We start from the raw sequence: 121896 nt of genomic DNA on the forward strand, positions 1-121896 counted from the left end.
GCAGCAGAGACATTCTTCCAGGCAGCTCGGCAGCTTCATTACCCTTATTTCCTGACAAGCTTCCCATAATGCAAGTAGGCAGTTTGGCTAAGGTGGGATGTCAGGTGACTTGGGTTCATCTTCTGAGTCTGCTTTACATTTTTGGAGGGACCTTTAGCAAAGCACTTCATCTGTGGAACCTGTTTTCACCTGGAAAAGAAAAGGAATTATTCTTTTGTCTTAAAGCAGTCAGCACTTTGTAACAATCACATGCAACCTTTCACTGACTGTGGATCCCTACGAACTTTTACAGGAGACGGGTACACACTGCTTGGGAAACTAAAATCTGTTCATCTGTGATGTTTACCAGCATATCACAGGCTGAACTTATTCCAAAGTGTAAGTTTCTAATCATCAGATAAGGGAAACTTCAGCTTTGACTTGTTGTGGTTTAATTTAATTAAGTCATATCATGTGAAATACTAACCACTCTAAGCAAGGGGCAAAAGAAAATGCTGAGAATCACTATACAGTATTTTTGATGCTGAAACAGAGAAAAATGCTCAGCATCTATGTAGATATATGGGGAGAGATTGCATTCTCTGATCAGTTTGGTTGTTGGGATCTATTAACACTGAAGTGTCATTTTCTCCTATTTCCAAATTCCTTTCTATTATGAGAGCTATGTTAGAAATAAAGAAGAACAGTTAAGAACATCCACCCATCATTTCTGATAGCTTTGGTAAGGCATGACAACACCTCTACCTTTCCACTTTCTCTTCATTCCAGAGTCTATTGGGATTCTGGTCACTTAAACTTCCTAAGCCTCATTTTGCTAACAGAAGAATAACAATGCCAGACATTTCCAGAGTGCACCAAGGCTTAACACTAACATGATATACTTAATATATTGTACTGTTTAAAAACCACTACAGGTTCTTCAAGTAACTGACTGCCTTTGTGGGGAAGCAGCTGAAGATTGTTCCTGCAGACAAGTTCACCCTACTGAGGGTAACTCAGAGTCATAATAAATAGAGAACAAATACTACTCAGCACCTGACACCCACTGCAGCTGAGCCCTAAAATGCCCCATTGTGTACATCACAGCCCCCTCTCACCTGGCACTTGACAGTCCCATGAAAGGCACCTGACACTGCTTGGGGGAAATGTTTGGGGCTCCCATCTGTCCCTTGGTCTTTGCCAAGGTGTCATCCAAAGATTTCCACAGCAGGAAGCCTTTGCCAGCTCCTCCACTTCTGGTTAACTGGCTGTTGCTGCACCAGATGCTTTCCCTTCCATCAAGCATGGATAGGTGACTCCTCAGGAACCAGCTTGAGAAGAGCGCAGCTGTCTCAGTGTGCTAAAATAGGCACTTTAATTTGTTCTCCCCACTTTGACCAGTGAAATAACACAGGCATCTGCTCTCTTTCATTTGCTGCCAAGCAGCCCCAGGGTTTCAGGAGATAGCATTTGGTGATGGCACTTGTAAGAATGCTGAACACTTGTCCAGCTGGTATCTGCACACTTACTAACCACTCCAGTGTGGGGAACAGCAACACTGCATCCCGTATGTTCTCCGGTCTGCACCTCATGTCTTACAGCAGAGAGCACTGGTGGCTCAAGCCTACACACAGCACTTCAAAGCAATTTTGCTAGCAAAGTCCTTTAGCAGCTGAGTTGCTATTCAATACCTGGGAGACAGGAGCAGGCTTTGCTACCACTCAGTTCAGCATTAAAAATCTTATCTTCTTTCTTCAAAGTTGACTCATGCAGCAAGTATAGCCTGTGGAAAGCCAGTGTTTTACATAGCCTGCTGTGGTGGGTCCTTAGGACTCGACTTGAAGCGTGTCCTTTACCCAGAGACATGACATCTTCAAAGGGGACCACAGACTGGCTGGTACAGAGCTGAGCTTAAAGAGCCCTGGTGCAGTTTGAACCTTGTGGGGATCCTCCTTCTTGTTTTAAGGGAACAGCATTAAGAGGTGTCGTCACATGGCCAGAGACAGCCACTAGTTTAATGGCAAAGGCAAATATCCTTCTGCCTTAGTCTCAAAACCAACCTCCTTGCCCTCTCTGGCAGCAGCAGCCCCTCAGCAGTGACAGCCATAATGACATAAAAACCCTTATCACCTCCTCTTTCCCCGTGGAGTTATCCTGATATGAAAAGGGGAAATTCTGTTCAGGGCATTGCAGACAGCCAGGAGGCTTCATGAACTGCTGGTCTGCAGGCAGCATCTGTTTGCCTGCCACAGCCTCAGGAAACCAAGCTCTGCAGATGGGAGGATGCTTCTTTCGGGTATCTACATGAGGTCTGAAGAATACCAGGATGACCAAACTCTGATCTGCAGCAGTGGTAAGGACCCTGTCAGTGCCTGGCTTTCCCACAGGCAGTCAGCAGGAACAGGTGTGTTCCCCATTGCCTCAGAAGCCCCTTCTCCCAGGCAGGCAGAAGAAGGGGACATCTCTTCCCTGCTCCCCAGCCTGGCCTGCTTCTCACCACAGCACGACTGACCCCAATTCAAGCTGCTGACACTTATTTTCAGGGTGTTTCAGAGCTTCGTTATTTGTGAATGCCTTTTTGTGTAGTGCCATTGGCACTAGCACAGCCTGTTCCCAGCCTGTTCCAGCAGCTCCCCAGTGACTGAGGTGACAGGCTCCAAACAAGGCATGGGCTCTGAGCAGGTCCTCAATGGGGTCACTAAGAGACAGCAAGCATCCTGGTGGATCTTCCTCTCTTTTTCAGCTTTGCCTCCCTGTACACAGCCTTCAGTTTCTGCTCTCCAAGAGCTCAGTGCAGAACTGCTTGGTTAAAAATACACATATACATTTTAAATCCCCAGCAGCAGGCTGGGTATTGACAAACTGCATGACAAAGGGAGGGAGGCAGCAGAAATGGCTTCTGGGACTGATTTGTGAGGATCAGATTAAAACAGACTAAACATCTATATCCCAACTAAGTAGTGGGACTGCCAAGCTCCAGGAAGGGATGTGATGGCTGCACACATCAGGGAGATAAATGCTACAAGGAACAATCCACAATATCTGCAGTTACTGTGAGAATCCTATATTTAAGAAAAGGAGGCTTCTCCAGTGGGGCTGCTGCATAAACTGGCAGCCAAGGACCAGTACCTGAAATGCTCACTGCCCTCTCCACATCCCACCTGTAGATGCTGCCAGGCTCAAATTAGGGAAGACACCAAGGTGCATCCTCAGTCAACTTCTCAGCACAGAGAGCAGATAGTAAAATGGTGGCTTAGAAAAACAAGAATAACTAAAAAAAAAAACCAGCATTACCAGCATAGATATGTATCCACTTTCACCAACAGTCTGCCTCCAATTGCAGCCAAAGATGCTCAGGGAAAAATGCAGCAACAGGGCAAATACCACAATCCCAAATGCTCCTCTGGCCCTTCCAGCTTCTGAATCTGTAGCTCAGGTGCTTCTGTTCCAGAGGAAATTAATGACAAAGAGAACCCCAGGTGGGAGATCAGAGCAGAGTAAAGTCTCCTGAGAGCTGAAAACCTGCAAAAGTGTGCCAGGTGAGTGGTGATGCTTGGGAAGAACACTGATCTCTGTGTTAAAGCAATTTTCAAAGGAAAACAGCTGTGACTTGTGTGACAAGTTTTAGTGGGCATCTCAGTCTCTACAACATGGCCAGTGTACAACATTTTTCTTAAAGACATTTCACATTTGAAATTATATCAAAGCTTTACACAGCATGCTTTTCCTGTCCCATGTAATTTGGAGAATTCCCTCTAAAACATGGCTGGCAACTCTAGCACTTGAACCACTTTGCACAGTAACTCCTTTTTGCAGGGTCTCATCCAGGGGTGGTTCCAGCAAGAACAGTCTGCATTTTGACAGGGCTGTTCTGCTCCTGCAGACCAACACGTACCTAATCCAGCTCTGCTGCCTTTTTGTCAAACCCTTGCTGTATCAGCAGGCACAGCCCTGCTGCCAGACCTCTATTTACAAGTCACACCTTCTTCACTGCCAGAAGGGGAATTACTTTTTTCCAACAACAAGAAACACCATTTATTGAGTACTGAATACAGTTATCAGTTAGCTGGCCTCGGCTGCTCAGGAATAGAGACAAGGAGCTTTCACACACACAAGTAGAAGGTCCAGTCCTGACTATGATGTTGAAAGGGTACAAAGCTAAAAAGCATCCTCAGAAACATCCACAATCAGCTGAGCTTGTTCTTGCTGTCAAAGGCTAAATTTCCCTATTTATGATATTCAGCATGAATGTCTTATTTCTCCTTATTTCTCTATAAAGTGTGACATTTGAATTTCTCTATTATAATTTTACAAGTAGCTCCCATGCCAGCCAATGAAAAACTATTTAAAAATAACTGCCTTAAATTCAGGCAAAAATAATACAGGCCAAAGCCCACGAAAATAGCCTATATCATTGCTACAACAAAAATTAGACTTGTATAGCAAAATACTCCATGTTTTTAATTTTCCCTTGACAGTGCAAAAAAATTCATGCAGTTGTCCTACAGGACACAGGACATGGCTGATGTGACACAGAAGTACCCAAAGGCAGCCCGCAGCTTGATGTTCTAAAGCAGCATAAATCCAAAGAAGAAACTGCTACCTTCATTATCTTCAAATAATTGAGGAAGAAGAGCGTTTAAGCAGTACTAGACAGGCTGCAAAGTTTTCTTTTCCCACTCTAACATCCCCAGCTGCACGGTCAGAAGAGGGAAAGGGAAGATCACAAGGAACTGGGTTAGTCATGGACACGTTACTGTTGGGCTGTCACTCTCCGTGGGATGACCTTTCAGGGCATTAGAGGCAATTCTGAACTAAAGCTAGATTTTAACACCAAAGACTTCTACAGATTCCATTTCTTTGATGAAAAAATCCCAGGCCATAATGCCAAGGGAAAGAAATCTAGTGTTCTCTCTCCAGGCACTTCCTTTTTCTCCTAGCATTTCCTTGTTACTTCAGTTGCTTTTTGTTGTTTTTCACTCTTTACCACTGAACTTGTCTGCCCTGCACCCGGACTGGACTGGGCAGACCCATCCTGCAGTCAATCACAGTGAGTCACTCAACTCAAAAGGTAAATGGTTAAATCCACATTAGAGGTCAGGAATGAGTAAATACTGCCCTGAAGGGTTTTATATTTGGACACAGGTGTTTGTCTTAGTGGGAAGCTGCTTTGATTCATTTTTCTCAGCTAAATAAACTAAAGAACACAAGCAAGCCACGGACATGCTGAAATGCAGGAAATCTCCAGCACATAACAGAGTGGCCAGCACACAAAATCACAATAACTAATTCAAATGCTTACACATTGTCAGTTGAAAGTCACTATATCATTGCACTTTATTATTTAGAGGTCTTGGGTGCTCTAATAATACAATTAATTTAATCAGATCCCTTCTCATGGGTAAAGCTCAGGCTCTGGACCATGCCAATGACAACAACAGCCTTCATCACAGGAGAGTAGAAGTGTTTTATACCCTCCTCCATAAAACACCTCGCAGGGCACAGACACAAGTCCTTCATCAAACACACAAGTTACAGGCTAGTTTTGATCATCCCATGAAACGAGATGAGCAAATCATCCTCAGCCAAATCAGATCTCCTGATTGTAGGAAAGGATTCACCAGCTTTGTTCCTGCAGCCAAATGGCACATCTGAGATCATCCAGCCTGAGCAGAATGAGCGGCTGCACTCTCCCATGACACCAGTTCAGTCAGGTGAAAATCTGGGTTACCTTCAGGGGTCAACACCTGAGCTTGGGGCAGCAAACACTGCACAAGACAGCTTACACACATAGTCTCCTGTGGCACAGGAAATGTATTTCCTTTACCTGAACAGAAAGAATAAATCCCCACGATGGCCAGCAGATTTCGTAGTCCTTCATACAAGTGATGGGCTGGACTGAGAATTAACGATCAGTCAGCTGGGACTGTTTGATTCTGGATCTTTTCCTAGCAAGGCCAGACACCAGCTGCTACACCTCAAAGCTCTGGGTCTTTGTCCTGTCCCTGGTGGAGCAATGGGATTGAGTAAGCAATGAGGATCAGGCAGTGGAGGACTCCGCTGAGCCTCAATACTTGTTTCTACAAATAGACCCATCACACGCTTCTGCACCATAAAACTCCCTTGTCAGTCATACCAAACCTCCCAGGCGGAGAAGCAGCCAGGCTGTGAACTACTGTTCAGCTTTCCCTCTCCCCATGGGTGCCTGCACACCTGCAGGAAGGAGGGATGGACACACTTAACCTTCCCAGAACTAGGCAGCAAAAATGTGATCTTTCCAATACGGATGAGTCACTTCCAACTGGGTTATTAAGTTATTACATTGTATTATTATATTAACGTCATTGCCATTTTCAGGAGAAGATAAACCTAATTTTAATCTGCTCTTAATTGAAAGCTTATCAAGAGACTGGCTCCATCCCTACACAGTCAGACAGCTTTTTTTTTTCTCCTGCTTCCCTTCCCCCTCTCCATACACTGCACTCTATGCTGATGAAAAGAAACATCTCTATTCATTAGAGAAAAATCAGCTCGGAGTCGATCAGGCCTGTTAACCTACAGCCTGAGCTGTTATCACAGAGCAGACCTTTCCTCACAACAAAAAACTGTTGGGGGCTGCAGTCTGGCAGCCTGTTGCAGGGGATTTGCTGCTCATTTTTATGTTGAGGTACTTGACAGTTTCCATTAGAGGATGTGAGAATATTAAAGATATTTGAGCAGCTCTGGAAGAGGGTTAAGTATATAATGCAAGTTGACTGTGCAGATTTTAATTACAGATTCCCCCAAAAATCCATAGAAACTCTGATTAAACTCCTAATTACTTTTAAAGAAGTGAATAAGCGGTCAATAAGATGAACAGCAGCCTCTCTTCTTTCTTTTTCTTTCTTCTTCTTCTGAGCAAGCTCTACAGTGATAGCAACTGCAGATGTATTATCACAGGCAAGTTAACAGAAGACCAAGGGGGAGACATTTCTCTAAAGACTCCTTTGAAAGAACTTTTTGCAACATCTTCAATACTAAGGCTGGCCCTGAAATCAATCAGGTCACAGTAATTTACACTGGCAAAGGATGTACCTGTTGCCTCCAGCTGTGACTTCATGGTGCAGGATTACATTGGCTTTTCCAGCAGAGCTTTCCCTCCCCACACAAGCAGTGCTGGCCTTCAGGGAGCTGTGATGGGGTTTCACATCTTGTCCAGGTCAGGGAGATGATGCTCACAGAGATGTGGACCTTGTCCCAAGGGTCAGGGCTTTACAAACAGCCTTCCCAAACATGTCACGCAACCACACTGAGCAGCTTCACTAATCCCCTCTCTGTCAAGCCATGGAGCTGGCAGCACATCTTCCCTGAGAGCAGCCATCCAAGGTCATGACTCAGTCACAACTACTAACTCCACAGCTGAAGATGTGGTGCCTCTGTGCTAAGCAGAGCATCATCTCCTGGCAGACAGAAATGCCCTTATTCCAAGGAGACTTCTTAGTGGGTGGGAAGAAACTTCTCAGCCCCAGACCTGTGGGCCATGTTTCAGCCCCTCTACCCAGGCCCAGCCCTGCACAGTGGATGCACCTGATAGCCACACTCACTCTGAAAAATAAAAACTGTTTCCCAGCAAGACGGTTTAGTGCCTCCTCAGAACTTGCTCAAATCTGCTGGACTTGCAAAGAAACTTCTTTCTTCTGAGCTTAGCTGAGACCCACAGTAAACTACAACCCATGCTCCTCAGCCCCATGAGGATCATTCCTCTCTTTTATGGCAGTTTCTGGCTCTCACTTAGCCAGGGCTTTGTTGCAGCTGTGCCTGAGCAGAACAAGCCCTGCTCACTTTCTCTAGGCACAACAGGGCTAAAAACTGTAAAAAAAGAAATATCTCCCCAAAAGTAATTCAAATTCTGAAGGTGGGACTCAGTCTGAGATGGTGTACAGCAGCAAGACATGCTGTGCAAGCAGTGACTGTCCCCAAGGCACAGCCATGCTTCATCTTACCGTCTTCTCTCCAAGCCATTATTGTTTATTTTGCTGTCTCCAATGCCCATAACTTTAACCCGGCAAATAACTTTCATTTCCCCATCACAGGAAGCAGATGAGAGTGCTTCTAGGGGAACAGCATCTGTGTCTGTGTGTGAAGACTCTAATTCTCTATCTGTATCACCACACTCTGCCTCTCACATGATTTTTTTTTCAATTTTCCTTATGGAGAAGACTCACAGTTACTAAAATCCCCTCTTATACCAGTGCCAGATATTTTCTAGCTAATGGACATGTTTGTGAAGCAGCCCCCCAGTTGCTGAGAGGCAGTAACCACCAATCTCCTCATCCCTGCCCATAGTGCAAATGCATTTCATATTCCACGATGTGGCTGGAACTGCTCTCACTACATCTGAGGTCCCACTGCTCAGGTCCCACACTGTTACATTTCACAAGCCTTTCAGACTAGTCCCCAGATATGGAGAGACCATAACCAGAGGATGCAGATTCCCTCTGGTAGATTTGCTGGTTCAAGACGACTAAAGCCATACTGTGCTCTGTGTACAGCACCTGGGAGAGCAGGGCTCAGTGCTGGCTTGGAGCGCTCAAGGCTTTTGCCATAGAAATAATTTTGACAGAAGAAACTTGACCAAAATAGTTAGGCTATAGGGAGGGCATGATTAGGTTTTTTTGGAAGAGAGCTTCAGTGGGGCCTTCAAGGGGAGAAAAATACACTAATAGCACATTTGCATTAGAAAGAGAAGGAGATTTTGAGGTGCATTGAAGAGTTCAGTCAATTCCTAAGCCTTGATCCAGGTGGATGGGAGGAAACAGAAAGAAGCTTGGAAATGGAAGGAAGAGCTTGCTCTGCAACTAAAGCTCTGCACTAAGGCATATGTGGCTTCCAGTGACAGTGTGAGAATTTACAGTATAATAAAGATATATATGGCCATTTGGAACAAGCTATTTCTAACATAAAATGACTCTGTATATTGATTGCCCCAGGAATTTGTACAGAACACTATTTCCAGCCATATAACTGAGCATATTATTTACTCTCTATAAAAGCTGGATAAATGGCCAGGCTCCAGGAGGGTGTGAGGCAACAGCAGTTGTTCATTGACAGATGAATGGAAGGAGGTTTGAGCGTGACAGAGAACATCAGGTTACTGGGAACTGTACCAACAGCTTTCACAAGTCACTGCAACAGGTGTATCTGCTTGTTCCTCAAAAAGGTGAGGCCACTTCAAGGTCCTCATGAGAAGGCAGGGGACCAACATACAGGAGAAACATAATTTCTCCTCTGGAGCAGCACTGAGAAATGAGGTCTGAGGCTAACAAGTCCAGAAGGTACAAGGGTCTGAACCAGAGCAGGCTCTCACACAGCAGCATAGAAGCAATTGCTTGAGGTGCCCAGCCAAGGACCTCCAGAATGATCCCACAGTCACTTCAGGTGTAGGAGAGAATAGCCAAAGCTCATCCTCTGGCTTGCTTCCCATGAGCCCAAGGCCAGTGCCCTGAGACAGGTCCCCCGCATTACTGAGAATTACTGGCTCATTTCCAGCTGGATGGAAATTCCTGAATGGCATTCTATGGAGTTCACAGTTGACAATTCCAGGTCCCAGCTCCTCATCACGAGAGACCCCATATCTTACTGGTGTTCAAAGCAAAATGATGTTGCAGTTTTCCTTGTCTTGCAAACAGATCACAAACTTTAAAGCACTTCCCAGGAAATGTGATGGACACATCAGCTGGGAATTTCTTTCCAAAGCAAACAGGAAGGGAGTCTGAAAATGAGAGACAGTATGGAGAAATATATTTTAGCCTACCAGCACATGAGCAAAAAGTAGGGCTATCCCAGAAACTGGGAATTCTGCAGTTTAGCAGCTACTGCAACTGTTTAGTATATTGTTAGTTTTGCCTCAACTCCTAGAACAGGTGAACACGCAACACAATCTTGAGCATTCTCCTTCCCATCTCCTTGCCTTTTACACTCCATCACGTTGTTATGTGTAGGCAATACCAAGTCCAGACAGATACCTAAAGCAGGGCCTGCATAATTTCCATTATTGTTAATGTCCACACTGCCATAGTAGTTACATGCAGAGACCCAAAGGACTGCCCTGACAGGTGACAGGGCCTTGACTCATGATTTCAGTTAATCAGCAAGTTTCTCTAATAATGCAAATAAACTTTCATGTGTGTTAGGCTATAAAAGGGTGGTTAAACTGGGTTTACATCCTTCAGCACAAAGCTGTGCCATCGCAGTGGTGCAGGGGACCATGAAGGCTGAATATTCTTGTACTCCTGCTGCCACCTAAAGGAAATGACTTAAAAATGTTCAGAAATATCCTAGGAAAAACATGTTCTGAAATATTCTGAAATAATGCAGGCTAGAGTGGGCTTTTAGCTGAAGAAGGGTCCATTTGGGAAAAGGACTATTATAAGAAGGATATTTTTGTCTCATGGAATCAGCTACAGCATGCTGGCAGATTTTTAACAGCCATGATGGCAAGTGGATGGGGTCAAGGAACTTCTGCTGTCCCCAGAGGACTCCAGCTGTGACCACACCGATGGCCATGGTCTCAAACCACAGATGAGAGGTTTGTATATGGGAGCAATATCTCTCATTACATCAGCTGACCTAAAAAGAAAACCAAAACAGCTTTAGGATCATAAAAAATCATCTTCAAATCATTTAGGGCTAAACAAAAACACCACCAGTTCTTGTTGCAGGGATCCTTCTGAAACAGTTTTCTTAAAGCCACCTGATTCCTCTGTTTGCATTCTTCCCATTATCCAGGTGAGACACCAGGTCCTTTGTGCTTTTGAAGAGATGGTGAACCGGTCAGGCCAGCTTTAGAAATCTGACACCATGTCCTCTTTGGGCCAGGTGTTCCTGATGCTGGCTGCCTATGTAACTCACTTGGATTAACCCATTCCTTTTGGATTTTGTTGGCTAGAATTGGGTATTGGAGGTAGCTGGGCAAAGGGGAGATAGCTAAAAGGAAACGTTCCCATCCTGTGAACAAAATAGCAATAACTTCGGTTCCAGCTTCTATGCTGACTAAATGCCCACCACCAGAAGTTGTGCACAGTCAGCACTAGTGAGGCCAGGGAAATACTAAACTGCCTCATAAACTGGAAGCCAAGTGGAAGTATTACTTAAATGCTCAAAAAGTACAATTTGCTGCTGCAGATCAACAAATAGCTTTATTAGAGTGAACATTACTACATGAGTTATGAAACTGGCTTTACTGCTTTACCTGTGGACTTCACATTTTAATAACTTTCTGTTTAAGGGGTTAATGGAGCCTCTTTAGTTTTCCCCATGTATGGGCACAAGGGCACACATCAAAAACACACATCTGGTATTTGGAGTGCTCAGTACAGAAATTTCATTGTCATGTATCAGAGGGCAGGAGCACTCCTCATGAACAGGATGAAACCTCCCACTCAGGACATGGCAAAACCTCTCCAATCCAGATGATTAAGTAGATGCTTCCAGGTATCTCCACATGAAATGATATGTTTGTCAAGATCAAGCAGCAGTGCATAAGCTTCAGTGCAAGTACATTCCGATGAATCATTCTATGACATGAATATCTGGCAAACTTATTACCTTCCCTACGTATTTACTTTTTGGGATGAGTGCACACTGTGTTGTCCTTATTTCACAGTGAGTTAAGCTGAAATGCATATGCATCAAGCAATTTGCCCCAAACGATCATATTGCGATGCGTCATTTGATGAAAACTGCTGTTTCCTGGTGTTACTCAGGAAGCCATTTGACTCCCAGCCTGTGACTAATGTCTTGCCTGAGCAGTCTTGTCAGGAGATGTGACTTCTGCATATGCTTTCCTTCTCCATGTGTTCCACAGAAACTGTATCTACCCACTTTGGCCTAATATTTCCCCCATCTATCCTCACTAGGGAAATTTAGCTTCTCTTTAAAGTGGAGGAAGAAGCTATCTAGGGCACCAGGCATAGATGGATATGACCTTTTAATTAAATGTTCTGAAACTGATGAGGAATTGGGAATGCAAGACAATATGGATTATTTTGAAAATGAGAATGAAAAAAAAAATCCCTTCAAAAGGATCATCTCCTTGTGATGCCTGTCTTGCTTTTACTCCCAGACTGTACCTCAGGTCCAAGATTCCTATGAATCCTCAAAACGAAGACAGCACAGATATTATGGTGTGCCCTGCTCCAAGGCATAGTGCAGCATTAACTCCACAGCCCGTTGTTCTCATGACTGATGTCAGAATATGCTTAACATCAGAAGATGGACGCTAACAGGGAGATCAGAATTATGGATTTTTATCTTATCATTTAATTACTCAACTGCTCAAACTTGAAAGTACTTTTCTTCCTTCAGTACTCCCTTGCGTTCTACAGAATAAAAGAATTCACAGAGTCTTTAAGCATAGAGGCAGTCAGGTAACTCCCATTATGTATCTCTGGAAGTGTGACCACAGGTGTAGGACACCTCTCATACACCTGTAGCTAAACAAAAGTGACACCTGTAGTCTAGCCCAATGAGACCCACTCTCACTGAGAAAGTTCTTCTAATCATTGGAGGAAGAGCAACTCTTCTGGCAGGCAATTTACCTGCACATCTCCAACCCTTTCCTCGGGAAAAGATGAAGTCTCCTCAGCCTGTCATCTAATGACTTGCAGGGAGGGGAAAGGACCTCTGCCCCCGAAGATTCAGAAGGCTGTTTGCCAAGTTCTGCACAAATACAGGCATGGGGAACTAATCAGAACACTCCTCATTTCTGTTTTTGTCTCTACCAGCAAGACAAAGAATACATACACATTAATAATCAATAATAGAAAATCAGACACATACCCCCTCTCTGAGACAGGAGAATGTATTTCATATTCTAACCATCCAAAATGGGTCCCTGTAGCCTTAGGGTATCATTTACTTCCCAGACAACTGAAATTAATTTTGCTTGTAACTTCTTATGAAACAGTGTCTCTAATACTTCATTTGACACACTGTGTTCATACCTGTATCTATTAATTTTTGTAATGGTACTCAGGTAAAAAGGCAAACAGGTTTCCATGGCATACTTTGGTTCTGAAAACAGAAGAACCATTCTCCTGTCCAAAGCCCTCATTGCCTTTTGTTGTTATGCCAGAATCATACATCCTCACTGTACTTCCCTTATGTATTATTGGTTGTGGTCTCCCTCACTTTAATGCAAGCTTTTGTGTTTCAAAGTTCCAGCACCAAAGCAGAGCAATACAATGCACAGGACATGCTATGGAGATGCCAACTCCTGTAGGGCCTTAAAAGCACATCTGTAGCTTTTGCACAGCAGGAAGATGAAGTCATACTGACATAGCTTTTTTGCCATTAAGGAAAAGATGTAATTGTTCCTCAGGATCTTTGCTTCTCTGAATAACCTCACAGAATTTCAGCTATCAGGCCCTTCCTTCAGTGGAAAGTCATCCTGCTGAGTTACTTATTGTTACAGCCACAGACAAAAAAGCAAGATGGGAATTCGGGTGATAGGTCAGGTACATGGAGAGCACTTCATTTTATCTTGGCAACGTGAAGGAGAAAGGATTTTTATTTTCACATTGTTAACATGTTGCCTGTAGAGATGCTCCCTTTCTGTTAGCAGTCCTGAGTCCATCTGAAGAACTGCACACACAATCAATGACGTCAAATATAAAAGGGACTTGTGAAGCAGAACAAACTAACACAAGGATTCACGCTTGCTTTGAGAGAGTCTGATCTACAGAACACCCCAGCATCCATTTCCATCAGTCATGAATTTCCTGAGTTCTTCCCAGCTTCAGTACAATACCAGAATACCCTTAGATTTTTTTCTAACTTAGACACTTAAGTTTTGAAAAGGATCCATGTAGAGAGACCAATGTTAATTTCCACATGCCTTAGAGCACCCAGTCAAATACACCCCTCTGCATCCACTGACCTGGTACTGGACTTTCTGCAGATATCTGCCTAAAAATGAGAGATAGTAGCCCTCCTAGTACTAGCAGAGAAGCATCTTTCTTATCTTCAAGCAGGAGACACCTGCAGGCCAAGCTCCAGTATGGTAAATGCCAAACAGGTCTAATAAGAGTCAAAGTTACTGCTTGAAAAAACAATAGACCACAGAAAAGGCAAGGAACAGCATGGCCTTTGGAGCATCCTGGGCAGACAGTTTGAAGGGCAGAGAGTTTGGGGGGCAGAGAAACCCAAGCTGTGCCCCTGGATACTCTCTCACACAGACAGGTTCATGGACAGCTCTGTAAAATTACTATTTCACCTTTTGTGAGCTCAGTGCTAATTACAGGAGTCTAGAGCAGGAGCAAAACCCAAGGCATTAGAAGGCAATGTTTTTAGGCCAGAAGGTAAAAAGGAGTACAAGCAATAAAGAGAATTGTATTAAAGATATGAACTACCTGCAAGGGGACTAGAAGACCTATAAAAACAAGGAAAAGTGAGTTAGGAGGATTATTAAGGAACCAGAAAGAGATATTGAGTACCAGACTTACAGAAAGGTTCCCAGGAAGCACAATGCACTGGGGACAAGCCTGTACCAGACAAAGAGTAAACAAGACAATTACTCCAGTAAAAATGTTAGGGGTGAACTGGAGTCAGCAGGTGATGAAATGGGGGAATTTATGAAGTGATTTTTTTTCTTTCTGCCTCTTTGCAGTGAGGGAGGGCCCAATGCCATGACAGAAACAATATATCTGGGAGGGAGAGAAATAAGTAAGTGCAGATAGCCACAAAAGTGGTGCTGGAAAATATAGGGCAGTCACCATTGCCAGCTACACGAAACACCCGGTTAAAAGAGAAAATGCACTTGATAGCTGTGTGGGAAATGGAGATAACAGCCAGAGAGCATCAGATTTATGGAAGCTAACAGCGCTAGCAAAGGAACACAGTGCATTAGCACAGCACTGAGATACCCAAGCAGGACCAGGGGAACCAACCAGCAGGCAAGCAGAACCCTGACATCCCCAGGACTATGAGTTTGCTGCAGCTACCCTGTGAAGCCCCATTTCATCATGCCCTGCAGAGCTCCAAGGCATGGCTGATCCATGTACACACCAGAAGAATGGCAGATCCAGAGCAGAAAGGAATTTGGCAATCTGCTTATAACATTACTTTGATGTAGTCCCAGACAAACAGGCAAAGTCTTACACCCATACTTCATTATAATATTCAAGTATGAAAAATGATGTGCTTCAGAGATGAGTGGAAGCCTTAAGCAGGACAGGCAGAGGGCTCATGCCATAGCCTAGCTGGGACTCTGAGGACCTGTCATTAGCTCTGCCCACGAGCCAGAGAAGACACTGGGCATTCACTGTACTTGGTCCCACTCACACCAAGGAACAAGACTGTGAAGGTGGAAGAGGGGAAACTGAGACATAAAGTATAACAGAGACTGGGCTTTGTCCTTCACTGAAGAAGTCCATGGCACAAATGGCACTTCCTTATAAATCAGTAACAACTCCAGTCAAGCCAGTACAATTACTAGAATTAAAAGGGAATCTAATCCATTTAATTGGATCTATTGACTTTAACATTAGCCCTCAAAAATCCCCATTTCAGATGGAAAGAAGATTTGCAAGGAAAACAGATAAAGTGCACAAAATAGCTATATTTCACCTCTTCCTTGAACTCCTGGTGTAGGTGGTAAGCACAGGCATGGGGGAAGTGATATTAAAACATCAGACTATTTGCAAACAAAATTCACCACCCCTGCTCTAACAAATGCTTCTGCATAAGGTGAGTTATACAGAACAACACTGTCCTCATAGAAGTGTCCAGAAAGGAAGAAGTGCAAAAATTCTAAGGCCTGATCCTGACGCACACACTTTATACTTATCTCACATAACGCTTGTATTCCCCCAGACATACACATAAGATTTTTTTCCTTAGAAACAAGGCATAACTGTTTTTCAGATTAATTCTAAAATGTGAGTAGTCCCATGCTTACTAAAAGTAGGGGGTACACTTTCAGGTTTATGTAATCTGTTAGGGAACAAATGCCCAATGCTGTCATGCCCATTTGGTAGCTGCTTCACTTCTCCTGACCCACAGTTAGCCCTTAATTAGTCCTTAACTAGTCATCTGTTGCAGTGATTAATAAGGTGAATTGAGACTCAGAAGGCCTAATTTCTCTCCTGCTTCTTCTGTTGTGTCTATATGGATAGCAAATTCTTTATACTAAGGATGTTATTGAAGTGCATCCACCTATTCCTGGGTCTTATACCTATATCCATGGCAGAGTGGTTCAGGCTCAGTTCTCCAGGACAAATGAATGTTTTAAATTATATTTCCCATAAGCATTAGCTCAAGGGACTGTATACGGCAAATTTATAACTCCTTCCATTTGTCTACAGAAAGATGAGGAGCATGACTGCTTGTAAATAACAGACTTGAGGATATAAATCATCTCTCTGCTTCCATCCCTCTGTCCCAGAGACTCTGAAGCCAAAACCACACAGTTCATTACCACTTAGTTGTTATTTGGCCAAGTTTCAAATAGCATAAATGTACATCTTCATGTGACAGTGGAGGATCAGCTCAGTCTTGTGCTGTGCATGGCAGCAGAGGTCATGAAGGCTGTAAGGAAGCTTTTGCAAATTCTGCATGTGCCCTGCACAGCTCAAGAGATCGACACAAGAGGGGAAGAGACAGCCTGAATGGAGTTATTACCCTGTCTTTTCTTCCAAGCGCTGCAGAGCCAGGACCATGCCCAAGGGGTAACACAAAGCCATGGCACCACACAGAGATCACTAGTATCACAAATCTGAGGGATCCAAAACAGCAAGACCCACATCCAACTGTACCACAGGTTCCTATTCAACCACAGACATGACCTTCCCCTTCATTCCTCCTTTTGTGGTGACAGCTGTGCAACTTTTACCTCCTTCCCAAATGCACTGAGGCTTAGCACATTGATTTGTGTTGGGAAGAGGGCACAGCAGACACCACCCCAAGTGCAAAGCAGCGTCTGGCAGGCGCAGGTAACCAGCTGAGTGATGGGTGCTACAGAAATGCTGGCAAGTAAATCATAAATCTGTCTAGGCTGTGATGCACACTGCACAGCAACTAATGCTTTCCTCTGCAGAGATGATGCTGAAGAACAGCGTCTGGCTGCGTGCTCAGCGGCGACCTGCTCCTGAGCACAAGATAGCTCTGTGGGGCCCCACCACACTACCCTGACTTTGAAGAATATTATAGTAGCTTTAAAGCTCTCAGATATTAAGAGATCATTACTCACTGTCTCCTGAAGCTGATGGAGTCCTTGCCCTACGTGTTCTCCATTTAACAAATGTCACTGTTTTACAACACACTCCTCTGAGGAACAGAGGAATCTTTCAGTTCAAACAGAACTGCGACAGATTTAAACAGCCAGGAGCACTTTGCGTTTGCTCAGGAGAAAAGCAGTTCTGCAGCCTCAGGTCAGGGTAACAAGCCCTGAGAGAAACTGCCCTAAGCAGAAGGGCTTTTGCTGGAAAACCCTGCCCTCCCTTGCAGCCAGTTACAGGCTGCACAGCAGACCCAGCAGTGAGGCTGAGCTGTGTCTAACATCATGCAGGAAGCCTGCAAGAGATTTAGGGCTCATATATTACAGCTTCTGCTCAGCTGACCAGCATCATATGGGTCGAGCTCTGGAGAGACACTTCAGTCAAGTCTCTGAGGCTGGAGCTGAAAGGGCTCTTCCTATCTGGGCAGCACTGGCTCAATCAGGCTGCTGTTTCTACTTCCACACAGTGGAAAAGTACTAGTTTCTTACTTACTACTACCTTACTTACTCAGGGTAACTGAGCTGACATCGAATCATCATAGTTTCTAGCAAATATGAATGCTTCTCCTACGCTAACACAGGAGAGAATGTGAAACCCTAAAAATTTAGTCAACAGTAATCACAAACCTACATACCAGTAACATTGCATAGGACAATTAATATCTGTACTCCTGTTAATACATAAAAAAGGTTTTATCATAGCTAAGTAATTTCTTTAAAATCTAAACTCAAGAAGGATAAAATGGCACAGAAAATCTACAGTATCATAAAAACTTCCATTCCAGTGCACAATGGATTTAATACCATTATCTAAAGATAGCATGTGTTCCTTTTCTTCTGAAATCATCCATTTCTCATCTATAGTTAATTACTTTACATGAGAGATGCTTAAAAATTATTTCCCCCATGTGGAAAACTTGGATGAAAATGAGAACATTCTGCTTTAGAATCAAAATCCTCAGCAGAAAACTTGGGCTTCTTTCTTTTTCCTCATCTGCTCACAGCACTGTATTAAAAGTTTTGAGCTTTGGTTTTCTATAAGACTTTCAGGCTGTTTTTTTTTTTTTTTTTTCAAAGAAAGCAAATGCCCTCCACAATTTGCTGTTTTCTATTTCAAAACTAGAATTTTGTTTGCATTAGGTCTAACCATGCCTTGTGCTGGTCTTGGTGCTACCACAGCTGGCTAACATCCAAAAGAACTCGGAATTGCTGACAGACACTTTTGTTTCAGTGCTCTGACATTGTGTCTTGCACCACTACCCTGTGTTGTGCCCATTGGAACAAGCACTCTGGAGGGGAGATGAATTTCTAGAATCACACTCAGGGACAAGGGTACATACTATTTTTGAACACGTTTCCTTGACTCCTCAGTATTGTGCCAGAGACATCTTGGCAGTCCTCAGAACTGGTTTCTGGAGTCAGAATGATGCTCTGCAAGCACAGCAGGAAGAGATTTTTCCACCTCTTACCCTAGAACCAAACAAGCTTCCCCTGGTGCTTATCAGAGACACCCACTTGTGAAATGGTTGTGTAAAAGGGGCCTAAAAGGCAGGAGGAATTTGGATGCTATTCCAGCTCTAATGTAATAACAGAGACGCTGCTCAGGAGTGATGTACTCTGTGTCCCTCAGCCCCTCCAAGATCCCAATTAATACGATTCCATTAACTTCAAAAGGTGTGCTAAGTAGTAATGCTCTGGGCCATTAATTCTGACAACGTCAGCATGCTCTTGCTGTGACATTTGCCTTAATTAGTATTATAACCCACTACCTTGACTGCAAGCTTCACAGGTAATAATTCACACCCAAGTCCCCTATAAACAGAATTCTGTGTGCTCTCTGCTAGAAACTTCACATGGTAAAAAAAGGCACAGGGGTACAGGATTTAAAATGGAAGAGAAAAGAAAAGGGGTTTAAAAGGTGTTGCCTGAGTTACTATATCTTTTTGAGCCACAGTTACCCCCTAGGGGTTTGTTAGGCCCCAAAACTGACCATTTATAAGGTTTTTTTAGAGATCCACCAAAAGCAATAGACTCAAGAAAGTGTCTCTGCATGGCTTAGTCTGTGGCAAACTCTAGGCATCTTGTAAAATCTTTATATGGGTTAGACTGAGCTCAAAAGGATTTGGTCTCTTGAAAATGAGAAGCAAGGTCCCCATCTACCCCGAAAACAGCCCCTGAACTACTCAGACTGCCACCAGAAATCCATATGACATGTGTGACTTTGGTTCTGCCTCAATGGGAACAAGGTGGGCCCTGGGGAGACAACACTTAGTGGGTTATTTTCAGTTTAGAATGGGGCAAGTACTTATGCCATAGGAGAACCCGAAAGAGGAAAAATAGAAACTATGCCAACTTTCCAATAATTTTTTTAGTTTCTGCTGAAAAATTCTTACAGAGTGGAAGTGATGATAAATGGGACCCAAGAACACCATTGTAATAACAAATAGGTGAGAACCACGGACACAAAAGGGAACAAGCAGCCAAGGCCTGTCCAGCCACCCTGCACCCACATACTTGGTCTTCAGTCATTCTTGCCAAAGCAGCAGCAAGAACTCCCATCTTACTACAAAATCAATTTCCCTGCACCAAAAGATCAGGATACCTACCTTCATGTTAGGATCCCTTAGACATATGAGCTTAGCTCACTTTCCCCCACAACTTCTAAAACTTGAGAAGTACTAAGTACAGAAAACAGTCAGCAAAGCAAATACCAGTCTAGGCAGCATTTTCTGAATGAGCCAGCTGGAAGAAACTTCAGAGAGAAAGAGCTGATGATGCCTTGTAACATCCGAGCTCTTGAGACAGATACGGTTTGGCCAGAAGTCTTTGAAGGGCAAGTCTCCCAGAACATGCCGTGTTGCTAAAGGGCCAGCAAGGCGTGCTGGCAACGTATCAGCACAAGAGAACAATGATGCCAGTGGATATGGGCCAAGCAGTCATGCAGAAAGGTGTAGGCTGATGGAAGGACATAGATATTGAGTAAAGATGGGAAACCTGAACAAAAGATATCATCCCCTTCAAAGACAGCCTGTTGGGGATTGACTCCAGAAAGTGACAGAAGATGGGATGCACAGTGTCTCCTAAATGCTCTCTCATCCTCCACCCAGACACCACAGATGTTCCTGGTAACAATCCCTCTTGTAACTAAATGAGATAACATGGATGGCTGAGAAATGCCAAAAATGTTGTTCCCAGATCACTAATTCCTTGTTTTTCCCGCTAAGACTGCCAAGAAGAGAGGCACTGGCTGCCAGTTAAGAGTTTCTGAAGGCAACACTACTTCAGAAAGAATTCAGATGAGACCAAACAACCCATTTCCTCCCAGGACTTCATTTCCATCACCAGGGAGGAAAATGTAATCTAACTCTGCAGGCCTTTGATGCTGAAGTCTGAGTCTCCCAGTCTGATCTCTATCATACTCATGTAAATCAAGGCCTGCTTGTGTCACAGAGTCAGTGACATTTCACCGCTGCAGTATTAATAAGGCCCCAGATATCACCTTCCCTGATGTGCATACAGAAAGGAGATTGAAGATACCTTGATTAAATTCACTGACATTTTCTTTACATGTGAGACTAGGCCAATTGCTAAAAGAAAGGAAGAAAAACTCTTGATGTCAAAGAGGAGATCTGTGCTGGTGAAGGACCTGCAGCAGGTCTTCCCCATACTAAACCAGTGAAAATTCTCTGGATGAGAGGTTAAGAGAAAGGAGTAATGACATCAGTCCCCATCTCCCACCTCTTTGCCACAGCACTTGGATTTCACATTACCGGTGCAGTCTCCTGCCTTTCCTCCAGCTTCATGACCTATGAATGACATGGAGGGAACATAGCAATGCCTGGAATCTCGCCCAGCAACCCTGCACTTCCCCTCCCAGAGCACACAACCCCAGCACGTGAGCTCATCTCTCATGGGGTGTTTGGACCAGGGCAGCATCCACCCCACCAGACACCCACACACACACCAGCATCCTTCCTCCTTCCCACCCAGACTCTGACAGCCTCAGTGATTCTGGTCATTCTCCAGCTTTCTGCTAGAAACAGACTGAGGAACAGACCAGAAAAAAACACTTACTTGAACCTCAGCGAGTGTTATGTTTTGATGAAGCATGATGGGTTTTGCAACCACCAAGGGATCAGTCATAAACATCCATTCCCACTAATACAGTCATGAGCAGTTACTCTCAGTGGATCTGAAAAGCAATATAAGACAGAGGCCATCAGCAGGTTAAATGAAAAATAAGCAAAAGACATGGGCACAATCCAAATTATTGCTCCAATCCCACTGTGCTCAGTGCTAGAAACAGCTCAAACAGAGGTTCAAACCACAGGATTTCCAAACAGCTCCCTGACCCCTCACACTTTAGAAAGGCTGAGACTGTCTTCTGTGGATTGACCTTTAGCGCCAAAAATTTTTTTCTTAGGGGCTGGTCCAAGTCTGTGGACTGTGCAGCCTGCAAGATCCAAAAATCTGCTAAAAACCACTCCACCTCTCCTTCGAAGTGGCAGGCCCATTTCCCAGTAGGGCATGCCATTTAATGCCACTCATGCTTAAACAGAAACGGTTGTGCAGTTTTGTTAAACTTCTCCTTCTACCATCTTCTGCTTGGGAGCAGAGAAAAGTGGAAGTATATGAGCAGAATTGGCTCACCTCAATTAATGAGGAACTGACAGGTACCTCAGCATCACCACTGGGTCAGATCTCTCATGGCTGATTAGAAAAACCTGTAGTAAATATATATCCAAGCTCAATAACAGCTCCTAGTCAAAACCACCCATAAGCCTCAGGAACCTCAGCCTGGATTATGATGAAAATGGCAAAGGCCCAACTACACAATTTTCCACAACCTTCTGGAAAAATCCTATCTGCTGAGAGTCACTAAAAAGAAGTGCCAACTTGTTTCAGACTCACATAGCCATCTCTGGAAGATGGAAGCTCTCATATAAATTAGTCACTATGAAAGAGAGAACCCAATACTAGAAAAAAAAAGGAGGAAATAATGCAAGAGGTTTTTCTTGGTTCATGACTGGAACAGCTACTGTCATTTAAATTTTATTAGGAAAGATTAAGAGGAGCCTTGGAGTGAAGCTGCTGTGATGAAGTGGTCCCAGGGTCTCTATAACCATGATTGGCACCATACTGATGTGTCAGCCTGACAAAATTATGATAGTTATTGCACTGGCCCTAAAACAGACCCTTCTGCCTGAGGCAAAATAATAAAAAATGGGGAAGAAACCTTCAGAATCTAGGAAAACTCAATCCACCTGGGCAGAGAGATAGACATTTGCCTCAGCTTTATGGGTTTTTTTGGAGGTGACATGAAGTAGACAGTCAATACTGCTAACACTGTATGTGGATGATTCTTCTCATAAATAACTTTGTATTCCAGCCTGTGAGGTTTGGTGTATGGCTGGTTCACACCTGCCCTCCCCTGTGGAAGCAGAGCCCCTAGGACACAGGAGAAGCAGGATGAGGAGCTTCTCATTTGTTCATAACAGTGCCTCCCTTGCTCATCCTGGCTGTTTCTGGCCCTGCAAACAGGCTCTGTGAGGCAGACTTTGCACTTGCTAAGGTGGACCTCTGGCTTTACACCCATCTTCACCCTCAGCCACAGGAAAGGAACAACAACAAAGGGTCCTTGGCATGGTACCCTCATTCTGAACTCCTCTAGAGTGAGCAGTCACTTGGAAGTCAGAAATGCCTGTCTCCACACTGCCAACCCTCCCAGTGCAGGTGCAAATATCTCAATTTCTGCAGACTGCTGCCTTCAAAACCCCTGCCTGCCCTCCAGATGCCTCTTGACACACGCAACTTCTCACTGACTGCGCTACACCACACACCCAAGCACTATCTCCAGCCTCAAGAGACACTGCCTGCACAAGCACAGCTAACAAACAGAAGCATAATGAGCCCCTCTCACCACCTGAAGCTGAAGGTGAGATCCCTTTTTAATAACAGGGTATTTGGAAGGATTTATAAGCTCTGGTTGTCTCAATACACAAATGACAGCATCAATCAGAGACAGACAGCAGAGGAGGAAAGCAATATACCTGTTAGGTGAGGGGAATGCTGATGTAAGGCACAGACAGCCAGGCTGGGACTGCCAGGAGCTGAGGTTTTTGCCTGAACCCTCCTACCTGACAAGAGGCGTGGAGCTAGCAGCAAAAGAAATATTGCATTCTGCATCCCAAGCAGATTTGACTTGTATTTTAGGACAGACTGAGTCCTTTTGGTTCCATCCTTTCCTGTCTCAGGGACTGTCTATATGCTGCTTACATAAAGCCACAGGACCTCACAGGCCAAAGAAGAGGCTTCCTTGAGGTCTTTTTGCACACCACAGTCCCTCAATGCTGCAGACCACAGCTGACTGAAATCCCTGTGATTCCTCTGCTCATTTACAGGCCAAACACACCAGGTAAAATTGATTTCTTGTTCAGAGGTTAGAAAACCAGAGGAAGTCAAGCTGCAGTAACTGCATTCCTTAAAGACACCTTGAGGAAAGAACAGCACTTAAAGGCAACCAAAGGTGGGCAAGCAGATGGTTATCCCATGCTGCAGTAAGAATAACCTGAACAACACTGCATGTGAACTCAGACAGTCTGGGGCACTAAGTGATCTACCAGGGGAGTCAGCTGGCAACCCACTGTAGATGTGCACTAGCCCAGCACCCTATCTATCCCTACACATGGGAGGGGGATAGCTGTAGTACCAGTGAGGGGGATATTGTACAAGAAAAAGGCAGAAGGCGCTCTGAAACAGGGCACTAGGTTGGAGAGATTGCTTCTTTTCACAATGCTTGATCTGCAAAGCCAAAGCAGAAAGGGAGCCTGCCCATCTAGTGGCGTTAGTTTAGATTCAGATTCACCCAAAGAGAATTTTTAATTTAAGGAGGTCAGGGGTTCAGCTCTGTGCTCACCTGGTTATTTCACAAATAATACCTAATACAGTTTAAAAGGAAACTTATATTCCTGTATTTTCAAAGATTTCTAGCAAGCCTTCTGGGCAATGTTTCCAATTTAGAATTTATCTGGAAACTAGAGAAACCTAGAGTTGGAGTTTAATTGTCCTATTCCATTAGATACTGCACGGATATGAACACATTGCATTTCACTCTCGTGGCTGTTCTACTGAAATAAGTATTGGGTAGAAAATGGGTTACCAACCCAAGAGAGATTTTTACAACTTTGAAAAATCCCATTTCAAAATAAAAACAAAGCCTCTCAAATCCTTTCTGAAAGAAATGCATGTGTACCCCAGTGGTGAGGCGCTATCAGCTGGGAGAGGGTGACATTCTTCAAGTCCAGGCTGACTTTTCAGCAAGTCTCCTCCAAGCAGGCTACTGGGCATGCCACCATCTCTGCTGCTGGAGCTTCTTCACAATGCATAAACATCACAGCTTCAACCAAACAGTGAGTTAAACCCAGCTCCCTCAGGGCTAGTGAATACTCCTCTTCTACAAAGTGGAGCTGTTTCAATAGGATGAATCGATAAAAACTTGACCCAAAAAACCCAGCCTGGTACAAAAAGTTGGGATACATTCATCCAAACTCACATTCAGCATTCTCTCAACTGCTGCTGTCCTGTTGACTCCCATGCTCTGCACTGCAATAGAGCATGCAATCATTTCTCTCTATATCCTCGATCCAAGTAGAGCTTAATCAAAACCACCCTCTTCTGAGAAGTATTTTCTGAACAAAATTATTTCATCAAAACATTTTCAGCCATTTCAAGTACAACAGCTCAAGACATTTGTTGCATTGTGCCTACTCTGCAATTTAGAAAATCAATAGGAAATCTTTGCCTTTGTCACTAGCTACAGTGAGAACCTTTGCCATGCAGACGCTCCCCTCTTTTCGCATGCTTTTAACAACACTTCTGCCTCCAGCTTCTCTTTGCACCCAGGCGCTCTGCAGATACACTCAAGAGCCAAGTCAGCATCTCATTCACGGGACAGATGAGGCAGAAAAAAAAAAGGCTGAAAATACACCTCTCTTTCAGAAGGGAAAGCTGAAGTTTGTCATTCTGCAGGGCAAACGGAGCAAGCAACTAAGACCCTCGCTTTCCTCTGGTGACAGCCCCGGTGAATTACAGCCCCAGGAATCCAGCTGGGAAGCAGATGCACACTGTGAGCACCTGGGCTAACAGAGCAAACTGCCAAACGGCAGGGAACAGAGAACGTTCCCTGTGCTCTGCAAACTGCAGCTGACGCTCCTTCCAAATCAGCCTCCCAGCACGGAGCCTGCCCCGCAGCTCCCGTGCAGCAGCACACACCTTGCCAGGGCTGAGGGCTGGGCTTTAGCTTTGCTTTCAGTGCCACTGCCTGGCCGGCCCGGGGACTGGCGTGTGCTCGCGTCTGCCCGCCGCAGCAGCGGGGCCACTCACGGGCTGTCTGTCCTACCTGCAGAGCTCCTCCCGAGTCACTGCTGCATCAGGGACACCCAGGATGCTACCCAGCACGTAGGAGAGAATGCTTCTTCACTGGCATCCACATGTGATGGATAAGCCAGGCTTTCAAGATGATGTTATATGTGTCTTCCAGGTGTTTCATTGCTCCTGATCCTTACTAATCAAGTCCTTACAGAAGGACCCCTCAATTTCCCCATCAGCACATCAGCACATTGAAACATAAACAACTATAGTCACCAAGCCAAGTCCCTCAGTTTTAAGGAAAAAAAGAAAAAAAAAAAGTGCTTCCCAACATAAAGACCTCACAATCACCATCAAACATCAAATCTTGGGACATAGCTGCAGCAGTTTTTCCCTCGTCCTCCAAGACTTTAGGGCTCGTTACCAAACTAACAGATAGGATTTGTCTGTTAGGAGCTTTTCCCCATGAGACAATTTATCTGCAGTTCAAACAGAGTAGAACACAGCAGGGACACAACACAACTGAAAACAGCTAGAGTCTGGCACTGTTTGCCTCAGAAAGCAGGGCTCCCTCCCAGTGCCCTGGAATTTTACACAAAGCTGTCAGAGGTATGTAGAGGATGATGCTGAGCACATTCTCCTCAATGAGGAAACGAAGGCAGCCCCTTCAGGGGGCTTGCTCCCTATCCTAAAACCCATCTGCAGGATATAGTCAACAGTTTCAAATTCTTCTTTGGAAATTGCTATCACTTCACTGTGTTCTTCACTGAGGTGCAAGCCAAATTCTTCCTGCAGGTGGGAGCAGCACCAAACTGTAACTCTACAATAAGAAAAGTGTCAGGGAATCCTCTCATCAGTCCAGGTTTATCAGGATGAGGACACAGAGGTTTGAGTGACAGCTGAGAAATTATCATAACCCATACATTAGTCTGACCTCAGACAGTTTAAGACTTTTTTTCAGGCTTTTTCAGTCAACTCTGAGCCCCTCCCTCCTCCAGGCCATACTACAGGTCCCATTTTCCTTCCTAGAAGTTGTAGTGATTTAAACAAACAGCACTTTCCACAAAATGTGTCAGATTTTATTCTGAGGCTGTCAGAAAAACCCTTACTTGAAAAAGTTCTCTGTCTCCATTTTTGCCCAAAACAATTCACTGAACTCAACCCAGACTCACAAATAATTTTAGTCTGCAAAACTGTATTTTTCAGTGAATTCATATTCCTCAAAAGGCGTTTCCCTCTATGCTAATCACCTCCACCACTTTCTTCTTTGATGTGGTAAATAATAAAAGACAACTGAACAAGAACAAAACACTCCTCTACAGCTACAAGTGATTCAACACCCAATTTTTCATGTCAGAAACAGGCTTCTCAGACTTTCAGAGACATTAAGTTACTCCAGAGAGAAGAAATTACTTGCCTACAGTCACACCAAGCCAATGGCAAGGCAAAAGTGGTCGCCTGCATTGCAACTCTGCTTAACCACAAAACACCCAAGAGAGGAAGAGATTTATTTCTACAGTTTCCTGTTTTTCAACAGAAGCACCACCACAGGGTTTCCTGCCAGGAATACTCATTTGCAGAAATGCTCTCTGGTGCCTAAAACACCCGATACAACAACTGCAAGATGTCATCCCCTCACCTGGTGAGACACAGGCATTGGAGCAGAGGGCTTGCAGTCCGGGAAGATGGCAGAAGGGTGGGATGGGAAGTGCTAGACCCTTCCAAAGGCACAGGAACAATGACTCCATGATATTCCTTATGCATTCCCACTGCAGCATTTGCAAAGCTTATCTAGGCCAGACTTTCTTCATCAGTGTATATTAGCCAAGAAATGCAATTCACTTGTATAAATCTCCCATTTCTCACCGGTTATTTGGTTGCCTCACTCACTGAAGACCCTCTCCTTCCATGCAGAGTAGCAGTTCTCAGGGCAAGGATGTACTGATGAGATTTCTTTTTGATCCATCAGATAACAACCATGAAAACCTCTTGAGGCTGACCCTGAGTAAACTGAGGGAACAGGGATGCAGTGCCCCATGCCTCTTGCTAACTCCAACAGCTCTGTGAAATCTCAGCATGAGATTAGCCTCCTTGAGAGGCACTGAATTCAGGAGGCTCTTAGGTGCAAATAAGATCCCTACTCAACACCTCCACAGACTCTGTGGGCATGACTGCATAGACGGGCACAGGTCCCGCCAGTCCAAGCCCTGACCTGCCTGGCACAATCCCAGTCCTGACTGGGAACAGGAGCAGGGGGAGCGCAGCACCGCCTGAGGGTCCCGCTCGGGGCAGGGCCCGGGTACTGACCCAGCCCTCAGCACGCGTGTGACGGGCGGTGTGCCTGCACAGCACATCCCTCCGCCTTCGCCCAGGAAAAGCGCCCTGCCCGTGGCTTCCCGACACCAGTGAGATTGGCACACCTTCTCGCCCGTATTCTCACAGCTGGCATCTGCTGAGCAGAACAAGTCCCGGGACGGCCCGAGGCCTGCATGGCACACGCTGCCCGTGCGAAGCCCTCCCACGCCAGAGCCGGCAGTCGGCCCTCACCGCGTTCTTCCACAGCTGGCAAAGCACCTGGGACCGCGCTGGGCTCTCTGCCCCGAGCCGAGCGGGTTGAGAAACACCAGTCTGGAAAGGACAAAAGCCCGCAGTACCAAGTGAGGAAGGGGAAAGGAACATAGATACAAAACACAGAACAACACTGAGGGTTTTCTGAGTGCCCGCCTCTCCTCCCAGCCGCTGGCAGGCCGGCGGGACTCCCAGGCTGAGGGAACCTATCCGGTTGATCTTCGACCACCGACTGCCCTTGGATGTGCCCTCGCAGCCCCGCTGCGGGTGTTTCCCAGCCCGGCTGTGCCCCCTCAGCCGTGTCCAGGAGGTGGCGCCGGCCCCTCGGCCACGGCCGCCCTGCCGCCGGCACCTGCGGCCACGGGGCTGCGGCACACGGGGAAATGCGCCCTGCCCCGGCCTGCCCCCGGCCTGCCCCCGGCCTGCCCCCGGCCTCCGGGGGACGGGAACGTGCAGAGCGGCGCTCTTGTGCTACACGGGGCTCGGGAGCGAGAGTGAACGGGGTCGCCCCGGCAGGGAAAGATGAGGTTTTGTCAGGGCAGCCTGCGGCGGGCAGGGTTGAACAGAGGCCTGAGGAGAGCTGGACATTTGCTGCTGAAGAAGTTTTGGAGCAGCAGCAGGGTGCAGCCCAGAGTGCCCGCGGGTGCCAGGACCTGCGGCCAGGAGGTTGTTTGTCTTTGCTCTGGGCCGGGCTCTCTGCACTTTCCCTGCCGCTTTCATCAGTCGTCACTACCTTCAAATCTTTAAATGGCCGCTGAGCCATTGCAAAACAGCTTCAATGCCGACCTGGTGCTCTCAGGCTGGGTCAGGAGTTCTGTGAAGGTGACTGTGGGATGAGGTGCTTGCAGCAGATCTTGGGAATCGCGGGAGATATTTTCCTGTTTTCCTCTTACAACAAAAATGCAGAGTAAAATCATAGAACCATTTAGGCTGGGAAGGAGTTCTAAGGTCACTGAGTCCAGCTGCTAACCCAGCACCACTGAAACACATCCCAAAATGCCACATCCACACACCTTTTGAACACTTCCAGGGATGGTGATTTCACCACTTTACTGGGCAGCCTGTTCCAATGCCTCACCACCCTTTCAGCGAAGAACTTGTCCCAAGTATCCAGCCTAAACCTCCCCGGGGTCAACACAAGGCCATTTTCTCTCATCGTGTCACTTCTTACTTGAGAAAAGAAACCAAACCTCACCTGGTTACAACTTCCCTTCAGGTTGTTTGCAGAGAGCAGGAAGGTCCCATGGGAGCCTCTTTCTCTCCAGGCTAAAGTTGTAAGTAGGGGATTTTACGTGTCTATTTCTTTTGAATATGTTTTTCTTTCAAGGCTTCTGTTGGAAAGACAGTCCTTGGGACTCATGGCAGTCTCTGGTGGAACTGAGGAAGGAAATAGTTCCCTTCAGGATTTACTCTCATCTCACCCATATGTAGACATACATGTGTAAATCAACAGCAAGGTCTGATTGCTCAGCAGTGGTCAACAATATCACAAGATGAACTGAAACATCAAGAGTGCTTTTTAAAAGGGAGTTGGAGATCCCAAACATGGCATTCTTCAAATACAACAAAACTTTGGGCAACTCCTGAGTCTGGCACCTGGTCCTGAGTGCCAAGGCTTGTTATCCCCACTGGAGGAGAAAGGCAGGGGAAGGTCCTTGAGTAGGAACTGGGGAGAAGCAGGTAGCAAAGCTTACAGTCATGGCTCAGTGTTACCTGGCAGGGAATTGAGCCCAGCACATATGGACACATGCAGCTGCCATCTGAGTGTTTATACAGCTGTTTCCAGAATTCCCCCAGGGAAAACATGCTCCAAAAACCTCCAGTCTTATTTGTCTTTCTTTTTTTCTGTCACTGCTAGCAGTCTTCTTCTAGGTGCCCAATTCTCAGTGTCTTGGATAGAGTCTGGTGGCACCCAGGAAATCATTAAGACATCCATTAGTAAAAGGTCTTGCTCCAGACTGCTCCATGGACTAATTGTGGGAAGCCCTCTGAGCTGAGTTTAATCAATACCAATACCAGCTCTCATGGGGCTGCTTCCCATCCCAAGCCCAGAGGTTCTGTCACTCTCAGTCTGAGGCTGTGGAAAAGTGGTCTGCCTTCCTCAGCAAGCTGTGGCTGCTCAAAAAAAAAAAAAAAAAAACCCAAAAAAAACCAAACATGCAGCATATAAAAATAACATAACATTTCTCATAATTTGAGAAAATTGTGGGAAGAGGCCCCAAACCAAATAGCTTCCGATTTCCTTGCAAACCACAAGTCCAGAGAGTCAAACTATTCCCGAACACATCACCATCTCTTGTCTTGCACACCAATGCCACAAACTGCTCCCCCAGTACCATGTGCTGAAACACCAGTTTTAAGGAAAGTTATATATGCATGTCACCAGTATTTGACCATAGCTCTTTGGGAAAAGACAAGCTCCTGGAAATTTCTGTATCTGGAGGAACTGAAGCTTAAGCAAAGGTTTGCCCAGAGAGGGTACAAATCAAAGTTGGGGGTCAGTCTGGTCAAATAAGTTGATCTATTCAGCATGCCAAGTTTAGGTTTTGGAAACCTACAAGCATATGAAATACAAAAACGTTTACAGGTTGGGATGTCCTCTAATTGCAACTAAAAAAGAAAAATAAAATCTGAGGAGTAGCTCTAGCTCAACCCATGTCCAGGCACCAAAAGCTCCAGGAGATGGGGTGCTCCCAGAGCCCTTACTCTCTTCCCACTCACAGTCCAGCTGTGCTAGTGCATAGGGATGAACAGTTCTGCTGGTAATCAGTAGAAGAGTGAAGTGCAGAAAGACCAAAACACACCGGTCATTCAAAATAAGCTGAGAACAGGGACTGTGGACGTCACTGTGCATTTATTAAATCCTCCTGGAAATTAATTTTCCATGCCCTGAAGAAAGACGCTTGGGTATTTGTAAATTCAAGTTGTCATTTTAATCAGATAAAAGTCAGTTAGAATTTCACAAATAATTTCAATAATAGTCAAAATTTAAAATCTATGTTCCTACTCAAGGGCATTTAGAGCTATTGTGAATGAAAAATGAAATTTATCAACCATTTCTCCCTTGCACTGAACAAATGGGCCTCACTGAACAACTGCTGCATAAGAGTTGTCTTTATCTTGCAGAAGCTACAGCACCAAATGCTCTTTCTTCAGAGTGTATCTCAGCGCACACACACACACACACACAAAGGAGAGTTAACAGCAGGCCTTGCTGACATAGGAGTTTATCTTAACACAGCTAATGCATTACCAGCTAATTCCTGGAAGCTGAAAGCAGCCAGGTCTCAGACCCCGCTCACACGTGTTGCTTGTGATAAGAAGCCACACTTCTGTATTTCTGCATCTGTTTGTTAGCGTCACTGAACAGGTAAGCTGCTTTACTGCTAAAGGAGCCCTGACCATCTCGTTTCCTGCCAGCCCCATGTCAGCCTGCTACTCCAAGGAGTTATTTTGGCACTGCTGGTTGCTAGTAAACAGCCATTACACTCTAGGGAGGCTGCACTGTGTTTGGGGATACATAAATGTCCGTAGGGGCCTCACAATTAAATATTTAATTGTATCATACTCTGAAAGCCCAGATGAAGTCATTTGAGAAAGCAGTGCTCTGATTTCCAGTTGTTTTGTCGTTCAAGAGCTAGAAATGTTAACAGCAAGAACAAGGTTCTAGTAAGACAAATGTCTCTCTGCAAATTGCCAGAGATACACAATTAGTACTAAACTGTCATTAACCCTGCATACAGCTTTACAAAGCAGAGTATAAAGTAATCTGAAATTGTGTCCTTGCCAATTTCATCAGGACTTGCCTTTTCAATGCGAAGACATCAATTGTTTCAAACAGCTCCTAATGAGTCATTTTGGGCCACACATAAATTGTTTCTGCCTCAAGGGATTTGACTGTCAGATGCAATAGCAACAATGATATATTCCTGGTTTGCTTTTTATCACTGATTTTGTGATGTCTCTATCTAAATCCAGACAGATCCAGGCCTGGGATATCATTTTGCAGGGTGGCCCATGATCAGAGTTAAGATGTTTCTGCACCTTTCAACACCACCTTGAGCTTTAACACAGCCAGATCCATTTCCTTCAGGACAAATTGGGAGCAATACTTGCCTGTTGCTGGGGTGGGTTAGTCAGCACAGCCTCGCCTAATCCTACTCACCCACCCTTTGTTTGTGACTCAAACATTTACACTTTATGATTTTTCTTTCCTCATGGGCAGTAGTGCTGGAGGCTGGGAGACCATGCAGCTGGGTGGGTTATGTCCTGACAGGACTGTGAGCTTGGATGTGTGACTAACTCAGACCCAGAGGGAAAAGGGCTACCAGGTGTGGTTCCCAAGGTTTGTCTCCCTTCTAAGATGGTCTTTATGCTTCGAACCTGGCACCTTTTTAGGAAGGCTGGGCCTCATTCCTTTGTCAGAAGAGACATAGTAATGACGTAAAACACTCTTGCATCTACTCAAACAATACAGAATAGCTACATGAAGAGTAGAGTGAGAGACTTGTGGCATAAATACTCTCTTGCATGAGAAGGGAGGAGGGAATCCCATACTATCATGGTAGAAAAGAAACTTGTGAGGCCAAGTGGCCTGATTTCACTGGAACTGGGCTTGGGGCAGTCTGGGAACACTGTAGTAGCACAACAAGCTGACTGGGTGTTAAATTGTATGGCTCTGTCTCCTGAGCAGAGTCCAGCAGTGAGGATCCCTGCTGTTGAGCCACTGCACTACCTGGAACAGTCACCTCACCTTATTGTGGGATGACCAAACTGTTTCCCTCCCTGCTGAGCATTCTGCCAGTATCCCGGTGAACTGGAAAGCTGTGAGGAGTGCCAAGGCAAGCAAGCTTGAAATTACACTTTTCATTTAGCTTGGAAAACAAATTTACCATCTGTACAGCCCATCCTTCTTGTCAAAGAAGCACAAGGTGAAGAAAACACAGCTGTGAAGGCAGCCTCTCTCAGCTGAGCATCTCTATCAGGCAGGAGGTGTCTGTGTGGTGTGAGCTGCTGATAAGACCCAAGAGACAGCTACCACACAGCAGGGAGCACAGTTTGTAGCCTCAGCACTTCCAGCAACAAATGCACCTTCTTGGGTGTTGTTCTCAAAGTCCCAGAAAGCATCAGATCAATCCAACATTGCCTTCACACGCATCTCATGGACACTGGCTGTTTGTCAGCCTCCCATCACAGACTACTCCCACTGAACAGCAGCTGAAGTTACCTGGCAGCAAAGGTTCTCCTGTACAGCACAGACAATCTCACGTGTTTTTGTTGGGTTTAGGGAGATTTGTGCAGCATGAGCATGTACTGTTTCCACAGTAGAGGTGATTTGGATCAAAGGCTCTGATGTAACATGGTAGATTCATTGGCTCACTCAGCTCAGCTCTACAGAATTATAAATATAGGCGACATATTATTAAAATTTTAACAAGTTTCTCTCTTGAGGCCCTCAGTTATTCACCTGTGAGTAGCTGTTGTTTCATCACCAGGAGGGAGTCAAATGGAAAGTACAAAGGCAGGGATGGGTTCTAATCTGTTTTACAAATTAATGGGGATAAAAAGTCCCCACTAAGCTCAGTACACTCCTTCCAGGTGGTAGTTTCTAAAATGTAGTCATTGTGGAAAGAACTTTTTTAAGAGTTTAACGGTCTTGCATCCTCAGTTAATCACAGCCACAGCCACTGATCATCACCATCCTTGACAAAAATGCCATATTGGGGAAGGCTACTAGGAAAAGTCTGGCTTGTAAGGGGAGAAAGAGCTCAAGTAAGGGAGTAACACAAGTGTAGCTGATAATCTGCATGGAGTTTTCCCCACCTGCATTCAGGTCACATTTGGCAAATATTTTTGATGACCAGCATTTCTAACCAAAAGCAGTTATAAAATGTTAGCTAAATGTCAACTTTCACACATGGGAAAAAAAAGAAAAAGAAACCAGAAAAAAACCCAAAAGTCCAGGTCATCATGCAGCATGGGAGTGGAAGTTATTCCATACTGTGGTGGGAGAGGATCATAAAAAAGCACACAAACATTTCCAGCAGAATCGCTGAAGGACAGATAATTCCAAAATAGTTTGTTGTGCCCTCATTGCAGCAAACTGGCAGAAACATGTTTGTATTTGAAGGGGGAATCTCAATCAGACATTGGCCTTTAAAACAGCCTTAGCTTTTAGGAACACTTCACAGTGGTAGATTTTTTAATACTACTATAAACACTTGGATCAAAACTCTGGTAAAAGCTTAAATCTTTTCATAAATTGCTAGTGTGCAGAGAGTCAGGTGTAAAAAAGGTAATTGGATAAGGGATGAGTTGTTATTTTCATGCTGCAGCCTGCTCCCATGTCTCTCTGGGAGCTGTATATGAGGATGTCCATGAGTAGTTATTCCAAAAGTTGTAGCAATGAAAAGGCACAAGGAAAAAGGGGGTTCTGTAGAGTTTATTGGAAATTCAGCACATCTTAGGAAAGGTACATTCAGTTAGGAGAGCTTAAGTTTAATTCTGCTGGTTGCTAAAAGGAAACCATTGTGCAACTGTTTTGCAAGAGCACTGAAACTGGTAGAACAAGACACACAGCATGTGGAAGTGAAACTAAAGATATTAAAGAAGAGTTTAGGTTGCTGTTGGGTCTTCTTTAATTAACTTTTTAAGACACTCCACTTTTCTTTAAACTTAAACAGCATGAAGCAGGCCTCATCTCTTAGACGGAGCAAGTAATCCTCTGTCATGCGTAAGCACTTACGAGGACAAGCCAAGCTGCTCAGCGCATGGGGGATGAGAGATGGAGAACAGGTTCTGTAACAAGGGCCCCTGTTCAAAGCCAGTCAGGAGAGGTCTCAGCAGCTAACTCACCGGGTATGTGTTGCACATCAACAAAGCCTTCTCTGTTGAATGAAAGGCTCCTTCATCTTTGCCTCTAACCTCCATTCCTTCCTGACCACAGCAGAGGGATTTGCTTTTGACAGAAGGAAAATCTGAGAACATACTCATTTCTTCTATGGATTCAGAAAACCACAGAAACAACTAGAGCCCAAGCCTTTGCTGTTCCCAGCAGATGTGGCACTGGTTTTACACAAACCCTGTATGAAATTGGAACTTCTGTTTTGGAGGTGAGTAGTTCTCCATGCCAACACAAGCCTTGACCTCTGAGTCTGCCCTTCAGGAGCTTTTCTCCATCATGAGAATCTGCAAGTGGGGAAATAAACCCCACAGTAACAGATATTTTAGAACCTTTCATTACTTCAGCCCACTCCTATGCATATATCTGGTAAGCAAGGAGCTGCTGCCTTGGGATGCCATGCTAACCAGTTAACAACCAGGAAAAGCAGCTACTCTAGTTTAATTGAACTGGGCAGAGTAATAGCTGAGACACAGAAGTCTTTCTATCCTCCCTCAGATGTGTGTGACTACTTATATCATATTTGAGGTCTAAACTGTGAAAGACATTATCATTTCTCACTTCTTTTCTCCTCATTTCAGCACATCTTCACCTTCTTACTGCATTTCCCCTATATCAATCAAAGCAGCAGGAATATGTATTTTAACAATATTCAAAACTCATTTTCCTCATTCTTTTTACATGTCCTCAAAAAGCTGGTCTGAAACCCATATGTATCAAGATTGTCCTTAGCACCTTATGTGGTTGGCTGAATGACCTCAAAAAGCGGTGAGAAGGAATTCACACATACTGCAATCATTCAGGCTAGCAACCATCATGACCCAAGTTATCTTCTCTTTCTTCCTCTGAGCTTCTTCATTTCTGTCCAGTTTATGCATCCTCATCCCTTCTGTTTAAGGAGGATTCATCCATCTGCTTGGCTGTGCTCAGAAACCTTCCTGTAGAAATTCTAAAGAAAATGCAAAGTTTTGGGCAGAAATTCAATTATTCAATTATTTTTGTGGATCAGCATCTTGAGCACCAAATCAAACTATTATCTGAGATGATCTGTTCATATTTTGTTCCCCAGAAATCAGTCAAGAAAGACCCAACAAATAATTCTTAAAAATACTGTGGTTCTGTTGTTAAGGTGATGCACTGTCTGTTAGCACAGAAGTGACTTAGTAAAGTTCTTTAATCTGAAAAATTATTATACCCTGCCTTCAGAAAACCCCAAGTATATGGCAATCCCAGTGTTTAGCATGGAATACTGTGGTGCCAGAGCTATCCTGAAGAGATGGTCCCAGCCTATCCACATGCCCCAGGGCAGGATTCATGAAAAACAAGAGGACAGAGTTCTTAAAATATTAGAAGCTGCCAGGCAAGGTAGGTACAATTGGTAAACACACATAATCCCTTTTCAAGGAATTAACAGGAGGTGAATACAGCAACCTTGAAGTAGTTACCAGACAAACTGTGCTTGTACCAGGTGCCATGAAGAAAGAAGGGGCAGATAGACTGTGGCTACAGTGGTCTGTAGCATTGAAGACTAAAAAATTCTCAAGTTTTCAGTTGCATTGGGAAGGCATTTTTGATTTGTCAGTATAAGTGATAAGCAGCTGTTCTTCAAATCCAAAAAAATACATAATAGCTTCATTATAAAGTCACAGAAAAATGTATAATGTCTCAAAATATTATTCAAATATACCTGCTACTTAGAGATAACACACAAGTGCTTTAAATCTCTGGATGTAAAGACAAAATAACTGAAAGAAATAAGATAGAACCAGATATATTTCAAGTCACTTTGAAAGAGATACTCAGAGGTTGTGGGAACAGTGGTCATGGAACTTACAGCTGTTACCGGTTTTTTTACTTTCTAGCTAAATTGACACCACATTAATAAAACTGGTTTTAAGGGAGAAGAATAGAATTTTCAAATCAGGGTCAAAAAAAAAGAAAATCGCTTGAAAATCTCAATGCAATCCCCTTCTCACTTGAGCCATTTGGGAACCATTTGGGAACAACCTGCAGGAGATACAAAGGCTCAGCACTGCTTGGGGCACACAGCCCCAGCCTTAGGGGAGGAAATGCCCCCTGCAAGTCACAAATGAAACCCTTGCCAAGTCCTCTGCATGAGAAGAGGCTGCACAAGCTCCTGAGCTCACCTGCTGATGTTTGACAGGTACATGGATAAGGGGGGAGCCAATCACATATGTTTGGGCTGGAAATGGCATGCAGAGCTTTATTTTTCAATGCATTTACATGTTATCTTTTTCCCCTTATGTCCCCAAGAACTGTTAGAGAATCTTCTCTCCTATCCCATTACTTAAAGGGAAGCTTTCCTACATTATCACAAGTGTGCATTTGACAAAATGCCTGACTGGCCACTAACCACTCTGTACTACATACTGTACAAAAGCTTCAATAACATTCTTCCCTTCCTAGAAAGCTTTCAACCCAAAGATCAAATCCTAAAGATAGCACAGGCTTAGTTACAGTGCTGAGGCCCAGGAACCTGGAAATCTGCTTTACTCCCTGAGCTATATGTAAGCACCTGTATACATGTGAGCACAGTTATGTACAGACTGCACTCAACAGTTTCATCACTGAGGGAGCGATTATAATCCATGAATACATGTGCTTTGGGTGATAGAGATTGTGGCATGGTCAGTGCTTCCACACATCTCACTCTGTACACCCTGAACGCCTGTTATTCAGGGAAAACAGCAGCATTCTGGCTGGAATTAGAATTTAGCACCACCCTAAGGGAAGACTTTGATGCAAGTGAACCACTGGGGACAGAGGGAAGGCAAAGAGAAGACATTTCATCTCAGGACACTGCATTATCATAGACCCCTTTATTTAGCACACAGGGCTGCTCCTTAGTGCTAAGGTACAACAGCTCAGCTCCTCACACTGCCCTAGCTGACCTCATCAGCAGCACCTGCCAAGAGCCAGGTACTCTGCTAGAGTTCCCACACCAACAGCTAGGATCTATGAGAGACCTCAATCCTCTTTCCAATGTCTTACAGGGGTTATTACATAGCATCCATCCTCAAGGTTGTGCATTAGCCCTTTTCTGACACCTGCTTGCCCATGGCTATTAACTTTTTTCCTTTGAGTATGAACACAAGAACATTTTGCTTCTCACAATACCAGTTTTAGGAAGCCAGAAGATTAACGAGCTGTGACCTGGTGCAGAGCACAAGGTCTGGAAGCACTGGAAAGCAGCATTTCCCATATTTCATTTCCTTTCCCATATTTCACTGGGCTGATAGAGCAGAGTTCAGAGAATAAGCTCCTCTAGTACCATCTATTGTATACATTTACTGAGTGTGCAGTTTTTTCCATGTCTGCACATTCAGGCTGACATATGGCATTCAATCCTCACAGTTTAGACACAGAGCTGTCATCCAACCACTGCAATCCAGCAAAGGAGACTTCTGTGCAAGACAACAGACTTATCTTGTCAGAACTCACCCTACAGACATTTGCTACTGTTACAAAACTCTTAAGTGGTAAATTACAAGATGAATTTTGGAGTCTGATCCTCAGTTCTTCAGGTCTTGAAGTATAATTTCAAATGTGGAAAAAGACCTTTTCTTGTCTAATATAGTATTACTTCCCACTGGCATTTGGATGTAATCTGTAATAAACATTCAGTTGCATCACCATAAACTTTTGGCAAGCTCTTACTAAGGGTCACCTCAGTGGAACAAAAGCAACAAACCTTTCAGTCTTGTAGACAGGATGGAGAGTCCTTATTAGCTACTACTTCACTGCTTTATTTCCTTGCTTGACCCCTTCACTGGCATGAGTACTTTAGGTAGAAAATTGAATTCTTTACTAGTAAAAACAGAATCTGATGCATGAAAATGATAAACATTTGCTTTATTAAATTACTTTTATACTTCTACAAAGAAATTTTCTGATTTCTGTTACAGAATTAAATGAAGGAAATTCATTGCTGTCTCTGCAGTTACCTAAATTTAGATACAAAAAGGTTGTAAAAAGACTGCCCTATTCAAGTTACATAAAACAGGCAGAGAACAGACAAGTTCTCTTAGGAATCTTGAGGCTCAGAAATATATAAAGTCCCATTATATAATGAAATTAAGAATTCAGCAATGTGTTGAACAATTGTAAACTGTAACTGCACTAGTGGACCACATTATTCAGCAGTTTCCTTAAAGGTATGAACTGTGAACTGAACAAAAACTGTAGCTGACACAGCAGACCTCATTTAGTTGTTCTCCCTTTCTCCCCCTCCAAGTCAAAGTTGTGAGATCAGCATTTAAATGATAGGAAGGAAACTTGCCTCCATAAATATCAGATATTTCTCCATTCCATAGCTATTTATATAAAGTAACTAGCTGTTACAAATCAGTTTCAAGTAAAACAGGTGGCTGAGGCAAAAATAATCAAAATCAGATCATACACAATTTTACTGTAAATACAGTAATTTGAAAGATAAACACATAACCATAGCACTGACAGGATATCAATGCTGCTGTATCATAGACATGATGTGTCAGTAGAAAATTAGGATGTCTGTTATCAAAATTGAGGACATTCATTCCAGTCTCTGGTAATCTAATCTTAGTGCAAAACAGATGCTAAGACATATTTAGCAAAAAAGGTGATACATTTAAGGCCAAAAAGTTGTTCAGTCATCACTATCACTTCCAGATTCACTCAGCTGCAAGTCATTTCCTAGAAGAAAAAGAGTCAACATATTAGTCATTTTCAAGGAAATTATTTTCTTCTTTCACGATACTCCCTTTCCCAATTAAGGCTTACAAAAGCTAATAGCAAACAGGTAAGGGGGGCTGGACTAGATGATCTTTCAAGTTTTTTTTAACCCAAACGATTTTATGATAAAAGAATAAGTTGGTGTAGAACCAAACTCACAGTGACAGAACCTTAGAGAGATCACTTTTCTACAATTCTAAAATCTTGGCAAGGAAACCATTAGCATATTTGCACAAGGGCATTTATTTAACATTACCAGATCACAAAAGACAACACCTAGCTATCTCTGCCACCCACATTTTCATGCTTCACAAGTGGAAAAACTGCTGGTGAATGCAGTTTTATGAAAAACAAGTTGTTGGGTTTTTTTGGAAACACATCTGAATGCTACTCAGCTGCTTGAAAACAAAGTGGTGTCTCAATCAAGAAGAGCAGCTCTTTGACATACCACTTAAAGATGTATCGGTGACCTACTATTTCAAACTGGTTTTGGAACAAGTGAGCAAACAAAACATCAAAAGAAATTTTACAAAGCACTTTAATTTGGTGGCTCTCTTTATATATTTCAAAATGAGGAAGTAAAACGGCTACACTGTGCTTGCTGTGGATGTCCATAAGCTCAGGGGGTGTGAGGAAGGGAATCTTCCCAGGATGACAGATAGCTAACAAAAAATACAGCAGCATGCTCTACACAATCTACATCATATCTAGCAACTTCCCACACATTTTTAGGAGTCTGTTGCAACTGGTACGCTTTTACCCACACCTCCCTTGCCAAACAGCCATTACAAAAGGAAAAAAATCATCTCAGGCTGTGCAGAAATGGCTTAAAAACAAAAGAAAAATCACTGAAGCTGAGAAAACTGAGTCAACACACTATTCTCACATGAAAGCCCCACAAGACTCAGATTGGATCTTTTACTGTCAGGCATATAATTTCTGCCAGAACACTGGAGTCTTTAACATGGCTCCATTTAGCCTTCCTTTATTTTCCACTGTGTCATCAATAAAGCTTAGAAAGTGGTACATGCTTCTCTGCAACAACAAAAACACTTTATATAAGAATAGAATAGTGAAGATGGTTGTTTCCAAAAATCTGTAAAGTATTACTGTAGACAATTTTTTTTCTTTCCAATCCTCTATATAAAGAAAAAAATTACAGCGATATTATTTTAAGATAAATTTTAAAAGCACTTTAGAAAAAACAAAATCAAGTTATTTGTCAATAATTATTCAGAACAATATAATATCCTAAAAGATCTTTCAAGACAGAGAATGGTATTGGTAAATTTAACTCATGTATTTATCACTCAAAGGAGAAATTACAGTGAATTCTTAGAAATCCCAGCCCTATTAGGCACTAGCTACTTTATGGGAGGACAGGGAGTGTGAACAAGAAGATAACCTTCCAAATGGTGTTTCTGCAGCCTTCAAAAGTTATTTCAACACAGTTAATAGAAATTACACAAACCCTGTAACACCAGCCAAAAATACCAATGCTTGTGAAAACCAGCAGATGGGAAAAGCAAGAACTCCAAGTTCCAGAGTCAGAATTAATATGTTAGGATTTACTTCAAGCTAAGCTTTCTGCCTCATTTTTGCAATCCTATCTCCAAAAATCACCTTCAGAGAGAGGGCAAAATAGCAAAATCTAGAGCTGGTGGCTTTCAGATGGATTTGGTGCCAAGACAGAAAGCTCATTTATTGAAGAAACATCTAGACAATTGCACTTATGAGGCAGCAGTGAAGTGAGGGAAAACTGCTGAATTGTTTTCATAGTGCCAGCTGCTTATTTGCAATATTAATTGGGGAAATAGATTGCACTGCATATTACATTTCCTATGTTTTCAAATCGGTGAATGTAATATATTCAACTGAATTCTTGCTAGTTATAGGGGACAGGGAAACTCATAGGAGTGATCACTGTCTCACAAATCTTAGTGGTCACACCAGCACCAAACTAATACAAAGGAAAATTATTATTTGTCAAAGTAAAACAGCTATGTTTGTACCAAGCATCAAAAGAGAAGAAGTTGTGCTGAATACTAAGTACCTAACACAAGGCTGCAGAACAGCCCATCTATGCTGGGTTTTCTTTGGAAAGTGACTTTGTTTAACATAACCCTTGTTTAAACAAAAAGTAGACATAAAGCAACATATGATCAAATATTCATGAAGAACAAATTCATGAGTGTCACCATTTACAGACTTTGTTATAAGGCAAGTTGTGAGCCTATATAATCAGCTTCTCAAGGTAGAAAGGGGAAGAAGCAGTATTTTGGGAGTGAGGGGCAGTCTTGAGCCCCAGATTCCTGAAGAGGTAGATATGTATCTGACAGAAGTATTTAGTTACCATGCTCTAGAAACCACGTCCTCCATTTTCCAAGTTCTACAAAATCTCAGCTGTATAATTTCTACATGCAAGATAAAACTCTGCTGTCTAAGGTTCCCCCAACCTTCTCCCTGCACACAGAAAGTCAAAGAAAAACTTCACTAATTACCTGGTATGGCCCTGATTCTACAGAGGTGCACAAAACTAGTCACAGAAATAAGCACACACCTCAAAGCAAGATTAGACAAGCAAGCAGCTTGTGCTGACATTTGTTGACTCAGTATTTTATTTTTGCAAAACCTTATTCGAGATGGAAGAAATGACAGTACAAAATCTGACTGAGAACTCTTGCCATTCAAAGAAGAACAATGTGCTATCCATTTAGTTTCTCCAGGTTTCAGTCTCCTGCCAAATTCCCTCAGCAACAAAACTAGAGCAGAGCAATCTTGGAAGTAGCATGTTTGATCTTTAACTAGTGGAGGTGTCTTGTAAGTGTTAACTGCACTGGAAGTTGGGGATGGAATTGTTTTAAGCTGTAACATATCTGTAACCATAATAGAAGTAAATCTACAATAATCTCAAGAGCTGGGCAAGCTCAGAGGCCTAAGGTTACAGGCAGAGGTTCTACCTGTCAACATGGTTCTCAAGCAACATCAAGCCACCAACTTCCCCTGAAACAGTCATGATGTTGTCATGGTTTAAGCAGCATTTTCTCCCTCTGCTGGAAGTGGTAGACTTGGCCACCTTATTTGTGTTTCTCACTGGAAGCTTTGCCACCAGAGATTCTGTCACTGGGGATAAAGCTTAATCAAATTTTCATTCCAGTTTTATTTGAAGTGTGGAGAACGGGAAATCGCATTTGTCAGTAAGGGCTGAAGTAAGTGGCACTCTAATGTTACGCAAATTGTAAACATGAAGACATTGTTCTCTGCAGTGACAGTAAAATGAAAGCAGCATTTAGTTCTCTGCACACAAAGTCACAGGACTTTTCACTCTGATCTTATCTGTTAATGCAGTACATAATTAAATATCAATGCAGGTTATTTAAGTATTTAAATACTAGCTAAAAAAGAGAAAAAAGAAAAAGAACCATCATTCATGTTATCCACTAAGAGCTGACATAAAAGTAGATCTGCCGGAGTCTAAATTTTCAGTATAACAAGTTTACATATAAATGATAAACCATGACAATCTTAGGCTGCAAACCAGGGTTGATGGAAATCTCTTCAAACCAAGATCTGGCAGCTAAACCGCTAATTAAAAATGTAATCATTCTGGAAGAGTTCTCATAGCTGAATACTCACTTCTATGTCTGAGTTCTCCTCTTATTTAGTTAGCGAACTTAAGTTTCTCTACCTAATGGGATTTTATTTTTTATGTGAGAGTTTTCCAAATTTTCCTTTTTTTGAATACATTGAGCATGCAATTCCAGGCTGTGCAGCAACACCTACTGAACATCACAGCTACTCGTCAAGTTACATTTTTAGTTGCCTGAAAGTGTGGAATAAGATAATATCACCTGAAAGCAAATCACCACCTTCCTTATATGCAAAGGACAGTTTTGCCATGTTGGCCAGTGGAACACTGCCATGAATAATTGTAGCTGACACAGCTAAGAACACACCATCTTTTCTGTAACTCAGAGTATTGCGACCATAGTATCCTTCCCATAGTTCTATCCAAAAATGATATGTTTAGGGAGTGCCTTGTTAACTCAAGAATTTTCAATACAAAATTACTGGTCTCCAGTCCCAATGTATAGAACTGGGAGGAAGCCAGAACAGCTTAGGAAATATTTTCAACTGCTTCAGCTTTAATTTAACATCTCTGTGAACCACGAACCTTCTAGCCCAGTGTCTAATTCAGCCTGCTGCTGAACAATCAAACCCTAGCATCACTTCCCACAGTTTTAATTATAACAGAGACATACTTAAAAACAATATGGTTTCCTTTCAGAATCTTGATGTCTGGAATTGTGCACTAAGAAAAGAACAGCCTTTGTACTTACGTAGTGTATTCATCATATGACCACTGCTCTCTTGGGATCTGTTATGACTGGCATCTTTGTCAGGAACAGCCTGTTGTGGTATGGCAGACACAGTAGGCTGAGGCTGCAAATACGGCATCGACATCGGAAGAGAGGGCTTCATTTCCTCATCTTCAGAATCACTAGAACTATTTTCACTACTTGATGAAGAGGACGAAGAACTTTTAGAGTCAGATGAACTGTCAGAGCTACTCAGCTGGTCCATGATACTGGCTTCTGCTTTTAGCTCTGTAAACAACATGATTTGTTTCTCAGTTTACATTCATCATAATTGAAATATAAGGAAGAGGGGGAAAAGGAAAAAAAAATCAACAGACATCAGGCACACACTATAGCAACTAAAAAAACTCCAGACCAAACCCACCAAAGATCTCTAGAACAAAGAAAAGGGCACAAGTGAGTATCTAGCCTGTCATGTGGTTTTCTATTCTCATAGCTTGAGCGCTTTCTCCCTTTCAAGCCAAGTGTTAGAACAAGGGGGACTGTGAACACAAATGCTTAACCCCACATTCCATGGGGTAATGCATCCCACACAGTCTTTAATTTCTACAACTAGCAGAAAATGTTCTGTGTTTTCCTTAGCACCCCAAATATGGCTTTCACTGACTAAAATCTGCACTTAGAATCCACAGATCAGTCACTGCAAGATGCCTGCAGCTGCACCCAAAATGCCTGCCAGCAATTCAGCATTGCAATCAATACATTTGTTTGGACCATGTGACATTTTGCTCAAAATCAAGTTAAGCATGAATAATATCCAAAAAAGCCACCCAAAGTTTATACTAGGAAGATTTCTCCAAATCCTCATTTCATTATAGATTTGGAGGTACAAATAATGCTGCACAGTATTTCTGACATAAGTCCAGCATACAGAGGAAGTTAATCTTTGCTGAAGGGTGCACACAATAATTGTGCAAAACACAAGTGCTGAGAGAGGTCTGAAAGAGACCTCTGAATCATGGTGGAGGAAGGACTTGAGGAGCCATACAGGGTGCAGAAGTTCATCACTACCTAGACATTTGTTAAGATGGTCTTACAAGCTCTTAGAATACTTCAGGAAGAGCTTTGATATGGCAGACACAATAAAGCAAGTAGGAGAGTAGCTCATCTGTCTTCAAATTTACCCAATACAGAACAGGTTGAAGGTGAAAGTCACTAAGATGCAAGACAGTGCAAAGCTCAAGAAGGGAGGAGGAATAAAATTATCAATCTTCAACACAAACTTCCATGAAACAGACTCTAAGTTATCAAAGGCCAGTCTAAAGGAAAGGCCATCTTCATCAAAGGCGTGTCTAAAAGAAAATGGTGTTCAGGAAAAACTGGCACCTAAGAGTGCAGCTATGGCTACAGGGACAAATTAACGCAATGCTAGGAAAGAAAAGAAAGAAAATGAAAGACTGAACTACTCAAACATAAGGAAAAAAAGAAGGGGAGCAGAAAGAAAAAAATTGGAAGCATATAAACATCCTTCTTTTACTAAGGACATGTATAAGAGAACATGATCTTCCACACACCTGGAGCTGTAAGACACCTAACTGAAAGATACCATTTGAGTCCTAAGCATTCAATTCCACTTCCTCCTAAGCAATGTCTAATATAAGAAAAATTTTAAGTGAATGGCCAATACAAAAAGCTAAGAAATAAGATCTCCACCTTGAATTTTGATGTCATTTAATCAGACAGAATTTAAATTAAGTAATTTTAACCAGTGAAGGAAGAGCAGTACATGAACTAGAGGATAATGGCAGAATGAGCTTCCCCTCCACCCCAGAAAACAAAGTTAGTAACAAGTTCCAGGTAGTGTACTTAAGCAGGAATAGTGAGTTACACAACGATAGGATGAAGAATGATTAAGGAGGCAACACTTCTGAAGAGTCTGAGAGTTACAGTGGATCCCTACGCTGTTCTGCCACTCCATGCTGTGCGGAAATGACTTGATACTGTTTGGTCTTGTGATACTACAGACATGATATTATTTGTTCTTTGTATATAAAGATGAATAGTACTTGTAAGGCAGCCTTGTTGCTCACGTCAGCACTGCTAAAACTTCAGTAGATATGCTTAGGGGCTATACTTTAGGAAGTTTTTGGACTCATTGCAAGAAAGCTAAAGGAAATTGACAACAAATCAGGGATTTAGAAAGGAAACTTATGAGGAAAGATTGAACCAACTGGTGTCATTTTGCATAAAGAATGGGAAAGACAGAGCAGTTTGAGTCTGTCAAGGACTGCTCAAAAGCAGCACAGTAATCTGCTCTGTACTTGCATGATAAATATGAAAGCAGTAATAGGCTTGCTGTCAGACTATCTATGCAGGAGAACCCAAAGAGTAAGGAGAGCAAAGCCCTGGAATGCCTTGCCAGCAAGTACAAGGATCTGTCATTGGAAGGTTCTAAGAACAGGTTAAATCTGTCTTTAGGACAGAAAAATGGACTAGATGACTTGATAATATCTCTACCATCCTTTTAATTTTTTCAGCATTTTAAATAGTACTGCAGATTGGACTGGCACTACACAAGAGTTTGGTACATTGGCAGTCACTTTGGAGACTGTTTGATACCACCACTCCCCCCCAGAAGAACAGACCACCTAGAAAAGGCATAATTTCATTTCAGGTGCTCATGTTTTCCTTCCTCTTTGGAACCTTAGATGAATTCTAGTACTGTTCTGATATATAGATTGCTGGTCAGAGCTTAAAACCAAAATGGAAACAAAAACCATCTTCATAATGATACATCTAAAAAAAAATCTGTTTAAAGGAATTCAGAACAACTTAGGAAGCAGATGTCAGTTCCAGTCAATGAAACTGCCACCTGTCAGCATTTCTGTAGCAAGTAATTACCACCTGCCATCTTCCTTGTCCTCCCAAAGGAAATAAGGCCTCCTATTAAGTGAAATATGAGTGTCACACCAAACCAGAGTCTCTCAAGGAACCAGTACATAGCACTGCTCAAGGGTTGATTTATGCAAGTTTTTAGCTGTCTTTTTCATTGCAACTTCATCTTCCACAAGGCTCTATCTGGTAATTTAAAGTGTATGCTGAGTTGTAAAGTACTGAGTTGCTGAGTACACAGAAAGAAAAAGGGGCAATGTCGAAATGGAAGTGACTTAGTTCCAGTACCACAATACAACCAAGCATTTACTTGATTAATGTAGGAGTGGAAGGCAGAGTCAAGAAGACAGCAGCAGGATCCTTGGCATTATTGAGCCTAATGGTTCAGCTGCTTTTTTACTGTAGCAAGCTACAAATACTGCTTTTTTACCCACTTGAGCCAGAGTGGTCATTTCCATATCAGAGTGAAGCTGCTTACATAATCAGCTTCTAGTGTGAAACTCAAATAACACAAAACAAAACAAAAACAACCTACACATGCAAAAACCTCTTAAAAACTAATTGCTTGTTAACAGCAAAATTTCTGAAACTTATGTGCCAGTGGAGCTTACCCCGTTCAATATCATCCATAGGAGAAGATGGAAATGTTTTTTCCTTTGATGGAGAGTTTTTAACGTTGTTTGGAACCTTTGTTGCATTTCGCATTTGCTGCTGTTGCTGCTCAATGCGAGACTGGACTTTACTACTTCCTTCAGCTCTGTGTGTAAAAGGGAAAGATTTTTAATTCCTAGAAGGCAAGAGGCAAGGAAAAAGGCAAGAACACAGGGGATATGGTACCATGGAATTATTTTTCTTGCCTTTCTAAATAGCATCTTTTGATTCTTAGGTAAGTTACTATAATAGTAAGTTATTATACTAATACACATAATGTATTAATATTATACTATTAATATTGTATATGTGTTTAAAATTATTTTTATACAGTGCTATTAATTTATAATATTTTGGCAGTTGATTTGTTTTATACCTTGCTACCCAGGATCATTTAATAATAATTCTGCTGGAAGCTACTTCTATGGACTCAGCAGCCAAAAAAAAAAGAATTAAAAAACTTGGTATGAGAAAAAAAACAAGCCATTACAATTAATTACTGAGACATGTCGCAAATTTTTCTTTTTTTTTTTTTTTATTTCCTCATTTACAAGCCAGAAGACAGTAGGCAAGCTACTAGCCAAAAATATCTTTTTTCCCTCCTTCTAAAGACAATAGAAAATAATAACTATTTATTTCAATAATAAAACATGTTTTGGTTAACAAAAAAGTACATTTTGATTTCTTCTACAGTCACTACTCAAAAGATGTGAAGTCAGTTTGCTGAAAAAGCAGGCTTTTCACTCTTTTGAGTGAGGCCAGGTACTTTCTAAAATTATGTTTTCCTAAAAATAGTGATATGCAATTATATATCTCAATTTAGACTCGTTAACATTCATTTTCAAAATGAGTAAAGCATGGTTGTTTCTCCTGTAAATCACCCACCTGGTTTTTTTCACAGTGATGTTGCTACTAAGTTTCTCTAGGCGACATTCTCCAGTGTCATGGTTGATAATTAAGATACATTCTTTTAGATAAGGCTTCTTTGAGCCCTTGAACACAGTCACTGGTGGAGTTGAGCCCTATTAAATCAGAAGTCCAGTAAATGTTACTCCTTTAGGCATTTTTCTTAGAAACAGCAACCCTTCAGTGGTGACAAGTTCACTACAAGTGATCATTTCTAGCCATTAAAAATGTTATAGGTTAATTCAAATTAGATTCCCAGTAGCCATGTCCAAAAGCAGCTGGTGTTTGACTGGAATTGGATTCTACTCACTTAGCTTAGTTTGAAACTGATTCAATGCTTATTTCCCAATATTTCCTTATTTCTCTCTAGGATTCCTCTCACCAAAGGGGGTTTCAGTTCCCACATCAGCAGAGCAGTAAAGCATGGCAGGTAGTAAATTTTCCCTTTCCAGTCTTTCCTGCTTTAGAACTGCACTAGAGCAATAAATACCAAGGGGAAACTCGCACTGCCAACATACACATGAAGCTTTTCTGTGTACGCAACACTTCTGGGTCATCCTACAGCATATTTCCAGTGCAGCAAATACACTTAAAGTTACAGTGCAGCTGTTTAACCTTTGGGTCTTTTGTAATCTTACGTTCTTAGAGCAATTGTTTTTCTACTCTAAAAATCACTCAGACAGCTCTGAAACCACACTACAACATTATACCCTTCTATAGTCAGGGTATAATCTTAGGACAACAAAATAAATCATTCTTTTAAGCCCGCCACTCTTCAGCCACATCAACTCACCTCAATATTTGGCAGCGTTATCGTCACCTGTTCACCTTTGCCAACTTCAAGGTCTCCTTCACAGGACATATCAATAGATGCAGGCTTAAAGTCATCTAAATATAAGAACAAACTAGATTATTTACAGGCTTTTCAGGAATCTTATAAATGCAGGCACCACTTAATTGCAGTTGGAGGCTATTAAGTAAAAGCCTTTTGTGCTAGTGTATCATCTAGCATTCCCCGAGCAGATCATTCCATAAGTCAATAGAATTCAAAGTCAAGCTGCTTTTATCAGGATTCATTATAAGTGTTTAAATCTTTCGGTTAAAATTAGAAAAACACCCTTAGGTTTTAATGGATAAGAAAGCTAAACAAGCTATGTTATATTTCAAAAGGTATATTCTCATCTAATTATTTTCAGAAGAATCAATAGGTAGTTCTTGAAAATGCTGATCCCAAACATGGGAGATGCAGACAAGTGACTGAAAATGCAAAGAACAACATCAACCCTCAATATGAATTTCTTTTTCTGTTTCTAACTTTACTGTAACAAGCACGTCAGAACCTGACAAAAACTTGGTGTTTCAGTGTAGTTATTTCTGTTGAAAGTGAAATTCTTTCCCAATTTAACATTGATTTACATTTTGGTTTTTTCAGCATCAAAAGGGCTTGTTAAAATAAGTTTTGAACAAAAGAGGATATCGATTTCTGGTCCTTTTCAAAACTCTTGAGACAGTGCAAACGACCATATGTTCAGGCATCGGCACGGCAGCTCTGCCACATACCATTACCTACAAAGTATTATTTCCACCACAAATAAATTGGGAAGGGCTACAGCCAAAACTCTGCCTGTGCCGAATTAGGGAGAGAGGATAGCATCAAGAAGTTATTCAAGGCCTGTGATAACATATGTGGGGTTGAGCCCGCGGCTCCAGGTACGGCAGGGCCAGTCTCGCACGCCGAGATGCCGGTGCCCTGTCTGGCACGCCGGAGGAGGCGGGGGGGACCCATCGGCCGGCACACGCTCCTCGCCTCGCTGCCTGCCCCATCTCACACGCTGCTGGTCACTGGCGGCGGCATTCCTGCAGCCGGGGAGCTTCCCAGTTCCCTAACTCGGCCTGCAGCCAGGGGCCAGGCGGCACAGACCGCAGCTGGGAAGCACGGCTGCAGCCAGCACACCAACCGGGCAGGAACGCCAGGCTGCAGGAGCGGGCGGGCAGGGCCGTGCGCGCAGGAGGCTCGCAGCTCCGACACAGGTGACAGCCCCTGCTAACCTCGTCCGGGCAAACCCCTAAATGTCGTCCTACAGGAACAAGCATACAACAGTTCCAAAGTTTCTCATCAAATCAGAGAGTATTTGCTTTTATATATGGCCACTGGGCTGTTAATAACTGAGAAAATGAAGATATTGAGACTGCCAATCTTAACTTCCAACCAACAGCTGTTTTCCCTTTTACTCAACTGTTAAAAAAAGTCAGGTGTTGGAGGATATTTCTTCGGCATGTGCATTTGATAGAACTGATGAACGTGCCAGATTCTATGTCTCATTTGTTGGAAAGGAAGAGAGATTTCAAAACAGATTTCAGAATAAATCATCACATTAGAAGAGTCAGCATGAAACTCTAAGGGTAGGAGGTACCAGACGGGGTTGTTAGTCCTCTTTAAAATTAGGGTAAATTTCAAATTGCAGCATTTGTTTAAATCCATTTATAGCTTTTTTTCCCTCTCCTCCGCTTCTACAGTTGGAGACAATCTGTCTAAGTGCCGTTCCCTTTGCTCACAGAGAGCACATTACCCATCTTGCACGCCGGACACTCTCCAGAGAACATACGTTCTCTGAATCTTGAGGATATCATTCTATAAATAACCAGACAACAAAACCAGAAACTGCAGTCCTAAATTACCAAGGACTATAATCCTGGGAGCATTTGTTTCCTAGCTACCCTCAGAATCTTGGAGCACACACCTCTCTAGATAGTAATTATGTACTCAGGGAGGGCGTACTGGCTCCGTGATTAACACCGCCTGCCTTTAACCTTTGGTTGCTGAATTACACGGAACTTCTAAAAACTGAGCGCAAGCAAAGAAGACAGAGCCACAGGTTCAGCCTGGCTCGGTTTCCAGCAGAACCGCAGGGAGACACTATGGAAAAGGCACAAAAAGCCAAGTTAGTGCCCAGCAGATAGCGAGGGGCAGCTCTAGGATACAATGGCCGTACGTGCTCCCAGCACCGACTGAAACCTCCACCGCTCCCGAAATCCCGGACCAGCACTCCACGGCACTCAGCGCTTCAGAATCCCGGGACAGAGGCAGACATCGAGAGTGGCCACAGCCACCCCCGCCCTCCAGGGGACTGCGGGGACCGGGGGCCGCCGAACCCCTCCCCGACCCCCGCAGCCCCCGAGAGCTGTCCCAACCACAGCACTCACAGCGGACGGTGTGGAAGGCGCAGCGCGGCTGCTTCTCGAAGCTCTCCCCCAGCTTTAGCACCCGCGCCTTGGGGTCGTAGAGCGACGGGACCGCTCCGTTCATCGCGGCAGCGCCTCACACCATGGCGGGCCCTGGGGCCGCCGCCGCCGCCCGCACCGAGCATCCCTCACGCCGCCCGGGCCGGCGGGACCCGCCCACGCGGGCTCCGATAGGCCGTGAGGGGCAGAGCCCCGCCTCCCCCGAGCCGGATTGGTCAGCGACCGCGTCCCCATGTAGATTTCCGCCAATGGGGTGGCGGAGGCGCCGGCCCGCACGCGGATATGCAAATGCACCCTCCTCCCGCAGGGGAGAGCGCTGGTTGGCGGAAAGAGGCCGCGACCACACAGCTGTGAGGGGAGGGGGGCGTGGGGGAGCCGTCGCGTTGGAGACGGCGGGATCGGCGTTCCAATCCCCCCTCCCTGCCCCCGCAGTCGGGGAGCCCCCGCGCGGCGGTGAGAGGGGTCGGGGGTGCGTGTGGGTCCCCTCAGAGGGGGCCCCGCGGCCGGGGGGATTCGCGGCGCCGGCGCCGCTGCTCCCGGGGACCGTGGGGACAGCGGGGGCAGCGGGGTGACGCCGGTGGGAGAGGACACCGCTCCCTCTGCCCTTTCCCCGGCCCTGGGTGAGGTGAGGCCGCTCCTGCTGCCCGCCCCGTGGGGCCGCGCTCAGGCTGCCCGGCCGGAGGTGCGCCCTGCCGGCAGAGCCGGTCCGGCGGCCCGCGGCCTCGGGAGGGAGCGCGAGTGGGCCTTCCTCCATGTTTGTTTCCTTTCTCAGGGGGAGTCCTGCAGCCCGAGGCTTCCAGCTGGTGCTGCAGGAGCTGGGATGAAGTAGTGGCGTGAGGACCCCGCGCCTTAACATAAAAAGGAAAGAGGCTGGAGTCGATGGTGGAGTTCGCTTCTGGCTGTTCCCTATGGCAGCCACAGATCCCCAGGTCCTGGCCTTGGCTGCTCAGATCACTGAGAGCAGAGAACAGGACATCCCCCTGCTGCTGCTGAAGTTAAAGGGTAATTAATGCCATTTATAAAATAAAATTATGAGCTGGTGAACTATGTCCAGTCCTTCTCCTGTCTACCTCCTTAAATACAGAAGATTTTTCTGAAACTGTAAGGAAGGTTGATGCGGCAGCTTTTCCTGAGAGTGGTATTTGACTTGGCAAAAATAAGGAGGAACTGAGGAGCAAATGGACAGAATTTTTTTCTGCTTTTCAGCTGTCACGCTGGTAATGTGGCCCTTTCCCTGCTGATACAGGCAAGGATCTTACACTTGGTGAAATCATTTCTCCCAGTGCTTTTTGGGCAGAGAGCCAGGGTGGTTGTCCGTATTCAAGTTTTTAAATCTTAACATAGAAACAAGATCATGAGCTCCTGTGTGACTTCCCTGTCTTTCTTTCTGCTATACAGCCACTGCTCATAGGAATGGTTGAAACAAGTCAGGTCCTGTTCTAAATTGGGATGTAATTATAAGGAAGCTATATGTTTCCCAGTGGTTGTGGTTTTATCTAGCCTAGGAAATTCATACAAATGGTTCATATCCCAGGTAATGTATGTTTTGTTACTAAATATGTAGAGAGAAAATGGAAACCTAAGTTTAGCTGTCCTTCCCAATTGTCATATAATCTTACAAATGAGTTGTAGCTGTAGCAGCAGAAATTGCTGACAAAATACTTAATGCTGTTGTTAACACTTTTACAATTATTTTAATCCTGGATCCTGTGTACATATACTCTTCCTACATCTTAAAAAAAGAAAAAAAAACCTTGAACATCAGAATCTTATGTTCCTCTTTGTCTCTCTCCCACTCTTCCCACAGGAATTTTAAGCAGTCCTTCCTTAGGATGTGAAGAATCAAATAAAATTAAGCAAGATATATACGATTATGGTCTTACTCAGTACTGCTTGCTGGTCCTTAAGCAAGACCACGCTCAGCTGCATGGAGCCTGGGCTACTGCTGCCCAGCTAGCAGAGATACTAAGGTAAAAAAAAAAAAAAAAAGAAAAGAAAAGCTAAGAAGTTTTCTTCCAGTTTTCCTTCTGTCCTTTCATCTTTCTTTTTCTCTTTTCAAGCTGTAATACATTGGCTCCCATCCAGAACAAGGCTTGTTGTTCAGGAAAGGCCAGGGTTAAAGTGCAGGGAAGCAGTCAAGAGCAGAGGGGTCAGGCATAGCCTAATTGGTCCTGTTTAATTCATTTGCATTGTGTTTCATTGAGCTGGGGGAACTATATGGTGGGAACAGGGTTTGTGTTGGCTTTACCTTTTTTTGTGGACAGTACTCACTAGTGCAACAGTTTTTACCCAGTAATGATATCATTTTGAATTGTAGTAATTAAAAAATTGTATTTTTGTTTGCTTAGATTTCATCTTGCAGAGATCTTCAGCCTGATTGACTCACTGCTTGGCTTGACTGTATTTAAATGTTTATTTAATATACTCACTTGAGGTATCTATTTACATTTTTAAATATAATAGATGACACAGTCCATACAGACTGGATAACCTGATGTAGTGATATTGTGAGAATGGTGTTGTAAATAAGAAAACTTTAAACTCCAACCCCCAGTGATCCAATCTCAGTTCTAAATGTCAGGAAAAATAATACACTTTAAATTTCCCTCAAGTTTAGTTTTGGCTTAACTAAGGAGTAAAATTCTAAGGCATGAAGTAATTATGTGACCATCACTTATTTATGCCATATCTGCAGTATGAATTTTTAATGCGAGGAATTTCAGTAAGGGATCCAAGAGTTATCACCAGACTAGTGTGATACTTAAATCATCCCCTAAAAGCTGTTTCAGTTGCAGAGAGTACTGAAATTTATTTTCGCTCTGAAAGTGTCCTTTTGTAGCTAGATGACTCTCAGCCTCATGCCTAGAATTTGTTTTCCAAGAGCTTTGGTAGACAGCTTAATGTGTGTGCAGTGCCAGAATGTTAATATAGCCTAGATAAGATATCAGAAAGCAAAATTCATAAAAAGTCAGGAAGACTCTTTTGTTGCACTGGTATCAGTGCCGAGTGCAGAATTGAAACAACTTACCAGTTGTAAAACATGCAGTTTCTTGTAAGAAGTCTTCCAGAAACAACCGACATGTTCTGGTGAGTAAAATAAGAGAGCTGAGATCTGAGGAACTGATTTCTAGCCCACATGCCTTCCTCAGTTTGAGAAAAGTTGTAGATAGGCTCGCTGAAGGTTTTGTGGTATATTTTTTATACATATTTTTACTGACAATTGCGCACCCCCTTCATCATTTGGCTTCCTTTATCAGTATTTTTGTACCTTTCTATTTTGCTTTTTTTTTTCCTTATGACCATCAGAGCCCTTCCCTAGAATATGAAGCAAGCCTGAACAGATTCCATGAAGCTGAAGGAGAAAGTGTGTTGGATATGTTTTTAACTGAGAAACGCCATAATAAGTAGTAATATGTTCTCCAACCTGCGAGTGGTTGCTCTTCCTTGGAGGCAGCCACCTTGGAGCCTGTCACAGCAGTGAGCTGTTGTTCAGGGGGAATTGTCCCATGCCACTGAAGCATTTCTCTGATGACGTGACATTCATTCAAAGTTGTTCAAACAGGCCTTTGACTTTTTCCCTTTTTTCTTTCTTTCTTTTTTTTTTTTTTTTTTTTTTTTTTGTTTTGTTTTGTTTTGTTGTTTTTTTTTTTACTCCATTTCAGTCATTGTTGTGTAGGGCTAGAGGTGAAAGAAGATCCTGAGGAATTTTACACGAAGTTTCTTCCTTCAGTTGTAGACAGCCTGCTGGTTTTGGGAAAACGCTTGCAGGCGCGATTTATCCGAGCAATCAAGGTATTTACATTTCATAGTTTAAAGAGCAGAGAACGCCTGCAAACTTCCTGCATATTGGATAAGTAGGATATTATTCTAGGGACATGTTATTAGGAAAATTTATTTTCCAGAAATTGCAGTAGTTTTTCTTATGCTTCTGAGCTTTGAAGCTGAAATCTGTCATTGTGCAGCATTTGGTCCATGACTTGTGCTAAGCCACTACAAAAAGCCCTACAAAAGACAGCATCCCAGTCATGGTAGTGTCTTAACTTTGCCTCTCATTAGTTCATCCTTCATAATGATTTAGTTCTCACTCATTTTATTCAGCTTTACAAAAATGGTTTAGGGAGTCTTAAGATTTTAAATCAGATTTGTTGAAGTTTGTTTTGTCATTCAATTTCTGCTGCATAGTTGGCAAAAAATTCCAAGAATGCTCACTGTTTCTGAACTTGCAAATGGAGAATGCCAAAGGCAGACTTCATGAATTTATAGATTTAAACGCTTTCTCACATTTTCCTCCTTTTTTGCAATGAAGAAGGGTTTTGCTCAGCGAGGTTCCCTCATGCTTCTGGAGTATTCTGAGTTCTAGAATCAGAAGGAAAAATACCCCCAACAAACAAAAACCCACGAGTAATTTAAATTACCATCTTCATGGATTCTGACAGTTTCTTTTAATATCCCCATTTCTCCATAGTATCTCATTTCTTGGCTCACTGGCTTCTTGCACTTAGCCAAAGTTTTCCTACAAAGTATTGTGATAGACACCACAGACAATCAATTCTCAGAAAGCATCAGTGCAATAACATAGTTTCTGTTAGTGCAGTACTTGAGCATTTTGTGCTTGACAAGGAAGCTTCCTAAGTGACATCCCAGGAGACTCTTATCCACAATATGTAATTTCCCCCATACTTTCTTATTATGTCTCAGCCTACATGCTACTTGAGTCATGCTTGTGGGCAAAGATTTCTTTTTGAATGCAAATGCAGTCTACATTATAATTAGTACCTTGGCTTTTAAACTTCATGGTCTCAGAGGTGACTGGGCACCCAGACTTGATGCTTGCTCAGTGGAATTTTGGAAATCCCACTCTACCAGTGGTGATTTGAAGTTTATTCTGCTTTCTTTTGCTTTTTGAACAAGTTTTTGAAGTCAAGGGAAGTAGTGAAATGGCTTTCAGAAACTGATATGTTGCCAAAACACAGAACATGTAATATTACAGCTTAACATATTACTGTTATTTTGTATCTCTCCATGTCAGTCTGGACCAAATGCAAAATTAAACCTTGACTGAGGGCTGGGGCTCCAGCTGGGATCTAGGAATAGGCTTTCCAGAGTTTCACTTGTGGAGGCTGAATTATTGTGGGATGTATGACCATGTACTTTGTAACAACATATGTCAGCAGTGTGCTACTGTCAAAAACCCTTTTGCTGTTCCACACACAAAGATTCTGGATTTCCAGTAGTCTGTGGCTCACACTTGGAATACAGACTGGAATGTGCATTTGTATGTGCATTCATGTGTTAAAACCTCAATTCCCTAATTCCCTAGTCATAGGGGAGCACTGGAGCACCTCTGCAGTGAAGAAAGGCTGAGAGAGGTGGGGCTGTTCAGCAAGAAGAAGAGGAGTCTCTGAGGAGAACTTATATAGTTTCCCAGTACCTAAAGGGGCTACAAGAAAGATGGAGAGGGACTTTTTACAAGGGCATGTAGTGACAGGATAAGGGGTGATGGCTTGGCACTGAAAGAGGGAGGTTTAAATTAGATATTGGGAAGAAATTCTGTGCTGTCAGGGTGGTAAAACACTGGGACAGGCTGCCTAGAGAAGCTGTGGATGCTCCATCTGTGAAAGCATTTGAGGCCAGGCTCCATAAAGCTCTGAGAAATCTGGTCTACTGGAAGGTGTCCCAGCCCATGGCAGTGGGGCTAGAACAAGATGGACTTTAGGTCCTTTCCTACCTTTCTGTGATTGATTCTATATTTTTTTCCAGTCCAGTGCTATCACAGGCAAGCACATGATGCAGTCTGTTTGGCAAACAGATCAAATTTCAGCTTTATAGTGGTTTGGTGTTTGCTCCCACACCTCCAACTAGGAGGTGCTTCTGAAACTTCACCATACCAGTTATCAGGAACCTTTTTCATTTTGACTGTGTCCTTGGTCATTTCATTCCTTTTTTATTTTTCCCCTCTTCTTTAAAGTAATATATTTCCCACTTAGTGCATTAAATCTGTGATGCATATTTGCTGAGATATTATTTGTCTTATCCCTCCAATGCTATCAAATATTTTTAAGTCATAAACAAGATTTCGCTCTTGTTTGTTGTGATTGTTTTTCCCAAATGCATGCTTTTATTTTTTTACTATCTTCAGATCTTCTTGATTGATCTCTGACCTCAAAGGTCTCACAAGTTGGGGTGGGTTTTTTTCACTAGTTCCTGCAGTTTCACCAACTTCATTTGGAAATTTGGTTGCCAAATTCCTGAGGCATGCAAACCTTCCCATGACATCAAGATGAAGTCCTTAATGAAGATATATACACATGTTTTTACCTACTTCTCTCTTGTTTAGGATAAAGAAAAACAGGACTTTTTACACTGGTTCCAAATAGTAACTGATGCCATCTGCTGGCTGTTCGGTGGGCATGTCCAACTAGCAGCACGTGGTAAGGGAAATGTCAACCCACAGAACACCTGAACATTTATTTATGGCAACTGCAAGTATCAAAATTCATTCTTAAGCTAATCTCCACCTAGTCTTCTAAATTTGAGTAGATGTTAAATCAATCTTTTGAAATAGTCAGCTCAACAGAAATATCTAAAATGGTAAATATCCACTTAAGGGAAATAGTCAAGAGTTCCCCTTCTAGTCTTTCAGAGATAAATACGTAAAGTATCATCCTGTAATTTCTCTTTGTAAGTCTATACCTTTTAAAAATCAGGTTGTTGGGGTTTTTTTTTCCCAGTAAGAGACAATTGATCTTTTCCTGTGTGTGATTAAAATAGGCAGAAATTTGACCAGAGTACATTGTTAGCCCTGATAAGTAGAGAGATTTGCAGACAGATTTCTGAAGTTTTTGCCATGACAGGAAATTTTACAAATATCTAAGAAACTTCACTATATATTTCTGACCAAAATAAGCTTTCATTTAAACTGATGTTAATCACACTGATTCTGAAAAGCCAAACAGAATTTGGTTTTGCTTCTGTTATTGGACAAAAACCAAAAGGATCATAAATTGTGTAACTACAACCACACATGGTCAGAAAAATTATTGAATATGTAGCCAGTGATACACTGGGAAAAAAAGATGGTGCTTTAATGATGTCAGTGGACTTGCATTAAATAATCTGGGGTAACAAACTGTCAAGGTTGAGGTCTTTAATTTTTTTGGATATTGTTACCCCAGTGTTAATTCCACTGTTGTTGTAAGAAAATGGTACTATTGTAACATAAAGGGGTTTAAAGATTTCATTCCCTTGCAACATCGGTGCCTGAGGGATGTCCAAAGGCAGAAGAAACAGGATTCACCATGTTTTTTGGAGGTTGAAGTAGTTTAGTTATCTCAGTAAATTTCAGTGTAGGAATTATAAATGAGGGAGTTTGTTCCAGAACAGTGTCTGGTTTTACTTGCTATGACTTATGAGGAAGTTATTTGGTTTATGGTATTTTCAAGTCGGGTTCTGATTGCATGATTCCTTGTTTGCTTGTTTTTGGTTTTCTTTGCAGTACTACAAAATGATCGCTTCCTGCAGTTGTTAATAACAGATGATGTTGACACAGCAATTGTAATGATGTCTGTGTTACACAATATTTTGAGGATCAATAGGTTGGTCGTTTTCATAACATTATTTTTCTTAATAATAAATATAAAAGGTAGTTCATTAATGCTTGGTAAAATAAAATCTTTTCATATTGCAAGCATTGTTGTGTTTTATTGTTTGGGGTTTTTTTCCCCTAGTCTTTGTAGTAGAAATTGAAAATATTAAAAAGCTGGGGTTTTAATCTTCTTAAATTGAGGGAGTGATAATTGGTTGATTGAAACAGTAGTAATGTCTGTATCATATTCTTGGTCCAGCTCTCTGGGCGTCTTGGTTTGCTGCATATAGCCTGACATAGGTAAAAATAAGTTACTGTTAAAAAGCTCATGTTTTTCAATTAACATTTCTATTCTGTCCCACTCCCCTTTTTTTTTTCATTATTCTTTTTAAAGTTCTGTCTTGCTTCAAGTGGAAGAAGAGACCCTTCACTCTGTTTTGGATGAACTTGTTTATAAGCTTTCCTCTACCATGAATCCTGCTGTAGGAAGTGCTTCCACAAAACTGCTGTTGTTAGTGGCAAAATCTTGCAAGCAGCTTGTGCAGTTATTCACAGCTCGCTACAAAGGTTTGTAAACATGTATGAGACCAATCACTGAGCCTCCTCTTACATTCCCTGTGAAAATAAAAAGACAGAGGTTTCCCATTGTGGTTCTTAACTCTCCAGTACAGGTAGAAACTGTAATGCCATGCTGCTTTGTGGGTTTTTTTCCCTTCTATTCATTTTCATTGCAGTTTGAGGTACTGCACCTCTTTCTGTTTCCTAGATTTATTTTCTTCTGTGTACTGAGGACTCTGCATGTGGCAACTTGTCTTTTAAAGTTGTGACTTCCAACCTGATGGGCTTTTGCTTCTTTCTGTTTCCCTGTGCAGCTTGGTTATTGAGGGATCCACTGGCAGGGTGCCTGTACTGCCACAGTCAGAGAGCCCTGTGTCACATCTGCCACAGTGCTAAGGCTCACTAATCCAGAGCATGAAAGTTTTACTTAGTGACCTGCTGACCCTGGCTGTTGCAGGTCTGCTCATCTGATAGGGGGCTGTTTAGTTATCCAGGAGCTGACTGTCTTTTGATATCCAAATAATTGGAATGAGCACGTTCCAAGAATTCATTAAATTAATTTATCATTTTGTCTCGATGCCTTAATATGATAAGGCTGAGTATGTGTATAATTTGTTCTATGTTATTCATTCCTTAATGAGGTGTCCCATTTAATGTTTCTGTCTCTAGCACAGTAGAAAGCTCCAGGAAACCCCTTTGTACTCTCTCATGGCCATGGAGACTAAGGAACAGGAATAATATTTGCCATGTCTTTTATGTTCTGGATGTTATTGTGGGTCAAAACTACTTGTGAGCAGCCTCAGTCCTTTGAGGACAAAGACAGTAAAAAGAAGAAATGTCCAATTCCCATTTTTTACACTTGTGCTGACTACTTATTACAGTAACAGCCAGATAAATTTCTGGACCGGATGAACAGCTTTGCCACCCTTTTGCCTACAGAGCTGAGAGGACAGATTCCTTGTATTGTGGAATTAAGTATAGTGTGCCTAAGGCTGCTATCACATTGTGGATTCTTGGGAAGCTGCCTTGTTGGTCTGATCATCCCAGCTGTAGAATGCTGGCTTGTTTGAAGTTGTGTAGATCTCCATCAAAGGATGCTTTATTTTGCTCTAGAATCACAGTATGCCACAGTCCTTTAGAAACTTCATCTCTCTCCTGTACACGTTGCCTCTTTCCACTAAAAAAAGAAGACAAAAACTGCTTTTTTTCTCTCTGTCTTTTTTTTTTTTTTTTTTTTTTTTAAAGTTAGAATCCTTCTGTTAGTTTTAACTCAGGCTTTGAAATCTTTTAGAGACTTTGGGGAATAAAGGCAACAGAGAAAGCATTACAGTATTTCCACCATCTGGCCACCTCACTGAAGTCCCTTGGCTTCACAGTGGCAGTGTGAGGTGCTTTGGTGTGAGCTTTGCCAAGTGAAGGCAGCCTGCTGGAGGTGAGGGCACCTCCAAGACCAGCACAGTCCCTGTGTCAGGTTCCCTGGAGGCCCTGGCCTTTTGCCCTGCATGGGTTGACACATCTGTGAGGCACACTCCCTGATTCTGAGGTACTCCCTGTCAGTAGCCAAAAGGAGCATATGGCTGTGTAGTCTGTACAGAGACTGGCAAGTGGTTGTGTCAGACCCACAGCACTTGTGTGAGGGAGCTCTCTTGAGTAGCCTGGCTCCCTGCTTTTGCAGGGCTCAGGCAGCCTTGGGGCACCCATTTGGAGTCCTGCCTGTCTCTCTCCTGAAGTGTTTACTGTCATTGTTTTTCTGAAATGGTGCACATGGTGCCACAGAGGTGCCATTTCTGTGTGCTCCAGACCCTGTAAGTAGATGTGAGTGTTGTGTTGGAGTTGCCCGGTGTACGAATATGTTTATGGACAATAATTTGAAGATGGAAAAGTTACTTGAATCTGAGTTGTTCAGGAGGCAAACATGCACATACTTCCTGCCCTCCTTCCTATTCCCTCCAACTCCCTGCAGAGCCCAAATCCCTCTGGGATTTGTCTGATACAAACATTTTAGCACATTACTGTCTACTTGCATAAGAGGGAGTGTGTGTGTGTTGTGGGGGGAGCACAAGGGTGCTTTTTAGCTACTGCAAACCCAAAAAGCTCTTTTGTCTCATGGATTGGATGCACGTGCACTCACAGTTAGACGATGCTGTGCAGACATCAAACAATTCCAGTTGGAAATAAATAAATTTTACTATGAAAAATATGAAGAGTGTTAGCAACACCCAGCACTTGTGTGGTGCTTTGAATTCTTTGTAGCACCTTACAATGACTTACTGATAAGACACTGAAAGTACATTGGTAATTTGACTGTCAGTGATACAAACACAATGCTGCTAGGACATACAAAATCTCTGGATAATACTTCTTTGTAATAGTTGGAGCACCAGACATTCTTTGATAAGATTATGCATTGACACTCAAAGATGGCTCATGGTCTTCAGCTCTCACACTTCTTTGCACATAGAATCAGATGTGATTTGTTGATTCACAGTTTGTTACTTTGAAAGCCTGAAAGGAAAAATTCACGTTACTGAATTAGCATCTTCTCTTTCTCTTAGGATTAAAAGGGCTTTTAAGTAAACAGTGGACTGGCAAAGGATTTGACAGGGAGGTCAATCAACTCTTGGACCTGCTGTATTTGGAACAATCCAGTGGAAAAGGAGAAATGCAGGTGATTAAGTTTAATGTGACTTTCAGATGTGAAATCCTATTTAGATGTGAAATCCTATTTACATGTGATTTGTGTATGTTTAGAAGGGATTTACTGTATCACTTTGTAGACACTTTTCAAAACCTGTATTATTATTTCACTAGGTTAATTAATTTTTTGATTGCCTTTTTGAAATGATTTTATTGTGGTTTTTTAAACCATCAAGAAATTTCTCAGTCATTAAAATATGGGACTGTGACTCAAGAGATTGGCTTTCTGTGCAGATTCACCATAGAGTTCAATATAACCATAAGGGGAAAATAATTAATTTTTTTTATAACTATCAGATTAAAATAACTGCATCTGCTTTTCTCGCATCAGTGTTACAAATTTAGATCTCTGAATTCTAGGCAGCATTTACATAGAGCTAAGTCATGTACAGAAAATGTGCAGTAAGAACAGCACCTGGACTGTGTTCCCAATGAAAGAGACAATGTGTGTTTCATGAGCATCTTAAAAAAATTTTACATGCAGGTTTCTCAGAGACAATACTTCAATGAAAATCAGTTATGTTTGCAGAGACCTGCTTTCATCTTCAACAGAGCAGGGTGTCTTGTGATTCGGTTTGTTTGTGGGGTTTTTTAAATCCATTTAAGAATAGAATAAATTTTTTTTGTGTTTGCATTTCAGTGACTTCTGATCATACTGCAAATGTAACATTTTTCCTGCTGCTCTTTCTCCAAAGTTGTCTTTCTGTCCTCTCTAGTTAGGTATTTTGATTGAATCGCCGTTCAAAATATCAAGTGCTTCAGGTGTTTTAAGTACAAATTTCTAATACTGATTTTACATATATATATATATATATATATATATATATATTTGTGCTGTAGATTCATTTGTTTACCACAGAGAGCATCAATACAGGTGATCAGATTAGCTGCTTTTGGGGCAAGTGTGGAGTTCATGATAATAACTGTCTCGTAAGACCTTAAATTCTCCAATTTGATGCATTTGAAAACTGATGGGGTTTGGCCAAATGTTGAGATTGTCCAATTATGCAAGCAGTAATAAAGTGTTTTTATATGCATAGAAAATATTCTGCCAACTGGTTATTAATTTCAGAAGCAGCATGAAGCAGCTTGTATAATCCAGGCAGCATGGCGGGGATTTCAGACAAGGAAAAGACTGAAAAAGCTACCCCAAGCAGTGGTCACTTTACAGAGAAGCTTCAGGTAAACAGTATGACTCTGTGAAAAACAGTAAAGAATAGGATCTAGTACGAAGGTTTGAGTTGGGCTGGGTTTTCTCAAGTCACAAAGGATGAGAAAAAATTCAGGTCATCTAATTCAGTGTCCTGTTTAAAGTAAGCCCCTCCTCAAAATGGGATCTGGATGCTCAGGGCCACAACCAATTTTAGAGGTCTCCAAGGATGGAGATCTTACCATCTCACTTGATCCCCTTTCATTGTGCTGGATGATTCGCCTTGTGAAGAATTCTTCCATTATGGGCAGTGGGAATTTCCTTGTTGCACTCTTTATCACTGCCTCTTGGCCTTTTTGTGAGCACCCCATGAGTGTGGCTGTGTCTGCTCTCTAACTTCTTTAGGCAGCGAGAGACAGATTTGCCTTCCTTTAGGCTAAACACACCTTGCCTGTCCTTATATATCCTACATTCCATGGCCATAATTGTCTCTGTTTGGACGGTCTCTATTCCTCCCATTGCACTAAATAGCACTAGAAGATGATGTACTGGTGGTAGGACAGATAACTGGTTAACAGTTAACTTGACTCAAAATTGCTCTGTAAATTACGTGGAGCTTGCACATGCCAGAGTGCTGCTGAAACCAAGGCCCATAGTGCTTGCCCTATAGTGCCAGTGTAGTGCTTGCAAGACCTTGTTCTTCATTAATTTTTAAATCTTTGTCTCTCAGAATCAGAGTTACTTCAGTGACCTAGAAATAGTATCCTCTGCCTTGGAGCAGCAGAGAAGAAGGAAGCTGTGTAAATAATGCTTGTCTCACTTGAATTAGATTGCAGCAGTAATGTTAGCATGTGTTAGGCTAACTGTTTTGAGAAATTTAGCTTGAATTTAACATAGGTTAAGGGATTAAAATCAAGTGTAGACTCCACAGCAAGTTTTTTCAAACTTTTTTTGCACATCGATCATTACTGTGTCAAAAGTAGATTTTATAAATCACTGTCAAATCCCATTGCATCGTGACCAAAGTAATACAAAGCAAACAACTATGCTTTATTGTCTACACTGGCCTTAAGAGGATTCTGGACTATCTAAGGTGTCATTTTTAAATTCTGAAAGATTTGCAGAGGCAACCAGTGTGTCTGTTGAGGGCCACTGGTCACTGCACTTCTGTGGGGGAGTCAGACATCCTTGTCACTCCTTTTTACTCCAACATACACTTGAAGCCAGTATTCCTTCCCTCAAAAGGCACCTTGCAAGCCTGCAAACTAAATTTATATCCCAGAAATTTTGGATGATGGGCTAAGATGTAACATGGAAAAGCAGCAGGGAAAGGATGGTGAGACTATCAGCAATCACCAAGCTGCTTGACTACCTAGCATCATATTTGCAATATTGTAAGCATTAGTGTGTGCCTTTTAAGTAGCTTTCAAGTCATTTAAATGGATTTTTGAAAGTGTTTGTTTAATATTGAGAGGAATGGAAACTTATTAATATCCTTACACACTGTGTGTGTTCATGGCTCACTCAGTCCCAGTGTACTGAGCAAATACAGTAACTGTACAGTGCCAGTGTTGGTTTTCTTCTGTCTACCTCAAAACATTTCACTGGAAAATAGTGTTTGGAATACTGTACACATGACTTTAGAAAAGCTTTTAAGAGGACTTTTTAATTTTTAGCAGTCAAGTTCTGGTTATGTTCACAGCTTTATTTTAGAACAAGTGTGGTTAAATAGTGCCAAGATTGAAACTCCAAACTTTGCACACCTGCAGCTGCAGAGGAAGATCTTAAACTCTGCAAGTTATAAACTTCTGAAACTGTGGAGAAATATCTCCTCAGTGAATGTTAAAGCCTGTGTTCTCTCCTTGAAGTTAGTTCACTATTACATAGCTAATTGTAGGACATTTTAAATGGCAATAATTTTTATTAATAATGCATAAAAAAATGAAACCATTTTACATTTCTAAAGAGATGACCAGAGGGAGGCTATTCTGTGCCATGAACTGCAAAAAGAAGCTTGGATCTTACTCTGTGTATATTTTACTTTAGTTCAGAGGCAGTTCCTGTCACAGTGTGGTCTTGTGCAAGCAAATATATCTTACTATTGGGAGAAACAGAGGACAAATGTGTTTTGCAGACTACATAGGAAAGAATCAGTATTAAAGAATCATTTAAATACCTGGCAGACACTCTTGGTTTCACAGATGTGCATCTGAGAAGTTCATGAAACATTTTTGTAGTTTTCAACCTAGTGAAGCTGATAAAAATTGATGGGCAAAATATTAAAAGTTTTATCAAGAAAATGTGAACAAATGTCTGGTTTGATCCTGTGACTTCATTTGTCTTAGAAATATAATATTTTTATTGAAATATTAATTACCTAAATTAAAAATGTTAACATTTACAGCTGTAATTTGTAGAAATGTGTGGGCTGAAAACCTTTAGTTTCCTTGAAACCATTCTGATATAATCACATGTATCATGATCTGTCTCTGTAGGTAGGTGTGTGGGCACACCTCAAGGCTGCATTACAGTTGTAAAAGGATTATGGTTGTCAGATTGTGGTGGAGGCTTTTTTATCTGTTGAGGTCAGATCTTTAAATCCAGAGCATCTCTTTTACATAAGAGTTTCCATCCCAATCTCTCCCAGTTTTAGAGACTAAAGAGAAGGTATGGTTGGTGGAAAAATTATAGCTCAATTTATACTAATGATGGGAACCAGAAATAGCTCATTAGTACTGTGAGTCTAAAGGTATGTGCCATGCAGCAATAGCAGAATTACCTGGACATTAGGTTTAGTCTGTGGACATTTTCTTCCTCTGGTACCTCGTATACTTCTGCTCTGTCCATTGGTTGGTTTTCTTTCCTAGTGCTTAAAGCACTTGTTTCATTGTCCCCAGAAAAGTGCTAGAGGAGAGCAGAACTGGGCTGTGGGCCCAGTGAGGCACTCAGGTCCTGAGTGGGGAAGTGTTTTTGCTGCAGCAGGAGCAGAGAGATCCCATTGTTACCTTGTTGTGGGGTAAAGTTGTACATTCTCAGGTCCTAAGCTGCTAGGTTGGGTCCATTGGGATGAGAAGGGGCAATGAAGGGAGGGGGAGCTTTAGCTCACACCTCCTCATACTTCACTGAGACCATGACCAAGTGGTCTCAGTAACTATTAGTATGAAAACATCAGCATATTAAGTATTTTATGTTAATCTCTATATTGATATCTTGCTGTGTATTTCATTGATGTGCATATTATTAGTAGCTTAAACACTCCAGGGCCAGTTGCAGAGTTTTCAACTGTCTCATCTGTGAAACTTCTGCTGCAGGTTTTCCAGTGCACAGCAGGGCAACATCCTAATATCAAATCTAGAACAGATCAGGAAGAATGTGCAAGAAAATTCTTTCCTAGTGTTCTCTAACAAAGTTGATGGACCAAATGTGTCAGTCTGTATTTCCTGGAGAAAAAAAATCCCTCCAAAATTAAGAAGTGAGGCTTGGCAGCCAACATTCTGATCTCCTTTTGCAGTCAGTACCAAAATAATTGTATGTATTGTGGGAAGCAGGTGCCATGCATGCTGATGGATGGACTGGAAAAGGTGGATGCTGGAGCAGATGGCTAATGTTGCTTTACCTCTTCAGCAGATGATGGAATCAAAATTGCTGTCCCAGTTCATTCTGGCTGTGAATATCCCACATGAAGCATCATTCCCTTCAGAGACCTTAGAACTTTATCCTAAGTAAAGATTTATACTTTGATTTTGTAGAGTGGTTCAGAGTTTTTTGTGGCTGTAGATAGTGTGGTAATTTGTTAGTTTGCAGAAGACTTCTCATTGCTTGGTGTCATTCTGCAGCCAACAGCAGAGCTGGCATAGCAATTGGCATAGCAGATTGTTTTGTGGATTTTCTTTCTCAATGCTGGACCACTTAAAGAAAAGGAGATATACTTTAAAGATATGTCCAACTTTAGGTAATTGTTAATGTATTTGTGTATTGCAGAGCTAAACGGGAACAGGAGCTGCAGCATTTAATGAAACAGAAGGAGGATGAAGCTCTAAAACTGCAAATGCAACTGCAGAGACGTAGGGCCATGAGACTCTTCCATGAACGACAGCTGGCCTTACTGGAAGTTGTCCATGCCAGTATGATTTATATTGAACTATAGCAGAAGATTAAAGTGTCTGGGTGTCCTTAAGAACAATCTCCCCAAATCTATTTCCCAATCTTGAACGTCTGTTTGCACTGTAGTCTTACTGTCTCTTCTCCTGACCCAATTATCTGAAAGAGAATGTGCCAATTCCCCCAGGGCTCAGTAACTACTGATCAAGATCTGGTGCCTTCAAAATGGTGCAGGAGAAAGGGAGAGACAGTTTTCTTGTGTTACAAAGCTCCGTTGCAGCTACGATCTGCAAGACCTGACCCACAGCCAGGAGACCTTGGGGAAAACGGGGCTTTTAACTGAGAGCATCTGAGTGTTTTGGTACTCTCTAGCTTGAGGATTAACAATGTAAATTGTTAAGAGAACCTAACCCGCAGTCTTCTAACTGGATTTTTGTTACCTTTGTAGGTCAGGTGAATAAATACATGCAGGAAATGGAGGAGAAGTCAGCATTAACTATCCAGAGATTCTGGCGAGGGTATAGAGCAAGAAGAATTTTTCATCAGCAGAAGCAATCTCTTAAGGAGTATAAGGCAGCTGTCATCATTCAAAGAGCAGTAAGTATTTCTGCTTTGTTCTAACAGTAGATAGGACTGAGTGGATTATTGTGAAGCCTCATAAAACTGTTTCTTCTCTTACTGTCCATGTAGCCATAATTTATTAAAAAATTACTTGGGGGTGATAGTCTGGAGCCACAAGTTGCTTTAAAGAGTTAAACCTTGTATAGGCTACAAAGCCTAATACAGTCTTGCAACTAAAATATAAAAGCTGCTTCTTTGAAACCCAGGATTGGAATGTCACCATACTACAGATGAGTCACTAACTTATTATATGAGTGTTGTTACTATTTAGTGTTCATGCTGACCTTGTATGTTGTCTTTTCAACATCATGGCTGCATTTAGGCTTTAACAGATGCAGTACTGAAACACTTTCACTGATTGTTTACAAACAAAGCAGGAAGACAAACTTCCTCTCTGTGATTGTCATATTCTCATATGTTCCTTACAAAGGCTTGTAAATTCCTGGAGAAACGAAGGAGGAGGAGACCTCTCTGTCCTTGGAAAGAACCCAAGGGACTGACTGATGAGCAGAGACTAGCTTTGCAGCAGAAGGTGGATGACTACATCAAATTGCATCCGGTCTGTTTCTTAGTCATTTCATAATTTGCATTAATGACGCAACAAAAAATACTGTAGGGATGAAATATATTCCGCTTCATAAATTATGATCAAGATAATCCATGTGAGGTATGTATGTATTAACCCTGCTTGTTTGGCAGCAAGGCACTAGGATATTGGGGATTTTAACCATTAATCTAATAAAAAGTGTCAAAGCAAACTGTAATTGGAAAATTTATATACATAATGATGGATAATTTTGAAGAGAGTTGCAGAGGAAGCAAAATTACAAAGTTAACAATTAGGAAGAGCATTTGCATTCCTTGTATTCTGCCCCAGAAGTCTTAAAATAACCACCTCCTAATGGTAACAAACTTACTTTCCTCCAGGCTTCTCAAATGTCAGAAGAAACGAGTAAAGAATTGCATATGCAGGCTCAGGCAAAGCTGGCACAGTTCCTGTTGAGGAACAGGCTGGATCAGAGAGCAGCACAGCGGAGAGAGGCTTTGCTGGCTCAGGTCAACACTGATGTGGAGCTGCTAATGAGTATGTGACTGCTCTGCTCATGGCTTTGATTACCATTTGGATTAAACCAATTTAGAGGGAAAATTAGAGTGAGCAGTGGTAAAGCCTCATTTCAAAACTGAAATATCTTTCTTCCTTTGCTATATGCCTTATCTTGAGATCCAAGCTTTGTTAGAGGTTATCCGAGTGCTGCTGTAGGTTAAGGATAAACACTTGTTTTTCAAGGAGCATCTTATTCTTCTGCTGAAAGACTCTGTCTGATACGTTCACAAGAAAAGCAATAGCCCTGTAACAGGCATTAGAATTTCTTAAAAAGGGGGTCTCACACAACCTATTCACCCACATTAGTTTTGCTTTGGTTTGTTTTCTGGTGGTGTAAGTAAGGTGCTGATTAAAATACTCTCACCCCTTGCAGATGAAGAGGGAAATCTTTGAGCTGCGATTTCCATGTTTTCATTTTCCCTGGCCTGGCTTTAAGTGAAACAGAATTCACTACTGTGCTATCTTAATTCCAGACAAGTGGCTGCATGAAAAAGCTAGAGTAGCAAACTGCAGCCACCAGAGAGCACCCAAGCTGGGCAGAATTCAGCAAGTTACTGAATTCCATTAGTCCGTCACGTGCTGTGTCACTGCAGCTCATCACTCCCTGAGCAGGCAAATCAGCAACACACTTACACTGTGCTGGGTCCCCCAAGCAGGGAAACCACAAGGCTGCTGCACCAGAGCAGGGAAACACCAAGCTGATGTCACCCTGCACCAGGAGCCATGTAGTGGCTCTGATCCACAGTAGTGACCAGGAGATCCTCTGAGGTTATACTTCTACAAGAAGTCATTTTGGTGGATACCACCACTGCACGTGAAAGAAGTAGTCCATGTTTCCCCTTTCTTCTTTCTACCCCATTATGTATTTCTTTTGTCATATTATCCTTTATTTGGATTGCTTCTCCAATGAGATTTATGATTTATCAGGTAGTCATAAAATTGCAATGCCAGCACAGGGAATGGAGTGGCCTAGGACAGTGGGAAGTGGGAGGGTAGTGTTCCCTTTTCTTTTTTCTTTTTTTTTTATAATACTTATAAAACCACAAACAAAATACATAAAACTCTTCTCCCTGTTTTTGCAGATGCTCCAGGTTTAGCAGAGACCACAGAAAAAGATTTTGGTGCCTTTATGAGTCGATCAATCCCTGTAGCTACCAAGGCAAGACAAGCCCACAACACTATGCTAAAATACACTCGTTGGCCATGGTGGAAGAAGCTTGGAGATGAGTTTATGGAGGATGATGTAATTCCTGACGATGCTATAAACACAGAACTGGAAACTCTCTTTATTGGAGGAAAGAAATCCTTTTAGGTAACAAGCAGAAGAATTTCATATTCAACCAGACTCATATCTAGCACTATGCACTCACTTGTGTATGTTTTTAGGGAAGGAAAACATTTGAAAAAGACTGAAAAAGACCAAGGCCTTATTTTAGTGTATTTTACTTAGTAAGAATTCCTTCCTGTACACCAAGAGTTGGATCCTATTGATTGTGCTATTGCAAATAGGATTTAAATACTGTAATTTTAAATGAAGGTATTTTGTAATTTGTATCACTTTAAAAGTAAGTTCATAACCTTTGGCTTTTCAGTTCTTATTCACACCGGGATGCATAAAGAATCTGGCCTTTGTAAAAGCCTGGGATTTGATAGCAAAACGTTTTATCAGGTGATGTGCTTTGAAATAAAAATAAGTCCAGAACAAACCAAGACACCAATAGGAAATCATGCAAACATGAAGAAGGCTGGGTACTTTCTCTGTATTTCTCCCAGACTACCTGTTCTTGCTTCCACCCTCTGTAGGTTTCCTTTTCTTTGAGTTTGTCCAGGACCTTTTTGTTTATCCAAGAAAGCTTCCTGGTGGTTTTGCCTGAGTTCCTTTATGTTAGGATGCATTGCTCCTGAGCTTGGGGAAGGTGATTCTTGAGTATTAACTAGCTTTCTTGGGCCCTCCAGGGCTTTATCCCAGGCAACTCCACCAAGCAGCACCCTGAAGAAGCCAGTCTGCTCTCCTGAAGTCCAGGGTTGTGAGCTTGTTCTGCACCTTCCTTGCCACCCTTGAACTCCACCATTCCATGGTTGCTGCAGCCAAGGCTGCCCTTGGGCTTCGCATTCCCCACCAGCCCCTCCTTGTGGATGAGGACAAGGTCCAGCATTGCACTTCTCCTTGTTGGTTCCGCTATGTCTTGGAGAAGGAAGTAACCAGCAGTGCATTCTGGGAACCTCCTGGATTGCCAGTCCCCTCTGTGTCATCCCTCTAAGAGGTATTGGGGTGGTTGAAGTCCCCCATGAAGACCAGGACTTGTGAATATGAGGCTGTTCCTATCTGTCTGTAGAGGATATTATCAGCTCCATCTTCCTGTTAAGGCAGTCTGAAGCAGGCTCCTACTATAATGTCACCAATCCTGCCTTCCCTTTAATCCTGACCCATAAACTCTCAGCCAGTGTGATCATTTGGACCATCGGCTCTGTGTTCTTAACACCATGCAGAAGTTGCTTCATCCAGAAAGATTTCCAGCACTGGGTATCTGCAGTCACTGTGACCTGGAGCAGCCACAGCCAAGAGCTGAAGGATGCTGCCTACTCATGTGTCTGAAACAAGAATTTGAGACTGTGCTAATGCTGTAGCTTCCTGTGCTATTTTTCAGGTGAAAGGCCAGAGTCTTAAAAATTAGATCTTGCCTCACTGCAAAGGAGGAAAAAGTGCAGGGGTTTCTGCTGGTTTTATGTGGGCAGCAGTATTGGTTCAGCATGTTTGTTTTCCATTCTCTCTGGAAGGCTTTGAGTTTTAGTTTTAGTGGAGATGAATGGAAAACAAATAAATAGAAACAGTGGGCGGAAGACCAAGCCCATTCAGATGCAGCTGATACATGGAAATTAATAACTGGATGGCTGCCAGGAGGAAGAGCTGTGCTCTATGTTAACTTTTTTTTCACAGAACTGTGATTTGGAATGCCCTGAATTGGCTCACAATTCCTTTCTTGGACAGTTAATTGATGGAACAATCCATTACGTATTTTCTAGGGCACTTGCAGATGTCTGTTGAGCTGCACAGCTCTGCTGTGTTAGTTTTGAGCCATGCCCATAACAAGACAGGTACCCTACAACTACAAGAGCAGAGGGTCTGGGTGCAGTCACCAAGTGCTCCAGGGGATGGAAGATATCCCTCAGCAGCCAAGCTCTGGCACTGGAAATGGCCCAGCATCTCTGGATGAACTGCAGCAAGCCAGCTTTTCCCTTCTAAATACCTGAGTCCTCTGTGCACATCATTGTCCCCTCCGCCCTGCAGCCTCTGACCCAAACTATTTTGATGCAGAAACCTCTGCTCTTACATTTATTTCTAATCACCCTTATTCTGACAGCTCCTTGGTGTAGGGAGATGGTCACAAAAGGGCTTTTCTGAATACACATACATAAAGAGCTGAGCCCCCATGGTCAGTGTTAAATACCAAGTGAATTAGAGAGCCATCTTCCCAAAATGCCATTTATTGTAATGGCCTCTGTCACTTGCTGCCGGTGGAGTGGATAAAGAACTCCTCCTTTGGAATATGCAATTTGCTAAATCATGGGGGTTTTCAAGTGAACAGAAAACCTACTGGAAGGTGCTGTTTTGCTGGAGGAATTCAAGTTGTTGGTCCAGCAGCACAAATTCCTCTGCCCCAACACAGCCCTGATAAAAATGCTTTGTTTTACTTTGTGCTTGTCACCAGGAGATCACGGTCACATCCATTTTACAGACCAGGGAAACTGAGGCAAGAGAGCCATGAGGGAACATGCCTATGGCTGTATATAGCTGTATCACCTGTCACTTGTTCCTGTTACTGTCGCAGGCAGAGCAAGCCAGAAAGCGGCCACATGCTGGGATGGAGCTGGGAGATGTTCTTGGATGCCCATTACTGTGGCCAGTTCAGAGCCTGGGCCCAGTAAAAGAGATTCCCAACCTCCTCCAATGCCCTGCTTGGCTCACAGTGGGAGGGATTTAGTGTAGTTTGACTCCTCTTTTCAAGTCTTCCTGCACCACTTGCTGGACATGTTGCTGGCATTTTATTTCATCGCAGCCGTTTCTGGAACAAAATACTCTTGCCTTAATAATGGGAACAGATTTGGACAGCTGAACACAAGCCTCATCCAGCTTGCTACCAATGAACAGTCCTGTCTGGTTTAAACAATTACCAAAAAAAAGACTGTAGGAGAAGCCATGAGCTGTGATGGTCCAGTCCTACTCCTGCTTTCCTGTTTGCCACAGACCACAGGCATGCCCAGAAAGCCTGGAGATGTTACTTGGGCATAAATCTACGGCATCGGTCGTTCAGCCAGGCAGGAAAAAGGGAGTTTAGTACCCAGTAGGTCTGGACTGTGCCCCTTTGGGTAGCAAGCAGGCTCGACTTGGCAGGCTGAAGACAGACCCTGCTCACCCAGAGGAATTCTGGGGGTGCTCTCCACACTGGTGGGGTGACATTCCTGGGGGGTACCTGCAAGAAAGCAAGGGCAGAGGTGGAGCCCAACCTGTGAAGGCAGTGGCGCTCGGGTCATTAAATATTGATGCTGTCTAAGCTGGCCTGTGGGGGCGATTGAGCTGAATTGCAGGTTTCTGTTGCTGTGATAAATTGGACCAATTTGTCATGTGGTTTTGTTTCTTCCCTCCCTTAAGTAAAGCTATACAGGGGCATTATTGCTATGGCTTCAGCAGCAGCAAACAATCTGGGAAACAAAATTCTCTGATTGATATGGATAAAATGGGAGCAATGGCAACTCTTCTGCCAAAGGCACCACCAAAGTCATGGAGCTGGAAGAAGGCAGCAAAAAGAACAAAACAAACAAACAAAACATTACTCAGCCCTTTCAGAGAGAGACAAAGTAGTGTCCTCTGCTAGCTCCTGCAATTGAGGAAAATTCCTGTTTATGCAGACAGATGCTTTTTTTTCAGCTTTAGCTGTAACTGGACTCTGCAAACAACAGGATGCCCATCTCCTGCAGAGACACAGGCACACACTGGAGACTGTGCTGCTAAATCCAAGGGCGTCTTCTGGCCTTTCAGACTGGCTGTAATAGGAGCTCTGAGCTGAGGACAAGAGATGAGGACAAGATGAGGATGCTATTTCACCCCTCGCCTCTGAGTCTTCTACTGCCCATTTCCATGGGAGCAGAATCTGGTACAAACATCTGCTCTCTACTGCAGAGTATCACATAGTACAAGGAGAGACAAAAGCTTTCCCCGAGTAGCGGAATCTGGTCTATTTATAAATTACCACACAACAGAAAAAGAGGCAGCTTATTGCAGGGGGAGCTGCAAAGACCATCACAATAGATCTCCAAGTTCTCCTTATCATCCTTCTTTACAGCACAATAACACCAGGTCATCCCCAAGCATCCTTGTGTCCAGTAAAAAGCCCTTTAAGAAGGAGATTGTTTACTGACATGAGGAATATATGGGCCCAGACGGACCAAGGGGAACTAAAGGACAGCTGTCTCCTGTCTCGTCTCCCCTGCTCTCCCTGAAGGCAGGGCTGGGTTTACCCCAGGTGCCTTCTTGGGACAGAATAGCAAAGTCTGGCAGATGAATACCAAGGACAGGACGCCACAGCTCTGGTAGTTTTTCCCAGTTGTGCCGGAGTACATCTCTGTAACCTTGAGCACATTCTGTCTCTGTCTTTTCCTCTGACACATGAGGCTTACTGAAGAAGTTTCATATGTTTTATTTGTAATTTAAGAGCCTTCAGTGGAGGATGCCATGAGCCCAGTATCACTGAAATGCCTTTCTACTAAGGTTAAATAGGAGTTTGACAGATCCCAGAAAGAAAAAAAAAAGTATAATCAGGTGTTGAACACATAGAAAGAGTTCAGGGTTGCTATGCTATTTATTTCTCTCCACAATCAACTCTTCTCTGCAGAATTTAGTTCTTCTCTAATTAATGTCTTCAAACAGAAACAATGCCTTTACTTAGGCTGGATCACTTAACAAAATTCATGAATGTGAGCAATTCTGATCAGGGACTCTCCTTTTAACATGTCTCACCAGTCCAGAGCCTGCCTGTTCAGAACGAGATGAACACAGGCACGTGTGTAGAAGTCCGCTAACGAGACCCAGCTCAATCTAGCATTACATGATAGAGCCAATGAACTGCAGTATTTAATCCTAGAAACAATCAGCATAACTATTAATTTGCCAAGTCCTTAGTGACTGAAAGGGAAGAGGTTCAAGCTGTCATGGTTATCCCTGAAATGAATAGTAAATTAAAATAGTTGTAAATGCAGGATACAATTCGTTTCTTGCCCAGGAACAGGGATAAACGGAGGCGTTACCACTGCCTTGGCTTTATTCTCACAGCAGCTCCCCTCTTTCCAGAGAGACTGCCCGTCACGTGTAGAGCCTGTGGCGGCTGATGCAGGAGGATAGGAGAGTCACCAGAGCCGTGCTTGCTGTAGGACAAAAGAACGTGCGATCTGTGACCGGAGATAGGGACTCCCGAGGTGGCCAGTCTAAAGAACAGCTATCGGATATGGAAAATGAGGGATCCCAAGCACCGTAAGAGGAAGCTGAGGGCTAATCTAAGCCGCGCTCGGAACTGCCCGGCACTCTGGGGAAGGAGGGGCGCAAGGCTGGGGAGAAGGGCGGGCGCCGGGAGACGAGCGCCCTAAAGCCGAGGCTGCAGGGCCGTCTCCTCCCAGCCCCGCGGGGACCCCCCGTGCCCCGTCTCCTCAGCACCGCCCGCTCCCGGCCCCGCGGGAACACCCCGCTCTCCCCCCTCAGCCCCGCTGCGTCCCCTCAGGACCGCCCGCTCCGTCCCCTCAGCCTCTCGGGGCGGGGCGCTGAGGCCGGTACCTCGCCCGAGCCGCGCCCGCCGTTGCCGTGGCGACGGGCTAAGCCGGGCCTGCGAGCGGCGGGCGCCGAGGGGCCGGGCCGGAGCCGACCCGCGGCTCGGCGCTGCCGGGGCGGGCATGCACAACAAAGGCGGCGGGCGACGCGTCCCGGGCGGGCTCCGCAGGTAGGCAGGTGCGGGCGGCGGGCGGGCGGGTCCCTCTCGGCAGCCGGTCCCGCAGGACGTGTCCCCACCGCCCTTCTGTGAGGGGAGAGCGACCGGGGAGCGAGCTCCTTCGTCCTCAGCCCTGGCCCCGGCCCCGCCGCACCTTGCGGGCGCGGGGCTGCAACAAAGGCAAATGGCTGCGTAGCGGGGAGGGCTGCGGGACCGCTCATGGAGCGCTCTATGATTTATCTGTGCGCTGGCTCTCGTTCCCCGGGTCCGGCGAGGCCCCTCGGGTCCTGCCGGCAGCTCGGCGCCCAGCGCGGGGACCGGGAGCGGGGGATACACGCGCTTCCCAAGCCCTTCCACACCTGCCCCGGCTGACACCTGCTCGCTGCCGGGGTCCCGCATGTGCCCGCACCCCGCGCTCGCTCGCTCCTCGCCGGCAGCGGGGCTCCGCTGGCGCAGCACGGGCCGGGGCGCTCTGCCCGTGCGCTGCTCGGGCGAGCCCGGCCGCTGCTCTCGGCTCCTAAAACTGCACCTGCGGGGACAGAGAGCTTTGCAGTGCGCAGGATAGAGCCTTGGAGATGCCTGGGGGCTTTTTGTCCTGTGCATGGTGGGATATCGTGTGCTAGCACGGTACTAGGCTGAATCCAGTCGTTGGTAAGGGGTGGCTGGGCAGCGCCTGGCTCTTTACATCTGCGACGTCCCAGTGAGTCATTTCTTAATTAATTTCCATGTGATTTCAGCTCCAAGACGCATTCTGCCAAATTCATCATAGGTTTTGATACCTGAGGTGTTAGCAAGAGCATCTGTTTGAATCCAGAGAGGTAGAAGTTTTACTGCATTATTGAAAACCGAATTTCCCTGGAGGAAAATCTCTAAAATCTGCTCCTACCATTTACATTTATGCTGCAGCAAGGCAGCACTGGGTGCATCTACACTTTAGCCTTTCCTCATTTCCTAGTCATTAAGGCACTGAAAAGCATTGTAAACAACTCTGCTTGTTTGTTGGTATTATAGTAAGGCCTGAGGGCTTGGTTGTGGTTTCTTTCACTCATGGTTCTCAAAATGCTTCACAGACATCAATTATCACTGGGAGCACTGCTGCAAATCTGGGAAGGTTTTATTGATCTCATTTTACAGATGAAGGAGCAGATAAGAGACCTAGAAAGTTTTAAGTCAAATCCAGAACCTAAGCACAGATTCAAAATTCCCTATTTAGGATGCTGTTCCCCACCTTCCTTTAAAAAATTTTCTCCTAATGTCACTGACTGCTCCATGAGATGGTTTGGGCACTGTCAGTCACATATGCTCTGAGATTTTGAGATACTGCTCTTGCATATTGCCAAAAGTGATGCACCTTTAGTGAGAATGACGGTTTCTGAGTAAAACAAGTGTCTCTTATTTGGTTTGTGCTGAGGTAGAACCCAAGAGCTCTATTGTGAACAAGGATGTGCTAGGCAAGGCATTGTGCATCCAGACAGCAAAGCGTACACAGAGCTGATGAGCCAGATACAGAAAGCCTGGGTGTCTGCTGTGGTTTCTTGGGTAGACTCCCTCAAAAAGAGACATGGTCTCTCCTCACTAAGGCTCTTTAAAGGGTATATTGCCAAAAGCAAAATAAGTGATTCCTATTGTGGCTGCAACTGCAAAGACTCCTGATCCTAGCATGGTTTTTGAGTCTGTCCACTTACTTTCATGGCCCAGACAGGAGATGGACTGTGTTTGAGATCTGGTTCGCATCCTTAGGCATTGCTTGATCTCCTTTAAGGCCTTTAACCAGAGAAGCCCAGCTGCAGTCTCAGATTTAAGGCTTGCCTCTGTCTGTAGAGCACTGTACAGGATAACAACGGTAGCCCCAAAGCATTTATAAAGTTTTAAGCTCCTTAAGCTTCATCTGTGTAAGAAAAGCCTACTGCAGACTAGGTGATGATGCACAGCTCCCAGTAGTCACAGAGAAAAGGGAAAGGAATGCTTTTATGGATTTTCTGAGTTTGTTATCCATTGCAAGCTTGCTGAGTCTGATTTAGCCTAACAAGATCATCTGGAAATCCTGATTTCTTAATATTAAAGTTTGTAGGAGATCAAGCTGCACTTCAAATACAGGTCCTCCAACTAAACAGTTACCTCCCAACCTCAAACACCTCAGTGATGGAGGTGCAAGAAGCATTGCTGATTGATGGCAGCTAAGATACAGCATCACAGTTGGTTTCCTTCCCAGTGTTTCAGAGGACAGTTCTTTTAGAGGAGAGACAGCAAGCATAGCTCCAGGGCCTCCATGGCTGGGCATCAGCCAGTTAGTGTCGTATCAGATTAGCCCTAGGGCACATCAGCACACATTTATGTTGACACAGATGCAACATGACTGGTCCATAGTATTGATGGAATTATTGTGTTTGCAGCCCTATAACATGACTAATTGAAAGGGAGGTTCTGATTACAAAACCATGGACTTTGGAGGTAATTTCTTCTGCAGCTTTTGAATGGGCCAGTTTGGAACTAAGAAATGAACTACTAGAGGACATAACCCAGTTTTTATTTTCCATTGATGCAGTTACCCTTTTGGCAAGCTCTTGGGGAAAAAAAAATCCTCTATCATAAAAGAAACAGTAACAGCTTTTTTCCATCTTGCCAAGATCCTGTTGCAGTATAACCTGTGCTGCTGTAGCTGCTTCTTGGCCTACAACAAAAACTCTAACCTGCCTGTGCCCTGCAGGAGTGTAGCCCTTGGAACCAGCCTGGAGATTTCCTCAGCTGCCACTGCAGTGAGCACATTCGCCTTGCCCAGAGCAGCTTGGCAGCAGCAGTCGTGGGTGTTAGTGAGATGAGGAGGCATCACATGCAGCACTCCATAGCCAGGATTGGAAAGCTGTCCACAGCTTGATGACTTTTCCGCTCCCATGTCACCTGCCGACTTCAAAGGATGTACCCATTTATCTCTGGGAATAAACTGGGCACCTCTGCCAAACATCTCCACAAGTTTTGCAGTCCCTGCTTCATAATTAGCCCAGTCTCAGCTTCCATCTGCTTTTCAGTTTGCAGTGGCCCTCACAGCTGGTTGCTGGCAGCCATTATCACCTTCCAGCACAGGAACAGCTTTAGCTCTGAGTCTTGGGAGGATGGGCAGGGCTGGCAAGATCAGTGAGATAAGGAAAAATAACAGAGAGAGGTAGAAAACAGGTTCATGGGCACAGAGAGGGAAGGTGGACTGAGAATGTATATGACAATGAGGGCAAAATGAGGTGACAGGCGGGAGGCACTGCAAATCTTGAGTCTTTGTGGGAGTCACAGACAAGGTGGGATGTGGAGAGAGTCGGCTTGTAGGAACAGGGTGAGAGATCTCTGCTGCCAGAGACAGATTGCATTACAGCTGCCAGCCCACTGCCCAGGCTTCAGAATGTTCAGCCAGCCCGAGCCACTGCACAGGGCTGTGCAGCATTTGTTATTTTCCAGCCAAGCTCCTGTAAGTTACAGCAACAAAGGTAGAGTATCTCCGGGAACTGTGCAGGGGTCAGTAACCTTGTCCACAGCGCCGTCCCTGCTAGGGAAGGGCCCTGGGAAAACCGGTAGCACCACAGCAGGCACCAGCATCTGTTACATGAGGAGGAGTGATTTGCTGCTCAAGGACAGAAAGGACAGTGGAAAGTCTGTGATTTCAGGAATTAGTTATGAAAAGCTGGGATCCTCGGGCTGAGGTAATAAGAATAGCTGGAGAATTAGGCAATTCCCATATTCATGAGCTGACTGCAGTCCCTTTGCCAAGGCTGTATTAAATACACCAAGGGGCAGGGGAGTTTTCTGACTTTGCTAACAGCTGCTTCAAGGTGAAGCACAAGGGGAAAAAAATCTCCACTGTCTGCTGATATTCATTTTGCCATGTAACATCTCAGGGCCCTTTGCAGACCTTTTGGAACCTGTGTTTATTTTCACATTCTAGAAATAACTTGCTTGGGAATTCAGTGGTACCCGTCCTAAGGATTTCTCTCCAGAAAGGGACTAAAGGTTCTAAAGCTTTTGAAAGAAACCCTGTCCTAGATGGGAAGTCAAGGAGCAGCAGTAAATTTTTTCTTACAAAAAAAACCCCCGTAGCTTTGTGGTTTTAGCAAGAGAGAGTGTCTACGCCCTTGCCTTTTCTGCTGTTGAAATGCTTAAAGATAAGTGTAAGCAAAAATCCATTTTTCCTTTGGGATATGAAGCTTCAGCAGATGGTGGTGGGAGTTTGCAGGCTTGGTTCTTTGTCAGTGCTTGCAGAAGCAGCCTGACACTGCACTAGCTGTGGATGCAATGCTAGAGCTGCTCCAGTCAGACACTGTGTAGCCCATCTTGTGGCTTCCCTGGCGTCTGGTAGCAGTGCTGGCAGTCTCCTGTCAAAAGTAATTTGTTTACCACACAGCAATCCTACTGTTTCTGTAGGCATGTTTAGGAAGCCAGTTAGCAACTGAAAGATGACAGTGGCTTTGACCACAATCAAGTGATTCACAAGACTCAGAGTACACACAGCTGAACTTTTCATGCAAGGTTCTTCCCTGAGGAAAAAGGGAATTAAAGACCCTCAGCACTGAGCAGAGACAGCTCCATTCAGACCTAGCACAGAAGTGGTATGCATTAATTTCTAGTGTCACAGCTTGTTGGAGCTGTTGTGTCAGATTTATTTGCTGGCCCTCTAGCTTGTCGAAAGGACAACTTCCCTACCATTCTCTCTACTCAAGTCCTTGCTTATCTTAAGGATCTTTATATCTCAAGCATCTTTCTCAATAAACACACCTTGCAGAGAGATCTAGAGACAGAGCAGGGGGTCAGAGTTTGGCTGGAGCGGAATTAGCACTAGCCATGGCTGGTACTGGATTGAAGCTGAGCCCCCTTGACCAACAGGGTGTCAGTGCCTGGAGATAGCAATCAGCTCTGTGCTGAAATACTGCTGGTTTTTGTGGTGGTGTGGTTGATCCTTCCAGCCTGCTTCTGGGAGTAGATAGAAGCAACCCCTTCCAAGAGGAGACCTGTCTTGAAAGAGCCTTTCCAAGAAAGTGCCTTGTAGGAACCTGGGAGGTAACTGCTTGTCATAAAGGGTCAATAGAGTTTCACTGCTAATCTGTGCTGTGGTAGTTTAACCTGAAAAAAGCCCCTCAGGCCTGAACTGAGACCTCTCAGTTACAAGCAGATGAGAGCACTCCCTCAGGAGCCCTGGTTTGCGGTGCTTAACTGTTTTGCACTGATGTGCCCCTTTTTTTACCACAGCTGTTGCAGCAGCTCTGTTCTCTGTGGACAGTCAGGGCTCAGGTTTCCACAACACAAGATAACCTGTCAGTAAGCCCCAGTGTGGCACTTCTCCTCCTACTTAAGGGAGAAACAGCTTTGGAAATTGGTGCTTTATGATTGCAGAAGCCATACGTGCAGTGGGGAGACCTCGCAACACAGTGCTTCAGCTTCCTTAAAAGCTCGGTATCACTGAAAACAAGCATCAGCCAAAGTCACAGGAGAGAAAAAGAAAATCTGTTTTTGAAAGAGGAATGGATAGGCCATGGACTCCTTTGTATTGATAAGCAGCCTCTGAGCTGATCAGCTTTTTAAGATTAAGGTGCATAGCTGCCACTGGGGTTTCGGAGCACCTCCCAACAGGAAGACTCATTCCTGGCTCTGAGAACCAGGTCTGCTAACTCAACAGCCAGTCCTGTCTCTCAGTGAGGATCTTCTGCCCTTTATTCTGGGTTCTGTTCTTACCTGGGTACCACAGAGCCATGTTCCCAAGGGAGACAGTCATTGCTTGTCTACCCAGTGCTCTGATAATTCTGGTCATATGCAGACAGTGGAACAATTACTCTGCAACACTTTTTATTCTGGCTCTCAGCACACTCCTCAGGCTATTCTTCATTACAGCAGTAGCATGAAGTAAATCCATAAAACAGAGCTAACCTGGCCTGAAGCAGCTGCAGGCACTAGCATAGCCCACAACCCCATCAGCAACCCTCTTTATGCTTACAACAGTGCAGCATACATTAGTGCATACCTTAGATTTTTTTCATTTAGGATGGCTTTTGACCTCCATAGGAAGAAGATCCCTCTTCTCCCTGGCCTGTACAGAGGGATGAGACTCAGAAACTTTATTTCTTCTTTGCCTAAAAGCCATTCTTCTACCTATATCTCACCTCCTATAAAGATCATCAGAGCACAGTCCCTTTTGAGTGAAGTAATATTCAGATCAAAACTCCAGTTGTACCTCAAGCTAACACTACCTTAAAGAGCAATCCCTTTGAAGAATATAGAAATATCATACAAATCAGTTCAAAGTTGTTATAATAGGAAAAGCAGATGAGATTTATATATCTGGAGAGAAGGTCTGCTATTTTCAGATGTAAATTAGAAAAATTAGGGAGGTTGGCCACTAGATAGGTGCTTATTAAGGGGCAGATTTCTGTTTGCTTTCCCTGCTGGATTGTTTTGAAAGATGCGAGCACCTGTTTTTGGTGAAATGTTGAAGCACATTCTGTGATAATATGGCTGTGACTTTTAAGATGCTGAAGGGTTTTAAGAATGAGGCTTTTGTGTTGTTCATTGGTGAATTTGAACATGGTTACAGATGTGGATATGTGCTAATAAAGTGGTTGAACTTCTGAAAGGCATACTGAGGTAAGGCCAGGTCAAGTGAGACCTCCACTTTTCCAGACAGTGAACAAGATCATGGTTTATCTGGAAATACAACTCTTAGTCCATGGTTCCACCTCCAGGACCACAGTACACCAATTTGTTAAACACCATTAATAATCCACTTTGGATTATCTCTGTAGATTACCATAATTATTATATGGTAAACATGTCCATGTGGAAGAGCCCTCTGCAACACTATACGTGTGCAGACTGGTGTTTGCCACATGTGGTATTTAGCAGCTGCATCATCCTGCTGACATTGGCATAGCTTCCATAGGTGGAAGCCATGCACAGGGTGGGGTGACAGGAGGTAAGAGGTCCATAAAGGTGAAAGCTGGACAAGCACGCTGAGATGAAATCTTTTGCTACAGACCATCTATAGGACTTCCCCAGACTGATTTGTTCCATCCAGTGCCTTTCTCTTTTAATGTCAGTTTCGAGCCCCTAACCCCCGTGAACCAAACTTTGCATGTGCAGCCCCATACCACTGGCTGTCACCATGAGTTGCCTCTGGGTGCCAGTGTGGCAGCTGCCCCACTGCTCCACACTGCGGTGCTGGGTAGTTGGACACGATGCTGTGTGATGATGAGGAATGTGCTTCCTGTGCTTCACACATCTGCTTCCACTCAACGGGAATCAGGTGCTCGACTGAGTGACAACAGTGCCTTGGCTGTGGGGCAGTAGGGCCTCACACAGAGTCAAGGTATCAAAGTTTGGGCAGTGAATGTGGCTTCAGGTTGAATTCCTGCCTTATAGCACAGCTCCAGCTCATAATTAACACAGGACTGGAGCAGAGCTGTAATGGGAGTGCAGGTGGATGTGGCTTTGGTGCAGGTGGTCGTCCTCCCTCAGCTTCTTCATCAGGGATGTGTGTGGTTCAGAAGATAAGGAATTTTTAGGAGAGCACAGAAAGATGGGTTGAGAGTCTTATCAGGCAGCAGAATAGCAGAAGGTGCTCTGTGGCAGGAAAAGGCATTTCTCTTTAGCACCTAAGAAAGCCTGTAGCGTGGGTGGCTGTGCTTAGGAGTGGGGAGGAGAGAGGAGTGCAAAGGCAGCCGGATAACACATGGGAGCAGGGAACAGGCAGGATGAGGTAACAGCCAGAGTTGATGAATGAAAGTTGTGTATTGGCTTGGGAAGTCCTTGAATGGGAGCTCCACATACAAATGCCTGGAGCTTTTGAAAGTCAGCACATCAAGCACCAAAGCAGCAGGTGTGCAGCATGACTCCACATGAGGAAGAGCAAGCAGCAGAACGCCTGGCTTCTAAAGAGGTTCGGCTCTTACTCTACCCTATCCACTCTGCCCATTTTGCCATTCCTGCTGCTGTTGGAAATACATAGCATCTGGAAAAAGCAATGCCCTTGTACAGTGCCTGTGGTTTCAGGAGAGTTCCTGCAGCGTTGAATTCGCCCCACAGATTTTAATTACTCTCCACTGTGGTAGTAATGAGAGCCAGTGGAATTGTACTGATTTTATTTCCTTTTAATTTGTTATGATGCTCTGGATGCAGATTAACTTTCCCAGCTCGATACATATTATTGATTCATGCTGCCTCATGTTGCAGTAAATAGCTTGAAGAGGGGTGGGCTGATTTCACTGTAGCTTCTCCTGGTAGCTCTGTACCCCATGCAGTGTCCTCCTCGCACTGGCAGCAAAAATCAAGTATCCTTGCTTGCTTCCAAGCAGGTTGTTTACGTCCATGCAAATGAGGGTAGACATTAGCCTGTGGTACTGCTTCTCTGTATGCAATAGTCTGGGTCTCCCAGCTGCCTTTCTGTTTGATGGACTGACTGCGAGGACAGACGAGTGGACATTTGGTGCAGGTGAGCCTACTCCTAGGCCCAGCACCCAGGGATGGTCCTCACTGACGGGAACTGTCCTGCAAGGACAGAAGAGCTGCAATCAGAGGTGTCTTCCAGCTCCTTCCAGTGCTCCTTCAAGCACACAAATGTCCAGGAAGCCTTTGGCAGTGGCCAGCCTCCTGTCCCCATGCCCACGTCCCTGCTGAGCATGTCTGATGACCACAAGGTAGTTGTGGGGCATGGGGCAGCAGGAAGATGCTTATCCTCATAGCCTTCCTCCCAGTGAGGGAACCTGATAGCAAAGCTGCTTGTGTGGGACTACACCCTACTGAGGGATCCTCCTCCATTTTATTTGGAAAAAGACCCAGCACTCCTTAATGCAGAATATTTAATGTCTTTTTTCCTCTACTCTTACATCACTGAATTTATAATGGAAATGAGAAATTGAGCCTGTGTTCTCTTAATACAAAACCCTAAAAGAGGTTGTGATCAGGAGGCTGAGACAGTGTCTTGCTGCTTGTAACAGGGATGACTACAAGATGATCTGCAGTCTCATTAGCAGGAATTTGCTCCACAAGTTCAGTGACACCCCTGGCTCAGTGGAGCCAGGCTGGGCGTGCCAGTGCACTGGTGCAAGTGCATGACCAGCATCAGCCAGGAACCACCTGCTATCTCTGCACCACACAACCTGCTGCTCCCAGCTGCTGGTGGTTTTCTGGGCCTGGCTGTAGACCTCATGCTCCACCTAATTGAGTCAGCTCACAGGGCAGTGCAGTGCTTGGAGGCAGTAAGGGTGTCTTCTGTCCCCTGTGGTTTTCCTATCCTACATCATCTTGGATGGGAGAGATTCAAAGAAGAAAGACAGAAGTTGGACTCAGCAGTCCTGCATCCCTCCACATGCCAGCCCATTGGCACAGACTGCAGCAGGAATCCTGGTGTTCCAAGGCTCACCTTAAAAAGCTTCCTTTTCCTCAGCCATGCTCAAACCATTACTTTGTGGTATCCTAACTCTGTGTGTCCTTAGAGCAGGAGACCTCTGTGCCCCTCAGCGAGTCCAGAGGGACACTGACTGTGTTGCCTGAGTGTCACATCGCCGATCACAGGCCATTGGGTGTCCAAATGCATTCATAACACTGCCAATGAGTAGCCCAACAGGTCAGTGATTATTGTCTGGTTGCTGATGATGGTTATCAGTGCCTTGGAGCAGAAACTGAACCTAGGCCAGAGTAGCTTTGCCTGAAATTAAAGTCTGAGCAGTCCCTTCAGATGTGAAATGTTACTTGCTTCTCTTGCAAAATAATCCACCAGTTCTGTGGACAGCTCTAGTGCACAGGAACATGTTCACTGACCCTGCAGCCCTGGGCAAGATATAACAGTGAAGAGGTAAATATCAGTTGGTTGTGTCACACAGCTGACTTCAGGACTTAGAAGCCTATACCCAGTTAAAGCAGCCAGGCAATTAACATCAAAAAGTTGAGTCTGGTCTTAACCTACTACATGACAACATGAAAGGAAGCCTCAGATTTATCTCAGTGGGTTTACCCTTGCACCCTTTATCTCCATCTTGCAGAAGATGCATTTCCAAACTTCTCTGTGGGTACTTTGTCCATAAAAGCATGGTGGCAGCAATCTTCTGTTTTCCTTGATCTCCAAAAGTACCCTGTGCACCTACCTGCCCACACCCTGCATATGTGGGCCCCTGAGCAGTGAGGAACATCTCTCACCAGCTTCATGGAAGATACTGGGCAAAATATTTGGAAAATGCTTTCTAGAAGATAAGAAAATAGCATTAAGCAGAAAAACTGAGGTGAATTGGGCCACAGTGAAAAGCCAGATACAGAGGATTAGATCCCAAATCTCATCATCCTAGGGAGTTTGGAGCAGAATCCTGCAGACCCTCAGCCATGGACACCCGTCATGCATTAGCCCAGCAGTGTCCCTATGTCCTTGTACCTGGCAGCACTTCCCCAGGATACTTGGCATTCATTTAGGAGGAGTAAAAGCTTTGGGGCCTAGTGATTCACCAGAGAAGGTGCTTATGCTGCCTTAGGCAGAGCAGTACAAATACAGGTTTTTGGCTTAGTTCCACCATATCCTTAGAGAAAATAGAAAAGCATTTAACATTTCTTTCTCTTTTTGCTGTATAGACAAAGCCAGGTTTCACACTTAGCTGGGCCATCAGTGGCACTGAGTGTGTACCTTCAGCGCACCACCACCAAGGACAGAACTGGGAGAAAGGCCCTTTTACTCCGGCACTTGTACCCCAGGGAAACAAATGTGTCTCTTCAGGCAATTTACAAACTCTTTTGTTGAACCCAGCTACTCCAGTGTCCCCAAATTTCTAGCCAACTCAATTTCATCTATTTTATATCTCTTAGGTAAAAAAAAAAAACAAAAAACAAAAAAAACCCAAAAAAAAAAAACAAACAAGCTTTAAGAAAAACATCTATGTTTTCCTACTTCTGATTTATACCATTTGCCTTCCTTTCTGCCCGGAACAAGAATTAGGTTGCTTTGTGCCCTTCTCTTAACTTTTTTTCACTGTTTAAGCTGGGAAATGAACTCTATCCCAGCTAAATCCAGGTGTATGTTCGAAAAGGCTTCAGCTTCCACCCTTCCCCAAAAGGGTTTGCATTGAAATGCACTTTTAATATCTTCCTGAAAAAAAATGGGATTGTGTTGGAACTGGTAAAACTTTTGCTTCCCTACTTCTCTTGCAGTCCCTGTCTCACAGAATCACTTGAAAGGAAATGGCGTTTCCTCCAGGATTTGTGATTTTGTGGTTTTTGTTGTAGGTTTGGGTTTTTTTAATAATAAAGTCCTTTGCTCTCACCCCCCAGTGGGAATTCCCTGAAGTACTCTCACCCAAGTGTACCTCAGGGATGATGCCTTACTTAGAGAAAATGCTATAAATACCAGCTGGTCTCCTGCAGGAATAAAGCAAAGGAAGCCACATAGCACCTGCTGTTGTCTGGTGGGTCAGAGGGGCACTGTGCCTCCTAAACCAGCTCCCAAGGCAATTGTGCCTAGTCAGGTGCTCTTTCCAGAAGAGAACAGATGACTCTTAAAAAAAAAAAAAGGCAAGAAAGAAGGAAAATAAGAAGAAAACAATGTTGAAAGATCAAAAGCAGCTGCAAAGACAGAACTGCACACCGAGTTGTGCTGGTGGTGGGTAAAGACAGGCATGTGTGGGTCATGGACTGTTCTTCTGGAACCATAGTCCTGTCCTTGCCACTTCGGAGGGGAAGGCAAGTGTCCCTCAGGGCACATGCCCCTGGGCCATGCCAGCTTGTGCTCAGACAGTGGCTTGGAGCTCTTACACCTGAGCACAGGTCTCAGAATTAAGTTAATTTCAAGTAATTACACTTCAGTTTTAGGAAACCTTACCTGACTTTCCTTGGTTCTCAGAGACTGCCAGGAGAGTTCTTGCAGATGCTGGAAGGTAGTTTTATTTTGGCCTCTTACAGGTAATGGAGCTGAAACCCAGGAATTGGAGTGTCTTGTCTCAGGAGATCGGGGAGGAGACATCAGTCTCATATGTTACCAAGTTACAGTTTGTTCACAGCATCTCCCACTCTGCAGCTGTGAGAGTTACAGTATTTGCTTCATTCGCACTCCTCAGGGTGAGGAGTCGCAACTTCAGTTTGTGGCTTCTCCAAAGGATCTTAACCTATGTCCACAAAAAGCTCAGGAGTGTGAATCAGTGTTGTGTGACCTCCTGTAGAAAGACTATTAACAGACAGCAGGAGGAGAAAGTGCTGCCTGCATTTCAAGGCAAGGGCGAGTTGGCTTTAATTTTTAAAACACTTTCACAAGTGATTGATGCAGCAGTATTTTTGGAGAGGAGAGGAAACTGACAATCTTCTGGTGCTATGTCAAATGTCTCATGATGCCAGTGGTACATCAGAGTACCTTTACCAACATACTTCAGACCCTGGCTAAAATCATCTGCTCTGGCTGAAGCAGGAATAGTATCTGGAAGTAAAATCTGGCTTGAGGAAATCAACAAGGCGTCACAATCTCTGTATTCATTAGGATCTTAAGTCAAAGGCTGTCTTGTGTTCAGCTCTCTTAATGATCTAGAGGTGCTGTACCATCAGCACCTCACAAATTCCCCCACCTAGGTGCCTGGTGGGGGACAAAGGAAGGCAAAGCAAACCAGAGCTGGAGCTGAGAATGGTACTGGCTGTGAGGCCAGTTTCCATCATCACCAGCTGGAAAGAGAGAAAGTGATGGACTTTAGGGAAGGTCTATAACTGTGGATAGTGGAGACCCCATACCAGCAGCTGGGAAGCAGGAATATGTCCATTACATCAATTGTTTTTTCCTCTTTGTTTATTAACTACAATTCCTCTGACCTCTGCAGGAGGACGTACAGGAAGAGGGGTATCAGCCGTCTTATGACAGTGCCTTATTTTGCTGCTGCTTTACATGTTTATCAAAGCTTTTACCATTGACATCAGTGGGGTTAAAAAGAGCTCTTGGTTTGTCAAGTGGGACCAGATTAAGTTAGCAGGATTCTGTTCCAGGGCTTCTGACATGCTTCCAAAACCCAGTCCAGCCACTGCCCAGGCTGTGGGTAATTTGATTCTGCTGGTGCTGACAAAAGCCCTGAGCAGCAGCAGAGATTGCTCCTCAAGATCTGTGCACTCAAATAGTAGTGCCTACTTCTTAGTGTACCAGGCTGATTTATTTTCAAGCATAATGATCACAAAAGCAAGCCAACACCCTCAGACATCCCTAGCTTGTGGTGAATATTGAAAACTAAACCTGATTCCAGTAAGAATTGTGAAAAATTGAGCTATTATATTCTGCAGAAGTTGATGGCTGAGGCAGAGTGTTTCATGCCCTGGCAAATATCAGTGACATTAGCAGGCTGGTTTCTATTTGAGAGTCGTGGGTGATTTTCGCAGCTGGATGACCTCAGCACCAGGAGCCAGGGCCTCTCACTTCACATGGAGCAAGCCCTTCAATCTTTAACTAGCCAATCTTTGACTTCATCTTATTTAAAGATTTTAGGCACTATGCAGTGCTACAGAGGATCTTGCTGAGCTCCTATTACCTCAGCAGCAGCTGATATGTAATGAATTATTCAAGACTAGCCAGTTCCTTCATCAATTTTAATAAATCAAGTTTTCCACTGTGTCCTCTGCAGTGCTGCCAGCTGGGATATGATGAGGTAAGCCCATTATTTCTTGAGGCCTTTTTCATTTGGTCCAGGTTTACATACCTGAGGGCCTTGATAATAAACCAAGGGATTAGCAGCAGACAGTGCTAACTTGGGGTATATCTACAGGAAGCAGAAGAGACAACAGAACTCCCCCATCTCTCAGGAGATCACAAAGCTCTGTCTTTGCACAGGGAAGGTGGCTTTGCATCTACAGAAACAGACTCAGCTGCTAACATGCTGACCCCCAGAGCAGAGTGTCGCCCTTCAGGCAGATGGCCTGGACACCACAGCAGCTGAGAGGCACTTCCCATCTTTCACACGGACTCATTCTCATGGCATTGTTCCTACATCTCTAACATTTCTCCCGGGCAGGCACACTGTGATGTTTATGAACCAGTCCCATTTAGGAAGCGCCTCTGTGGGTCAGCCATCAATGTAACACATGCACACATTGCCCCACACAACTATTAATGTGAACACAAGCAGCACCTCTCCTACACTGCAGACATCCCATCCAGGCTTCTGATAAACTTCTTCACAGAGCAATAGTTCCCACTGCCAACACTGAGCTGAGCTGGTGGCTGCTGTAGTGTCTTTCCCTGAGCTTCTGCTCAAACTCAGCAACAGAAAATGCTTCCTGACACTGAAGTGCTTGTAGCACTTTCTGTACATCTCTTGAATAGACAGGACCACACTTCTCTCTGCTCGTTATCAACCTCAGTATTGCTCATTCTGTTTTTTACTTCTCTCCTGGCCACATAGGAACCAATTTCATAATGGAGTCAAAGGCAAAAAAGTGCTCTTCGTCCCCTGTAGAATTTATTTTTATTACATTGTGCTGCACTGCATAAAGAGGTGAGAAAGGAAGAAATAGGTCTTTTTCTTCTCTGTAAACTGCAGGTCACCCAGGGTAGAGTATTTCTCCAGCCCAGGTCTTGTAGAGGATTTAGCACTTATGGTCCTTGTCTCTCCTGTACACCAGACATGCAGGTTTTACTGGAGAGGAGCAGAGCATTCCTTCCAAACCCATTTCTACTGTAGCTGCATCCAGCTCTGTATGTTCTCTGTATTCAGAGAACTTACATTGTCATGAGGACACAATCAGATGGGTGCACTTTACAGCACATGTAAGGAAGGCAGAAATTTCCATAGGTGCTTTTATTATCATATATTTTAGGAGAGGGAAGATGAACTGCTGAAGAGGAGAGAGGCTGGACACAAGCAATGCTAAGAATGAATTGTTTACAGTCCTGGTGATAAATTCAGTGCTTGTATTGGTCCATGAGTATCTAACCTGCAGCATCTCTGTGGTGTATCCTCTCATGAATGTGCTTCTGGTGAGGCATTCAAGCAAAGCAGTTTATCCACAGAGCTGGCACCAAAGCTCTGTTTGATTGATAGATGAAAGACAGACCTTGCTAAAGGAAGGTCACAGTTATGAGAGATTTATTGATTCGCTCTTTGGGGATGGACCATAAAAGAATAGCACCTAATTGTGAGAAGTATGTGGGTGGCTGCTCACAGTGTATTAAATAGCAATAGCCATATATCTGTGTTTCAAGAAGTGGGAAGGATGTTTGCAGATCCTGCAACCATTGCACCTGCTGGCTCTTCAAGTCTGCCTCACACAGACATAGGGCTGTTTCCCATGCCTAAGCCATTACCCCTCATCACCACACCCCTGACTTCATTTATGGAGTTACACCATGGTGTTTTTTGGACCCAAAGTATTTCAGCTCCTTTATATCATCATTTTGTGCAATTCTTAGCTTGTAATTTTTATTTGCTACTTTCTGCTTTCCCAGTGTTTACATGCATAACATGCTTGTTTTCACTTTCCCAATAAACAAGAATCCTATTTTTTCCAAACCAATATATTTACTTTCCTCAGGCACAGGATTGTGCCTATTTGAACATTTAGGGGGGAAGAAAGTTCCCAATTATCATTTGTATTTTCTACTCAAATTTCCCTTCATTACCTGGCTCAGTTGTTTTCAGCTCTCTGAAGCTGACATTTTAGAGTTGTAATGAGGGGTAATTGGTTTGCACAGGGCTCTGTTTGCACACAGCAAATGTAACTGTGCAGTGATCATTGGTAACTAAGCAACCAGTTATGTTTTATTTCTGTGATCAATTCCTTGCTATCTGTCAAGATTATGTCTAACACAGCATGTGTCCACAAGGGATACAACAATTTGTGGAGTTAAGAACCCATCATCTAAAAGACTAAGAGCAACAGCAGCACAAGGCCCCTGACTCACTGCTCTGACTGCAGTCTCTTAGAGACACAGAACCTTTTTCTTTCAGTGCATGGGAAAGTTTAATGGTCTTAGAGTCTTGATGGTTTAAGTAGAAGAAGTTCATTGGCTGCCACATTTTATTCCTGCGATTCAGGCAGTGACAGCCAACCTATATTTACCTTTATCTGTTACAGCAAGTTGTTAACATTCAGAGGCTCTCTCAGAAGTAAAGCCAAGCAGGTCAGAACAAGCACACACAGCATAAGCCAAGTAAGGGCAGGGCAAGGGCTTAAATGCAGCTCCCAGCTCCACTGGGTGGCAGGAGCAAGGGTGAAGGTCCCAGATGAGACTGGTCAAAGTAATTAGTGGCAGCTGTACAACACTCCTCAGTCTAAGCTTGGATCTGCCCTGCTACCCAAATTCTGTTCCAGAGGGATCACTAGGAGACATTTCATAGAAAAGAAATCCATTTTAGCTTCATGCAAAAAAGAAAACATGGTCCATCTGGAGCAGTTTGTAACAACTCTTCCACCTCTGTCTATCTACAGCAAATGTTGTATGGTGCTTAGAAAGAAATCTTTAGAAGCTCCATCTCCAGACTCAATTTGCAACTTATCCTTGTTGCTGCTTGCTGAAAGGAGCCATATGGATTTTGTACTGAACATTGCATAAATGCTAGTATGCAAGTATATTTAGAGATGACATATGGGCAGTAGTAAATGGAAATGAGTGAGGTTTTTGGTTCAGATTACACCAGTAAGTTCAGTGAAGCGGATGCGTCAGTACGTTAGTCAGGAAGCTTCATTATCTGGAGTCCCAGGTTCAGATCTTGATTGGGGTTTTTTCTGCACCTGCTTGTGCTGGCTGACTTTGTCAACAGTATTAATGTTTGCCAGCAGATGTAGAAAACTTGAAGACTTCAGCCATTGTAAGAAAAATCCCACAACATACAGCCTGATCTGGGTTATACTGTAGACCCATCAGAGACAGCAACCTTTATTCTTTGGGGTCCTGTAGGTACAAAGGTACATGTCAGAGTTATTTGCATCAATTTAGAAAAGTTATGTTGTGGTCTAGTAGCTGACAGAACAGCCTGCTATAGCTAGTAGATATAGGAGATTCTTTTACTTTTGTTTGAATCCTTGCAGAAAACCAGAAAGTCCTGGGTGTGTGGGAGTTCGTGGGCTTCAGTGTCCTCGGTCAGGGAGGGTGGCACGATACTGGCACAGTGTGTCACAGCTCCTTTTGTGCCTGCCCCAGTCAGGGACAGGAACTTCCCCTGTGGTCAGGCAACAGGTATTTGAGCTGGATCTGAAAGTTCTGAACTGAGACCCATCTGGCATCAGATGAGCTGGTATCTGCATGGTAACTGGCTGTGTTAAACCATCGCCTACTTTACTCTTTTTTATTTTTCAGTGTTTGGGGAATTAACTCATAGAGCCTCAAGCAAAAAAAAAAATTCCAAGTTGAGCAGAGATGGAAATTTTCATGAAGCTGTAGATAAGGCATCCCCTTTGATGATAATACCACAATTTTATCTGCTCTGATTAAAAGGTTAATTAGATTTAGACCTCTTATGCACAAAGAAAAAATGACAGCATCCTGACAGATTTTAGCAACTTGCTCAGAGGTTGTCTTACAGCTAATCCACTCTGGTCACTACAGTCCCCTCTTCTGTCACAGCCTGGTGCCTCTTTTCTACAGCCTCACCTGCACATTAAACAGCAGCCACAAAGCATTTTGCCACTGGTCCTGCCAGCTGATGTGTCCTTTTTAAAGCCTACTCATTGCACCGTGTGCATTTCTCTTTGCACAGGGAAGTAGTTAGCTTTGAATGTCACCCAGTCCTATGGAGGCAAGTGGGAAGATGGATTATGTTGGCAGCAATCCATCCATCTGTTCATCTGCCAACCCTAATGTTTACCTTTTCAAGCTCCCAGTTGTCTTAAATAATGCTGACCTACAGGGTCTGGGGTGGGAAATGTCACACAGCTCATTTAGTCTTCCATTTCTTAAGTGGTAATTAAACTTTCTGAGGTGTTATAGATACATGCAGGAATTGTTGATGGACAGTACTTATGAGGTTGAGATTAAATTCTTTTCTGAGATGCTGTGTTGCATGAAACTCTTACCACAATGTTGGCTGCAGCATCTCCACTGTATCTCTCAGAGCACTCCTTAAAAAAGGTGTTTACAAGGGATTCCTGCCTGTTTCCCACGAGGGTTTAGATGCCTGTATGGACAGTGTTTCCTCTCTTTTGATTGGTATTGTGAAGTTGTATCAATAGTGTGGTTTTGCCTCCTTGCTATGCAGCTTTGGATAGGTGTGTGTACTTTGTGACAACCGCAAAGGCTGCAAACACTGGGTGCTGTGTTATTAAAAAACCCCTGGCTGGTTGCCTGCATCCCTGCCTTGATGCTCTTGGTTTAGCTTTTAGCACTACTTTGGTAAAATAAATGTGTAGGCAAGAACTCTCATCAGCTACTATGATCTGTGTCTGATTTTTTCCCAGTTGTGAAAAAAATAAAGGTTAACAAGGAATGTGGTGACCTTCATTAGGCTCTTGGAATATTTTGCAAAATGGCGTGGAAGTAATGATACCTAGCTCAGGCTGTGAGAACCCAGAGCTGGTTGGATGCTGCCAGCTTCAGACCCTGCAGCAAGTTACTGGCATAAGAAGTGACATGGAGTGTCTTGTGATTCTGGTTCCAGGGTGGGTCTTCATCACACTTGATGTCATGCGGTCTGTATCATGTAGCAAATACTTAAGACCAGCAGCATGTGGAGAAGGAATCTGATTCACTATCCTTCTTCCTCACTCTCTTAGGAGGAGCTGCAAAATTGCTGCATTTATTCTTTTCTTCGCCATGTTACATTTGCAGTTGCATACCTGCACTGTGTGCAGATGCAGCTTGCACAGAGTGTCTAGTACATCTGAGCAAATAAAAACATTTTCTTACAGCTGGCTTTAAACAAGGGGCATGTCCTGCCTCCTCTTCCATCACCTTTTGCTATAGCGTAGGATCTGGCAGAAAACCAAAATGGAAGAGTCCCATGGCAATGTTGATAAGTTAGAGTGTATAGATGTGGTTAGGAACATCCCAAGAGTATATGTGTTGGTATTACTCAGTCTTAGAATTTATTTCTTAATGATGACTTTAAAACATCTCCAGTAAACCATGACATGATGTGTCTAAGGGAGATGTGTGTGTGGTGAGAAATCCCATGGATCTGCACTGCCTCCAGTCTGATCTCTCCAAATGCTGTTCCTGTGGGGTCACCTGGGTGTTAATGTCCAGCTGGTGTCAAGTACAGCCCAGAGTGATTCTCCTATCCTGAACATGTCTGATTTGTTTTTAAGTCTTGATATTGTGATCTCAGAAACCTTTGGTGACCAGCTGCTGGGGGCAAATCACACTTGAAAGGCTGCCCTGTGGAATGTGTGCTCCTTGCAGCATGCTGGGATTTGTGCCTAAAGACATTTATCCATGCATCTCCATGTGGAAGAACCCAGAGCTCCAGCCTAATCCAAATGCCGTTTCTGCTCGGCCCTAAGCTGCCCTGGGCAGTTCACTGCCTGTTGTGTCTCTGCAGTCACAGAATTGTTTGCAGAAAAGTAATAGCTGCAAACGCAGCAGAACAGCAGTTCCCCACAGGCAGAGATCCTATTTCAAGAAGCTTTTACGTTATTTTCACCTTCTGTCTTCCAGTGTAGTAAACCAGTTCCTGTCCTTTTCTGTCCCTACTGGTTTGTGGTGATACCTCCTTTCTTCCATCCATAGCACTCGGAGCCCTCCATCCCCTTGCTCTTAGCTGGGGAAAGGGCAGGACACTGCAGCTGGGTCTGTGCCCTCCACCCTGGCCAGCAACAGGTCAAACAGAGCACTTAGATGTGCTAATTGCAAGTCACAACATTTCCTACAGGGAAGAAATCAGCTGGCATTTTCTCCAGCCATCAGTGTTCCTAAAGCCTCTTGTATAGACAGGCAGGCAAGAGCAGATAGAAGAAGAAAATCCAAGTAATTTCCATAGCTAATTGAAATGAGGGGAAGGCAAGAGGTGCAAATCCAACTTGAAAGGGCAGCCTTTAACTTTGATAATCAACTGGGAAAAATAACATACCGGGAGCATTGAAGAATATGAAACAAAAGTAAATAAATGATGCTGTCAGTCTGATCAAAGGGTTGCTGTACAAGTGAGACCCTCTGTCAGTGCTGGTCCAGCCTCCGTGTGCTTAGGAACCTTGCCTGGGAAATTTGATGAACAGCTGCATGTAATATAGAGAAAGGAACTGAATTTTCCTCTTGGGATCTGTTCCTGATGTAAAGTGCTTTCAGACTCTGTAGGTCATTAGAACTAGGGGTATCAAAAGATGCAAAACAGAGGGGCAGGGTAATTTTGTTTCCAGTCCCTGAGTTCATATGGAGGCAAAGGATCTGAACACACTGACACATCCATTGAATCTGATCTGCTTTGGGGCATTTACTGGCAAAACTCTCCATGTAATGGTATTGCTATAGATAATGCTCCCCTGTGGATATAATTCTGTAATAACAGATCCAAATGAATAAAAACTTTCTGGATTAAGAGTGCCCGTCAGGTGATGGAGTGATACATGCCTGGAGTGGTACTACTCTTAGGAATAAAAGGTTCTTTAGTAAATTTGTATGTACTCCTAGACATAAAACGAAGCAGAAAAGATAGGACTCTTTGCTAAGACAAAAAGCAGAGTCTAAAATTTGCTAATCACGCTAAAATCTCCCTCCAAACAAGGCATCTTGCAGTTTGTGCACTTCTTGGTGGGCTTAGATAAATAGCATCTCTAGAGAAATAAGGAGTTCCACTGGAGCTTTATCACTTCTTCATTCATGTGCCACCAACATGAATTAGGAATGATTTTCCCAGAGAAAGCAAGGTCAGAGAGAAGTGTTATTTTAGGAAGATGGCTCCTGTGCCCCAAATCCCAAGAGCACTTGTGCAAAGTGAAAGGACCTGATTGTGACTGGAGCCCAGCCTGTCATTACCAGTGGTCACTGGGTTGGGATGAAGGGTGAAAGGTTGCTCTAAACTGCATGTGGCAAAGCAGGAAGCCAAGAGAGAGCCCATGACACCACCTTCAAAGAGAGCACAGCACTGAGTCTCAGTGAAATAGAGCAAAAAACTGCAACAGTGGCTTTTCCACGCTTGAAACAGCTCTGGAGAGGCAGGGGGTTCCCAGTGGCTATCCAGGCAGCTGAATGAAATTGTCACTTGTGGTAAGGCATCCTGAGAGCTGGGGGAAATCCTGGCTCTGTGCCCTCTGGCACAGGTCCAAGTGATTTCACTGGAGCCAAGATTTTTATTCTGTATGTGAAATGAATTGCCAGGGTGAAGCTGCAAAAGTAATGCCTAGTAATGAAATCCACTTGCAGCACTGCACCTCTGCACCAGAGCCCTGCTGCGAGCAGGAGTGTTTGCACTGGCGCTGGGGAACACCGTGCTGTTCTTGTAGGAGGCAGGAGGAGGCAAGAAGTGTGAAGTGCCACTGAATTCATCAAGTGTGTCACATAACTGCCCCTTTGTGGGCAAACTCACATTTTTGTTGACCCAGTTTTTTTTATTTTTTGCTAGCTTTCACAGGATTCCCACCAACACCATGGAGTATCCATCAATATCACCATAGCAACAAGAAGTCATTAATGGTATCCTGCCTATTGACAGTCAGAATCTACAGGGTGCTGATCTGGGTGGTAAGCCATCACCATCAGTTTCAATGAGAAAGGAAAGAGCTCAGGGTCTCTGTGGAATCAATCCTTTCATTCTCCATCCTCTGCATCTCCCCAGAGAAGTCCTGCATTGTGTAATGGCAATAAGGGACATATTTCTTCCCTTAGCAAGTTCTGTGCAGTGTGTGCTTAGGGAACTGCTGCCAGGAAAAGATGGGACTGGATTTGTTGCACAAGTAGGGATAAATGTGCCTCTCTTGGATTTGTTTGCACGAGGCTGTGGTTCTGAGAGACACTTTACATTGCAAATAAGCAACTTATCCTGTAAACCTCCAGGGAGTTCAGAGCAAAGCGGGAGGCTTGGGGGCCAGGAATGGGGAATGGCAGGCTAAACTGTGAGAGGAGATAAAAGACATGTCGTATAATTCTGCTAAATGGTGAAGGAAGGGAAATTCTCAGCAGGTGTAAATTAGCATTGACAAGCAATACTGATTTACACCCAGCTCATGGTCTCGTCCACAGTTTAATCAGCTGAAAAGCATCAGCATCTGAAAGGAGGAGGGTTGTTTAGAGAGGCCCGTGGGAGGAGTTGAAAATCTGTGAAAAAGAAGAAAAGAAATTCTTTTTGGTAGGTAGGGAAGAGCTTGTGATGTTCCTTGGGACTGATGCAGAGGGGGAGCCTGGCCATCTGCATCAGCTCCCTGTCGGGGGTTCCAGTGCCTCGTAGTGGGCAACATGCAGTGCTGGACCTTCTGAGGATCCATCCCTCAACTGAGACAGGTGGAGAGCACAGTCCTGCCTGGCTTTCTGTAGAGGCACTGCTGAGTGCCTCCAGAGCCAAAGGAACAGGAAGTTACTGCCTGTGTCCATCCATGCCTGGCCAGGACTCCTGGCACTGCTGTCATCCACATTTCCTCACGGCAAACCTGCCTGCCGGCAGTATGACACAGTGCCTGACAGCTTTGGGATGTAACCAAGCAAGGTGTAGGATGGGATCATACCTGTCCCTCACCGTCCTCAACACCCCCTTCCTCCCCTGAGATCTCTTTCTGATCTCCCGTGTGCTGGCATGGAAGAGCTCTGCTCATCCACCTGCCCTAAGCTTTGGGGACTGCTGGAGTGGCTTCCAGTGCAAAGTTAACAAACTGGGATCAAAAGAATTAAGTTGTGGGGCTCCTTTCCCCACTAGAGAGATGGGAGCCAAGGTTCATATTGCCTGGTTGGAAAGACTGATGCAGTAAGCCACTGGTGCACTCAAAGTTTAACATTTGTGGCTGTGCTGCAAAAAACGTTTTCCTAGTACAAGGAAGGGAGTGGGGACTTTGGACATACAGCTTATTCTTAGAATTAGGGTGTGATTTCTTTCCTGTGCCCTATGCTTTTTAAGCATTAGGCTGAGACTCTTGGGACAATTGTAGAACAAGGAAGAAGGAATACCTTCAGCCACACTGAGGGAGCCAACTGCATAGGACTGGTTTTCTGTATCCTTGGGCTGGTGGAAGCAATGTAATAGGGCAGGGGAAATGCTGTTTCTGTGCGCCGTGATGGTCTTGTATTGCTAGTTCAGCCAGGGGTATTTCCACCCTGAAAGAAATCCAGCATCATGACTCAGGCCCTGGAAATCATGAGATTAAATCATGAGTTAAATGACAATATTAAAAAAGTACTTGATTTTATTTTTCCTAGTACGTGTGACTTGGCTTTTTACCTCTTTCTTGCCATAAAGTGAATGAAAATGGTGAGTTGAAATGCCGGTCTTCAATGCGCAAAAGATGACAACATTCAGCTTAGGTGAAGGCTCTGTTGATCCTCCTCACATGCTGCAGGGGGAAGGGAGCAGCCAGCCCTTTCCTGCTACAGGCTTGTTTTACTTCTCCCTGGCAGTTCTCATACTTAACTGACCCATTGTGCCCTGCTTTTTTTGCACTGTCCCTTCTGCCTTCCTCAAGCACATGCAGAGAGGATCAAGACAGTTTTAGATGATCTGAGGTGTAGTTCCCCACCTCATCATTTTTCAGCTGCAGACATGCTCCATCTGTGTTGCTCTTTCCAAAAGGATGTGCTGCTGACCACAGCTGGAGGCAGAGCACTGGGCTGGCTGTACTGGGCTGCCTCACAAAGGCATGTGAGTCACTGACTGAACATATCAGGGCTGGGCTGGGGCACACCTCTGGCAGGCAGCCAGAGGAGAATGGTCTAGAGCTGGCACTGAGAAGTCACAACTGATGTTGGACCCTTTGCTGGGACTGAGCTTCAAGTCACAGCCTTAACCTTTTCTTCTCCCCACTTCCCAAGAAATAGCAAATTCACTTGTAGCCATATTGGAACCATTTTCTGCAGTTGGTGCTGATGTTATACCTATGCAGAGTGGGAATTTGAAGGAGAAGTGGAGGTGCCAGCTTGTAAAGTGAGCTAACATATGGCTTTATAATTCCCAGATCTCACAGGGGGATGAGTAGGTTCTCCTGGCTCAGGTTTGCCTCTGAGAACTACATGTGTCTTTGCCAGGTATGGAGCAAGGTCAGAGCCTGTGCTCAGATCATGTCTGTTCCTTGTAAGGCCAGTAGTGAGTGATGTGTGGGTGTGCCAAGGCAAAGGGGATTGGTGGGCAAGATCTGCTCTGCCTGACCCAAAGGCCCGGGAATGCTTGGTTCATGGTGTCTGCACAGGTATGGGGAAACCACCTGTGTCCTGAGCATCAGCTAACTGAAGCCTGAGCATTGTCTCTGCAGTTTATAACCCTATGGACTCCCTCTCCAGCTGTAAGAGGGGAGCAGAGTGGCTCACAGCGTTACAATCAAGGGCAGCATCTGTCAGTCAGATGTACCCTGCAGCTTCGTAGGTGCTGTGGGTGATCTTCCCACGAGAGGACTTCATTGCAAATGGAACTTGCTTCTCCTGAGAGGGAGTCATCCAAAGGAGCTTTGCGGTCAACCAGGGTGTTGAGTCACTGAAAGCTTGGCAGATGGTGGGTACTGCCATCTCTTGGGATGCTTCACAGCTGATGATGACAAGCAGCTCCAGCTGGGACACTTGATGGGGGTGTCACACTGGTGTCTCCAGAAGCATTTGCTACACAATCAACCTACTCAGCCTTCCTTTGCTGCAAGATGAATGTCAGTCCTCTGAAGCTCCAGTCCCTCTGCTGCAGCATCAGCAGGACTGTTGGAGCAATATTATCCAAGAGATTGAGTGGTACATTGCTGAGATAAAAGGAGGCACCCTTTCCCAAAGCAGGGAATCAAGAGGGAACACAAGTCACCTTGCAAGTATGCTACCTGAAATCAGTGTGCTGGAATGCCTGTCCTTGGAGGTAGACTGGAAGCATCATCTCATCATGGCCTCTTTTAAAGAGGAACAAGGGGAAAACCATGATGGGTGTCAAGAAGGAGAAGCTTCTCAGACTAAGAGAGCAGCCAGAAAAATTCATCAAAGGCACTGCTGCCAAGTGCACAGGTGTGTGGAGCAGTAGGGCTTCTCAGGTGAAACCTTTTATGTCAATAAAAATAGTTCCCAAACAGCTTAAATATCCTACAGAAAAGGAGCCAAGAATACTTAAGCGAGCCAATAAAATTTTGAGAGTAGCTTTTACACTGCCTTGAGACTATTTCAGAGCCAATCTGGCCCAAATAGAAACTCACATGAAGTTATGGTGATTCCTACACTCTCCCTGTTGGGACTGAGCTGATCCATAGCAGGATGTTCCTGTGGTGATCAAATAGATACTGTGGCCAGATTCTCCTGTGACACATCTGCCTGGCACATGGGTGCCCTTTGGGCTGCTCTGACCAGCCAACCCTGACTGTGGCCAAGACCAGTTTTTCTGGACAAGTTTTTAACAGCAAGTTGTTGTGTTATGTTGAATGCAGTGGGATGGAGGAAGACTTGGAGAAGCAGAAAAAAATCCATAAAATGGTTAGTAAAAGAAATGTGAAAGGAGGAAAATGGCTAGACAATATCAGGTGGTGAAGCAAGCAGCTCATAACACAGCAGAATTTAATGCCATTGCCTGTGCTCTCAGCACCCTCTTGACCCTGGGCTGTACTGTGTCCTCAGGGGCTCCCCATGCCAAGCTGTCTCTGAGACTTTGTGGTTTTGCTTATGCTTAAGGTGAGAACAGAGGGACTATAAATCAGCGAGCAGACAATAAAGGTTATTGTTTTCCCATTATTACCTGGTTTTGAAATCAATCTGGCAGTTGTTCCTCTTGTTAGCAATCCTGATTTATGCCATGCAGAGGACAATGAAAGCAGTGGTAATACTGTAAACTCAGGGAAAGTTATGGTTAGCTGTTTACTCTAGGAAGGAGAAAGAAACCCAGGAAATTGTACTGTGGCTGTACCTCTCCTGCTGCAATTAACAGACACTATATAAGCTGTGTTCCTGTTTCAGCTTTTACAACAGACAAAATAGAAACCCCAAGAAATTTAGCTACAGGCACCTTATCTTCATCAACCAGTTTCTGCAGCACAGCACTGGTTAAGGGAACAGCTAAGAAAGCAAATATAGCCAAGGCACCTTTCTTTTTCTTGTTAACCTTTAGTATGAAAAAAATAAAACATCTGGCAATCTTTCCCTTGAGACTGCTGGTGTTCTGCTAGGCGGCTGAAGTGATGTGCATGACGTGTCAGTAAACAGATCATGCTGTGACCATGAGGTTTGCTGTATCAGATAGCACAAAACACACAGCAATAAAATAGCTTGATAAAATCCTTTAGCTAGCTCTTTGAAATGTACTATTCACATCCCTCTAGCTGGCTGGATCTCTGAAATAAAAGGGAGATTGTAGTCCAGAATAAACGAACCTCTGTTCAGTGCTGCAATTTGCAAAACCTAATGCAGAAACATTAGAATAAAGCCTGAAGGTTAGTGTAATCTCTTATTTCAAGATGGAGTAAGGATTTGCAGTTTTCCCCCTCCTTTGGAAGCAGGAGTTTGGTGTGATGGCCATGACTCGAAGCTCATTTGCTTGTGACTGAAATGTTGTAAATGTGGAAAGTGAAAAATGTACCAGTCTCACTTGATGTCTCTGATCAAGCAGGAGATGCCAGACAATAGCAAGCTGCTCTCCACCATTTCATGGAACAAATGTCCATGTTTGAGAAGTCTATAGAGTAAATCTTGCTGCAGTGAACTCTGCAAAGCAGCGCCAGTAAACCTACTCAGCCCTGCCAGATTGGGTGGCCTCTCTTCCTGAGGCCTTGCGAAGCTGTGTGATCCCTCATCCTGGTATTCCTGGAGTCCTTGAACATGTCTGTTCATGAACATTCTCCACAGTGTTTTTCATCAGCAATGAGCTACTCACCCTGTGCATGCCTGCTTCATCCTCCTGACACTTGTCTCGTGCTTTGCTGGGAAGGTCAGCCAGGCAGAACGGTTCTGATGTGTTTGGGAAGAAATAATTTATCCTTCAAGCTTTAATCCTTGAGAAATAAGTTCTTGGGGGGGATTTTACAGGAGAATTAAGGTTAATGGCAAGTCTCCAAGCAGGCACTTATCAGAGTAGTGGGGAAGTTGATTAAACAGAATCACATGGTAGAGAATAAGCTGAGCACACATTGCCCTTAGTCTTATGCTCACTTAGGGCACGAGGCTCATAACTACTAGAAACTTTTCAGTCCTTGAGCCAGGGAACAGGAAAATGTTTCACAGTCACAGTGTGACTGAGGAGCAATGACATACTGCAGCAGCAGCAAACACTAAACTCTGCTTTGCTGTTTGGCCTGGAATAAGTGACCATTGGCCTGGAGGATTGCTGGTCTAGAATAAAGCCTGAGCTTTGGGCAAGTGTGGACAGGACTGCCTGGAAGTACCCGGGGGGTAAACAAAGGAGCATCAATTCACAGTGCTCACACACACTGGGGAGTGACAAAGGATGGGCAGCTCAGTGCTTGGTCTAACTGGAGGAGAGCAGAGGATACATCAGGGCTGCTGTGTACCTTTAGGAGAGGGTAAAGTAGGATCCACCATGTAAGAAATCAGCATTTCCTTCCTCCTTCCCTCCCCCCCTCACATTTCAGTGACCTTCACTAGTCAATACCTGGAATCACCTGCTGTAGCTATGGCATGTACTTACAGCTCTGAGGCGGTGGGAGGACAAACTGAAACTGCTGTGGTTCCCAATGTTTCTTTGTTGGTGACCATATAAGACTGCAGCTAAATGCTCTGCATGTGCCATGGGCCTGCAAGTATGTGCTCAGAGGTGATCTCTAGCTTATCAACCAGAAGCATATTAACTTGGTTTGGGTTTTTTTCTGTCTCCATCTTGTGCTCTCCTCCAGCAGACTGCTTACAACAGGCTTGTGGCCATATTATTTGGGAACTGAGTGTGTAGGCACATGTTTTATATCATGGGGTGTCAACGACCTGGCAAATGCAGGCATCGGAGCTGAAACTATGATGCAGTTCCTGTGTGCCATGGAGCACAAAAACAGGGGAAGGAGGGAGAAACACTCAGTGTTTCCTGGTTACAAGCCAGGGACTAATTACCTGGTGTTTTAGAGAGACTGCTGCTTTTCTCCTGCTCCAAGCATCCCTGAGCAGTGGGGGAAGGAGGCTGTGCCTCAGCCAGTGCCCTGTCCAGGTCATGACTCGGGCAGCAGCTGCCTTGGGTGCTCACTGAAATTAAGCTTAGCTGCCTGACATGCTGTGCACAGCCCTCAGGGCAGTGACATGGAGTAACGGGCAAGATTACAAGAGTTCAGCTGGAAAGAGATGGTCCTTCCAAGGGTGGAGTGACAGGGAACAAAGGTGCTGCTGCCTGAGCTGCCTGTTATGAGATCTCCACAGCTGCCATGCAGGTGTTAGGGGGAGCAGAACTCATTGATTTCTGAGACTCCCTGTCACTCCAGCCAGGGCACAAGACCCCCTTGCCTACCCACCTGTGAGCTACATCCATGTGCACCTTTGTTCTGAGTTCTCCTGGAAGTATCAGAGGGTATCCTGTGTCCAGAAGTGTTTAAACCAAAAAATCACTGTTCACAGAAAGAAAATTCACCCCCGATGGGTGAGAAATATTAAAATAAATTATTTGGAAACAAAATTCCCATCTTTCTCCACTTAATCCAGTAAATTTTGGTTCTTGCCTACATATCAGCAAACTTCACGCAGCCTCCTCTGGAAAGTCTCTGTCCCCTGCTGTCTCACAGCCAGCTCTGGCTGTTCTCTGCCTTCTCTGGCTCCTCTGCTCTGCAAACCTGCCTCTGCTCCCACTCTCTGTCCCTCACTCTGCCTGCCCCACTGTGCCACAGGAGGTTTCTTCCAGCTGCTCCTTCCCCGAAAGTGACTTTTGCTGTCTCATGCACATTTTGTGGAAAATTCTGCCGTGACAAAGCAGTAGGTCCCTGCTGCCTGGCAGTGCTTGAGAGCACTGGCACCTTCCATGGCTGCTGGGCAAATGGGCCGTTCTGCAGTGCAGAGGGGTACCTTCACCTGCTGGAGGGTTCGAGGCATTCCCCTGAGAAATGGAGGGGTATAACCCCCCCTGCATGGCCTGTGCTGTGCACTTGAGCAGGCAGGGACAGAGTGGCCCCTGACCTCCCATACCTGGCATCTCTGTAGCTGACCTGCAGCCCATAGAGGGGTCAGCTCTATGAGCCCAGACAGTGAACTTCCACCTGAAGAGAATCATGAGGGCAAAAATCAATTGTCTTCTCAATGCCGCCCATCTCTGGGTGAATGGAGCACCCACAGACAGATCCCACCCTGTTGTTTCTGCCTCTGCTTCCTTGCTCCTCTCCTGACTGCTTCTGCCCCTGCCTGTGCACTTTCTCCTCTGGCCCCCTTGCTGTCACATGCACACATGCAGAGCCTGCCGAGCCAGTGTCCAGCCCAGGATCCTGCCTCACATGGGCCTTGCTTTCTCTTCAGGCCTTACTCTGTGTAACTCCCTTCCTTGAGCAAGGGCAGCTTTATTCTCTGCTCTCACTGCAGCAAGGGCTGTTTTCTCTTTCTTCTTGTTCTGAAAGCATAGTGCCAAAAGTATGTGGTGGCTTCTAGTCCTGTGGCTGTGACCTGATCACAGACCAACCTGACAGGGCATGGCATCCTTTATTAACAGCACTTTCTCACAGGAGCCCTCCGGCACTACCAGGAGCCATGCTGTCTGCTCAGTGATTGGCTTTCACATCATATCATTCTTTCTTTCTTGACAGATTATGTTATAACCTATGAGTACAGAAAGTCCTGATCCTCACGTTTCTCTGCTGTCACCTGTGGGCTCCTCCAGAGCCGTGAAGAAGGGGGAACTGCAGCCCCACCATGAGAAGACCGGGTGAGAAGTGCCTGTGACATTTTGGGGAACAGCACACTTTGAAAGCTAGTTTTAGTTTTTATTTTTAGCAGTTATGAATGATGCAAATTATGTTCTTCATTCAATGGTGAACTACAGGAGAAGTTCTGCCTTCCCTCTCTGGGATGAGATTAGACATAATTTCATTAATGCAGGGAAAATATGCTAATTTGAGCCACTGTAAGCAAGGGACGAATCAAGCTCATAGTGTGTTAGCAAGATTGTCTTCCAGACAATACAGTACCTCAGACTTCCCCTCAGATAGACGTCTGTTGGTGCATCACAGGGCTAGGTGCCTGCTAGGGAGTAACAAACCTCTTCATTCCCCTCCTGATCAAGGTGGCTGTGCTGCCTGAATAGTTGGCCACATGTGGGGAATCCAGCTGCACTACAGAACACTCTGGGCTGTAACTGGTTGTGTCTTGCTTTACCAAGACTTCTTCCTGTGTGTTCAACCTGGTTGGTTTTTGCCTGGCTTATTATTAAAGACTCATGCCCCAGCATCCCAGCTCTATCTTGCCCATACGAAGCTCAGGCTAACCCCATATCCCCTGCCCAATCTTACTCTCCTTTACATATGGCACTCACTCATTCCCTTGGCCTCTGATTGCCAAGGAAGGGAGTAGACTAGACTGTAGCAGACACTGATGTCTTGTGTGACTGCTGGCAAGTCCATGAGGCCTAAGTCCCTAAAAGAAATCTAGAGTCGCTCCATTCAGTGTAAGGAGGCTCTGTCCACTTCCAGCAAAGACTTAGCCACGTAGCCTTCATTCTGCTGGCCCAAACTGGAGTTTAGGGATTTAATTCTCCACTCCAAACATGTGATTTAGTCACTTAGATTCCCTGAACACAGCTCATAGGAGGAACTTTGAAAAGCACAGCTTTCTCTTTTGGGGCCTCCACTGAGCTGTTGTGGGAGGATGATCATTTGAGCCTGTGGCTAAGGAGTCAGGAGGATGCATTTGTGAAAGTCTGTAAGATACCTTTGTCTCTGCACTGGAAAGGCCTTGGCAATGCTTGGCTACCATATGCAGTCAGTAAACCATATGTATCTTCCCTGTGAAGGGTGAATCAGAGCAATAAGGGGCTGCAATGTGACTGTCAGGCACAAAACCACCACCTGTCTGCTTTCTTCTTCCTCCTTGCTACTTGAGTCTTCGAGGAGACCACAGTTACGTCATCCTTTCCCAGCCCCAGCATCCCCCTTAACTCATACACTCTTGTCTGCGCCCCATTTGAGGGAAAGAGCCTCACTATCTCTTGTAAACCTGCCATCTCCGTAGTGCTGCTGTGTGAGTAAGCTGAGCCTGCAGCAAGCACTTCTGAGCATTTGTCTCTAGTTATTGTGAGGGAATTGCTGAGGGTAGGTAGGATAAACTTCTCCAAATTCAGACAGGTAGTGTAAGGCCACTGTTGGCTTGGCTAGAGAAGGAAAAGCTTCCCTGCCCCAAGCCCCACAGCTCATCGCTCTGCTCCTGCACAAGCTGTTTGTGTTGGATTCTGCATACCCTGGAAGCAGACCTGCTGCTGCATCCTGCGAGTCAGCACCCGGCTGCTTCAGTAACTCATCTTTCCTTCCATTCACAGGTCTTCTACGCATGCCGACTCCACCCATGTGAGAGCTCTCTTGTGTGAGTGCCCAGCAGCACACTTTGCTGTCTGTGGTCTGTGGACATTGACTGGCATCTAAGCGACACCCCAGCTCCCTCCTCTCCCCCTAGACGCCACTGTCCTAGAGCTTCCATGTGCATTTGCTATGACATACATCAGTGTTGATGAGAGACAGGAACACTGCCGGGTGATTTCGAGCTGCCAAAATAATCAGCTCTGTGCGCAACATGGCTTAAAGGATCTTTCAGTTAGCAGCATGCATCCACTAAAGAACCTAGACACTCATATTTTTTCTGGGGACTTCCACACTCTTGCCTGCCACACAGGCAAGGCACGTTTGGCCAGTCCTGTGGAAAACCGGATGTATCGGAGTGTGGAAAACCTACACTGGGCAGCAGTTGCTGACTGTGGGCTGTATTCTCACTGCCGGAGCCTGGATAACGAGATGATCTTTCACTATAGAGGCACCAGTCAGTGGACAGAAGGCTGTGCAGATGCCCCAGTACAGAGTGCATCAGACTCTCTGAGGAACCTTTCTCTCCGTGCTAAACAGACATCTCAATCCGCACAGGATGTGCTCCTCCCTCCCTTTGCCAAAGTGCCTCAGTGGCTCTTCCCTTCCACACAGGAAAGAGCCCTGCACGGGGATGCCAGAAAAGAGCTGAAGGAGAAGCTGAGGCTGCACAGCAGTAAGGTGGCAGAGCCCTGTAAGCCAGTGCGCCCGCAGGTGGCCCTGCCTGAGCTGATGGCCCAGGAGTGCTTTGGATGCCGGGTGTGCCGGCAGTGCAGGAATGGCTGTGCTGGGAACTGCTGCACGGTTCTGGTGGAACACACTGCTCTCAGGCACAGCCTCACAGTGGGGCAGGGACTGTGCTTTGCACACAGGATCATCAGTCCAGAAGACATCAAGCAGGAGGCTCAGAGGAGGCTTCAGCTCCGAAGGCAGAATAGCTCCCCGAATTTGCCCCTTCAGCATGCTGGGGAAAGCCATGAGATGAGCAAATCCAGAACAGCAGAGACCATAGAACAGTGTGGTGGGGAAACGGATGGCGAAGTCACACTGGGACAGAGCAAGAAAGGCCGCTGCAAAGGGAGACTCTACATACCCTCCTTTGAGGAGTTCAAGCAAATGAGAAGTAAGGAAGGAAATTCATCTGACATCAGCAGCGGGCCAGCAGATTGCTTGAAAAAGGGACTGCCTGCAAACCAGACCCTGGAAGAGGAAAACAGTAAGAATGTCTGTCCAGAAGCTTTAGAGACCAAAGCTGTGAATGAACCTGCTGTCACTGCAGAGGAGGATGATGATGTATTTCATGAAAACCACACCTCTGCTGGCTTTTCCCAAAACCCAGCCCCATGGGATGGTTTCAAGATGAGCAGTCCTGAGGTGAAGGACAGAACCTTCCAGACCTCCATCCCAGATACATCACCAGTCCCTATTTGCTCCAGTCCTATTCCACGATCACCTCTACAGGCAGGAGCAGTACACAGTGCTGGGCAGGAGATCTTCAGTGATGAGCAGAAGAAAGGAGAGACAAGACAATTAAATGATGTCCCCCACCTGGCAGGGCAGTCACTGGCTTCTGAAGCCCAGTCCTCTTGCTGTTCATCGCTGCTGTTAGAAGCCACAGACTTATCCAGCTATGGAGCTAAGCTACAAAAAATGAAGGATGAATTCATAGGTTCGGCCTTGGAACTTATTAAGAAAAGGTAACATGCTCCATGGGGTCACCTGAAAGCAGTTCCCTTGGTAATGATCTGGTCTTTCTCCTGATAGGTACATTTAATTCCTGTAGCATAAACGTGCTGTTGGCAGAGCCTTTCATCTTGGAGTCTCTGATAGCCACTTGGACATGTCTTTAAAGCTGTTCAGCTTAAATTCCACTTCTGGAGGATTAAACATCAAAAAGCATTTTCATTCAAACTTTGCCTTTTTGTGCACCTTAATCCTGTAAAGACAACAGTCATTAGTAGTTCTGACACCCAGATTCCCACCCATTTTATTTCTGTATTAAATTGTCAGAATGTCTTTTTTTTTTTTTCTTTTAGCATCTGTTAAAAGGGAAGACAACCAAAGGATACAAAGTACTGATATGATTCCTTTGAATAAAGATGTAGAGTCTGTCCCACCACTGCAGGGCATGAATTTAGATAGTGTGACATGCAGCAGCAAGTGCTTTCACTTGCTGCCTGAATGTAGTGAACAGGCACACAAGGGTAAGATGGCTGCTATGAGTCTGTAACCCCCTCTTGGAGACCTGCACAGGCAGTGAGTGAAAGTGGTTGTAAATACTGTCTTTCTGCCATCTTTGTCTAGGCAGCCAGAGAAAATACTTCTGTAGAGCCTTCCTCCTTCTCCATCCAGGGTTTTTCCCCTTCTCTGGGTAAGATGTTCACAACGACTGCTTTCTCTGTCCTGGTTTTGGACACTGCAGTCCTGTTACCTCCCTCCTGCCTAAGAAGTGGGAATCCCTTTCTATGCAGGGTGGCACAGTAGGAATCAGCCAAGTTCTAGAAGCTACGAATTTGGAGCAGTTATCACTGTCTTATCATGAGATGAGGCTGATGGGAAAAGGAGGAGTAAGTGTTGGTGGAGTGATTTGTTTCCATGCACTTGGCTTTTATGGTTGGATTTGCCAAGAATTGCATTAGACTTGGTTCCTGGCTGCTTCTGCAATCCAGGGATGGTGTGTGAAATGCCAGGGCATCAGCCTTGTATGCTGTCTTTTTATTTCTGGAATGCCTGGGCTGAGACTGGACTCTGGTTTTGGAGGAGATAATAGTGACTTCTGCACAGGAATGAGAGTCTTCTGAAAAAACTTAAGTGGGGCTTAAGCCAGAGTGACAATAGAAATAATTCTGCAACTTTATATCCAAAGGGAAGTAGGTGGTGTCAGAGCCCTCAGTGCTTCTCTCAGCTGTCCAGCCCAGCCTTAGTGCTTTTCTTCTACATTATGAAAACCCAATAAAGAGCTACATGAGATTTATGGGATGCAACGATTTTAATGGATTAGGCTATTTTTGTAATGAATATGAAATGAAATACACAGAATGGCACAAGCAGTAAGGGTGTAAGAACAGCTGTCTCTTTGCAGATAAATTATTTTACTGGTATCTCGAGCCCAAGCTGCATGCACAGCAAATTACAGGAAATGAGGAGTGCATATGATCTTCCTTCCCACTACTCTCCCAGCCTCCAAACACTTCCTGCCCAGGGCCTTTATGTGTGGTTTCTGTGCTTTTAATATCCACAGTGGTTTTTGTTTCTGTGAATGGGTTCAGTTTCCCTGGTTGGATTTGTTAAAATCTATGAAGCAATTTTTTTTAACACCAAAATGACAGTTGGTCTGAAAATGTGAATGACAATGGTTCCAGTATTAGAGAGGTAGTTTTATATGTGAAGGACCCACCCTGGCCTTATTGTTTTCAGAGTAATAACAGTTAATTGTAATTGTTATTGCCAAAGCACTGGTTATTGGGAAACTCTGGTTTCTTTTGTTTTGAAATTTATCAGTTTTCTATCATTTTCACCTGAGACTGTAATGTCCCTGAATATACACTACTTCAGCTGATTTTCACTGCAGAGGTGGGAGATCTTTGTGTGCATTTTGGGTGCTAAATTATGATTGCTGGCATCCAGGCCACATTGATTCTAAGTCTCAAATGAAATTAGCTGAAAGCTGAGGATTTGGTCCTGTTTCCACAGATACTCAGCTCAGCAAGTCTCTGAAAGAGATGTTGTAATGGAGCATCACAGAGTAAAATAGCTAAAACTGTCTTCTCTTTTTAATGCTTCTGTGTAAGTGTCAGTTTTACAAAGCAGTTTTGTCTGTATGTTAGCAGTCTCTATAGTAATTAATTGTTAATTACTTAAGATTCAGTCAATTGACTTAATATTTTGTCAGTGAAGATTTGATTGTCAGTCTCATAACTATGGTGTCTTTAGCCTCCTCATGGTCAGTGGATACCCTTAACTTAGGTTGTAGTCCTGGCTGGGAAGGGGTGTTGCTATCTAGGTGGAAATCCTGTACTTTTCAGTACATAGTCCACTTTCTGAAATTGCTTAAGTGGGGAATTGTTTGGGATGAGGACCTGCAGATACCTCAGGTTTGTGTCTATGAAATGAGGGACATGGTGACAACAGAAGGCTGCACTATGTAGCCAAGGACATGACTAAGAAGGAAGACTTCCTGAAAAGAGTGATGGGCTGTATGTGGGGTGACAACAGGACAGTGGGTACAATACCAGCTTCCCCCCACAGAGGACTGACACCAAGTCAGGAAAGCAGGTGACAGCAGGGAAGGCATGCACAAAAATGTTTCCATTAGTCATAAAGAGTCGGGAACGTTTGGAAAGGGCTGAGAACTGCTAGCTTGGACAACGATAAAACCATGAGGAGGCCCACAGAGACAGTGAAGGAAAGCAGGTGCATTTCCAGTTGTATGCCATCCCCAGTACCTCCACTTCCATGAAATACAGGGTTGATGGCTAGAGGTTTAAAAACACATTCAAAAATAACTGGTCCTCTCTATGTTGGCCCAAGTGCATCACCTCTCTTGAGGAGAACAGGAAAAACTGACACCAACCCCAGGCACAAACTCTTAGTCCAACAGAAGGAAAGATGCTGGAGTCCCCCCTTCTACACCCCTCTGTGAGGGCAGAGGGGACTTGACTTGCTTGAGCAGGCGATGGTGTGAACTCCTCTGCCAGGAGGAGGCGACTAGAGAAAGGGGCAATATCCTGGTTTTTTGGCAATGTCCTCTCTTCCTCCTAAGCCAGAGGCAAATGTTAAAGGAGCAGCTCTAAGATGTTGTTCCATAAAACTACTTGTATCCTCCCTGTTTTGCCCACATGCCTCTGATCACACGCTGATAATACTGGTGTGTGGAGCAGCACTTGCCCCAAGACCACATGGCCAGTACGTCAAGCAGGAGGGATCTAATCATGACAAGAAGTAGAGCAATCAAACCAAGCATGAAGAAACCTCCTTTCACACAATGTAGACTCTGCATAATTGCCTTTCTTACCTCCAGTTGACCAGCCATGAGGTGGGTTGAATTTCTCAATCTTCAGTCATGTTTCCTTAGCTCAGCTCTCTGGGTAATAGTGGCTTTTATTCCCACTGAAGATCACGTCTGGAGATTTTTTTAAAATATCCCTTTTGGGCTATGGAAACCACAATAAGTGGTGGCATCTGGTCTATAAACCCTATCAACAGAGAGCTGCTGTCAGCTTCACTTAGAGGAGCAGCAATACTCTGGAGTACTTCCCATATTTAAGTGGATGATCTTGAAGCACTGTGAAAATGACAAATGAAAGCTCAGCATCTCTCATGAGAGTATGTTCTGTGTAGTGGGAGCTGGTGTGATCAAGAAGATAATGTTCCAATTATGAGCTCTGCTACTAACCTTGGGTGCATCCCATTGCTTCTCTGTGCTCCAGCATGGTCCCTTTTCTGTGTTATTTAACCAGGAGCTGTTTGAGCAGGAGCAGCTTTTGGAAAGGGTGGTTTTCAGCAGTGGCACATCTTCTTCAAGAGTTTTCTTGCTCCTTAACCTGTGCCTTCCCTCCTATGGGTTTGCCCAGCTGATCTGTTCATACTTTACACAGCTCAATGAAACACAGATGAAATTATCTGTCTGAGAATACATGAGGGAGGGGTTTTAAACCCATATAATTTCAAGACTGATTTTAGATCATGGCCACACAGACACTTATACACACTTAAGGAGTGGTACCCCAGGCTTGGTTGGGGGCAGGAAGGAGGAAGGAGACAGGAGCCTCTCAAGCCAGACCAGGCCAGGACAGTACCGTGGGTGGGCTGCAGCCTTACTGTGAGCCTGTGCTGCTCTTGCTGCTGCCTTGCAAGTGCCACAGACTGCTCTGTGCCAACAGTGTTGGTATCCCCTTTCTACAGGCTGGGGAGTAGAGACCTGGAGAGGGACAGCAAAAAAGCAAATGCCAGGAGCCTGCTGTTGGCACTGTTGCCATTGTCATGTAGCCATAGCTAAACTCTTTTTAACTGGTTGTGTCAGCAGGGACCTGGAAACATAAATGGAGAAAGATGAAAAAGCATCAACTGAAGAGATGCAAACCAACTTTTCTGGCCTGACAACAGAGCCAGTTTGTGTTCTGAGAGATTTGTTCCCTCTTCAGTCATTTTAGTATTGGCTGATGGTTTGTTGTTGGAGCCAACTGTCATTCACTGCAAAGAGAATGCCCATCTGTCTCATGTGTTTGCTTGTAGTTGACACTGTTGGAATTGCACATTAGCAGTGTGACCTACCAGCATAAGTTCACAAGTGAAGCCTTTAAGAAGAAGCAGATTTTTCTCATAGGAGATTATTGTTAAGCATAAAATACATGCAGAACCTGAAATATGTTCCAAACACTGGCTTCCTGTATATACAAGAATCCATATTCAGTCCTCACAACCTTCCTTTTTAAAGGAATCCAAGTCCATAAAAATTAAGTAAAAAAAAATTCTTCCCAACAGGCTTCATTATGCATGGAAATAAGCTGTCTTAGAAAGGCTGTTAAAAAAATGTATCACAAATAGTATCACAAACAACAGCCTGTCAACTACTCTGTCAAGTCAGTAGTTTTGCACCAGACTGAGTCTGTCTGGAGAGCGATGCTGTCATCAGAGGGGGGAATGTGGGGTTGGTCAGGCTGCCTGCATCAGCCAGGCCAGGCCCTTGTTAGCACTGGACAGCCATGAATGAGGGCACCCCAGAACTGCCAAGTGAGAGCAACAGACACTGACAGTCTTTTCAGGTCTCAAGTGCTCCAAAAGGCCTGATCATGAGTTCACTGAAAACAGATAGTATCTTTCCAGTGACTTCAGTGGTCTTGGGATCATATGAGATGAAAAACAGAGGGAATACTCTTTTAATCCTCTAATCCCTTCAAAGTATTTTGGTTTATAGCCGGTGATTTTCTTCCAGATGAGCAATATGGTTTCTGTGTTGGCAGCATCTCCTTAAATAGCAGCAAATATGGATGTGGCCTACTTAGAAAGGAGTGTTTCTGGTCCCTGTGGACCACCTCATGTTTTATGGACACAAAAATGTCCTGTGAACAGCCGAGACTTGATAACCCAGACTGATGTTGGCACAAGTGCAGTTACCCAGTTTGCAATGTCTTAACTGAGCAGTGCTTAGAGCCCCTAAAACACAAGCACAGCCATCCATGCTGACCAGTCACGAACCCTGCCTGCACTTTTCCTGAACTGTTGCAGATCATTGTTTGAACCTGGGCTCTCTGTTCAGTGTCATCTGTGTCAGGAACGGCAGGAGAACTGCATCTGTAATGTTCAATGGAATCTGCTTCTTCCCTTGCAGCTGCAATGCCGAGACTGCTGCCAAATCCCCCTCCAAGGGGCAGTGTGATCTGAGGGAAGCTGATCTCCCACCTCTGGAGGACAGCCAGCAGCCCACAGCGATGTCCATGGCAACAGAAACCTGGGAGGACAAGCCAAGCAATGAGACATCCAGTGACACTTCACCTGCAGGGAATGTAAGGGAGAGGAATTCCCCTCTCATGCATGCGTTTAGGATTTTTTCCTTATTGGAAGCTCTGAAGGATCCCTTCATTGTAGGAACTGCTCAGGCTGGGAGATGGCAATCTGGGAAACTCCCATGAGTGATTAAACGCTGTTAGAAGCATTAGAAGCTTTTTTATTACACTCAGTAAAACAGGAGTGAGTTTTTTGCTTCTGCCTGTGCCACTGCATTTCATGCAGGGAGTTCAGCAATAACCCCTTCATGGCTTCCAGTGTGCCTGGGGTTTGAGACAGATTCCCTCCTAGTGCCCCCTTGGGCAAGCTGCTGGTGCAGATGGGGCACAGAGGCTGGACTTCCTGACCCTGAAGTGCTGAAACCTTCACAGAGCAGCTGCAAGCGAGCTCGTGTCCCTGAGCACACATAGCCAGGGCTGTGCTGTTGACTTCTTCATGGTTGTTGTGATCCAACCACCTTGGAGCTGCTGTGCTCAGAGCTATACAACAGCAAAGGGAGAGGGGTCCTTACTTGTTAGGGCTGAGCAAGACAGAGGGACTCACGGGGACAGATTTCTTAATCATCATGTAGTAGAGCTACACTTACCATCCCGTTACTGATGAGTTCCCTTTTCCCTCCTTTGGCAACTGATGTCCAGTGTCTGCAACGCCAGGTGCTACTTTGAGCTCAGCCTTGCTCCAAACCCTTTCTTGCCTTTCTTGCAGACGCCCAGTCCTGCCTGTCGCCGATCCAGCTCCGACATTGTCCATGAGAGCACGGATGGTGCCAAGGCCCAGCGGGAGTGCCGGCTGCGGCCGCACTTTAGTGACCCGATGCCGACAGACTCGGTGAAGAGGAAGCAGCTGGAGCTGAAGATCGCGGCTGCAGCGCGGCAGCACGCACAGAAGCGCCGGCAGGAGCGAGACTGGGGTACGCACACTGCACTCTCGGGGGCTTATGGGCCAGATGCTGTGCCCTGCTGTGCTGCTGTATATGTGGAGCAACTCTATAAAAGTAGGGGAGGGAAGCATCCTGGGTTGTACAGGAAATCAGGATCTGCTCTGCTCTGTCCCTGACTGGTAGGGGCAGGGGAAGAGGCAGCCCAAATGAGTTCACAGGTACGGGCAGTGCAGAGATGACAAATCCCAGACTTCACCTGGGAGCTGTTTACTTCTGACTCCCACCAGTCTCAGCAGCAAAAGAGGGGAGGCAGCTCACAGGCCTGCTTCACCAGAACCAGCCTATCCCCCCAGGGTTCCTGCCATTCATGGCTGTGCCAGCACAAGTTCCTCGGGTGAGCTCTGTGCAGCTGGCAGTGCCTGTAACGATTTGTGTCTGTTCTCAGGTCCAGTGGTAGCAAAAGCCAACCTTGGCCATGGTGGCAGCTTTGATGAGACCCGACGCACCCCACGGGGCTCCCTCCGCTCCAGACGTCACTGGAGCAACGTCAGCAGCCTGAGCACGGACAGCGGTATTGTTGGTGTGAACGATGCCCGGGATGACCTGGATCCCACTGCGGCCACCCGGACCAAGTCAGCAGATGTGGAGAGGGCAGATAGTGGCATTGGCCAGATGCCGGCCAGAAAGTGGAGGAACAGGGCATCTGAAACGCTGAGCTCCCTGCAGGCCTGGGAAGCCCACCGTCCCTGCACCGACTGTGGAGAAAGGGACCTCCCGGTGGAGACTGATGTTCAGAACTGCAACCAAAGACGGGCTGACCTCTGCGAGAAGTGCCGCAAGCGTAGGACGGAGCGCAAGGAGTCAGTGCTGGAGTTTGTCAACACGGAGGCCAGCTATGGAGAGGACCTGCGCATCATCAAAGAGGAATTCTACCTCCCCATGCAGGCAGCTGGGCTGCTGAGCCAGGAGCAGCTCCAGTGCATCTTCAGCAACATCCAGGAGCTCATTGACCTCAATGAGAACTTCCTGGAGATTCTTCAAGAAGAGATTGATCAGGCCTTTGATCAGGTATGATGCTGCCTCTGCCCTCTAAAGGGGCTGGACCGGGCAGACTGGAATAGGCTTTGTTTGGGGGGCAGCATAGTTGGAGCAGAGGAACAGGAGGTAGGACTCCTGGGTTATGGTCAGCTATCAGCTGTCTAGTTCCTTACTCTCTCAGCTATTCCTGCAGATTTCAGGAGCTCTGTGCCAGGTCGCAGGTGTTGGACTCACTGTTGGACTCACTGTGCTGTGGTGATGCCACTGACATCAGCAGTCTTGCTCATTTATCCCATTAACAGGTATTAATGGTCCCATTATCAAAGTTAGTTTTAGGCCACTTGGCCTGGATGCTGGTAAGAATGTGACCATGGGGGCACAGAGCTCAGCTTGCTCTGTCTCTCAGGCTGTGCTCTTGCAGCACTGAGCTGGCTGGCTTCATGCTGGCTTGGCTGTGTTTGCCTTGGCTTGCAGTTTACTGCAGCTTGGCTCTAGACTGTCTGTGGGGCCAGACAGTGCAGGCTGCTCCCTGCTCTACAGCTGTGTATGGTCGCTTCTACTGATTCACCCTGCCTTGCTTAAGGAGCTTTCCTGTCCCACCAGCATGGGCCCAATACACCCTCTTGACTCAGAAGCTCACTCTGGCCTTCAAGCCTTTGCTCTGATGAGCTGGCTGAGACCACAGGAGGAGAGCAAACAGCTCTTTGCATGGGGAAAAGCAAGCAGTTAGACCAGCTTTCCTTCCCCTCCCCAGGCACTGACTCCCCCCAGACCTGCAGGAACTGCCTTTCAGCTGGGAAGGGAGAGCCCAGCTCCACCTTTGGTCTGGTGCTCAGCTGATCCTGCAGCAGTTCATGTTGATAGGACTGAAGGCAGGCCCTGTGGCTGTGCCTCTCCTGAGCTAACTGAGCAGGGCCCTATTGCATACTTGCAGGGGGATGATGACCTCCTGACCGTGTGCATCGGAGAAATATTCCTGGAATTCGTGAACATGCTGCCAGCCTTTCAGACATACTGTCTTCAGCAGTCCTCCTCTGTGAATATGCTCAATGCTCTGGAGAAGGAAAAGGAGTTGCTCAGGTGAGAAGGGAGATAAGCATCTTCATCCAGGCTTTGGGGACAGAAAGGCAGCAGGCTGAGGGTGAAGCCTTTGCCAGCCCATCTAGATCAAAGTCTGATGCTAGTGTTCTTCAGTTATCACTGCTCCTTCTTGGGGTGAGGACAGTCATTTATTCTCAAAAAATATTCAATCCTTGGTATCTCCACTGGTATCAACCAGTTGGTCCCCAGCTGTACTCTGTGTTTTGTGCTAGCAGTATCTGCCCTGTGACCACTGCACTGAGCTGTCACCAAATAATACTCTGCTGAGATCAGCTCAGTCCCTGTGCAGGAGCCCAGGTTGGATTTCCACTGCAGAAAGCCACTTTGTGGCACACATTACTAGAATTTGGTTCCCATTCCTAACCTTGGTCTATTGGGCAATGTCAGGAGAGTAATTTCTCTTTCCACTGCTCAGCCAAATTCTTGTTTAATATGCTTTGTAATCTAATGATGAAAGGCATTACAAGTTAATGCAATCTGATATAAACTGATGTATCTGCCTCATGTTTACGTCAGTAGGTACCAGAGAAAGATCACACCCTTGCTATTTAATGATTCAATAGAAGACTGTTAGGATGTTATGTGCAAGTGTCCCATGCACCTCATCAGGATTCTGCAGCTGAGCACAGCTGCTGAAATGGTTGTTAGTCTTTAATAAGACAGAATTCACAAGGTTGCTAAAAATGGGGGGGCTGCAGTGCCCAGCAGCTGTCAGCACCATGCTGTTCATTTGCATGTAGGATTTGCAGCATCTGCTGGCAGAACAACCACCATTTCATCCTGTCTTCTTAAATCCCTGCAGAATATTCCTCAACGTGTCCCAGAATGACAACACAGCACTGCGGCGGATGAACTTGAGGTCCTTCCTGATGGCCCCTTTGCAGAGGGTCACCAAGTACCCCCTGCTGCTCAGCAGAATCATCAAGGCCACCACCGAGTACCACCCAGACCACAGCAGCCTGCGGGAGGCCAAGAGCCGCATCGAGTCCCACCTAGAGCACATCAACATGAAAACCAAGCAGGAGGGGAACACGTGGACCCTCCGATCCTTCCGCCAGGACAGCAAGAAGAAGAGGGAAGTCATCAACATCGAGATGAGAGAAACCGCCCTCAAAACTGTCGGTTGGCTGCGGGAGGAAACGCGGTTTGTGATGGAGGGGTCTCTGCAGCTGGCCCAGCCCCCTGACGGCCAGTGGGTGAAGAAAGGCAGCAAGACCCTGAAGTTCCAGAACATGCAGGTCCTCCTCCTGGTGAACATGAAGCGTGTGTCTGAGTCCAGCCTGGAATCAGCTGAGCCAGGGCCTGTGAAGGACGCAGTGCTGGTACTCATCAGGGACAAAAATAACGGCAAGTTCCATTTGCTCAGGGAGCCCTTGAGGCTGAGTAATTGCATTGTCTCCACTGATCCCGACTGCGACGACACCTTCGAACTCATTGAGATCCGGCGGGAGGCGTTCGTGTTCCGGGACAGCGACCGGGCACGGACTCACCACTGGTTCAGGCAGATCAGGCGCTACTCCAGGGAGCTGGGCTCCTGGAAGAAGCGGCGGAATGCGCTGCCCAACATCATGATCAGCACTCCTCACACCAGGCCCTGAGTCCTACACCGGCAGGCTTGGCTTGACCAGTGCTGCATGTAAAGAGCATCGAGAGCCCCAGTGGCCTGAACTTGCTCCATGGACAACACAGGGAGGAGCCCAGTCCCCAAAGACTCTTACTAGCACTGGAAGCAAACGCCACAGCCTGGTGCTGAACTCCAACCTCTGGACTCATGATAGTTTGTGGCTCATGTACATACAGAGATGGGCTCCACTCGAGGAGATCACTGAAGGATAATAATTTAACTTGTTAATGTTGCACTGCAGGTGAATGATGTATGATGCTTGCCATTGCATGGATTGTATTGAAAGCCAGTCTTGACAATGAGAGAGGTTTCCACTATTGACTATATTCCATCAGCATTAGGTAAAGTCCAGGTATTCAGCAAAATTAGGTGCAGTATTATGCAACAGGAGATGAAAGCTGGAAAAAATTGTTTTCCACCACTACTCCTAAGGACTGTGTTTCATTATTCACCTCTGTATATTCAGTCAAAACACTTGGTTAAAAAGAAAGGCCTTCCATCTTCAATCCAAATCAAGTAGGTATCAATTTGCTCAGATTCAGCTGCATGCACACAGCCAAAAAAAAAAAAAAGAAAGAAAAAAAAAAAGGCAAACACATAAACCCCACATATGTGTAGAACCTGTGGAAGAGCAGCACACTCCCAGTGAGAGTCAGTTATTTAACTGACTTAGGGACTGGAACATAATGCTGCATCTGAAATATCTCAGAAGTATATGTAAATACAGCTCTGCTACCACTGATAGTGAATTTAAGAGTTTGCAATTATTTAAATTATGTAATCTAGTGTATTTCAAAATTTAATTGAACAATTTACATTGTACTGTAGAGTAATATAAAATGTTTTAATAATTATGTTTCAATTACTTTAGGTGGATATTTTTTAATATTTGTATTACGGAGTATGTGTTTCACTTCATATGGGTGGCATTCAGATGAGCAATGTGCCTTCATCTGCTCTGTGGATCCCCTGAACAGAATTCAGGGCTACTCCAAATGAGACTGTGTGAATGATACAAACCTGCTACTCAAATTCACACTCGACAACAACTGATTGGCACAAACCCTCTTGTTCTGGCTCCAAAACTGAGGCCACAAATAACTGCCCCATAAGGTCCAGCCTGTCTCAGTTGCTCAGCAGGGAAATGACTCGAAGCTGAACAATGGTAAAAAAGCAAACAGGGTTTAACCTTTTCAGCTTGACATTAACACTGACCGCCGCTTTGCAAAATGTCACGCTGTGACTTACACAGCAAAGGCCAGATTTCAGCCTGGAGGCTGAACTAAAGGAGCCTAAATTTTGGTCCATGGATGTGGGAGGATAGCCTATAAATGTTCTTTTAGGCCCACAGGGTAAAGACAAAGCCAATCAGTATTATTCACTACCAACAATATTTTTTTGTTACAGACATTTATTTCACAGGAGGATTCACACAAGCACATTTATGTATTTCTCCAGAGATCAACCAGTATCAAAGGTCACCACTGAAGGCAGACAGAAGACATCTTTACAAAGGTATCCCTAGTCTTGTAAAGTCACCACTGACCCAGCATCTGAGCAGGCCTGTAACTGTGCCCTGTGCTTTGTCCTCTGGCCACAGCTGGCAGGGCTTGTTGCACTGCTCTGGGCACTGCGGCAGACACCACTGATGTGTGCCTACTGGCTGTATTTCCTC

At 44.5% G+C, this 121896-nt stretch overlaps 3 protein-coding genes across 10 annotated transcripts; 2 read left to right on the top strand and 1 right to left on the bottom strand.

The window, feature by feature from the left end:
- Positions 1-38925: 38925 nt before the first annotated feature.
- On the bottom strand, positions 38926-51934 carry EAF2 (ELL associated factor 2). The gene is made up of 6 exons (XM_038142878.1): positions 51776-51934; positions 49365-49459; positions 48551-48687; positions 47626-47771; positions 44144-44410; positions 38926-39764 (listed from the first exon to the last, which is right to left on the bottom strand). The coding sequence occupies exons 1-6, from the start codon at positions 51876-51878 to the stop codon at positions 39718-39720; spliced, it is 795 nt and encodes a 264-aa protein (XP_037998806.1). The 5' UTR covers positions 51879-51934; the 3' UTR covers positions 38926-39717.
- A 188-nt stretch (positions 51935-52122) lies between these two features.
- On the top strand, positions 52123-74982 carry IQCB1 (IQ motif containing B1). 6 transcript variants are annotated; one of them, XM_038142873.1, is made up of 15 exons: positions 52129-52439; positions 52587-52816; positions 53622-53784; positions 55477-55606; positions 58152-58245; positions 59310-59409; positions 59794-59966; positions 62513-62625; positions 63727-63836; positions 67786-67928; positions 68354-68502; positions 68957-69085; positions 69454-69610; positions 70714-70943; positions 71588-74982. In XM_038142873.1, exons 2-14 carry the CDS (start codon positions 52723-52725, stop codon positions 70941-70943), a joined length of 1785 nt encoding a protein of 594 aa, XP_037998801.1. In that variant the 5' UTR covers positions 52129-52439; positions 52587-52722; the 3' UTR covers positions 71588-74982. The 6 variants fall into 6 exon arrangements, with proteins under 6 accessions (XP_037998800.1, XP_037998804.1, XP_037998801.1 ...); XM_038142872.1 differs by lacking the exon at positions 71588-74982 and having other exon boundaries at positions 52123-52267; positions 70714-71371; XM_038142876.1 differs by lacking the exon at positions 71588-74982 and having other exon boundaries at positions 52128-52439; positions 63730-63836; positions 70714-71371.
- Positions 74983-75494: 512 nt separating this feature from the next.
- On the top strand, positions 75495-121086 carry LOC119703155 (rho guanine nucleotide exchange factor 17-like). 3 transcript variants are annotated; one of them, XM_038142532.1, is made up of 8 exons: positions 75495-76617; positions 106312-106430; positions 108036-109769; positions 115403-115577; positions 116284-116488; positions 116904-117526; positions 118431-118576; positions 119400-121086. In XM_038142532.1, the coding sequence occupies exons 3-8, from the start codon at positions 108205-108207 to the stop codon at positions 120193-120195; spliced, it is 3510 nt and encodes a 1169-aa protein (XP_037998460.1). In that variant the 5' UTR covers positions 75495-76617; positions 106312-106430; positions 108036-108204; the 3' UTR covers positions 120196-121086. The 3 variants fall into 3 exon arrangements, with proteins under 3 accessions (XP_037998460.1, XP_037998462.1, XP_037998461.1); XM_038142533.1 differs by lacking the exon at positions 106312-106430 and having other exon boundaries at positions 76498-76617; XM_038142534.1 differs by lacking the exons at positions 106312-106430; positions 108036-109769 and having other exon boundaries at positions 75500-76617.
- The last annotated feature ends 810 nt before the right edge of the window (positions 121087-121896 follow it).

The sequence above is a fragment of the Motacilla alba genome, chromosome 7, assembly GCF_015832195.1.
Source record: "Motacilla alba alba isolate MOTALB_02 chromosome 7, Motacilla_alba_V1.0_pri, whole genome shotgun sequence".
NCBI classification, from domain to species: Eukaryota; Metazoa; Chordata; class Aves; order Passeriformes; family Motacillidae; genus Motacilla; species Motacilla alba.

Excerpts from the sequence above, each read along its gene's own strand:
- LOC119703155 (XM_038142532.1), top strand. The coding sequence starts at position 108,205 with ATGACATACATCAGTGTTGATGAGAGACAGGAACACTGCCGGGTGATT. Across the intron at positions 117,527-118,430 it reads TTGATCAGGCCTTTGATCAG|GGGGATGATGACCTCCTGAC; the intron begins GTATGATGCTGC and ends GCATACTTGCAG. Across the intron at positions 118,577-119,399 it reads AAGGAAAAGGAGTTGCTCAG|AATATTCCTCAACGTGTCCC; the intron begins GTGAGAAGGGAG and ends AAATCCCTGCAG.
- EAF2 (XM_038142878.1), bottom strand. The coding sequence starts at position 51,878 with ATGAACGGAGCGGTCCCGTCGCTCTACGACCCCAAGGCGCGGGTGCTA. Across the intron at positions 49,460-51,775 it reads CGCCTTCCACACCGTCCGCT|ATGACTTTAAGCCTGCATCT; the intron begins GTGAGTGCTGTG and ends TCTTATATTTAG. Across the intron at positions 48,688-49,364 it reads TAACGCTGCCAAATATTGAG|GGCTCAACTCCACCAGTGAC; the intron begins GTGAGTTGATGT and ends CTGATTTAATAG.
- IQCB1 (XM_038142872.1), top strand. The coding sequence starts at position 52,723 with ATGGCAGCCACAGATCCCCAGGTCCTGGCCTTGGCTGCTCAGATCACT. Across the intron at positions 55,607-58,151 it reads GATTTATCCGAGCAATCAAG|GATAAAGAAAAACAGGACTT; the intron begins GTATTTACATTT and ends TCTCTTGTTTAG. Across the intron at positions 68,503-68,956 it reads CTGTCATCATTCAAAGAGCA|GCTTGTAAATTCCTGGAGAA; the intron begins GTAAGTATTTCT and ends TTCCTTACAAAG.